Source organism: Bufo gargarizans, chromosome 1, assembly GCF_014858855.1.
Source record: "Bufo gargarizans isolate SCDJY-AF-19 chromosome 1, ASM1485885v1, whole genome shotgun sequence".
Taxonomy (NCBI): Eukaryota; Metazoa; Chordata; class Amphibia; order Anura; family Bufonidae; genus Bufo; species Bufo gargarizans.
The window spans coordinates 689,331,994-689,476,172 of NC_058080.1; the positions used below are offsets into that span (position 1 = coordinate 689,331,994).

A 144,179-nucleotide genomic window follows, 5' to 3' on the forward strand; every position below is an offset into this window, starting at 1 on the left:
ATGGGGACGCAACCAAACGGAATGGAATGTATTTTGGTGCATCCCGTTTCGTTCAGTTCAGTTTTGTCCCCATTGACAATGAATAGGGACAAAACTGAAGCGTTTTCTTCCGCTATTGAAATCCTATGACGGATCTCAATAGCGGAATTGAAAACGCTAGTGTGGAAGTAGCCTAATATAGGTGGATTTCTGGATCATAAATGACCCCCTAAACCGTATAGTGTTTCTAAGCGGCAGAAATAGGATTGTAACAGTCTGATAAAGCAGACTACCTAAGCCTTGCATACAATGATATTATTCTTCAGCATGCTATGCTATTTTTTACGGATGACACACTGACATATATTTATTTCTATGGGGTAATGCACACATCCATATTTTTTATGGATCCATGTGGCCAACTCACAAATTTCAGCATTTCTTATTATTTTCAGAATAGTCATTTCTATTGATGGGAGTGAAATATACAGGCACTGAAGCTATCTAAATTTTGTGAATCTGTTTTATGCGGACGCAAATACGGATATGGCCATGTGCATGGAGCCTTAATTGATGCAAAGCTATAGACTCTGATCCTAGCTCTTCCTAAACATCTCAGGAAGCCATCAGCAAAGAAAATAAACAGCAGATGGGAAATACCCTAACATTTTCTCTCTTCAGCAGGAACTGCTAAAACCTGGCTAATTTGCAAGGGGATTGCTAGCAATAGTAGTGTCACCTAGTAAAGATCCAAGTATTTGGCTAAGTGGAGATGATTAGTACTTCGCAGCATTCCTGCTGGAAGAGAAAGACTAGGGGGCACATTTATTAAGACTGTCGATTTAGATGCCAGTCTTAGGGCTGTTTCACACGAGCGGATGCTGTGAGTGTCATCCACTGCGTGAAAGACAGCCAAGCCCCGCACTGGACAGCAGAGACACGGAGCAGTAACATGACTGATAATGCTCCGTGCCTCTCTGTGACCTTTTTACTACAAAGTCACGGTGACAACTTTATCTCACTGTGATTTTGTAGTAAAAAGATCACAGAGAGGCACGGAGCATTATCAATTATGCTAATGCTCTGTGCTTCTGCTGTCCGCATCAGGTCTTGGCTATCTTTCACGCAGCGGATGACACGCACGGCATCCACTCGTGTGAAACAACCCTTAGTAAAGCCCCTGCTCTGGCGGTGGATCCTCCGAAGTTATGAAGAGGCGCTGGCCTCTCCATAACTTTGGTACATCTAGCGCCACTGCTAAATCTAAGCCAGCTTCCTAGCTTTCGTACATTTAGACCATTTTCCATGCCTAAAACAGGCATAGAAAATGAAGAATGAGACGAGCCTGCCAGCCCGCCCCTTCCCCGCCCTCGCTACGCCCACAACTTTAGAACTGGTGTGAGCGGGGAGAAGTAGCAGATAGCGGCGCAACTAACCTAATTTAGGCGAATTTCAGCTTAGTAAATTACCCCCTAGGTTCACATGGATGAATTTCACCTGACAAAAAGAATGGCAGATCACTTGACCCAATTTTGGCAGTGGAAATGCCACCAAAACTGTGAAAAAAATTCTAGTTGTTTTAGCCCTTCCTCATTGGCTTCAATGGGAAATACACTTGAAATTGACTTCGAAGAAGTAACAGGCAACTTCTCAAGTCGATTTGAAGTCAGTGGTGTTTTTCCCACTGCAGTAAATAGGAAGCTATTGGTAGTGTTTTGATAGCAGATTACGCTATTTTACATGGTTGCTGTAAAATACTGATAAAAGCATGAAAGTAATTCTCATAAAGGGTTATCCCATGATTAATGTAAAAAAATAAAACAGGGCTTTATATAGTACTGTACATGACAATCTCTTCCTAACAAACCTAGAACCAGCCCTGTACCTCACATGGATCCAGAGATCTCCGCTCTCCTAGATTTATTTCAAGTTGGCATCTCAGTGGGCATGTCCTGAGCATATTAGAAAAAGAACAAACAGCAGGTGGCGCTATACAGATAAATTTCAGCAAATAACTCAGTGGCTATGCTCATTTTTTAATTACAGGTATATGCAATTACAAAAGTATTCAAATCCATGTGCTGTTTTGAAAATATAGAATATTTTCCGTGGGACAACCCTTTTAAATCTTTCCTACAGATGGCTGAATTGAAGCATGTGTATAATAAATACATCAAAATGCATGTACAATGCACACAACAATCATAAAAAGATGACGTTGCACGCTTGAGTAATGGGACACAGATCTCTCAAACATGTTATGTTATCAGCTTTATTGAGGAAGACCGCACAATCTAACCATCTTGCAATTTATGGGAAAGCTCCTTAAAACAGCTAGTATTTAAATAAAAGATTTTACATTGGAAGTGCTGGTAAAAAGCATTGACTCAAATAACTTATAAAACCACAAAACGACCAGTATTTCTAGTGGTTAAATTCTTAGTAAAAAGACACATTAGTAAGTATCTCATTTGTACCAAAATACAGTCTCCAAAGAATAAAAATAAAACATTTTTTTTTTTACAAGAAATTTGAAGATAAAACTGCAGCATCAATATAATCTCATATTACCAGGTAAAGTGTTTTAGCAAAATAATATTATTAGACTACATTAATCTTAGAAGAACACTGGGAAAAACACATGGTACGTAGTGTAATGATGTCATGCCTGCTGTATGTATAGGAGATGATGGGCTGTTCTCATCTGTTCTAAAAGAAAGGTTCAGATAAATACTTAGGCTAGGTCTATAGCATGCTTGAAGTTAAGGCTATTTCAACCTATCCGGCATAGCCAGTAACGGCTGGAGCACCGCCAGGCCCCATTGACTATAATAGGGCCCAGTGAGGATCTGGCTTGTTTCCGTCATGAGAGCTGGGATTAGACGTGTTTTGTCTGGCCAAATCCCAGCATTCATGTCGGAAACAGGCCGAATCCCCGCCGGGTTCTATTATAGTCAATGGGCTAGGACGGGGAAAGGCAGTATCCAGCTATGCGGGATATGATGGACTCCAGCAGGCTGTTTCTCTGCCGGAACAGCCTGCCAGATGGTTTTAACGCCTAGTGTGAAAATTGCCTAACACTCCAATTCTCCCAATGTTCTGTATACGCCAACATAGCCATAGACTTATATTAGATCTTTATAGGTTTAGGTTAATATATGTTGGCAGGCATAGCTATGACTCATGAAGATAACCCTTTTAAGTTAAATCTGTTGAAGCAATCAAGTTATTGCTACAGTTCCAGTTTCTCTAATCTGCAGAGATCAACTGTTGTCACCAGGAAAGGTCTGTCTGCCCACCCATTTAACCTGTAGGCCAAATGAAGCATTGCATCCAAGCCATACAAATATATGGCCACCCATGGACATGAAGGGTATACCTGAGCAGAATTTGCTTTTACAAAGTAGTTCTCCATCCTTGTGCATGGATGATGTCTGTATGCCGTAACAGGGTGTAGAGACAGGGGTTGTCTTCATGAGACACGTCAATGGCAAATCTAGGCAACTGTTAAGTCATACATCAGCCTATGTCTGGGGAATAGTGTATGTTACTTCAAACAGTCTTGTTGAGTGCACTCTCCAAATGTGGTATAAACCTAGCCTTATTTACACTCATTTTTAAAAGTGTAGACCACAAAAATAATACTATCTAATGAAAATCTGGATTGGTTTTGGAAGAATAGGCTACTTGTGTATTCGGATGGCTGGGCTGGCTATTTATGTCTAAAAATGAGTCTTCTTCAGCATGATCTCATGAATATTTTCTATAACAAGTTGTAAGAGTTCAGATACGTTGATTTTCTTTTGAAAAGGTAAGAATTATTATTTTTATCATGTAAAGTAAAAAAAGATCAAAGGTCCATAAATATAATTTTTATGTTTTATCAGAACTGTTGCCCATATTTTATTGGATCATAGAAAATCTGTTGGATGGATGGATAGATTCAATTACAGCTGAAAATGTTTAAAATGGTAATTAATTGTATTTAATTTAATTGTATTTAATTTTAGTTATTTTATTATCTGTCATTATTATCTGTAATTTAAAATAAAACAACAGATCTATATGCATCCAAAGCTTTATAACAGGCCTGCATTTAAGTAATGTACATCATCAAGTCATGAGCACTTTTGGGACACCATTGCACTAAATATTTATAACCGTATATGTATATGAAGTTCTTCAACTCTATCCTGACACAAAGAATTTTTGATTTTGATGTAGAATTACGATTATGAGTGCTCATAAAACAGGCTTTATATACGTATCATAGCTCTACAACTGAGACCATTGGCTTATATCATCTAAAAGAGGTACATACTGTACTATTATAAAAGCGGTAAATATGAAACTGATATAATTTCTGCCACAAGATAATATTAAATGACCCAGAGTTGTAGCTAGGCTTTCCTTCTCCCGGGGCAAAGTTTCAGATCTGTACCCTAGTCCTGTAGCTAACTAGACTGGCCAAGGCAAAGTGACTTGTTGATGCCCCCCCACTCTAGCACCCAACATCCAGGGAACAGGACCTGCCAGTCCCCCTAGCTACGGCCCTGATGTTTTCCACCCACAGTAAAGTTAGTTGTAACAGGTTATTATCATCTCTTTTTGTAGAAGCCATGCACAACACTGAAATGGGGCAGAGCAGATTAGATGCTACGTTGATGATGTATTTACATCACGAGCCAATCTCAATGCAATAAAAATAAGTTCTTCTCTTATCTTGATGACATCAGCTGTAATGCCGCTTAGTTAGTATGGCCCAGCGAGTCCCTTCCTTTAGGTTCTAACAAGCCATAACTACAAAATGACCATGGTAGAGAAAACTATATAATAACTCATTGTAAATGACAGTTGTTAATGTACTAATATGAGTATAGACTGGCATTAGATGTCAAGAGACTTACCAAACACTCACATTTTTCATTTCAAAAACATTGGTGCCTCGAGTTTCAGGCCTATCCGCCAAGGTAACCTGCCTTTTAACTTAACACCTATATGATCAACTCATAAATAGTGTTTTCTATTTTTTGTTTTTACATATAAATGTCTCCACATCTTTCATAACTAGAACACTGTCACATATTAAGACGTTTTAAGCAGATAAAACACATGGGCTCATTTTAAAAAAAACTGTCCTTGTTTCCCAATACAGCTAATCAGAGCTCAGCTTTCATCTCTAAAACTTCTCCTGAAAAATGAACGCTGATTTGTGATTGGTTGCAATGGGCAACAATGCCATACGTTGAAGTTTGATAAATGGGACCCAATCTCTTTTTTGATCATGAGAAAAAAACAGATGCAAAATTGTAGACACACGACTCAAACACTGAAGAGACATAGTAAACATTCTATTAAATAAATAACTTACAAAGAAACAGAGAAGGGATAGGGGATGGTAGAGTACACAGGCATAACACAATAGTCATTTTTTTAGAACAGTTTAATCACGTTTATGTATCTTGATCCTATACATTCTTTTGGATGTCTCATCAGAAATATCCATTATTTCTGTAGTGTTGACCCAAGTGCTTCTGGTAATTGCTTATGTGGCTGACGTCTCATTGGACCTGAATACGCATTGATGATCTTTGAATTTGAGTTAGTATCCCATAAATAACATTCCCGGAAGATCATCTGTCTCATATCCATGTATCGTATGAACATATTCCTCAAGCTGGAGATTTAGCTTTTTTATAATCCCAACCGTAGTCACATCTATGACACAGTACTAACAAAATGTCCTCCAATGTCCTCCTAACACACTCATGGTCCACCAGAAACATCTTTCTTTTACAAATGTTCTTCACAAGACCGTAGTCCAAAAATACATCAAATCCTTCATGTAATGTTATAAAGGCATGGGGAGAAAGTGGGCGTTCATATTTTTCCTCCTCGTTTTTGGTCCTCTCTTTGGGGTTCCTTTCCCATTCAGTGCCACAAACATTTGTCTCTCGTTATTTTTCCAAGTAAGAGATGCATACGTGTTGTAGCCATTCTCCTCTATCCTTTCTTTTAGTTTACAGTCTATATTAAATTCTTTCTGTGAATAGACAAAAAAAAATACATGATCAATAAATATGAATATAATTTTATTTTTGTAAGTTGATATAAATCTATAAAATGTTTATTACCATGGAACAGATAGAACAGAATTGGCTTACATAAGTTAGAAGTTAAGACACATGTCCATCAAGTGCAAACTATAGTAAATCAGACCTAGTTGTCTGACCATTGTTTATCCATTTTAATGGTAGGCTACCACTGTGTAAAGTCCATCTAAAATGTATGCATCTAAAATTAAAAAAATGAGGCAACTTTGCAAATAATAAAAAGTCACTAAAAATGTTCTGTTTTGTGACTACAGCTGATATGTGTTTCTGTGCATCTCCATGCTAACAGACAATGAACCCACTGCAGCCGAATCTTACATTTATACTCCTTCCATCTTTCCCCTACTTCTAACCTACCTACACTTAGTAACAAGTATGGAGCAGACAGAGGGGAAGTTGAGTGCAGGATCAGGGTACATGTGTTTTCATGGAGATGCATAGGTCTGCATAACAGTTGTATACACAAACCTTAGGAGATTTTTAATTAAGATTTTTCATATTTGATGCAATGGAGAAATACAGGGCATGTCAATTTTGGAATGGGTGTCCTCTTTATCGCAAGACTGACCTACCTATCTACTGTACGATTACTCCCAACACCTTTCCTAAACCTACTTAGACATAAACACTAGAGATGAGCGAATTTATGAAAAGTTCGATTCGGCTGATTCGCCGAATAAAAAAAAAAATTTGCTCCGTGACAAATTACTTTGCTAGGAGGCACATTTTTTGGAAGTAGCGGGTGCAATACACCGACCCCCGTCATTGTACCACTCAGATGCCGCGTTCATACATGATCGTGGCATCTGAGTGTAAAAACTGTGTGAAATTAACATTAAAAAAATAAATTAGATCAAACTTACTGCCTCCATTTGCTCGCGATGGTCCAGCCGCCGCCATCTTGAATGAAAGTCTGGAGTGAACTATCACCCGGCGCGAGATTACGTCACCACGCAAGGGGTTTAGACCAAGATCTCCAATCAAGATGGCTGCCCGTCGTGTTCAAATGGAGGAGGTAAGTATGAATTGTTTTGTTTTTACATTATTTCAGGTTAAATTGATTCGCTAACGCAGAGCACAAGGAAATTTGGCTTTGAGGTGAATCGAATTTATCCTGAAAATCAGATCGAATGCCACTTTGTGGGATTCGATTCGCTCATCTCTAATAAACACACATGCTCAATGTATTAAAGTATATGAGGTTTTTTATGTTTTGTTCATGAGAGCTGGACATATCCTAGTCTTCAAGTAGAGCTTCTTCTATTGCCACCTAACATTTTGGGTTGCTTTCTGTCAAAGAAAGACCACCACTAATATTTTTTTCCTGAGTGGTCTAACTGCTTATTAAAGTCCGTAGTGTTTTGTCCATATTTGTTTCACACTAGGTCAATGTAAGAATATCTGTATGTAAACTGGCTGCTCATGAAATGACCTCTAGTCTGTGAAAATGTCAAGGAACAGTAAATTGTAAACTTCATAAGTGTAGAAATCAAGGTCAATGAATAAACTCATGCCATGGAATATAAATAATAGAAAATATATATATATATATATATTTTAAAGAAAACTAAAAAAACAAAATGAGTTACTTACCGAGCCATAGACTTTGCCTTTTTTATTCATGGCTAAATAATAATTGCTGTGGATTGCTTTGATGGCCACAATCCCCCCAACATCCACAGATGTTATCTCCAATATACCTAAAGTAGATAAAAAAGGAATGTTAGACTTTTTGAAATAAAATGCTAATTTCAAAAAGCATATTATTTTAAAGGAATTGAAACAACTCATGAAAAAAATTATTATTAAATACACCTCAATGGCACAGCAAATGCGGTTATCCAAAACCATATTAGAAACCAGTCTGGACTAACACATTTTAGAAGTGTGGTTACCACCTTATGTAGAAGTTAAAGGGGTTTTCCAGGCTACAGATATTGATTACCTATTCTCACCCCCAAAATCTGACCTTTATATAACTGGCATTTTTTTTAGAAGTTTTCTTCTGGTCAGCTCCTCCTGCTTTATAACATATTGCCTCTTCATTGTATACTGTCTTTTATTAGGACAGGTTCTCTATTAATGTTACTGGTGCATGGGTTGGAGAAACTCTCAAAGTCTGTATGGAAAAAGTCCAGTCTTTGTTTAAATCCAGAAGAGAAAGGATGGCAGTTAACTTTGTTAAGGTTTTCTACCCTGGGGACATTAACTCTTGCAGAATTCATCTCCACATTGCTTGTTTCTGGTCACACTCTCAGACCTGATTCAGCATCTCTTGTTTTCCAACCACCAATGTGGTTCTCAGAGGTTATTCTGGTCCACATCTCCTCAAAGTCTCACAGTAGATCTCGAAAAATACCATGCACTCAATGCACGCATAGCTCTGACTTGTTTCCATTAGGTGACTCCCTGGGATCTACAGTCTGCTGTCTCAGCTATGATGACTCCCCAGGCACTCCATGTGGTGTTAGCCACACACTGACTCGCTTCCTACCATGCAGCTCTTTCTATGGTGTATAATACTACAGTGACATCTAGTGGTAGCAATTACAATTGCAAGAACACATTCAATAATTTAAATTGCATACAGGTAGCGAATATCATAATTCAACCCAGTATAATTCAGTATACATGACATACAGTATATATATGTACAGTACAGAACAAAAGTTTGGACACACCTTCTCATTCAAAGAGTTTTCTTTATTTTCATGACTATGACAATTGTAGATTCACACTGAAGGCATCAAAACTATGAATTAACACACGTGGAATTATATACATAACAAAAAAGTGTGAAACAACTGAAAATATGTAATATTCTAGGTTCTTCAAAGTATCCACCTTTTGCTTTGATTACTGCTTTGCACACTCTTGGCATTCTCTTGATGAGCTTCAAGAGGTAGTCACCTGAAATGGCCTTCCAACAGTCTCGAAGGAGTTCCCAGAGATGCTTAGAACTTGTTGGCCCTTTTGCCTTCACTCTGCGGTCCAGCTCACCCCAAACCATCTCGATTGGGTTCAGGTCCAGTGACTGTGGAGGCCAGGTCATCTAGCGCAGCACCCCATCACTTTCCTTCATGGTCAAATAGCCCTTACACAGCCTGGAGGTGTGTTTGAGGTCATTGTCCTGTTAATAAATGATGGTCCAACTAAACGCAAACCGGATGGAATAGCATGCCGAAGCAAGATGCTGTGGTAGCCATGCTGGTTTAGTATGCCTTCAATTTTGAATAAATCCCCAACAGTGTCACCAGCAAAGCACTCCACACCATCACACCTCATCCTTCATGCTTCACGGTGGGAACCAGGCATGCAGAGTCCATCCGTTCACCTTTTCTGTGTCGCACAAAGACACGGTGGTTGGAACCAAAGATCTCAAATTTGGACTCATCAAACCAAAGCACAGATTTCCACTGGTCTAATGTCCATTCCTTGTGTTTTTTTAGCCCAAACAAGTCTCTTCTGCTTGTTGCCTGTCCTTAGCAGTGGTTTCCTAGCAGATATTCTACCATGAAGGCCTTATTGACACAGTCTCCTCTTAACAGTTGTTCTAGAGATGTGTCTGCTTCTAGAACTCAGTGTGGCATTGACCTGGTCTCTAATCTGAGCTGCTGTTAACGTGCGATTTCTGAGGCTAGTGACTCAGATTATCTTATCCTCCGCAGCAGAGGTGACTCTTGGTCTTCCTTTCCTGGGGCGGTCCGCATGTGAGCCAGTTTCTTTGTAGCGCTTGATGGTTTTTGTGACTGCACTTGGGGACACTATCAAAGTTTTCCCAATTTTTCGGACTGACTGACCTTCATTTCTTAAAGTAATGATGGCCACTCGTTTTTCTTTACTTAGATGCTTTTTTCTTGCCATAATACAAATTCTAACAGTCTATTGAGTAGGACTATCAGCTGTATATCCACCTGACTTCTCCACAACGCAACTGATGGTCCCAACCCCATTTACAAGGCAAGAAATCCCACTTATTAAACCTGACAGGGCACACCTGTGAAGTGAAAACCATTTCAGGTGGCTACCTCTTGAAGCTCATCAAGAGAATGCCAAGAGTGTGCAAAGCAGTAATCAAAGCAAAAGGTGGCTACTTTGAAGAACCTAGAATATGACATATTTTCAGTTGTTTCACACTTTTTTGCTATGTATATAATTCCACGTGTGTTAATTCATAGTTTCGATGCCTTCAGTGTGAATCTACAATTTTCATAGACATGAAAATAAAGAAAACTCTTTGAATGAGAAGGTGTGTCCAAACTTTTGGTCTGTACTGTATATAAGAGAAGAGGGAAAAAATGTAGGCGACCTTTAGTTCCACCCTCTTACAATCACAGAGGCTTCTCTCCTAAAAGAAATAACTTTAGCGGTTACACAGAATAGTTTAAGGGAGAACAGGACAAGGTGGATTCACCTATTATCCGCAAGGAGGCAGGAATTATCCAAAGTGGACAACCCCTTTAATGTTTATTGCAACCAACAAACTTGGACAATACTAGTTGACAAATTAAATATGGCTCAGAATCTATCATCACTGGTGAATTGCAACATGGAGTAACAGATAGGAAAAAGAAACTTTGTGAGTGCAAACAGGGGCAAACCTTAATTCCAAGTCAGGCTCTCTGACACATGCATCCAATAGCTGCAGGCACATGGAACATGTTTTACTGGTGTCAATAACCAAGAGATTACAGGAAACAAAACAGAGTTAACTAGTTATTTGTGCCAAGTCAACGTGTGGAATACTTAACATACTTCAGCGGCACAGTCTTTCACACTATGGTGTTCTGCCAAATCCACCAAACAAGTAACACGATAAACAGATGAAGTGGCGGCATGTGTAAAACAGCTGCAATTCACATCTCTTTCCATTCTACGGATTATATGTATGTAACAGGTAAAAGCCGTCATGGCAGCCTATGAACGTGCAGCACAGATAACCAGGCAGATCATTGTATCAGACGTGCAAGTGCAGGTGCTGGGCTAAACTTCTCTGCTGAGAAGTATTTTAATTGCCTATATATTTTTTTTTATAAAATGTCATAAAATGCAATGGCTGATGGGAAAGGCAGACTTAAACAATTTAATATGGAATTTAGACATTGTTAAAGCAATATGTACAGTTGAGTGCGCTTTATTTTCACTTTATTATATTTCTTATTGCAAAACGTGTTAGCATTGTTATTTTTTTTTTATTGCACACTTTCCATATTAATCAGAATGTCAATCAGCTTGCTTTAAAATACCCAGCCCCATGGTGTCTAATGGTCAATGTGCAGGGTTGGATTTATCTTTAGGCCTCCCTGGTAGAAAGGGATCATTTACAGATTAATAAACTGAATACAGGGCATTATTATGTTAATCCCTTAAAGGGGTTTTCTAGAACTTACATATTACTTACAAATCATTTGGGCCTATCCACCACAGCAAGGTGAGCACTTTCTGGATGGGAACCTACTCTATATGATACCTGTCTCTGTGCCAACAGGCCTCAAATCAATTCAAGGAGTGCAGGCTACAGCTAGATACTGCACTAATTAAAATTAGCCTGTGGAAAAGATGGGTTTTGTAGGAGTGCTCGACAGAAATGAAGACAGCCACACCTCCAAATTCATACTGCAAAAAAGTTTTTGCAGATTATCTATATTCGATCTGTGGGGGTCCACCCACAGATCAGCTGTCTTGGGCAAGTCATAGGCAGTGGAAACTATACAGTGGATGGAGCTAGAAACAGAAGGCTTTGTTGACTGTATAGTGGCCATTCATGGTACTGTAACTCATAAGCTCATGGATTAATTGATAATACACTAGTGCAGCCACCTCCATAAAAGTAGAAGTTGTTGCATCTTGCTGGTCTGGAGCATTCAGATGTGTTAATGTCAAGGAGGAAAGACATCAGCAATGATCTGGGAGAAACAGTTGTTACTACCCATCAATCTGGGAAGGGTTATAAGGCCATTTGAAGTAGATTATTCTACAGTGAGAAAGATTATTTGCAACTGGAAAAAATCCCAGGCAGTTGACAGTCTTCCCAGGAGTAGAAGTCCCAGCAAATTCATATCAAGGTCAGACTATGCAATGCATAGAGAAATTAGAAAAATGAAGAGCCACATCTAAGACTCTACAGGCCTCCGCTAACATGTTAAATGTTCAAGTTCAAGACAGTACAATGAGAAAAAGACTGAACAAGTATAGCTTTTTTAGAAGGGTTGTCAAGAGAAAGCCTCTTCTTTTTAAAAAGAACATGGCAGCACTGTTTAAGTTTGGAAAGTTGCCTCTCAATAAATCACAAGACTTCTGGTACAATGAAGCAAATTTGCCATTGAAAATGTGCCAATATTTTTAGTTTTTTTTTTGGACACTTTTTTTTGGTGCACAGAAAAAGTTCTGGTGCATAGACAGATTTTGACAAACAGACAGAATTGTAACATTAATCTGGTGCAGGATTTATGATCTATGCGCTCGAATAGTAAAGGCTGTGATTTGTATTCTTAGACATTGCAAAGTACAACATCATTAGTAAATCTGTTCCAATGTTCTTTGGACAGACAAGACCAACTTGGAGATGTTTGGCCAAAATACACAGCACCACATTGGACGAAAACTAAACAGCATAGCCAAACGAATAGCCCATAACTGACAAGCAAGGTGGCGGAGGAGTGACGATTTGGGCTTGTTTTGCAGCCACAAGACCTGGGCACCCTGCAGTCATTGAATTGACCACAAACTCTTCCATATACCAAAGCATACAAAGATGAGACCATCTATCCAACAGTTAAGCTTGGCCAAAACTGGGTCATGAAACAGGACAGTGATCGCAAGCATACACGCAAATCTACAACAGAATTGGCTGAAAAATAAAAAGGTAGTGGAGCACGTGTACTGGTCATCTATTCAAAGTCTAAGGGACAGTGCTTAAAGGGGTCATCCGGGAATAATTTAAAATGGCTGCAAGCAACCTGTCCTAGAATGTGAGCAAGACTGGTTGCCTTCACTTACAGAGCTGCCTTGGCACTTGCATAAACTACCATACATATTGGTGAGCATTCCTGTCAGGCTGCTCAGCCATGATGGCATATTGTAGGCAGGATCTATTGCCATCTATTGTGAGGCCCACTCACTAGACAGCTCTGCAAGTGGAGGCAAACAGTCCAGCTCCCATTCTAGGACAGGTTGGTTGTGGCCATTTTAAATCATTTTCTGAAAACCCTTTATAAGAGGAACCTTACTGTGCACAATGAATCAATGATCGCAAACTGTGAAATGTTCTTTATCCTCACAGAACTTTCTGTTGGAATGTGCACGGCTCTTGAAGTCCCTGATGTTGTTGAATAGATTTCGATGTTTGGAGTTAAATGTTCTGATTTGCACATGTGCCTTCTCCTCTGCTTTGTGCCTGTTTTCGTTGGTGTACATTTCCAGAGTTAACAATCTGTATTGGATTTATAAGGATTTTTTTTATTTGACACACAGATAAAACTGTCCAGTCCTGCAAAGCATTTTACTTCTTCATCCAGAGTAGAGATGTTTATAGAAAGGTTTCAGCCACAATACATGAGGTGGAGGCGGTGGGGCCGGAACACAGAAATATAACTCTAAATTTATCAGTTAAAAAATTAAACAAATATGCCCTTCTCAATGAAAAATTTGACGTGCTATTTTATATTCGACCTACAATGACTTGTAAAAGATGGCAGAATGGATGATAGATACAGTACATAGAAAAATAGATAGATAGATAGATAAATAGAAAATTGAAGAATGAAGCAGCATTCCAAAGTAAGGTGAAAGGGTGGTGGACCTACTTAATTCACCCCATATGCAACGTTTCAGCCCAAAAAAATTAGGCCTTTCTCAAGCTTGAGAAAGACCTCATTTTGTTGGGCTGAAATGTATTTGCGGGTGAATAAAGATGGTCCACCACCCTTTCACCTTACTTTGGAGTGTTGCCTAATTCTTCAATTTTATATCCATTGGCCCATAACCCATGCCCTTGGAAGGATTGCACCCATTACATACCCAACTCAACAAGTGCTGCTGTTTTCTTCTGTTCTAATAGATAGATGGATAGATAGATAGAATATGATTATGGCAAATAGATGTACAGGTATGTATATACAGTGGATATAAAAAGTCTACACACCCCTGTTAAAATGTCAGGTTTATGTGCTGGGAAAAAAATGAGACAAAGATAAATCATTTCAGAACTTTTTCCACCTTTAATGTGACCTATAAACTGTACCACTCAATTAAAAAACAAACTGAAATCTTTTAAGTGGAGGGAAGAAAAAAAATAACTAAAATAATGTGGTTGCATAAGTGTGCACACCGTCTTATAACTTGGGATGTAGCTGTGTTCAGAATCAAGCAATCACATTCAAAATCATGTTAAATAGGAGTCAGCATACACCTGCCATCATTTAAAGTGCCTCTGATTAACCCTAAATAAAGTTCAGCTGCTCTAGTTGGTCTTTCCTGAAATGTTCTTAGTCGCATCCCACAGCAAAAGCCATGGTCCACAGAGAACTTCCAAAGCATCAGAGGGATCTCATTGTTAAAAGGTATCAGTCAGGAGAAGGGTACAAAAGAATTTCCAAGGCATTAGATATACCATGGAACACAGTGAAGACAGTCATCATCAAGTGGAGAAAATATGGCACAACAGTGACATTACCAAGAACTGGACGTCCCTCCAAAATTGATGGAAAGACAAGAAATAAACTGGTCTGGGAGGCTACCAAGAGGCATACAGCAACATTGAAGGAGCTGCAGGAATATTTGGTAAGTACTGGCTGTGTGGTACATGTGACAACAATTTCCTGCATTCTTCATATGTCTGGGCTATGGGGTAGAGTGGCAAGACAAAAGCCTTTTCTTACGAAGTAAAACATCCAAACCAGGCTACATTTTGCAAAAACACATCTGAAGTCTCCCAAACGCATGGGGGACAAGGTGTTATGGTCTGATGAAACCAAGGTTGAACTTTCTGGCCATAATTCCAAAAGATATGTTTGGTGCAAAAACAACACTGCACATCACGAAAATAACGCCATACCCACAGTGAAGCATGGTGGTGGCAGCATCATACTTTTTGGCTGTTTTTCTTCAGCTGGAACTGGGGACATAGTTAAGCTAGAGGGAATTATGAATAATTCCAAATACCAGTCAATATTGGCACAAAACCTTCAGGCTTCTGCTAGAAAGCTGAACATGAAGAGGAACTTTATCTTTCAGCATGACAATGACCCAAAGCATACATCCAAATCAACAAAGGAATGACTTCACCAGAAGAAGATTAAAGTTTTGGAATGGCCCATCCAGAGCCTAGACCTAAATCCAATTAAAAATCTGTGGGGTGATCTGAAGAGGGCTGTGCACAGGAGACGCCCTCACAATCTGACAGATTTGGAGTGTTTTTGCAAAGAAGAGTGGGCAAATCTTGCCAAGTCAAAATGTGCCATGCTGATATGATTTATATCCACTGTATGTATGTATGTATGTATGTATAAATGGATGATGCCAATATATATGGTTGATGATGGGTATTAGAGGTGGGACAAATAAAAAAAAAATTCTAATCCGAATCCGAATAGGTTCTCGAGTATATCGAATCTTTCGAATCTCGAATCCTACAAATCCTGTACAAAAGAATTATGGGGATCTGTGGATGACACTGTTATGGAGGGGGGTCTGTGGATGACACTTATGGGGGGATCTGTGAATGACACTGTTATGGAGGCATCTGTAAATGACACTGTTATGGAGGGGGATCTGTGGATGACACTGTTATGGAGGGGGATCTGTGGATGACACTGTTATGGAGGGGCATCTGTGGAGGACACTGTTAAGGAGGGGGATCTGTGGATGACACTGTTATGGAGGGGGATCTGTGGATGACACTGTTATGGAGGGGGATCTGTGGATGACACTGTTATGGAGGGGGATCCGTGGATGACACTGCTATGGGGGGGATCTGTGGATGACACTGCTATGGGGGGATCTGTGAATGACACTGTTATGGAGGGGGATCTGTGGATGACACTGTTATGGAGGGAGATCTGTGGATGTGGATGTATACCGTATATAGCTTCTTATGCTATATGTATCATCCACAGATTCACCCCATAACAGTATCTTTCACAGATCCCCCTCCCTATAACAGTGTCATGCACAGATCCCTCCCTCACCATAACAGTGTCATCCACAGATCCTACTCCCCGCCGCTCACAGGAGTGTACATTTGACAGTCACATTTCTAAAATGTAATTCATATCCTGCAGTAACTTTACCTTTAAATAAGCGGCCGCTCATTTATACTAGTACCTTACACCACTCCTCAGCTAGCTTCGGTAACAGGGCCAGGTTACAGCCTACAGGCAGTGCGCGGGCGGCGCCCACAGTCACGTCACGCGCCTGTGCCACTTAGTGGGAGGAGCAGGCGCGCCGCCTGCACTGCCTGTTAGTTGTTACAGTGCGAGCGGCGATTTAAAGTTAAAGTTACTGCAGGACCAGGTCAGAGGATACCGATTACAGTTTAGAAGAAATGTACACTCCTGTGATCGGTCAAAATGAATGAGGGCACATTTCAGTTGGGGGGCACATGGGGGGGCACAGCGTGATGTAGGGGGGGCGTGTAACCCTCTGGCCCCCCCTTGGCGACGCCACTGGGGAAATAGCAGGCATCGAGGGATTTGTGGATTTGTCGTTCCACCTCTAATAGTTATGTTATGATAGATTAATAGATACAGACAGATAGATAAGTAGATGGATAATCACATGAAATGACATTACCAGTAATTTTATACTCCTACTACTTTGATACCCCTGTAGCCTTTGATGGATGTACTGTTCTCACAAAATATCCCTGCTTCTACGGTACCTAGTCATGAGAAAACTACTGAAGAAAATGAGCCTCTTCCCAGCCATCTGGTTCACGTTCCTCCCTTCACAACACCTGCCCTTTGCTTAGACCCTTTTAAAACACTCTTCTTTGAGATGTGTTTCAGGTGTCTCATTTGCAAAGTACAGATAAGACACTCAAAGCATTAGACGGAAAATTAAGAGACTCTCATGGGGGTCAACCTTCGCCTTTGAACATGAAAGTCTCTGAAGCTGTGAGATCACTGACAACCACCTGCAAGAGCATAGTACATTATGAGGTGTGAACATGATTATGAGGTGTAGTTTTTTGCTAGACTAAAAATAAGCCTGCCAAAAAAACATTTCTGTAATGAGCTCATGTTAGCTCACAAAACTAATAATACCAACATTTACACCTCTTATTGTAAGTATAACCTGGAGCAAAGAATTATGGAAGGCGGGGCTGTCTATATGCGGGCCCCGTGGACCAAAATGCAATAACATGTTAGATTTTTTTAGTATTATTATTATTTTCTATTATTTGCATATTATCTTTATCTATCTTCTATCTATGTATCTAGCAGCGGGCAGTGGTGAGCAATGCAACTGTAGGGGATGTGGAGTTAGCAATCACACCCAGACCCTGGTCAAGCAAGACTATGTGTGAACTTATCATGTAGGGCAAAGTCATGTGCCTGGGGCTATTGTAGTACACAGAAGGGGAGATTTATTAGAACTGGTGGGAAGGAAAACCAGCTTAGTTGCCCATAGCAAGCTATCTCATCCCACCTTTCAATTTCCAGTGGAGCTCAGAAAAAGGAAAAGTGGAATTGGGTTGCTATGGGTAACTAAGCCAGGTTTCTTTTGTACCAGTTTTGATAAATCTTCTCCAAACTGTGTCACACGACAAACTCAGTCCTGCTACATCTGAACCTAATGAACAAAGTAAAGCAACTACCAGTATATTGGTATAAGTAGCTAGCTGAAGCAGCTGGAACTGGCTGAAGGGTTCTATGCATTTCTTTCAGACCTATGCTAAAGAAGCTTGCCTCATCCCGAATGATTTCTTCACCAAGAATTAAAAGCAGCTGCACCCTGCCGTATACTAAGAGGAGAAATTATCTGGTAAATCTGGAGCAGATTAGACTTAAATAATTGTATTCCGTCCTGTAACATAAACAGCCCCCCCCCCCTCCCCCGATACATCTACGATGCTCGGCGATTTCATATACAGTCATTCAACACCTCATCAGACTATGATAAAGACTTTCAACTCACCAACACACTTAAAAGGCCATCACACTGCGGCCATCATCTTACACCTTGGCAAATTCATTATCATCACATGTATTTTGCAGGATGGAGTGGTTAGATCACTCAAAGTGATGTCTAGACTGACACTGTGATCTAGCTTTGCGTGTGAGTACGGGGGGCACTTCAACCGCGAGTGATGACAACTTTGTAAACTATGCAAAACATTAACTGCGCGAGCAAGATGCTCCATTTCAAAGTGAGAAGAAAATTTGTAGCCAAGATTTCATCTATTGTTTTCTAATTCTTAGGACAGATTTGCAGGGGTTTCCCAACTTCTTATAGTTTTCTTTTTTTTTTAGAATATCTCCCACCACCCAGAAGGACCTGTTGAAGAAAGAATACCTACCTGCTCCTTAATGGGCAGTTCTTGAGCCTACCGTCTTCCCTGCACTTCGGTCCCCACAAGTAAGCTTCCAGCATAGGCAGGGTCACGTACACCACTGCATGCAAAAACCGTCCGAAACAGTGACATGTCCCCAAGCGGCATTTGACCCAGCAGTGACATCCTGCTTGAGGTACCGTCACTGCTGCAGCCAGTCATTGACTGTAGCAGTGCACATGTCCCCTTCCATGCTGGAAGTTTACTGAAGCACAGTGACGACAGTGGTGGACCCTCAAAGCTGAACTGATTGTCAGGGAGCAGGTAAGTACACTTCCCGACAGGTCCCGATGGGTGAGTAGGGTGTTTTATAGCAGGTTGCACTATACAGATACATCTAAGGTTAGACAACCCGTTTAGGAGGGTTGATCATTTTAGAGAATCCCTTCTGGTCAAAATGAGTCCATAATGATGTGCTGATGACTAGCTGTTCTGCTGCTCCAAGTCTCAGTGATTAGCTTTCAATTCTGTTGCAATGCCCCCACAGGAGAAATGCAACATTACGCAGTTCCAAATTAAATGAATGTGCTTTCCATGTAAGGTGCAGACCAGTTGGGTCTTCCAGAGCAAGAGACAAAGGATCCATCTCTATTAACTTATAATTCCCCAACTGAGTATTTGAAATGGGTTTTTCAGACAATTTTTAATAGTGAAATATAACAAAAAATTGTCTTCTGATACATTATGGATACATGTCATAACTCAGAAGGTCATGTAGATAAAGCTTATGAGCTCCATTACCACCATTTTCCATAATGCAGGAATTGCACTGGTCTATGGAACAACAACCCAAATATTTCCATCACTGTAAGTCTTGGACACAACATTCTTAGTTATATGGCTATTAGATGTTGCTTCAGATATCTGCAACGTTGTGAATCTTTGGAAATTGGCAGGGGCCCATATTCTTTGACTTCACCAGTGTGATCTTTTGGCATGTATCTATAACATATTGGGAAATCAAACATATTCCAATTACTAGCATAAGTAATCAAACTTCTCGAAACAATCTCTGGGGAAACTGTGTCAATATGGTTGCCATAACAACCTCCATCATATACCCAACCTCCACATTTTCCCAGACCCTAACATAGCAAATCTGTCTTGTTATGGCATCTTGTCACCATCAGTGGCCCTTTACCAACAGCGATCTAACGGTTCCACCCTCATTATGGTGCTGGATTTTGATCTCTAGGACAGAAATACCCACCTATGTGTTTGAGATGGGACTCCTCCATAGTTCAGCCTTATACCAAAGGAGATGGGACTAACTCAGGCTAAATTTGCTCATTCCAGAGGATCTATAGGCGCTACCACTTAGCCTCGCAATTTTTTGGATCTCGGGTGGGGGGGGGGGGGAGTTCTTATAGTGTCTCCCATTAAACTTTTGTTGAGCAGAAAAGCATAGTAAATTCTTGAGAAGTAGTTTTGTCTTTCCTGTCCAAACGATTTCGTGTTTAGCCTATTACAACATCCATAGTCTACACTAATCATTACGCATTACGCATTCTTAAAATAATTTGGATATTTTTTTTTTCCACATGCAGCATTTTCTTCCACAGTTTAAGGTGAGATATCCAGCATCTCTGAGAGACTATCTACAAACTGACAGATGTTTAGAGAAGGTCCAGAAAAGAATGCATAGCCCGGGTTTCAGATTTGCATAGCGCTTCACAGATACAAAGCGTAGGAGAGCAACGGAGTCTCAGATAAAAATGGGGTCAGTATGTAACATGCTTTGTGCTACAGCAAACTTCCTCCTGTCTCTTATTTATGAAGTACAGTGCGTTAGGGCCCCGCCAGTAATGAATATGTTTAAATGCAGGAAAATTGAAAACACATTGACGTGTAGCCGTGCTGAGCCTGAGCTCACTTTGCTGCACATGCTCAACGTTTGCCTTATTATCTTGTTCAGTAAAATTCATCCAACATGTGCGCAGATCTCTGCAAGCCCCCTCCAGAGGAATGAGACACTTACAGAAATGTATGCAACAAATCTGTTGCGTGTGAACATGCACTTAGAGGGCCTGATGGGTGGCACGGTGGCTAGCACTGGTACCTAGCGCTGGGGTCCTAGGTTCGAAACTGACCAAGGACAACATCTGCATGGAGTTTGTATATTCTCTGGTTTCCTCCCACACTCCAAAGATATACTGATAGGGAACTTAGATTGTGAGCCCCATTGGGGACAGCTTGATACTAATGTCTGTAAAGCGCTGCAGAATATAGTAGCGCTATACAAGTGCATAAAATAAATAAATAAGAAAATAATATGACTAAGCACATGGCTAACAGTAGCTAAAGGTGGGAGGCCATGTGCAAGGGGCCATCTTAAAAACAGCACCGTGGCCGAAAGGCTTACTTAACCGAGGTAAAGATTGTGGAGCATCTATTCTTATGACCGTTGTGTCATGCCTCTGTTATTCCACCAACCATCTTATCAAAGAATTGCCAGCTGTTTGACACTGGCAGCACTGATTGGATACTGCCAGACTGTGCAAGGGCAAGCCCTCAACTGGGTGGATTTCAACTGCTGGATACTTCTGTTCTCGGGAAGATAAGCCAGTGCCAGAGATGTCTGGCAGCGGCTCTTCCCTTCTCCGTGTACAGGATATCTGGATGCCTGACCACACTAAGTATGCATATGCATAGAAGGGTCAGAAGAATAGCTAATGGCTTTACTTGCAGGGTTGACTAACCTTTCTAGCAAGCTAGAACCAGCCCTGTACCACACATGGATCCAGAGATCTCCCTATTCTTTACTCCAATTGCTCTGGTAGATTATCTTCAGTCTGGCAGCTCAAGGAGATGTGTTCTTTCTGCTGCAGCTCTCTCCCTGGAACTGCCCCAGCTTTGACCAGAACATATGGCTGGTGGCAGTTGAAGATTTAAACTGAGCATGTGCGACCAGATCAGTGAGATGCACAACAAAATAAGGAAAAGAACAAACAGCAGGTGGCGCTATACAGATACATTTTGTTGAATAGCTCACTTGCTATGCAAAATTTTTAATTACATGGAATTACAAAAGTATTCAGATCCAGGGGCTGGTTTGAAAAATGTAGAAAATATTTTACGACACAATCCCTTTAAATATGATTTTTAGACATCAACTGCGAATCCGTGTCGATGTAAGATTGAGTGGAGCTTCAATGAGTTGTTAATGAACCAACTGACCCACAGCCCAATCGCGAGAATATTAATACTACTACTACTACAAAATCAGACATTACAAAATAACAAATTAACCTATAACTCATAGTGCAGAAATAAGGGCTTTCTCATGAGTGCTCACGATCTATGGGGAAGTAAAGGAGACCCCAAAGGTTAAAAAGAGCTTGTTTTTCTCAATGAGCCGTCCATCTTGATTAAATAGATAAGTTCATATAAAGCTGGATGAGCCACCTGGCAGTATATGTAGTGCTTTTGAGTGCATGCGTGTCATGGATACTGTTGGATGAAAGGACCAGGTCCTGATTCTGACGAATAATGTAGAAGGATGGGGAATGGAGAAGCGTTAGGTAGGAGGTTTAGGTAATGGTGGATGTTAGTGGTAAAACCTCGGTGAAACGGAGGGTGCGGGTAGGGTGGTAGAAAAAGATGAGTAAAGGGGACATACAGGGGTGCAGCTCCATGGGTGAGACTTTATGAGCAAGAGAGAATACACTCAACTTGATAAATAAATTGACACACACACCAACAGATCCATCAACAGCAAAGTCCATCATCATCTAAGTAATAATAACAATGGCTTTGATTATGTTTTCTGAGCTGCTGTTTAGGGCTCGTTCACACGAACGTGTGCTGCCCGTTGCCGTATTGCAGACCGCATTTGCGGATTCGCAATACACGGGCACCGTTTCGTGTGCATTTCGCATCACGGATGCAGACCTATTCACTTCAATGGGTCCGCAAATCCGGAGATGCTAAACGGAACAGAAGCACGGAACGGAACACTACGGAAGCACTACGGAGTGCTTCCTGGGGTTCCGTGCCTCCGCACCGCAAAAAACTAGAACATATCTATCTTTTTGCGGAACGCAGGGATCGCGGACCCATTCAAGTGAATGGGTCCACGATCCCCATGCGGCTGGGCCACGGTCGGTGCCAGTGCATTGCGGACTGCAATTTGCGGCTTCACGGGTCGTGTGAACAAGCCCTTAGTATGTAATATAGTAGTCCAGCGTTACTATGTTACTATTCCCTTTTCCTGCCTTGTCTGTGTGTGGCTCTTCCTTACACGGGCCTACTACTGAATTTATGTAAATTCACAAAGGACAGGGCTACAAGTTCTACTGAAATAATAAGGCAAACCGATATTTACATGTCAGGGTTTTTAATCAGCAGGATCAACCCTACAATGTGGTATGACTGGTTTAGTAGGGTTAATCCTGTTGACGTGTGTTCTTTGAAGGGGTTGTCAAGTGCTAGCTTTTTACAGAAAAAGCACCATTCTTCACTGGGGCTGAGTTGGACAGAAGGGGCGCAGGCCTAAGTTTTGACACCAAATATTTTCTTCTAGCAGGTATGCTGACTAGTAAACTTTCTGCACATAATGATAACATAACTGGTCCACATCCTCCAGAGCCACCTGGCTGACCTTCTCAATAAATATCTGAAAATGGTAGCGCATGTCAAGCAAACAATAATGATGGCAGGAGCTTACACATTATTTAAAGTGGATTGTAATTTCCCTTTAATTGCTTCTGGAGTGTGGTGGGAAAATAAAGTAGCCGAATGAGCCTCATAAAACATGTGCTGGAGACAGTTGGGACATTATTCTTCCCTCCCTTCAAACATGGATTATGTTACTTTAATAAGAATACCACGCTTTCATCTTAAAGATTTGTCAAGGTCAGCAGGGTCACTCATTAAGAAACCTTAGTGCTGATTGTGCAACTGCCATTTGGAAGCCGCCAGTCAAGCTGCCACCAGGTTTATCACCGTAGACAATGACAAGAAACACAAAATAAGTATGACGGAGGCTGTAACTACGTATAACCATAGGGTCATCTGAATAATGTAATATTCCTGCGCCATGGCTGGATGTAAACTTGAGCCATGCAATGCCACCCATGTGACCTACTGAAATTTTGAAATGCCTGTTGTTTGGTACCCAGAGACCCCTACTATATACTGTACCTCCATGTTCCCCCAATCTCGTGCAAAATCTATCTAATGCCAAATTATTAAAGGGGTTCTGCAGTTTGTTTAAACTGATGATCTATCCTCTGGATAGATCATCAGCATCTGATCGGCAGGGGTCCGACACCTGGGACCCCCTGCCGATCAGCCGTTTACCGTAGGCCCAGTGACGTCACGACTAGTATCAACTGGCCTTGGCACGGCTAAGCTCCATTCACTTGAATGGATCAGATGCTGATGATCTATCCAGAGGATAGATCATCAGTTTAAACAAACTGCAGAACCCCTTTAAGGTAGTCTGCCCAGGAAGGCAGTTTAAGGTGACATGCATAGTACTTTAGATTCTGTAAGATGTCATACGGGCCCCATGAGGTGCCATATTCTCTTCTATCGGTCAATTGTAGCAATGGTGTATGTAGTGTTATGATAGCAGTAAATGTGTCCCCTGTCACATGAGTTGCTCTGTAGTGTCTTGCCATACTTGTTCTGCTATATTATGTTTTCTGTTAAAGCATTTTTTTTTACTCTCTGGAGCACACATATAGACGCACAGTCACACTAAACGCAAACAGTTCTGCTGCATGTACATATATACACCCAAATTTGCAGCAAACACATTGTACGCACACAGCTGTGCAGTACACACACACTATGCGCACAGCACTACTACATGCACAGTAGATACACACAGCACTGCTACATGTACAGTAGATATACACATCACTGCTACAAGCCCAGTAGATACACAGTCCATTGCTACATGCACAATAGATACACACAGCACTGCTACATGCACATCAGATATACATACAGCGCTGTTAAATGCACAGTAGATACACAGTCCATTGCTACATGCACAATAGATACACACAGCACTGCTACATGCACATCAGATATACATACAGCGCTGTTAAATGCACAGTAGATACACAGTCCATTGCTACATGCACAATAGATACACACAGCACTGCTACAAGCACATGAGATACACAGCACTGCTACATGCACGTAGATACATACACAGCACTACTTCATGCACAGTTGAAACACACATCATTGCTACACACACAATAGATACACAAACACACACCACTGTTATAAGCACAGTAGATATACATACAACACTGTCAAATACACAGTAGATACACACAGTACTGCTACATGCACAGTAGATACACTCAGCACTGCTACACACACAATAGATACACACAGCACTGCTACACACACAATAAAAACACACACAGCACTACTACTTGTACAGTAGATACACACAGCACTGCTACACACACAATAGATACACACACAGCGCTACTACACCCACAGTAGATACAGACAGCACTGCTACACACACAGTAGATACACACAGCACTGCTACACACACACTAGATACACACACAGCACTACTACATGCACAGTAGATACACACAGTACTGCTACACACACAATAGATACACACACAGCACTACTACATGCACAGTAGATACACACAGTACTGCTACACACACACTAGATACACACACAGCACTACTACACACACACTAGATACACACAGCACTGCTACACACACAGTAGATACACACAGCACTGCTACACACACAATAAATACACACACAGCGCTACTACACACACAGTAGATACACACAGTACTGCTACACACACAATAGATACACACACAGCACTACTACATGCACAGTAGATACACACAGCACTGCTACACACACAATAAATACACACACAGCACTACTACACACACAGTAGATACACACAGCACTGCTACACATACAATAAATACACACACAGCACTACTACATGCACAGTAGATACACACAGCACTACTACATGCACAGTAGATACACACAGCACTGCTACACACACAATAGATACACACACAAACCACTGTTACAAGCACAGTCGATATACATACAACACTGCTGAACGCACAGTAGATACACAGCTCTGCTGAACGCACATACTATATATCCATCCCTGCTGGGAATATTGGATATCCTGTTTTCAGAATTGAAATGGTGCAAAAAAGTTGTGATTTTTTATTTTTTTGGGCAAGTGACCCAATAAAGTTGCAAAGTCTGTGTAGCTCCATCAATGGAAGTCAGCTCCGGAGCTACACAGCTACATTGTAGCAGATTGCCATTACAGTGCTTCTCCCATACAAGTCAATGGAAGCAGCCACTACAATGTTGACAGTGCTGTGTAGCTAATGCTCTGAGTTCTGTCGATGGAGTTACATAGACCAGCCGATCATCAAGGGTGTGAGGTGTCGGACCCCTGCCGATCAGCTAGTGATGGCCTATCCGGACGATAGGTCATGACTTATAAAACCCTGGACAATCCCTTTAATGGTAAAGCAGCAGATGGAGTCTGTCCACACTCTTATCCTAACAGAGGGCATAAGTCTAAGCAGGGATTCAACAATAATAATCAATGTGTTAAAATGTTTCCAACAATCATTTTTAGAGCAGCATGCTACTGGCCACGGGCCACGGCATGAAATCAAGGCTGTGCACATCGGGCTGGTACTGGTAGACACATTTACTATTAGTGCCTGTCAATATGTCCCACAACCACCACAAAATGCTCAACGGTTATGCAAAGAAATGACTACAAATAAAGATTGTTTACTGGGTTGGTTCATTTGTAATGTTCTTTATACTATATAAATACTTTTTATTGCTTTTTTTACACACATATTATACATTGTGAGCAATGTCCCAATGTTATTAAAGTCACAGTCACCCTGAATCATGTACATGACCATAGCTGGTGCTGGTGATATGACAATGCAGGAACCTGGCCTGGTCAATCAGGAAGGAGAGGGAGATTCTGGAAGAGGAAGCAGGAAGAGCAAGGGTGCACAGAGTGGCTTGTGCCTGTCCTCAGTGCACTTAACTGCTCATTTCCATATGGATTTTAAATTATTTTTTCTTCAGAATGAAGCAATGGATGACCAAGTGATCACTAAGGTATCATTATATTCAGCTGAGCTAGGCCTATCAGACACTGTGTCTGGTTTACCAGTGAATGTCCTGGTGACAGATACCGTTTAAATAGAACTTGTGTGACTACATGAAGAAGACTAGAAGGTCTCAAAGAGAAGCACATCATATAACGTTCAACTAAAATTGCATAACAAAGTGACCAAAATATACCGGTCTGGAAAGTGTTACAAAGCCACTGCTAAGGTTCTGGGACTCCAGCAAGCCACAATGAGAGGCATTATCCAGAATTTGGAACGGTAGTGAACCTTCACAGGAATGGCTGGCCTTCCAAAATTTTACCAAGACCCAGACAAACATCTAAAGAAATACAGGCCTAACTTTCCATGGGGGAGCTGAGAGGCACAAACCACTGCTGACCAAAAAAGAACACAAAGGCTTCTCCTAGGTTTACAAAAAACATCCATATGACCCCCAAGACTTTTCGCTAATTATTTTGTGAATCAAATGTGGAACTTTTGGAAGACATGGGTCCTATTATATCTGGTGTAACATTAATACTGCATTTTATCATAAAAATGTCATACCAGCAGTCAAACATGGTAGTAGTAGTGTGATGGCTTGAGCCTGCTTTACTTCAGTAGGACCTGGCAGGGGAAGCAGGACTCACAGGTTTTCTCTGTGTATGGGTGGGCAAAGTAGACCTCACAGGATTCCTCTAAGTATGGACATGGAAGGCAGGACTCACAGGCCTTCTCTATGTGTGGGTGGGCAAAATAGGTCTCACAGGCTTCCTCTGTGTGTGGTGTGGGTGGGGAAGCAGGACTCAGGTTTCTTCTATGTGTGGGCAAATGAAGCATGGACTCTATATGTGGGAGGAGGCAGGAATCACAGGCTTTCTCTATGTGTGGACAGGGGAAACAGGACTCATGGGCTCTCGTTATATGTGGGGGAGGCCGGAATTACAGCCTTTCTCTATGTGTGGTCAAGGAAGACAGGACTCACAAGCGTTCTCTATACAGATTTTCACATGAAACCAATGACCCGACTCATAGAAATTCTACAATACTGAGCTCAGCATCTTTTCCTGTATCCGTTACTACAGACAGAGTACCTGTCTAAGATGGTGTATTATATTATATTATTAAATTATGAGCCTTTCTGCAGCCGGTCTGAGGCTACTAGTGCCTATATTGTACTTGAGCTTTATCTGCTGGAATTTGATCCCCCCCCCCCCCCCCCCCCATTGCTGTGCTCCATTATTGGAGCTGGGTCATTTATAATAGCAATATAATTCCTTAAAATACAATTCCCTTATATTATAGCATATGTAAAAGAATTATGACCAAACATTGCCGCTATCCATACAGACATAAAGCTCCATACCTCAGTCAGATCTCACAATATAAGTAAACCAATATAATATGTTACTATATTTGCATAAATGAAAGAAGTTTTATAAGTAGAACAATATGTTCTCAATCTATTAGGAATTCACTCAGAACAATGACTTTCAGACGAACAATAAAAGAGGCCCCAATATTAGAGGAAAGCTATGAAAATACTTCTGCATTTAGGATGCCAAGACCTTTATAAGGGTTGTAAGGACTGAAGTAATCAGGGGATTTACCCTACTATGTAACGTGTCAATGTGCAGAGATAACATACCCTAAACATTGGCATGCAGCCCGGGCCTCCCCTGCTGTCAGGACTTGATGGGAGTTGTAGTTTCGCAAAAGTTGGAAAGCCCTGAGATCACTGAATTCAACTAACAGAAAATGAATTGATTATAATCAAATTTTTTAGATGACTGAATATTTTTTTTGATTACTATTGACCGGAGGTATGCCGATAATTTGGCTGATATGAACCAATAAGGGAGGATGGTGTGAAAACTGACTGTATAATGATTAATTTACAGGTACTGATAGTCAATAATATATTTATCCAATGTGCTTCACCCTCACATACCAAACCCATCACCGGAAACAGATCCAGTCAATTATAAGTACTCTTAAGTACTCTAATCATTAAAGATATATAGCCAACCAAGGGTCTGATACAATGTGCACCAAATTGACATTATAAGACGAAACTATAAAATTAAAAGGGCTTTACAAGGTTTTAGTATCTGTTCGGATGGGGGGGGGAGCGACACCCAGGACCCCCACCGATCAGCTGTTTGAGAAGGCAGACATTAATTCTCTAGACCCCCAAAGATGTTACAATAAATCATTAACTACACAGAGAGAACTGGTTTTCCAGTCACTGCCTATAAATATACCCTAAGGGGGAAAAAACATATGGCCTTGTAGTTTTACTGCAAAATGTCCACTCGGTTTTGCAGGTAAAAAAATAATGACCTCAATAGATGAATACACTGTAAAGTACTTTAAGGGGGTTTTCTGGGATTTCATTCTGATGACCTATCCTCAGGATAGGTCATCAGTATCTGATCAGTGGGGGTCCGACACCTGGGACCCCCACTGATCAGCTGTTTGAGAAGGCACCAGCGCTTACCAAGCACATTGTATAGCGTCTGTTCTTGGTATGGTGCTCAGACCCATTCACTTCAATGGGGCTGAGCTGCTCCTCATGACTGATGAACGTGATATCACATGGCCTAGGCTAAGCTGTAAAAAGGCCGCGGCGCTCACAGGAGCACTGGTACCGTCTCAAACAGCTGATTGGCGGGGTCTCGAGTGTCGGACCCCAACCGTTCAGATACTGATGACCTATCCTAAGGAAGCTCACATCTGGAAGGGCAAACGTAAGGAGCCTAAACTCAATAAGCCCTGATCCACCTAGTGAAAGCTATTTGTGGAAGTTTATAGATATTTTTGATATTAAAGGCTTGATTTGATTTAGAGTAGTTATAACTGATGGTCAATAAGTAGCAATATTGGGATAGGCTTACATCTGGATCAATGGTTCCATTAGGAGCCTTTGAAATAGATTCTATCAAATTTGATGGCAGAAATAGTTTAGGGCACTACTGTTATGCGAGGGATCCAGAACTGCTGCTAAATTCGTTTTTTTGTAATTACATCTAAGGAGCAGAATATCCTATCTATCTATCTATGTATCTCTATCCATCTGACCATTCGTCCATTCCTCCATCCAGCTCATTTAAAAATGTATCCAACAAGTGGTGAATTAAAGGTTGTATCCTTTATATCGACTGCATTGAAGGTTATGTGGGTTTGTTTTACACATTCATCATTACCCTGATTCAATCGGTACACAGACTTATGTACACAGCTCCCCCATATATTGTGCTCTACTGAAATCCATATGTAAACACACACCTCCATACAGTGATGTCACTGCAGACTAGTTTAGGGACACCTTTATTACACAAATTTTGAATATATACAGTATGATGGACCATATCATATTTGGTCCATACCAAATACCATTTACAGTAGATGTAAAACAACCAGATCTATACTATGAAGTCATAAAACAATGATAGTAGTGAAGACTAGTGTTGGGCGAGCATGCTTGGCCAAACACTAGTTCGGCTCGATCATTGCTATGCTCGGCACATCGCAGTGTTTGGCTGAATATCGCGTGTGCTCGAGCGCGATGCTCGAGTCAGTGTATTAAAATTTTATTTAGCCTCTACTTCTGAAAAGGTTCTGGCGGGATTCAAACTCACAACCTTCTACATTACAGCCAAGAATGTTAACCACTGCACTATAGAGCTGTATGGCCAGATGCAAAAAATTAAAATAAAATAAATTCAAATTAAAAAAATATTAGACTTCTGCTGCATGGCCAGTTAGTAAAATATATATATATATATATATATATATATATATGACTTCTGCTGTATAGGAATACAGTATTAGTGTAGTGGTTAACATTCTGGGCTATAATATAGAAAGTTCAAATCCCTTCAGAAATATATTTTTGTAAAAAAAACATATAGATATATATACACACATATACATCCTCCAGATGTCTAACAATAACTGGCTAGATGGCATTAAGGAGGCACCAGGCTCTGATGTGTCATTCTAAGGATTTTACAAAGGATCCTCATCCCATGCTCAACCTCTGCACCCACTCATACTTAATGTGATCACAACACACAAGTTCTGTCTGCTCACCACCATGAGGCCGGATATCTTCAGTTAGATAAAATGAGTCTACCATAATTTGCCTTCAGCTTTTACTTGACTCTTACTTTATAAGTTATACCTCCCTGTGTTGTAGTAAGCTACTGGATTCACACTCTGCAGACTCTGGAACCAAAAGGTCTCAATCGAGACTATGAAGTGAGTTCTTTCCTATAGGGTATCAGATGTTGTATGTTTAATATTTTTCAAACATCTTTTACTTGTGGTACATTACGGTTTTGATCAATTTCATTTCTTTTTCAGTCACAGAAAAAATGAAAAGTGAAAATATTGAAAATAATGTGAAAAATGTGGAATATATTGCTATTAATATGAAATATAAAAAATAAAAATTATAAAAATCATGTAATTAGATTTAGTTTTGTAAGAGATGAAGATATCTCAAGATATTGTTTTTTGAATATTTAAATTTTGCATTGGCTTCTATATATTGGGCTGCACTACATGTCTGCCATCCCTATTTTTTTTCCCTTTTTTTTCCCTTTTTTTCCCTTTTCGTTTTTTCCTTTATCTTGTTTTGCATATATGAATATTTACAAGTATCTACTTACCACTGTGACCATAGGTTGAGGTGATCCGTCTTCGGTTGTTACTATTTGTTCATTTTGTATTCATTTTGTGTATGCATTGTAACCGTGAGTGTGTGACGTCACCACGTCTGAACGCCGGATATGGCGCTGCATTTAAATTTCCTTGTAATTGATTTCACTTTGCTTGACAAAGGCTCAGTGTTGAGCCGAAACACGTGTCGCTTCCTTTGAATGCTTTGAATAAAGCCAACTGAATTACCAAATAGTGAGTGCCGGTCTTTTCCTGAATGTTGTAGTAAGGGGGTTATCTCCTATCCACAGTATAGGGGAAAACTATTAGAGCCCCCGCCATCTTGAAAACAGGGTCCCCACCATCTAGCTTGTGTCATTTATAGTCTGGCAGATTGCTCAGGTACCAAGTCCTGTGAATGGCTGATACTTCATCCCTCATGGCTACACTCTGCATACAAGTGTTCATCAGCTACTAATCACACTCTGGTTTTATAGGATAAAGAGTATAATCACACGGCCAGGTTTCTGCATGTTGCTTTGGAAGCCGAAACCAGGAGTGAATTCTAAAAAGGACAACAGGCAAGTTGCAGGTGAGTTGCATGTCCCACGCAACTTCAATTATAGTCAATGGATTAAAAGTCAACAGAGACTTGTGATACAAAATTCATCAGGCCTGGATTTTTTGCGATTGTCACATTGCAGTCCTAGGATGTTGTGTTGCACTACAACACCATTTACAAACATTATGTGCAATGTTGCATGGCTTTCTTGTTCCGCTACATATTGCTGTGTAGCCCCAGCCTACATTCTATGTCATTGCATGGTGGAATTGTCCTCTTGCCATTTAATCTGTCAATGTCTGAGAAGTGCTAGATGTCATCTCAGAATCCAGACCTGCACAGATCAAGCCCTGGATCCTATTACACACTGCAGATGATTTCTTGACCATTAAAGGTTTTTTTTCAGGCAACACATATGATAACCTATACTTAGGATACGTCATAATTCTCAGATTGTTGGGTGTCCGACTCCTGGAACTCCCGCCAATCAGCTGTTTGTAGCAGTCACAGGCACCGGAAATAACTTACAGAATAGTGCCAGAATCACAGCTTCATTCTCAGCATAGTGGCCACAATGGGTAACTGCAGCTTAGCTCCCATTCAATTGAATGGAAGCTCACCTGCGGTAACCTGGCTGGCAACTATACTTTAGGCTCTTGTCTCTCTGTTAGTTACTACAGCTGCTATTAACAGCTTATTGGCAGAGGTGCTGGGTGTCGGACCCCCATTAATCTGATATTGATGACCTATCCTACGCATAGGTTATCAATATCTGTAGCTTGGAACAACCCTTTAACCCTTCACAGCACATACCCTGAAGTCAACGCCGGTAAGCTTCAGAAATATTGGCATATGGGATGAAAGAAAGAAATGGGCATCCCACAATAACTTATAGGACAGAGGAACTTATGATGCCCCAGGATTGTTATTTCATAGGGAATGCAAAGGTCCAGAAGGAAAACATTTGATTGAAATGTATAAATTATTTGATGCTTTTTTTTTTTTATTACTAAATAATGAAAATATAGGAGTCAAATAACATTGTAAAATGGCATTATTAGTAAAACAAGAACTGTACTAAGAACTGACTCAAAGACCTCAAACACATGACCAAATTATAGCTTAGTATAAGTTCCAAGTAGAGCTGAGCAGATTGATTCTACATCTACACAAATTAAATTCATGAATTTCCCAAAAGACTCAAATTTCGGCAAATTCAAAACTTTTGTGATTGGGCCCACAGAACTTGCTCAAAATGGCAGCCACCACTGTACAGATAAGAAGACAGAGAAGAAGGCATCTGCCACCAAAAAAGGATGATTTTTGGACTGTTCTTAAATTTAAAAAATCCTCCAGTGCCATGTATTATTAAACAGGCTGCTTGTTTCCACCGGCTCCATCCGTTTACCCATAGCCCTGTAGTTCACTGTCAGTTTAACATTACAAATACTGTCTTGGTGTTAAAGAGCTTGGAAGGGGTTGGATGTAGTCCTAGGAGACTTCAGGTGCCATACATGACTTTTACTATCAAAATCAAATTGAATCTGACAGTCCAGATTCAGTCAAATCAAAGCCAAAGCAAATATTCAGGAGTTCGCTAGTTCCTAGTTGTACAGAAACGTGTGGAGCTGCCCATAGATATCTACAGACTCATATTGTACCCCTGTAGGTCTTTGATTTCTTTTGGAGGCTCAAACAGAGTTTTTCTTTATATTTATTTATATGGAGACCATGAGAAAATCAAAATCATGGCATGTTCCATAGCATGCTTCACCATCATACAGTACCATATGGAGGTTTCCTATGGCCATCTTACAGGCTCTATGCATATGCCATCTGTATACAAAAACAGAGGGGGACATTTCCCAAGACCTGCGCTTTCTGCGCTGGCGGAGGATGTGCCTAATATATGAACAGCTCATGCCTTATCATAAATTAAGAGCATCCCCCGGCAGTCCGTGTGTCTAAACATATTTCTACAGTATCTTCATTTGCACCAGAAAACGGGCAATAATGAAGACAAAAAACACTTGTTCATCGGGTGATCCTGTCGTTCGTGCAGGTACCTAAATTTTCGTTCTTGGGCAGAAGATTGTGCTGTCTGAACAGCGATCTGCTGCCCAAAAACAATTCAGGTGTATAAGGACAAGCAGCGCTTCACCTCCACTGAACGAACAGCCAACTGTCGGGAAGGAAGCATTCTTGCTGCTGCTCGGCACATGTAAATGCGCCTTTATTCTAGGTTTATAATCTCTAAATATTAGACAGCATTATTAAATTTGCCCTGAATGTCAACCTCCACAGCCATCACAAGATTACGACCAAGGTGGTTGAAAGTTTTTAGCCCTTGGGTCCAGTTTTCGTTCTCATACTGCAGCATGAGTCAATCTGGCACCAGTTCCGGCAAAGAGGTAGTTTTACGTCATGCACATGGCTGTTTTACATTGCTGTGTGGGAGCTGTATATTTAGTACCAAAAATGGGACTGGATCCTGGGAGATCAGGAGGACCTATGCCAAAGCTCCTGTGAAGAGATTCTATGACTGCCAAGTGCATCACCAACATTCTCTCTAAAAAAAACTATTTGAACAGATCCAACAGATAATTCTATAAAGTTAAGGTCCCTTCTCAGTAGGAAAAAGCCTTGGGACAAAATATTGGAGATAAGCGTTCATATCCAATAAATACTCCATATAAATGTGCCACTGATTACCTGTTGAATGAGCAGATGCTCATTCATCGGGTGGTCGTATCCAAAATCACTGTTTTGGAGCTGCACATCGTCCTGTGTAAGCAAGGATCTGCTGCCCAAAAAACAATGAATGTGTATGGAGATGAATGATCACAGTAGTGATCACCTGTCTGTATATAGAGAGGAGGATTGCTGCAGGTAAAAGATCTAGCAATTATTGGGAACGAGCAGTTCGTTTCTGATGATTGCCTGTGAATCAGCCCATGTAAAGGGCCATTACATTTGCACAACAACCTTTTGATGTCAGTGTCCCTTTAAAGAAGGCTTGGGACACAGTTAGAGAGTATTATTTATTCAGCACTGGGTGGTTTATTTATTTATACTGACACTTAGACTCAGATAAGAGAGCTACTTCTGTGATATGAGACTGATCTTTCCAGCTCTCCGTGGTTTCCTATAGGATCAGGTTCCCATTTCCACAGGACAGGTAAGATAATAGCATTCCCTCCCCAGCCTCGGGTTTAAACTAAAACACACACAAGGGAAGGAAGGGCGACTCAAGATAAAAAACAAAGATGCTGAGAGATTCATTTTAAATCCTTGGTGATCAAAGATAGCAGGAGCCCAATACAAAAGAATTTCATGAGAAACCAGGGGGAGTTGTAGCTGTCGCTGCCTCCTCGTCCTCTCATTATAGGTTTTCTTAATAGAAACAGAATACTGCGTTGTTGTAGAGAAGAAAATGAGGCACAATTCACTTAAAAAAAAAAAAAAAAAAAGCATCTGTCCTACTTGTTTAGATTTTCGAAGGCTTTGATGTGACGTTAGGAATATCCGCATGGTTTTACCCTTGACTAGCCTGATTTTTAAGGTTAAGTTCAAAGGAGGGCCTGCTACAATCAGGTTGTGTCATTATTGCAAGAAAAATCTTTGAAAAAAAAAAAGACACCGCCTTCTGTAAATTGACAAAAACAAACTAAGAAATTGCATAGACAGCAATTCCCTCATGTAGAGTTATTATTGAAATTGCTCCCTTCCAATAGTCAAAGACGGGTTAGCAGGTTATGTCAGCAAATATGTCAAAAGTATAGGAGGCCTGTAGTCTGTCAATGGCCTTAGATAATATAGCGTACATAGGAATATTCTCCATCTCTGTGTAGTGTTGCACTTATTGCACCACTTTGTGCTCCAGAGCAGCTCTTCCTAGTGTAAATGCAAATAGGAAGTTGCAAGTACTGTATAGTCAGTTATCAGAGGCCATAGGGAATTTAGTCACCCCGGAAGCATACTCCTAGATATTTCCTTGATCTTTCTTTCCTTTTCTCCATTTCTGTAAATTTTATAGAATAAAGTTCTCAATACTTTTTAGACAGCTTATATTATATCGGGGGGGGGGGGGGGGAAACAGAACTGGATTGCACATGCACAAAGCTATGCTTAGATCTAATTAAACTCACTTCTCAGCGCAATATTAAGTGTACAGCCCCCTATACTGCATGCTGTACAAGAGGCATTAGTGTACATTTTGATCAAAAGGCATAAGCCCGCTCACCACGTCAAGGTTGCCTCTTAGAGTGGGACTTGTAGTTTCTGATAGCAAAGGACATGTTGTGTTAGACAACTGTTCAGATGGTGCAGTACTGTGTCGTGGCCTTTGTTTTTGTGGCACTGAGCTGGCGGGTGGGTGGCAGTCAGATAGCAGGGTTGCTGTTTGACTCCTGGGTCTGCCGCCTACTGCACCTAGTTTAGAGTAGGTCCCACTCTTAGATACTACCTTGACGTGGTGAGTGGGCTTATGCCTTTTGATGAAAATGTACACTAAAGCCTTTTGCACAGCATGCAGTATTGGGGGCTGTACACTTAATTTGTGGATGTGCGATCCAGTTCTGTTTTTCTCCCCTGATATACCTTTTAGACAGCTGTTAGTAAATTGCTGGTTCGGTTGACAGCAGTAGTGTCTCATCCAGCCCCCATATGCATGGATGCTCAATTAGGCTGAGCTTGCATGTGATCTTAATAAGGAAAGTTGAATACACCACTGCCAGACTCCTCTTATCTTCCCAAAAGGATAGGACATGTTGAAATCCAACTGCCCGATCCTTCTCTCCCCTGACATTGAGAGATGGGATGCGCTCATAGACAGCAGATGACAGGGCCAGTCCAGCCAAAATAGTCAGGTTCAGCCCAAAATAATCAAATGTGTATGACCAGCATTAGGGCTTTTGGTTACTGGAAACAGTGCAAAGGAAAAAACTGTGACACTGAGGTAGGAACATTTATATGAGAATCCACATGTAGGACCATGGAAGCGCAGAAAGCAAACCCCTCCTTGAGCTTCCATGAATTTCAATGGTAGACACCAGTTATAAATATTAGCAATTTTTTTAATTTAAAAAAAGTATAATTTTACGGGTTGTCAACTTTTTAGGCAATCCATATTTAAATTCGGTACTGGCAAGTGTCCATCTCATACAACCTCAGATGAAGTTATGACAGCCTTTAAAATGATCATCCAGCTCAAGAAAGAAAAATCACGTTAGCTATGGAATGGATGGAACACTAGCTTTTTGGATTCGGTAGGCTTTTGCATTCTGGCACTACTGGAATCTTGAACATCCCCATCCAGCCCTATTAATTATAATGGGGACCGCCGGAGATCAAGCCGCAATCCGGCAAATATGCCGAGAATTGGCCGGAAGAAAAAAAGCATATAAACAACATAACCAGTATATACACATAAACAATATATACGGTACAGTATATACATATAAACAATATATATAGTATAGTATATACATATAAATGACATATACAGTACAGTAGATACACAAACATTTCCAGTAAAGTATATACACATAAACAACATATACAGTACAGTATATAAACGACATATAAAGTACATTATATACACATAAATGATATATACAGTACAGTATGTACACAAACTAGATATACAGTACAGTATATAAACATAAATGATATATACAGTACAGTATGTACACAAACTACATATACAGTACAGTATATAAACATAAATGATATATACAGTACAGTATATACACACAAAAGACATTTACAGTACATAAATAATATGTACAGTATATACACATAAATGATATATACAGTACAGTATATAAACATAAATGTTATATACAGTACAGTATGTACACAAACTACATATACAGTACAGTATATAAACATAAATGATATATACAGTACAGTATATACACACAAAAGACATTTACAGTACATAAATAATATGTACAGTATATACATATAAATGACATATACAGTACTGTATATACATAGAAACATTTGCAGCATGAATGTACACCTAGCAGAATGTTACATTTAACATAAGATTTTCTAAGGCTACGTTCACACTCACGGCAGAGTGATCTGGCAAGCAGTTTCGTCGCATGCAAACGGACAGCATTTCTAGACGGATCCGAATGCATATCCGTCTTACAATTGCATTGCGAGAACGGATCCGTCTCTCCGGATGTCATACGGAGAAATGGATCCGTTATATATTCTTTTCACATTTTTACCAGTCTGCTTATGCGCAGACTGGAAGGACGGATCCGGCATTGCAGTATTTTTATATTTCCGGATCCGACATTCCGGCAACTGATCCAGAATTTTGGACTCATATAATACTGCAGCATGCTACGGTATTTCCTCCGTCCAAAATGCAGTTCAGTGAGTGAACTGAAGACATCCTGATGCATGCTGAACGGATTTCTCTCCATTCAGAATGCATTAGGATAAAACTGATCAGTTCTTTTCCGGTATTGAGCCCCTAGGACGGAACTCAGTGCCAGAAAAGAAAAACGCTAGTGTGAAAGTACCCTTACTACATTGATTTTCATAAAATGATGTGACCAGTTTAATCACAATATACTTACTCATTACGTATCGATAAAGATTACTACAGTTGTTCCTCATAATGCTATGCCTTGGCGATTACAGTACTTTTTTTTTTTATATAAAAATCTTTGGATTCAAAAATAAAATGAAAAACCAATGCCAAAACTCACAGAAACCAGCAAAACAATAATGATAACAGCACATATATCACAATGATCTGCAGAAGAAAATCAGTGACAGAATGTAAACTACTGTTCCCGGGGAGCTCGCACATTCTCAACTTGCAGGGAATTCCAGTTAGATAAGACTCCTACAAGAATAAAAAGAAATGTGGTTGTCTTAGGCTATGGGCACATTTGCATTGTGGCTCCTGTTCATAATCAAAGCCGCTGCACACTGATCCATAGCATGGTGGATGCAATCAAGTATCGGTAGACTCTGTCAGGGTTCCATCGAGAGTTTGTGGTTTTTATAAATGCTGTTGTGAATATTGTCTTACATTTGTCTCTTTCTTCCCTCACCACTTTTTGCGCCGTCCAACTTACTGGTGGAACTATGAGCTGCCAAGCATTCCCTCAAACAGATAGCGTAATACAAAATAGGTGAATTACTGAAAATGTCAGCTAAAGCAGTGGTCCTCAACTCCAGTCCACAGGGCCCACCTACCAGTCATGTTTTCAGGATTTCCTTAGTATTGGGCAGCTGATATAATTAGTGTCCATTCATCAGGATTTACCCCAGGTATTCATTCTGTGGGATACTCCTAAATCCTGACCGGCATTAATATAAATTATATAGCAAGGTACAGGACTACAGATTCCATGATCGGAGTTACTGGTGGGTCTCCATAGATCTGGTGGCTGACGAGGCTACTACCTACTGTACACAACCACCGAAACGCATTGTTTTTATTTGGCAAAAAGAATATGCAATAAAGAAGAAGATTTCTTTACAAGTGTCCTGAGGAGGTGTGTTTTACGCCAATCTGAGATCCAGTCATCTGTATATTGCAAGTTCCTTTGGAGAAAGCTGGGCTCCATCTCCTGAAGCTTCTGGATACAACGGCAGCATACCCTTCCATTGGACACATTTTATCTACATACACACGGTAGAGTTCTGCCTATTTATAGCACAACTCTATAAGGTGAGCCTCCCTTTTTTACCTTGTTTATATGCTCCACTAATTTGAAACCTACTACCCTATTGTGGCCGCGGCCACGGTCAGTAAGGTGACGGGAGGGGGCTAGACAGTGGCTGATGTGTGCCTGGAGCCACGGGACGTGGGCCTGCCTAAAAGAGGGCCAAAAAGACACCAGGTAGGAGAAGTGCTGCTGTTTAATGCGTGTGGAACAGGGTTACAAAGCCAAGGAACGGAATACCTGTCGGGTTTCAGTCAGCGGATCCGGGATGTACCGAGAAAAACAGGCAGATCTCCACCTACCCATGTGACGGATGACGTGCGGAGGCGTCCCGTGCTTGGAAGCCGCTGAAGCCGCTCCGATGCGGAACGAATGTCCTGATATGGTTTTGGGGTCCACCCCCAACCCTGCGACCAGGGATCTGATGTGGGAGACAAACTGTGGCGTGGATAGGGGTTTCCCCTGGAATGGCAGCAAAGGAGACTCTGGATCTGGAGATGGTGTGGAACCCAGGAGATGTTGGAGTACCACCACCGGACACCAGGCGTTCCCGGACTTGAAGAAACGGATCAGTACGGGAGGACCGGTTTGGGACGTCTTGGTGGAAGGTAGGCTTAATACCAGATGATCCTGGCTCCAGGATAGCTGCTTCTTTTTCAGGAAGACCGTCTTCAGGGAAGGAACTGAAAATTCTCCTGGACGAAGGAAGCCGTAGAAGCTTAGGTACATCGCGGCTTTGATGACCAGGCTAGTGAAATGGCCAAAAGGACTGCCATCTAGGGATGCAGACAGCTGCCTAAACAGCTCACCGGAGACCGGCCGACGGGACGGGTTGGAGTCTTTACTGTTTTTCTCAATGCCTCTGAGCGTGGCCTTGACGGCTTGGGATGTGAACGCTGCGCGTACTTCTGGGTTCTGAAGGGCTAAGAAGTGCTGCGCCCCGGCCAGGTACAAACGGATGGTGCTGGGTGCCAGCTTGAGGTTGACATGGCAATGGGCCATGAAAGCCATGATGTACGCAATGAAGGACATATCCTGTTGGGGATGGTCCCTGGAAAACGCCTGGAAGTGGTTCCAACCTGTGCCGTAGTTGCGAGCCGTGTTGACCGAAAGGGATCGGTGCCTGAGGTCCTCGGCGGTTGCCAGCAGAGACCTCAGTCCAACATCAGGTCGCTGAAACCGGGAATCCGGGCCCCGGTCCGGTCTGCTTCTGGACATACCTGAAAGAAGGTGTGAAAATTGAACCTCGATAAGGCATCGGCCGCCGTGTTGCTGGCACCTGGGATATGGGAACATGAGAAATGAAAGTTATGGGTCATGGCCAGCCAGACCAGTTTGCGCAACAGGGACATGACCCTGGCCGACTTAGCTCGGCCTTTGGAGATGATGTCCACAAGGTCCTGACTGTCAGATACAAACATGACGCTGGAATTCGCCCAGAGGTGACCCCAGACAGAAGCGGCCGCCACGATGGGGTAACATTCCAGGAATGGTGATGAGCTGAGGGACTGAGGGTCGGAACTGACCTGAGGAGGCCATGGGCCAGCCAGCCACTGGGACCCGAAGATGGCCGCGAAACCCCGGGATGCTGCGGCATCGGCAAACACCCTGGTAGATGACTGGGACCATGAGGGGACAAACAGGCTGACCCCGTTCCAAGATAACAGAAAGCTGTCCCACATGCGCAAGTCTGCCATGGCAGCCCTGTCCAAGTGGACAATGCTGCTGGGTTCGGAGGCTGAGGGAAGGAGCGAGAGCAGCCGGGAAATGAAAGCCCTGCCCTGGGGCATGACCCTTAAGGCAAAGTTCAGCCGACCCAGGATGGACTGTAGCTCGACCTTGGTCACCTGGGAAGAGGTGATGGCCCTGGCCACGACTTCCCGTATCTGGGACAGCTTTGCCTCTGGAAGCCTGGCTTCCATTCTGTCTGAGTCTAGAACAATGCCCAGGAATGTGATGGAAGTGACCGGCCCCGCGGTCTTCCCCTGCGAAATTGGGATGGAAAGGGCGGCAAAGATCTCCAGGAGTGAGAGCAGCCCTGATGGCCGACCTAGCGGAGGTTCTATGAGGAGGAAGTCGTCCAGGTAATGGATGACCGCTGGGGCGCTGCCGTGGTGGATCAGGATCCAGTGCAGGGCCTGCGCCAATTGGTCGAATAACCACGGGCTGCTTTTTGAGCCGAAGGTCAACCTGTTGGCAAAATAGAACCTGCCCTCCCACCTGATGCCATAGAACTGCCAAAGGTGAGGGGCAATGGGCAGCAGTTTGAAGGCGTCCGCAATGTCAGTTTTAGACAACCAGGCGCCTTTCCCGGCGCTAAGGATGAGGGCAATGGCTTTGTCTATGGACGCATAGGTCATGGAAAATTCTTCAGAAGGGATGAGCGAATTGATGCTGGGGATGACGGAATCATGGGGGGCGGAGAGATCGTAAATCAAACGTTTTTTATTTGAATCTTTTTTGGCCACGATGCCTATGGGACTGATCCGCCAGCGAGAGAAAGGAACCTGGTTGAAGGGGCCCAGGAGGAACCCTTTCTTCACCTCAGAATTCAGGAGTTCCTGTACAGCGGTGGGATCTGCCCTGGCCGACTGCAGATTGCCGCACTCCCAGGTGGAATGGGGTAGTGCCACCAACCCTGTGTCAAACCCGGAGCAGAGGCCAGTGATCAGGAAGTCCACGAACCCTGGCACCGGATGGTCCCGTAACAGGAGAGCCAGGAGGTCGATGTCGCAGTCGGCTAGTCATAGGCGCTTGTAAGCCTTCTTGGGACATGTGGACCTGGGGTGAGCCCTGAAGCAGATGGAGCAGATGTGTAGGGCCCTGCAACCGCTAAAAACACAGGCACCAAAGTTGAAGTTGTTGCAAACTTGGCTGTTGCCAAGGTAGACAATGGGTCTGCCCAGCTTATCGGTGGTGGAGGGACAGCGGGGGACCCCAGAGGGGCCTGGAATAGCCTTGTCTGGTTGGGCCGTGGCCGTTTGAGGACACCACTCAGTAGAGTGGAAAATCGACTGGCAGGTCGAACAAGCGGGGGCCCGGAGGCCGGCGAAATGCTGGCAGAACAACTCCATGTCCAGCATGGCCCAGTTGACGGAGAACTGGAACTGGGCAAGCGCGGCGGCGGCCTTGGCTGAGAAGGAGCGGTGGTAGTCATAAAAAGCCGTGCCGCCGTACTTGTGCCCAAGTCCAGTGACCCTGTGTAGATACGTGTCCAGCTCCTCCCGGCGGGCCGGGAATGCGGAGCAGAGCACGTCTCTAAACAGGCCGAAGGCCAAAACAAACTCAACGACAGAGAGCTTGCGGTTGAGACGTCCATCCTTGGCCCGAAGGACCACCGAGACCTCCCCGCAGTCAAAAGTCTTGTTGTCTGCGGCATCGTGGGACGCAATCAGGATGGACGCGAGATTCACGTCCTTGCCCGCCAAGATGTCCCTCCTGATGTGGTCCGGTACCAAGTGCGCAGGAGCCACCACCGGAGCAGCCGGGGACGTACCTGGAGCCGGAAGCTGCAACAGAGGGGGATCGGAGACGGGGACCACCGCCTGGGAAGACGCCGGTGTTCTGGACTCCAAGTCAACCACCCTGGTCCTGATGTCGGCCACGGACGAGATGAGCGAATCCAAGGAGGCCTGCAACAGCACCAGGGACTGCTGGATGGCTGGAGGTGGATCTTCCCTTTCAGGAGCGCTGGACTCGGTCATCAATAGGCGGTATAACTCGGCCTTCCTGGCTGACGCTGGGTGTCTGATGCCTCTCTTGGCCAATTCCGCAACGAGCCTCGGCACAGTCCATCTTCGGAGGGCAACTGGGCCGCCTTGGCTGGAGACTGACGTACCCGGGAGGGACAACATGTCGTCGACGTCAGAGACCTGTGACATGGCTTCGACAATAGCAGAGACCTTGCAACACCTGGAATTAGAGACAACAACACGGCCGCTGGAGAGGTCATGGGGACGTGCACCCCGACTAAAAAGGTCGTGGATGAACGTAAAAGATGACGTACCTGGGAGCGTTGGGTCAACACCCTTGTCTTACCGTCAGAGGATGGACGGGAACGAACCGGCTGGACCTGAGGACTGGAAAGTTGGGAGTGACATGAGAAGAAAAAAAGCCGCGCGAGACTGGAACTATCGTGGGTGCGCGTGGACACCGTGACAGAGAAGACACCTGAGCCTCAGGGTGCCTGGACAGAGAAGACACCTGAACGCCTCAGGCAAGGATGGACAGAGAAGACACCTGACCGCCTCAGGGTACCTGGACGGAGAAGACACCTGAACGCTTCAGGGTACCTGGACAGAGAAGACACCTGAACGCCTCAGGCAAGGAAGGACAGAGAAGATACCAGAACGCTGAGGGTACCTGGACGGAGAAGACACCTGAACGCTTCAGGGTGCCTGGACAGAGAAGACACCTGAACGCCTCAGGCAAGGATGGACAGAGAAGACACCTGAACGCTTCAGGGTACCTGGACAGAGAAGACACCTGAACGCCTCAGGCAAGGATGGACAGAGAAGACACCTGAACGCTTCAGGGTAGCTGGACAGAGAAGACACCTGAGTGCCTCAGGCAAGGAAGGACAGAGAAGACACCAGAACGCTTCAGGGTACCTGGACGGAGCAGACACCTGGACGCCTTGGGGAAAGATGGACAGAGAAGACCCATGAACGCTTCAGGGTACCTGCACAGAGAAGCCACCTGCACGCCTCAGGCAAAGATGGACCGAGAGGACCCCTGAACGCTTCAGGGAACCTGGAGAGAGAAGACACCTGAACGCCTCAGGCCAAGATGGACAGAAAGAACACCTGAACGCTTCAGGGTACCTGGAAAGAGAAGACACCTGAACGCCTCAGGCTAAGCAGGACAGAGGAGACACCTGAACGTCTCGGGTTGAGAGCGAGAACACATCCCCGTGTGCCTCCTGGGAGGCAACCCGGGATGTCGGGAGGAGGAACTGCCAGAAGCAGCCCCCGATTACCTACCTGAACCCTCAAGTATGAGTTTTCCCGCGAGCGGCCGACAGCGATTTCCTGCAGGACCTAACCTGACGTCGGGAAAGTCGGAATAAGGTACGACGGGAACCACGAACGCTACTGGCACCTGGGAAAGGAACACACATGTGAACATAGAGAGCACCAAGGCCGGAGCCCCCAGGGGCCCCGCTGGGAGGCCGTGGGTAGGCCGGGGCGTGAACAACCTGGAGCGCCACTGATCTGACCTGAATGTGTGTGACGGAACCGTGGCGTATGCCGGCCTGGCAGGAGCGGGCCTGGAGGTGGACATGCCGGGCCCGGCACGGCGACCTGAAAGGGGCAAGTGGGATGTGGAGGGGGTGTGGCCCGTAAATTGCCCATCTGGCCACCTGTGATGGGCAATTTACCGCGTGCCAGGGCTCAGACCACTCAAATGTTGGTCATGACCAGAGAGCGGGACGTGGCCTGCCTGCGACTGCAGGCTGGCCAGCATGGATCCATGGCTGCCGGAGCCACGGATTGGGAGGAAGCTACCCGGCTAACTAGTGGGGGGGTAAAAACGCCTGGCCCAGGCAACATGAGTGACAGAAAGTGGCCGCTGGACAGCGCGGGTGGCGGCTGCCTGAGCATCCCGGCTGAGCAGACAGCAGCGGCAGCCCCACCGGAGCGGGAGGACAGAGTGCCCGCATGCCTCAGCCCCCACCGGGGGCATGGCAGCCGCCAGCCGAGGCAGCCCCGGCCGGAGTGTGGGAGGCGGGCAGCGGGCGGGAAGCCCGGACTTGGCGGGGGATTGGGTTCCCCTCTGTGCGGCCCCCCCCCCCCCGGCGGCCAGCGTGCGGCCGTGAGCCAGTTCCGTGGCGCCGCGCATGCGTCCTGCCTCTCGCGAGAGGACGGGCGCCCCCGGACGGCGGAGAGGGGAGCCTGCGGCGGCCGAAGGCGAAATGGAGGAGTGAGCCAGCGGTCGGACACGGCCCGGCAGGCGGGAGACCGGAGCCCACCATGGGAGCGCGTGGTGATACTTACCTGGGCCGCGTGCTTGCCGGAAGTGGCGTGCTTACCGGAAGTGACGTTCACATGAAGTGCTGGTCGGCGGACGCGGTGAAGGTGAGCTGTACGGGGGGGTTTAAGTAAGGGGACCTGGCCCCTCCCACAATAACAGGCTGCATGCAGCCTTAACTATTTGTGCGCTTTCTGTCTTTTCACAGTTGTCCTCTACTGTCTGTGTCCTCCAATGAACTGAAGGAATTATTTTTTTACTAGTTCTAGAGGAACAGTTTTAGAAACACGGCAGGAGAGATGTCCATTCATCTCACTTTGGATTTATTCAGTTTTTCACAGTCGTTTAGGTCACTGTCTCTATCACTACTTTCATCTCTGGTTCATGTTGCCTGGCCGGAATAATGTGTAATTAGTCTGGGTTCACACATGTAAGTAACTAATCAAGAAAGAAGTGATGAATCACTTTTCAAAGAGTTCAAGTACCAGTGACATTAAATGGGTCACCGTCTGGTACTGGTTCCAATATTCACCGGTGTTCTTCCTTATCTTACCTCTTGACTCAACATATTCTGAGATGACATGTAAAAAATAATAACATGATATTAGATATTCTGTCACTAGATGTCTATCATATATGTCTCAATGTGTGGCCTAGTGATTGTGATGTCTAGTGCAGCCTAACAGTTTTGCTGACATGTCACAGTATCATATTGAATTTGTTGAGAAATTGGAGTCTTTAACCAAATTCATAAAAAAAGTAAGTGTGGACACATCTGTAGCCACTATTTGTGTCCTGAAATACTTGGTTGTTTGCCTCCAGTCCTTACCCATTTCTAGAAAGAAGTGCAGTATGGCTCTCTGAATTTTTCTTTTCTCTTGTTTGCTAATAATGTATGAAGGTGAAGGCGAGGATGACACCAACTTATATTGAGAATTATCGTCTCCATGGCTTCCACAGAAGGTTTCTAGCCTTCCTAATAAGTATGCTCTTGAATGGACATACAGTACCATGTATTTGCGCATGATCCATCTACTGCAGGAATTACTGGCTGTACACTTGAGATAACTTTCCGCCGAGTGTTCAGTCAACAGCTAACTCTCCCGATTTAGCCAAGTGTCCATGTGTTGTAAAAAGAAAGAAAACCACTGGCAGCAGCTTATCTCTCCATGAACTAAGGCCTCAGTGGAAAAGACTCAGACCCTTTTATTTCTATGGGGCCGCAAAAAATGCGGACAGTCATCCATGTGCTGTTTACATCCTTTGGTCTGCATGTCCATCCTGCAACGAAGATAGAACATGTGAGAGTCAGGAGGCCCCCATACACATTAAATGGTCACCCGTTACCATTGAAATCCGCAGGTTCAGTCAACATCATCAACTGTGTATGGCCAACTTTATGGAATTGGACCATGACCCTAATCTTGTCAATATTCTGTCTACATCCATTTGTTCAAATAAAAAAATTCCCAGCCGCCTAGCTTGCTTAAATCTTATATCTTTATTATCAAAAAATAGTCCTCTAAAGGGATGTGTTTCCAAAGAGATGGCTGAGGAAGGCTATATGTGCCGAAACGCGTCCCTTTAGAGGATTATTTTTTTATAATAAAGATATAAGATTCCAGCAAGCAAGGCAGCTGGGAATTTTTGGATTTTTATTTTGTGTGGGGATCCCTCCCCTTTCCCGTGCAGCCGAAACAGGACCGTGAGCTGTTGATTTGGATCACATCCATTTGTTATCACTATGACTATGTCTATTAACACAATGTAAAGTGTTCAGGTACTAACACATTCAGTCATAGAGATCAGCAGTTATCTGATAGCATCCCTTTTGCCACGTCTGAGGAGATCCTCTCAATTTTAATAGTACCTGACAAGATGGTCACTTTTGGTTCCAGACAAGCTAAAAAGCCAATTATGGGGGTCAAAAAGCTAAAACAGCAACAGAGGACAAGGCAACACACATGCAAACATATAGTGGTTTCCCTGACTTAATTTAGGAGAGGGCAGTGATAAAATCTTATTTTGGAAGGTCTTGGAGTGTTTTTCTAATACTACCCATTGGTACCAGGTCGGAATTTGAGGGCTTCTTTACCGGAATGTTATCTGCATAGGCAACTTGAGTTAAACACCCTGAGTTAAAACTCATGACAATTTACAGCTCCACTTGGCCCATCTTTTACAGCACATCTGCTATAAAGTTAAATGAACATTTCCTTTCTGGCTGACTCTGTGTGCATGTTTGCATCAAATGATTGTGGCTGACACCTTTGATCTGGCCAGTAAGTGATGTGCTTCTCAAGAGCTTTTGTAGTTAAGCAAGAGGAAAAGATAGTTTGAAAGGTGCTAAAAACTACTGTCACTACATAAGGACAACCCATCCTGTAGGCTTTATCAGGGCTACGTGTCAACAACATGTGAGGTTCCTACTTTTTATTGTGCACTTATAATTTCCACATTCTGCTCCCACATTAAAGGGAATGTTCTGATAACAAACCAAAAATGTGAAATATGCAAATCCTTCATTTCCAGACAAATACACAAGGTATTACATAAAACACTGCATATTAGAAGGGCTCCATGTAGTTGGGACTGGATATAATAATCAAGGGTATATTGGTCTGTTGTTAACTAAAGCTACTTTGTCATATGACTCACAGATTTATTATCTAAAATTCGGAAAATTAACCTGAATTGTTCAAAAAATTCTGATTCTAAAGATTCCGAAGTTTCTGGGATTCAATTTGGGAGAATCAAAAAGATGGAGAAAAAGAGACTTTTCTAATCAGCTGGGGCACTTTTGATTTGGGTCGAATTTATTTGTACCCAAAGAAAATCAGCCATCCAATTTGGTCGGAATTGGGACAATATTTTAAGAATTTTTTTTATGTACTATACTGGCTGAACATAAAAAAAAACTTGCTCCTTCTGCAAATCCTACAAGAAGCCTTACATAGGATAGAAGAAGAGGGCACTGGATTTGGAAGTATTCTTAAAGCGGTTGTCTCATTGACATAGGTGGTTCTGCCAGGGAAAGCCACAGCTAGCCAGCTATTTCCTCTGTAGCAGGAAATGCAGCACTACATGGCATCTAATACATGAGGCACTCTACTCGGCCAGAGTTAACGGACAGGGGTCCAGTGCCTGTGTCTATATGCCTCAATAGGTTTTCAAATGCAGAATTCAGGGCAGGGGCCGACTGGGAACTTAAAGTGGCCATGGGAATAAACACAATAAGTGGCCCCATTTTGTAGTTGGGTCCAAATTGATGGAAGGCAGGGCAGCAATACCATATTGTGGCACATTATACCACCCCAACAGAGCCAAATACCACAGTCCATCACAAAAAAATGCCAGCAGCACAAAATACATCCCCAAAAACCTCTACTGGCCGGCGATGAGGAGGGCTCAGGCGGCCCCCTGGGCATCTTCCCACCGGGAAATTTCCCTGTAAGGTCTATGATCAATCTGTCCCTGATTCAGGGTCAATACAACACGTTTAAAGGTCCAGAAAATGTTCTTCTGTTTGTTTGCAGACCCTTTTCGTCTTTGAAACTCCAGCTAAAAATTGTTAATCATAATGTACAACACGTAATAGCTCAGTAGTTTGAACAGAGGGACCACAGCAGTTTGGGAACCTTAAAGAGCATGTGAGCAGGATCCACCCTATAAAACCAGGCACACTTACTGGTAGGGTTTCTCCTGCTAAAATACTACTTGTGAAGCTGAGGTGTACTGAGGCTCCATCCCTTGGTGCGCTTAATTAATCATTTGCTAAAAGTCTTTTTTTGGGATCATTTTAATCAGCAGGGTCAACCCCACCAGGCAGTATGCCTGATTTCATGGGATTGATTATGCTGATAGGTGCACTTTAAAGGTACGTATACCCAGAAGTTTATTATGTGAACCTATTGGTCATTTTCTTTATTTATTTTTATTTTATACCTCGATAATCTCTGTACAGAAGTATTTACAGGAGTGTTTTTTTCAGTATGTCATGCTTTTTTGACTCACATTTCATAATTGTAAGACAAACTTATGAATATCGAGAATCTAGGAGCAGAACGAAATAACATGACAAGTGTGCAGGAGCACAACTAAGCATAAAAGACATATAATAACATGCCTACAGTATTAAATAACATAAGGTGTCTGCTCTTTTTATGTTGACATACTAATAAAAATGAGTCCATTTTAATGAAGCCTTCTGAAGGAGTTAAATTGTGCCAAACATGGCAAATTGTCAGCTATAAATTAGACGCTGTAGAGATGTTGAGTGAAAATTCACAGGAAAGGCTTTTTCATAAAGTTTGGGTTATTAAAGAATAATAAAGCAGCTGGGGATTTCATTCTGAATCTGTGATGGACACACTCCAGAGCAGCAAGCTCGGCTACCGCATGTCCTGACTCACACCAATCAATTCTAACAACACATGTAACATATTAACAGGCCAGTAATTAGCAGACATTCCTACAAGCTTCCCTCCCGCACACACTGCCTTTCCTCCTCCTTCTAGCTTTTATTACCTTTGATGATTCACATTAGCCCCTAGCATCCACAGCTTAGCTCCACGCTATTCTTTCTGGCTGCACACAGACTTGTATGGAGTCCTTAGACAATTTTATAGACTGTATTTAGATAAGTAAGTGTTGTTTAGGGCCCTTTTACAGGGGCCGACGATTGACTGAATGAACATTCATAAGAGTGCTTGTTCCTGATCATCACCCAGCGTGAACAGTAATCAGCCTTCGAACAGGTAGCGATCAGCCATCAAACGGGCGATCAAGAAATGCTCGCTGGTTGGAAGAACATCTCCCCATATAAACAGGGCAGCACATCTCCCTATGGCAGCTCATCTCCCCATGTAAACAGGGCAGCACATCTATCTATGGCAGCTCATCTCCCCATGTAAACAGGGCAACACATCTCCCTATGGCAGCACATCTCCACATGTAAACAGGGCAACACATCTCCCTATGGCAGCTCATCTCCCCATGTAAACAGAGCAACACATCTCCCTATGGCAGCTCATCTCCCCACATAAACAGGGCAGCACATCTCCCTATGGCAGCACATCTCCCCACATAAACAGGGCAGCATATCTATCTATGGCAGCTCATCTCCACATGTAAACAGGGCAGCTCATCTCCCTATGGCAGCACATCTCACTATGGCAGCACATCTCCACATGTAAACAGGGCAGCACATCTCCACATGTAAACAGGGCAGCATATCTATCTATGGCAGCACATCTCCACATGTAAACAGGGCAGCACATCTCCCTATGGCAGCACATCTCACTATGGCAGCACATCTCCACATGTAAACAGGGCAGCACATCTCCCCATGTAAACAGGGCAGCACATGTTCCCATGTAAACAGGGCAGCACATGTTCCCATGGCGACACATCCCCACATGAAAACAGAGCAGCACATCTCTCATTGTAAACAGGGCAGCTCATCTCCCCATGAAAACAGGGCAGCACATCTCCTTATATAAACAGGGAAGGAAACCTCCCCAGGGTACCACATCTTCCTATGTAAACAAGGAAGCTTATCTATCCATGTAAACAGGGCAGCACACCTTCCCATGACAGCACATCTGCCCATGTAAACAAACTAGCACATCTCCTTATGTAAACAAGGCAGCAAATCTCCCCAGGGAGCGCATCTCCATGGCCAAGGCAGTATATCTCCTATGTAAACAGCGGAGGTACTGCCAACAATATGCAAACTAAAAGGACTCTAAAAGGACCCCTAGATGGATTTACAATAGCTGACATTTAAAAAAATTGCCAGAAATGTCATAAAAGGGTTGTCAGGATTTAGAAAGTTCCTCCAACGAGAAACTAATCACAGGTTCCTGGGACCCCCCTTGATCAACTTTGGCATGTAAGTAAACCTGGCAGCAAGTGCTCAATTTCCCTACAGCAATACATAGTACCCATTGAAAGCAAAGAAGAATGATTTCTAGAAGCTTTCAGCCCTGGCAAATAGATGAGATAACCTATTTATGGGGCTATTCCACAGACCTTTTTTATTCAGCATTTAAAAAACTCCATAAATATCAAGCATGGTGTTTTTGCTAGTTTTTTTTATTGTTTGACATTTTGGACAGGATTTTTTACATAAACACTAACCAGAAAAATGCTACAAAATGGCAAAAAAAAAAAAAAAAAGAAAGAAAACACTATGTATGTCAACTTTTCAAAATGTATACGAACTATGTAGGAACATCTTTCTGTAGCATTTTTTCATAAAAGTACTGGAGCAAAACAACCATGAAATGCCACCGAAAGTACATCAAAACACTGGGTGCTAATTCAAGTAGCTCATTAAGTCTAAGCAAATTCAAAAACAGATATCTAACCCAAAATCTGTGACTCAAAACAAATAATGCTAGCCTGGTTACCTTAAGAACACAGCTCAAGTTAAATATGATTAAATACAAACCTCAACTTCATATACAGTAGTACTGTATATCATGAACTTACATATGGGGACAACAGACTCTTTAGACAATTTTTTGCCAAATTTTCAAAAACATTAGGGGACATCCCAAACCGTTTTCACGTGTCATGTATATGTCTTACCCTTGGCTTACAGCTTTACAACATTATGGAAAGATAACATGCTGTAAATATCACCCTGATATCTTTTGTGTCTTTGGAAATAACTATTTCCTTTGAGAGTCCAAAGCAAGATTACAACTAACCTAAAGAGCAGTACAAGAAGTCATTATTCTTCCTTTCAGCCCTTCTGCGGTTGTTATAGATGGTATCCATATGCAACTCTTGAACACCTTAGCAATTGGCAGCTATTAACCTCTTTCCCAATCTTGCTTTGGGAAAGGTCATTCTACTTCACTGAAGTAACAAATGACATCCTCTCAACCATGGCCCAAGGTCAATACTGCTTTTATTGACTTGCCAAGGGCTCTCGGTCTGATAAACCTTAAACTGTGGCTTGGAGTAACAATTAAGAAAAAACTCCAAGATGATCAATCAGGGCAGATTTCAAAATTGCTTCTGAAATCCAGACAAAATTAGCATGGTAACATTTTGATGGTCATTAGAGAAGTTCCTCTGCTCCATCAACCTCAATGGCAGAGCAGGAACCATACACATAGACCTCCAGAGCTTCCTTGGCATAGTGGTCAAGTAGAGTTGACTTTCTGGTTACATCTGGGAGAAAAAATAATATTTAGAACATTTGCTTCCCAGGGACATTTCTGATGCACGTCAGAAAAATCCTTTGTTTAAAAATGTTTTCTTCATGAGCAACGAATGTTGTCTTTGCCAATATGTGATACAAAGGAAGCCTGCAGATAACATCTGTGAGGTAGAGAAGCTGGCAGAGCAGAGATAGTCCGTAACGTGATTATGACACATACATTGACAGGATACTGACATTTGTACTCTTTGTGCGCACGTCCAAATCCTTCCCCAGCCAATGGCTGGCAGTCTCTGGTTATTTAAGGCACCCTTCCTATTGGGAGGGTACCTCAATTTTAGGTTTTCTAGTCTCTAGTATGCAGCAAAGGTGTTTTCTCTGTCTGACTACCCGAATACCTTATTCCAGCCTGACAACTGACTGACTTCTAGCCGTCTGCCCTGATGTTAACCAGTTTTTTGGATTTCCCAATTGCGTAACAGATATTAATAATAATGGGCTAATGTTTTAATATGTAAACTTACGTTTTTTAAATTTGATACTTCATGAAATATTGTGGACCCCTATGATGTAATGAGTATTGTGCCCACAATTCCCCAGTTATTCCCCTGGTGATGGTGATGTTATACAGAGTAATCCCTTCATACCCACTGTTCATGTCACTTTTCAGTTGGCAGAGTACAGCATTCAATAGCTAGGCTTGTGCATGCACAGAGGTGTCGACAGTTCCAGGGTATGGAGCCAGGTTTGAAATTGCACATGTGTGACCACCCAAAAATGCAACTACACTGCTTATTAGAAACATGTTTATTTTTACATTGACCTAATTTTACACTGTGAGTGAATGGGATTTGTTAATACCCCATTCTCTTATGTTGTTAGCCAAACCAGATTAACACCCATCTGCAGACAAAACAGTTTGGGAGTGCTTGCACCTCATCAGTACAGTTTAGAGTTCTGATTAACTCAGAAATGGTGCTGTCTACAAATGGGAGTGTCTGGTTTGGCTAATATTCCTAGTCATGTATCAGGTCTCTTTGATGGTTCGAGGATTGACTTACAGGGTAGCTACCTGTAGGAGGTACTAGAAAGACAGTTTCCTTCCTTCTGAAGGAGAGCTAATCCATAATCCTGTCCTAGAGATCTAAAGTCTGAGAGTGTTTTCAAAATGGAATTCCCATCTGCTGCAAGTAAGCTATAAGGGTCCCTACTGAATGACAGAAAGCAAACATCTTGAAAACTGTAGGGAAAATTGTAAAACTTTACATCATAAAATGAATTAACATGTTTTTTATATGTCTTTGGATAGGTGGATGGGCATCCTGGAGGCTGTAACTTTTAGCCAACTAACTTTCAGTTTTGTTTAGCTTTATCTTTACTTTTATGTGGAAATAGTTAAAAATCCTTCCCTATTTTTGGATATGAAGAGACCTGTCGATGAAGTTGAGCTAGGTGGGACGAAGTTGGTGCGATAACAAGAACCTTCTCCCTGTTCCCAGGGTTCCAGCTCAGCAAATCAAAATAAAACATTGCTGTTTGTAACCAGGCAGCCTATTGGCAATGGCATTTCATGCCAGCCCTTGGTTTGGCCAGCATGAATCTCCTGACATGTTCCGTTTAATAATTATGCATAACCTCTACACATTTGACCAACTATGAGCAGTTCACTTGAAAAACCTGATTGATCATGTCAGCCCAATAAAAATGTTGCAAACTGCTTTTAAGCACATTGAACAAGGACATGCAATGTTTTATAGACCTAATTATGTCATGAGCCACCATGACACATGAGCCCCAAAGCGTTCTAACACAACTCAATCAAGTTCACAAAGCAGCAAACTTTACTTCAACATCGTTTACATCTTAAAGAGGTTATCTTGTTTAGAAACCAGCAGCAAAAACCATATTAGGGAGATGTTTATACAGCTTTAATTGTTAGCCAGAGCAAAAACCTGCTATAAAGAACTTCTCTCACTTTGAAGGACCCAGCTCATACACTATGTGGACAGTCCAGTAACTTCGATAGACACAGTGTAATACTTAATTTCCCCTGTGGTGGAGCTGCATGAAAATAGGACTCTTGCCACCAGGTTCCACCTAAAGATTACAGCAGATCGCTGGGGATCCTAGTAGCAGGACACTAGATGATAAGCTTATTTTTGGGACTCTTCTAACTAAAGAACTAGAGGTATATAAGCAAAACTTCGTGGCACTCTGCCGTCCGTTTGCCGCTGGAAGTCGGGTTCCCACCCCGTTTCAATAGTAATGTAAAAACTCCAGCAAATAGCGTTGCAAAAAGGAATCTTTTAATAGACATGTGCGGCTGTGTAAAATTCATGACGTTTCGGCCATACATTAGCCTTCATCAGACTACAGCAAAACAAAAGGAAGAAAAGAAAATAATATAAACACATCTTATATATACATATTTATAAAGTGTGCCATGGCAAGTGACATAGAATGTGGCACATAAGTATAAAGCAGTGATTCAAGTAAAAAGCAATAATTAAGGTCCAGAGAATTCTGTAATTTTGTCCATGGACAAACACAAATACATCGACGAAATCAATCGTCAACTCAATGATCAATCCGTATACATTAAATTAACCAAAGACCCGACCAAATCTGTGACAGAGAAAATACAATCAGTTTTACAACATTACCTTGGATTGGGGGTAATTGACGAGTCGATAGTGACCTTCCTATCCAAACCTAATCCCATTATGCCTGTCATTTATGTACTACCCAAAGTACATAAGGATCTTTTGAATCCTCCAGGCCGACCTATAGTGGCCTCTACCGACTCTGTACTTTCACCCCTATCCATCCTGCTGGAAAAAGTATTCACTCCCATCATTAGAAATACTAAATCATTTTTACTCGACACATCCTCTTTTTTAACACTACTTGACAATCTACCCCCACTATCCACTAACACCCTCCTAGTCACATGGGACGTTGTAAGTCTATACACATCCATTCAACACTCAAAAGGCCTACATGCAGCTCGTAAACTCCTTTCCTCACAAGACATACAACCCAAGTTAATTGATTTCTACATGGATCTACTTGAGCTCGTCCTACTTAATAATTTCTTCCTATTTCAGGACAACTACTACCTACAACAACAAGGTACCGCTATGGGGTCCAATGTGGCGCCCCCTTATGCAAACTCATATATGTCAGATTTTGAAGAGACCTATGTTTACCCACACTCATTTTTTACACAAGTACTTACATGGAAGCGTTATATCGACGATATTTTTTGCATATGGGATGGCACATTGGACTCCCTAGTGGAATTTCACACATTTCTGAATTCTATTCACCCGGAATTACAATTCACTATACACTACCATTCTGATTCCATCAACTTCCTTGACACCATGGTTACCAAACTTGGTTCCCTTACCACAGATCTATACAGAAAATCAACAGACCGTAATAGCCTATTACACTTTTCCAGTTTCCACTCTATAAATACAAAAAAGTCACTCCCACATTCTCAATTTGAACGGATACGCCGCATAGTCAAAACAGTCCCACTTCAACAAATCAGATTAACGGAAATGAAACAGCGATTCCTAACGCGTGGCTATCCACAACACCTTCTCCATGAAACAATTAAACCCAAAATAAAAAAACAATCAGGAATAACCAATAGGATACCATTTGTCCACACCTTCCATCCAAGTGTTAACAAAATAATCAATAGTATTAGGAACCACTGGCCCCTGTTACAAAAAGCCTACCCAGATATTAGTGAATTTAAAAACCCCATACTACCCTGTACACGCCGGCCCAAAAATTTACGGGACCTAATTGTGAAGGCTGATATAGGCCCGACTAAGACCATCCCTAGACAGACTTTTATACAGAAACAAAAGACAGGAACTTTTCCCTGTATACATTGCTCCCAGTGCTCGAATGTATTAAAAGGACCCCAATTTCATCACCCACAGTCAGGCAAAAGCTTCCCAATTCGCGGTTTCTTTACATGTGAAACCAATTTTGTAGTGTACTTATTAAAGTGTCCCTGTGGTAAGATATATGTAGGGGAAACAACCCAAAAAATACGCGATCGCATATGCCAACACAAATCTAATATTAGACGAAAAAATCTATTACTTCCGGTACCAGCACATTTCGAATCAGCAGGCCACAATCTCTCACAACTCAAATATCAAGTAATCGAACAGGTGACACCCAGTAGGAGGGGAGGTGATAGAATCAAATTATTGAAAAAGAGGGAAGCATATTGGATTCATACACTTGACAGTCTGGAATAAATAGGGACTATGAAATACATAGCCTTATCTGAACTAACCGTTACATAATAACAGATACCAGACCTTGATACCCAGCAGTGTATATCCAAGTTGTCCCTCCTTACTTCCCATTTGACATTTTTAATCCGTTCCTTTTTCTTTAAAAAAAAACCTCCCCCACGTCCGGTTACTCTGAAACCTAGACACCTCTATATTTTAATATATGCCTATTTATATCAACAGTAGTATGTGGTAACATAGTCTCCACCACTTTCTCATGTATTCTGTTGTTCCTTTTTAGATGAATTAGTCGCACCACCCTTCACTACGTTGAGTCATCCATAGTATCCTTTTCACGTTATGGTATAGTATCCATGTTTTCATGTTATTATAGGCTATCTTCCTGATATCTCCTATGACTGTCTAATGTCTTTTGTCTATATGTCCATACGTCATATATCATTATCATCTATCCGTATTGATGTCCCTTATGTCCTTTTATCTTCTATGTCTTATTCTCCCTCATAGATTAGTCCGTTTTCATTCTATCCTATTTTACCCTACATCAGGTATTGCGATACTGTACTCTTCAAATATCCCGTACACTCATAATGGCACTCACAGCGAGGCTTGATACGCACCTATACCATCTGCGCATGCGCAACACTAACACCTCAAGCGAGGCTTGAGGCGCATCCATACCAGACATACCGGATCCTATCTAGAAACAGGAGTAAGACGTGACACGCAACGGAACTCAGTGCGCATGCGCCATGACCCTCATTACCGGACACACTCCTTCAAATAAGGGCGCGCATCCTGGATCTCAGAGGCGCATCCCAGACAGTGCCACTGCACATTTCACACTACGCCCACATCCTGGACATCCATCCTTAAGCGGCAGAAGGTAGGACAATACTAGTCTACTTATGACAAACTGCATATATGACCTGTAGCCATGCTTTATATAGTGTGTATCCTCCTTACCTCATCTCCAGCCTTGTGCTCTCACTCTCTCCCTTCCCCCTTCTCCGTTCCCTTCCATCTATCCATGGATCCACTGCCAATTCACTTTATCCAGGTTAGATCTATATACTGGTATTTAATTGCAGCATAGGGATATCCTATCTTAGTACTGTTGAAATCATCTTTTATCATGACAACATCTGTGCTCCATTTCTGTAACGCTGCTGATGCCCACGGACTTGTAAGCATTCTATGGACTGCTGTTCACATGAACATTATATTCCTTAACATGTTCTCATTGAAGATGGGATCGGAAGACATTACCTGCACCAAGGATATGTCTGAACACGGATTGTTGGACAAAATTACAGAATTCTCTGGACCTTAATTATTGCTTTTTACTTGAATCACTGCTTTATACTTATGTGCCACATTCTATGTCACTTGCCATGGCACACTTTATAAATATGTATATATAAGATGTGTTTATATTATTTTCTTTTCTTCCTTTTGTTTTGCTGTAGTCTGATGAAGGCTAATGTATGGCCGAAACGTCATGAATTTTACACAGCCGCACATGTCTATTAAAAGATTCCTTTTTGCAACGCTATTTGCTGGAGTTTTTACATTACTAAAGAACTAGAGGAATTTACTGAGGAAAATGCAAAGATGACCAATTAAATGGGAAATGGGGGGAAGCAGTTAAAGCATGTAATCACAACCTCTTGGGAGAGCAAGAGATCCCTACAGTGTGCCTTCTACTGGCCCCTGTTCTCCCAATAGGAAGAAACTAGAGAAATAGAGATGAGTGATTTGATTCCCAAAAAGTAATACCAAAAAGTAGAATCACAAAATTTGTGTGATTCGATACGGGAGAATCTAGAAAGGAGAGAAAGCAAGTGACCTTCCCATGCAATTAGGGCAATTTCCATTCCGGTCAAATTTATTCGACCCTGTATCGAATCGGACAGCCGATTCGGCAGAATCAAACCGAATCGAATCGTAAGAAAGTCACTCATCTATAGAAGAAATCCCACTCATACCTGAGATGGAGAAACCTCTTAAACTGTAGTCTGAGAAGTTCATGAATTGGTTAAATAATCATTGAACTTATTTTTATTTTTTGTGTAACAAGCAAAAATAAAAATTCATCCTGAAAAACAAATGTCTTCCCTCAAGCAATTTTTTTGTTACACAGCAGATCCTATGTATACACATCACAGCTTGGGCTGGAGGCCAGGATCCTGAATGGGTTGGATAAGGCAATGCTCGACATATGGATGATGGCAGTCGCATCTTGTCATTTGCAAGGAACATTACAACATAAACAAAGTGAGACCATGCCAGAAGACACAGTTGTGTTTCTACGCTTCGTATTATCACAATTTCACACCGCCATTCATTACACGGTTCTGACAGCCTCCTACTCTTCCACCTCATAGCTCAGCTTAACGATTATTATGTATCAGGCTGCCTTATCTAATTCATTCTGCTCAACAAATTCATTACACCACAGATTAGGAGCTTTCCCAAAACCACATGTGTCCGTCTGCCCAAAATTCCCGTCTTCATACCTGTGTTTTGGCAGCATGATGCAGGTAGCAGAAACACAATCTGCCTTTTATATTATTTTCATGGGTTCTGTCGACAGGGACTGGCAGCTTTTTGAATCCTTGCCCTATACTTTTTACTTTCATTGCAGCTCAGTAATTTTCCCCGTGTATTACTGGAAATGCACAGTTTTTGAGCCAGGGAAGCTCTCAAGCTGTGTTCTTGGTATGATTTCCAATTATGAACAAACACTTCCATAAAGTCATCTGCTGTGGCACTGCAGCCTGTGTGGTCCCGAGTCAAGTGCAATGCCGTATAATGCAATAATTAGATTTGACTGAATTATTCTTAGGCATGTCGACAAAACAAGTGATGATATCTGGTATCCTCTGTTTCTGTTGATTTTCAAGTAGACAAAAAAGCCACAATGAAATCAGATCTGTTAACTAGCAATGAATCCAGCAGCCAAGCCTCATTCACCTTGACCACCCTGTAGTAGATAAAAGTCCAGTATAGGTGACCAATGTGGACAACAAACCTACAACCCCCTTTAGATAAGTAATTGACAATGATGTACAGAACTTTTGGGCTGTCAGGCTACACTAGAACCAGTTTTCTTTCTTCTGGAGTAGAGTTAATTTGCATACTTGTTTCCCATATAGCTTTGCGAATAGAACTTTATACAACAGTTGTGTCTCTTCATTGAGAACCCGTAGCCACCCACCCAGAACTGCATCAAAGACATCTCATCCAACCAGTGCCCTGAAAAAATTACCAAAAGAGCTGTCTACTCATGAGTGTCTGGTTTGGCTTATATCTCTAATCATGTTTTAAGACTCTTTTATAAATTGGACATTGACTTATAGCAGGCATCCTCAAACTGCGGCCCTCCAGCTGTTGCAAAACTACAACTCCCAGCATGCCCAAACAGCCTACAGGTATATCAGCCTACAGCAGGGCATTGTGGGAGTTGTAGTTTTAAAACAGCTGGAGGGCCGCAGTTTGAGGATGCCTGACTTATAGGGTACCTACCTACAGGTGATGCTAGAGAGATGGTTGCCTTTCTTTTGGAGAATCTGCATTTTTTCCATGTGCTTGTAACTCCCTATACCAGCTGAATTTCCTCAATGAGAACTAGTATCCCCCAAAAAATCTCATCTAGAAAACCAGCACCCTTCTCCGTATTGGCAAGCGGCAAGAACCTGATAAAGCTGTCTGATTTGGTCAATATCTCTAGTCATTCTACAAAATTCTCCGGCCAAAAAAACTGAAGACTAAATGCCGGCGTTTTTTTCCATAGGAATGTATTAGTGCCGGATCCGGCAGTCAAAATACCAGAATGCCGGATCCGTCCTTCCGGTCTGCACACCGAAAAAAAGGTGAAAAAAATAAATGCCAGATCGGTTTTGCCGGATGACACCGGAAAGACGGATCCAGCATTTCAATGCATTTTTCTGACTGATCAGACATTTTTAAGACTGATCAGGATCCTGATCAGTCTTACAAATGCCATCAGTTGGCATACGTTTTGCCAGATCCGGCAGGCAGTTCAGGCAACGGAACTGTTTGCCAGATCACTCTGCAGCAAGTGTGAAAGTATCCTAAGGCTTGCGTTTTTGCCTGATACGGGCAGGGATCAGCAAAAATCACCATTTGTGATAATACAACCAGTAGCATTTGTTATTAACGGATCTGTTTGTATTATTTTTAAAATAGCAAAGCAATGACGGATGCCTGATCCGTTTTCAATTGTGTCCGTTTTGCACCACATCTCATGCCTGACAAGCATGCATTTTACTGTCTGGTATGGGAATGCAACCAAACAGAACAGAATGCATTTTGGAGCATTCTGTTCTGTTTAGTTCAGTTTTGTCCCCATTGACAATGAATGGGGACAAAACGGAAGCGTTTTTCTCCGGTATTGAGATCCGGATCTCAATACCGGAAAAGTTAAACGCAAGTGTAAAAGTAGCCTAACTTGCATGCTGTGAAGGGGTAAAAGAGGACAAATTAACTCCACTTCATGGAAATGAAGGGTTAGGAAAACAAGACTGTCAAACATTTGGCACCACCTATAAATTTTTGGGAAATTTGGTACGATACACCTGACATTTTTCCAGATGCAGGATAATAAGATAAAAAAATAACCTTTTTAGTAACAGAAATGTTGATGTTTGGAACAAATTATGAATTGATACAGTTTCAAAATCTAATCTCTTGGGTGGTCCTACATCTGTAGCAGCCCGATAATGCTTTTGTCACATGTTTGGCCACTTCTTTCTTTTAGATGGGGGAGTTGAGGGGGAAGTGCCTCATTTGTGATTTTTTTTTTTTTTTATGTGCTTGAATGGGAACTTATTTTGGAGAGAGAAGTGCCAACAACATATTCTGGGTCTTTTATAAAGACACTATATAGTAGAGTAAAAAAATGATATTTGCCAGAATATTTTGCTGTTTTCTGTTTAAGGGAGCCACATATATTACTGCTGCCATTTACAGCAATATTCAGTACCCTATTGCCCACTAAATAATTGTACTCCAATAAATAGTACTTTTCACATCTGTACTTTTATAGATATTCCTGTTATCGATGTCCAGTAAAATTTGCATGTTCTCACAAAAGGCAAAGTAGAGATGAACAAATCGGTTCTGTGCTAATCAAACTTATCATAAATGTCCCACAAAAGATTCTAATGTCAGCAAATTTCTAACTTTTGAAATGTGTCCAGAACGAATTACTCAAAATAGTGGCCACCATGTTACTGATTGGAAGACAGAGAGGAAGGCAATTTAAAAAAGCTAGACTGTGCAGACTGTCAGGAGCCGCTGTAGAGGATAGCAGTGGTAGTGACCCTGATTAAGTGTTGTTTCACAGTTTACTCCCTCAGGCCATTGCTCTTTATGGATCGGTGCAGTGGAATTATTGTACAGAAGAATGAGGCCAGTGATGATCGAGCATGCTCGGCCGAACACCTGTTAAGCTCGAGCATCTCGGCACATGGCGGTATTTGGCTGAATACCGCATGTGCTCGAGCGCAATGCTCGAGTCTCCGCCCCACACGTTTCTTGGCTGCTACGCAGCTAATAAACATGCAGGTAAGTACTGCCCTCACTGTAATGCCGTATCCATGTTGGCTGCTGGCATTACAGTGATTGGCTGGCCGAAACGCGTCATCAGGTGCTATATAGCACCTGATAACGCATGTTCGGCTCATACTTAGTCAGGGAGAGCTGAGTATAGGAAGGGACAGACAGTGTGAGGAGTGAAATAGGAATAATCTTATTAGAAAAACTTTTCATAGACCCAAAAGTCCTTTTAAGGACTATTGTGTGTGGCAGCAGCAATATCTTTTCTTAGCGCAAAAACTGTGCTAAATATCTAAAACTTTACAGACCCAAAAGTCCTTCTAAGGACTATTGTGTGTGGCAGCAATATCTATTTTCAGCGCATCCTGCACTAAATAGCGTACAATAGTTAGGCCACTGTAGACAGTGACATTAGCTGCGCCACATCTCCAGTGTAAAGTGTGTGCATCCAAAACATATCTGTGACATACAGTGTACTTTTCAATAGACGGTGTCCGCTGCGGACAGTGGCATTAGCTGTGCCACATCTCCAGTGTAAACTGTGCGCATCAAAAAAATATCTGATATCCAGTGAACTTTTCCCGTAGATGGTGTCCGCTGTGGACAGTGACATTAGCTGTGCCACATCTCCAGTGTAAAGTGTGCGCATCCCAAAAATATCTGTGACATCCAGTGTACTTTTTCTATAGACGGTGTCCGCTGCGGACAGTGACATAACCAGTGCCACATCTCCAGTGTAACGTGTGCGCTTAAAAAATGTATCTGTGAGATACAGTGTACTTTTTCCGTAGACGGTGTCCGCTGCGGACAGTGACATTAGCTGCGCCACATCGCCAGTGTAAAGTGTGCGCATCCAAAAAATATCTGACATCCAGTGTACTTTTTCCGCAGACGGTGTCCGCTGCGGACAGTGACATTAGCTGCGCCACATCTCCAGTATAAAGTGTGCGCATCCCAAAAATATTTGTGACATCCAGTGTCCTTTTTCCGTAGACGGTGTCCGCTGCGGACAGTGACATTAGTGACATTGGGTTTTACGCAACTTTGAGGAATCAACACAGATGGTGAGCGGCGATAATGCTATTATCAGCGTAACCATCCCACTTCTGTGTCTACTCAAATACTCGCTGCTCACAATTAAGGCGGACACTTTGCATATGAAAGAGGTGGAAATGGGGGAAGACAGAACACAGGGTGATAGCCAGACCACCCTCAGTTCATCTCCTCAGTGCAAATTGGATGATGATGAGGAGGAGCAGAAGACGGTTGCCTCCGCTACAGAGGGTAGTACCCATGAAAGTTTTATTCCATCTGCTCAGCTTGAGTGGGCAGAAGAGGAGGAAGAGGAGATTGATAGTGATCCTCCTGATGACAACAGCAAAGTCTTGCCTGTTGGCATTCTGGTACACATGGCTGACTTCATCTTAGGCTGCCTTTCCCGCTACCCGCACGTTATACGCATTTTAGAAAACACGGATTACTGGTAGTTCACCCTTCTCGACCCCCGCTACAAAGAGAACTTCTCATATCTCATTCCTCTGGTGGAGAGGACAAGCAAAACGGTGCAATACCATAGATCCTTGTTTAAAATATGCTCCAAAAATTTCCATCTGACAACGCTGGCGGCAGCATCCGTAGTTCCTTGGCCAACCGAGGAAGGGAGACAAGGGGAACACATAGCAGTTCCAACAAAGGCAGGGCAACACTCTTCAAAACCTAGGACAGTTTCCCTCACCCAGCACCCTCACCCTGATACGCGGCCTAGTGTCACAAGGAGGGAACATTTTTGAAAGATGGTAAAGGAGCACATAGCATACCGTGTCAGCGTCCTCAATGATCCCTCAGTGCCTTACAACTACTGGGTGTCCAAGCTGGACACATGGCACGAACTGGTGCTCTACACCTTGGAGGTGCTGGCCTGCCCTGCGGTCAGCGTTTTGTCTGAGCGGGTATTTAGTGCTGTTGGTGGCATTATAACAGATAAGCGTATCCGCCTGTGAACTGAAAATGCTGACAGGTTGACTCTTATTAAAATGACCAAAGCCTGGATCGACCATGACTTCTTGACTCCACCAGAGGAAAGCTGATGAACATAAAGGCACTTTAAATGTGTTGTTTATAATATACTGAATAGACTGTATTCCCATGCACCCCTTCCACCACAAACAAGGGTATATGGTTGAATCGTCCTTTTCTCATCCTCCTTCTCCTCTTCCATCATATTAATATGCTTATTCATCGCATATAATGCCCTCGCATATATGCCCTTTGCATATAATGTTCTACAGGGTCAGCTCACCAGCAGGCCCTCGCATATAATGTTTTACAGGGTTAGCTCAGCAGCAGGCCCTCGCATATAATTTTTTTACAGGGTCAGCTCACCAGCAGGACTTCACCTACAATGTTTCACAGGGTCAGCTCACCAGCGGGCCCTCGCATATAACTTTTTATAGGGTAAGCTCACCAGCAGGCCCGCACCTAAAATCTTTTACAGGGTCAGCTCACCTGCAGGCCCTCACCTAATTATACCTAATAAGTAATTTGAGCGCATGCTGCCTTGCTTGGATCTGGTAGCCATAGCCCTTTCTCAGTCTCCCTTTTGGAAATGCACCATGATTCCCCATTACCTGTGGTCACCATGGGTTGCGCTGAAAATAACATCGAAAGTTTATAGGGCAGACATCTGAATGGATCGTCCTTGTCATGGGGACGTGCGATCGGCCCCAGGTTATCTAGAGTCACCAAAGCAGCAGTAGGCCCTCAGCCATAATGTTTTAGATGGCCAGATCAGCAGGCCCTTGCTCCAAATGTTTTTAAGGCTCACCACCAGGCCATTAATCATCATTTTTCAATGCTGTGTATGATGCACTCCTTTATGTGTAACAATGGGTGCATTGGAGTGTTGGTTCCTTGTAATTTTTGGCAGTCCTTTCACTTAGTGCATAGGCTTTATGAGTGTAGGAGTCCCACTACCTGAACAATTGTACCACAGTGTGAATGAGGCCCTCCTTTATATGATATACAGGTTGTATCAGAGTGCCTCTTCCTTGTAATTTTTGGCAGCACTTGCACTTTATATACAAGTAAATATACAGGAAAGAATGTTTCCTAGCAATTTTCCTCTAAAATCGATTTTATCTTCGGTTTGGTACTTATTATTGTCAATCTGTAAAAGTGGCGTACTACTCGGACAACTTCGTTCCCAGCAGTGACTTGGGAGTACAAAATGCATACAGACATCCTCCCCATGCTGTTCCCGAACCATTTTGGTGGTGTTTCCATCAATTTATTACCTTTTCCTATGAACCTGGTTTAATGCTCGGGTTCTCCCATTGACTTCCATTATACTCGGGTGCTTGGTAGAGCACCCGAGCATCCCGATGTGTTCGGCCAGAGCACCCGAGCACTTTGGTGATTGATCAACACTAGTAACAAAGTTTTTTTTTTACTAAGTGGAACACAGAACTTGAAATACATACTACAGCAGCGAGTAATTCTTATAGGGCACCAGCCAGGATATTGAGGCAGGTTGCTTGGAGGCTGCAATTCTGGACTTGGGTGATACTGGCCTAGTGGTTGTTTGATAATGGATGGCTTGGCTGTAATCCCACACCTTACAGCAGTGCCTGTAGATGGAGATGTAGCAGGTCGTTCTGATGTCTGGACTCTCAAGGCAATTTGGAGTTGTTCTCTTTGGAGAAATCTGTAAGAGGAGCAGGATCACAGCAAGTTGCTTCCTCTCCTTTACCTCTCTTAGTAAGAAGCAGGTCCAGCCCACTCCTCCCAAGAGTAGAGGAACAGGCTGGTTAATCCTGTTCCTTCAAACCTTTGCCATTCCTTCCCTTGCTGGTAGCTACAACCAGGAAACAAAAAAGTACAATACATCAATACAACAATATTATTTGTAGTACCCCCAGGTCTGTGGTACTACACATCCATTTACCCATAGCCATATATGTCACTGTCCCTCTGTTCCCAGCCAGGTCCTGGAAATGGAGACCAGCTGGTTCAAGAGCAGCATTGTAATGTGCAGGATCAGTGAGGTAAATAATGTTTATTTTAAAATCTTAACCCATTTTGGCCAATACTTTTTTATCGCCCTAGACAACCCCTTTAATACCTCTTTATTCTACTGATTAGTGGAAATCCCAGGCCTCCACTGACCCCATACTGATAGTCTATCCTAAGGATGGGCCATCAAATCATATTTCTGGAAAAAATAACTTAAAAAGAAATAGTAAACCATGTGCCAAGATCTGCCAACAACATACACCATTGATGAAGCATCATTTGTTTCTTTATGCAGACCACTGATTATTGTGTATATTCTATACTTATTACTGATTATTGTCACAAGTGCGAGTAATATAAACCACAGTGAATGTACGATCAGACTCCCAAGTACATCATTATCACTTACAGATCCAGGACCCTTTTATTTTTGTAACTAAAAATCTTTTCAACAAGCCTTTCTAAAGTCACCGAAACCTCTGTCTACAAGGTTCCTTCCATCAGTCATAATGCGAGGTTACAAATGATAGATTACACATGCAAATGTCGTAGCTGTGTGTTTATTTAACAAGGGTATGATTTTTGTCGTTTCTGGAAGGTCATGCTTCACACACTTTGTAAAATAAATCCAAAGCTTTGACTCATTTTTAGCTTACTCCCAATTGTTAACACAGGAAAGCTTATGGAAACATAATATTTTGTATGATGCCCACGCCTCACATACAAAGTCGTTAATAAATCAAATAAACATGGCCATCCAGCGGGTCCCGGTGAGCGGTGTTTTCGCCGACATGAAAGCGCAGTGTACAGGGTCTATATGTGTACACAGGAAGGGTTAGAAATGTCCTAGTCAAGTGGAACCCTCCCCTATAGTTTTCTATTAAGTACTTCTCAGAACATGGTCCATGCTATATGTGGAGTTTACCACCCCAGTCTATCATGGTTACTCCTGATTTGCTGTCACCTTCAGAATGAAACATTAGAAATGGAACAGATTAAACTGGTGCAGAAGATAAAATGCCAATAAGTCAAATGACCATTAAACCGAATATCAAGGTTGCACTAAAGAAAATGCCATTCTCTCATACATGACAGACTATGTTTAAAGTGGATTTCCATTTTTTAACACCATGTTATTTTAGGTGCTGATTTCTTAATATATATTTCTAGGAGTCAGAGCTCCATTTCTTCTGATACCCTAAATTCCCTGTGTAGATATAGTTATGAAATTGTGGCCTCCTGCAGCCACCACTAGAGGTAGCCCCTAAAATTACTACATACTATGTTATTATTGAGTTCAATTCATAAACTATATGCATGAAGCTCCCTCTAGTGGTGGCAGCAGACCGCTAGAATTTAAGCTCTTCAGCAGTCTTTGCAGAAATTTTGAAGCTTTGTATGAAGAAAAAGACTTGTCTAAAAAGATATGTTAAGAAATTATTCAGCACAGAGTTAAGCTTGGTTTTTCATTCACTTGTGGCATGTTAAGCACTTTTAAGATTCCAAGAAAACCCAACCATAATGGTGACATAACTTATAGTCATATAGAAACCAAACTGTTTCAGCTTTTTAGTCGGATAAGTTTTTGAAAGAGGAATTGCCATTTTTACTGACATGCCTGTTGTAAATCCTGGTATTCCCTATGAAAAATTATCTGGTATCATTTCTTATACTGTAACTCTGTGTTGCTCCTAGTTCATCTCTGTTATTCCTTTACACATTTATGAATAAATTGGAGTCTAAATGTTACCATACCCCCTTTTCAAGCAATGTAACACTTTCTGCATTGATTGGACACTATCAGACTGTGCAGGGACACCCTAGTAACAACTAGCGGTCAAGAAATAATAGAGGAATGGCACAGCATAAAGCTATTACAAATGTTCCAGAGTTCTTATTGTAAGGTAAAAGGATTTACTGAAACAGATATATAAGGAGAGGTCCTGTCATATGTACTGTCATGAAAGGATGTATGAGTGATTAGAGTTTTGGAGTAAAAGTCTCTATATTATTGTGTGGTCCCCTTCAATGTCTGAGATTGGTACCAACTATGAGAATAGTCCTGCCATGAAGAAGATGTATACAAGAATCAACAAAAAGCAGTCACTACTATATACATGTGTTTTTCGGTTCTGATGGAAAGCTTACAGACTGTAGCTGGCACTTTAACAGTTAAGCAAGAAAAGACAATTTACAGGGGTAAGTATTTCCTTCTGTGGTCTTCTCCAGCACTAATGTCCGGATGTGGCTTCCTAAGGCATTTAATAGGCCCCAGAACTAGTTATAAGGAGATGGGATCTACATACCACATAGAGATGGGGGATCCAAAGGGGTTCAGGAACAAGTGTAAAGCAGAAGAAGTGACAGAACGTATGTAATATATGACTGTTAATCGTTAATTGTTAATCGACGAGAACGAAACCTCCACCTTCTCTATAAAACAGATGACAAGGTTTGATGTTGTATTACAACCTGGCCTTTTAGTATGCTATAAATACACAGGACAAGACATTTATTGGACATTTCCAGGTAGGAATTACTATAATACCTAATAGACATCACAACATTATTTAATATTTACTTTAAGAGGAGCCTGTACATTCCACATGTAAGGCTGTATATATAGACACATGGTAGATAGATAGATAGATCGATCGATAGATAATGCATAGAGAGATATATAATTAGTGCATGGAAAGTACAATCATTAATAACTATAGGAATCTTTTTGCTAGTTTTGTTACTTCGTTCCTTAGAGTGAAACTTCTCCGAAAGACCGCCTCAATAAAAGAGTTGCCCGGTTTACAAGACCCATATTGACATTGCTAGCCTTGGAAGATGTTCACCAGAGGATAGACCATCAATTTTCTACTCCCGAAAAACTTCTTTAATAATGTGATGGCCTCTTTTCAGGATCTTCATCCCTTGGCCAGAGTGGAGAGCAGTTTCAAAGAGTATGTCTAGCTGTGGAGGACTTGTCCATGCATTACACAAACAACTTGTGGAGTGAATGTGTAATGCTATATTTCTCCTGTGGGGGTGCTTCAGGGAAATTGAAAACTTAGTGACAGGTTTCCCAACAGATTACAGCTGGTTCCTGGGATTCTGAGCAGACACTTTATGATCATCTTATTTTTAAAGGAATAAAAAAAAAAAAATTCCCTATTTGATCTAGTTATATCTCTATTGTTGGAGTAAACCTGTTTCCTAGAAGATTATTTTTATTGATTTTATGGGATGGTATATCAATTAGATTTCAGGCTCACATGGTGCAGTTTGGTGCCCTTTTTTCTTACCCAAATCAAGGTGTGGATCTTAAAGAGACTAATATATATATTTATATTTATTTTTATAAAGGAAATAATTCTCCTGATACTCTTTTTCATACATCTTATTTGGAATTCTAAAGTAATATAGAGTAATTCTAGGACCTTCATTATTAGCCAGTGCATCTACAAAGAGTATTCCTCTTTTTGGAGGACCAATGACGTTAATTTATTAAACACACAGTCCATTCATTTTGATAGAAACTGTGTAATGCTTCATTTGTCCTGTGGTGGCAGTGTAGGGAAACTGAACTCTTGCAGTCAGTTCCATCATAGATTTTAGCTGCTGACTGGGTGTCCATGCAGAAGGACACCCTGAGATCAGCATATAGACAGATAATTGTTAAAATGGACAACCCTTTGAATGATCTGGAATGTTTCATTGATGTCTAATGCCATTTAGGAACAGGGATGAACCTCCTCAGACGTTAATTATATTGACAATAATTCTAGTTACTAAGGTGACTCAAATAAACCCTTGTCCTCCCAAAAGCAGTTTGAAAACCTGTAACACTGATCTGTTTTTATGGGAGAAAAGTATATAATTGTAACACAAACATGTGGTGATTCAACAGCAGATTTCCTTCATATGTAAACTACTCACAGATCCGAATGACACAGAACCATGACTTTCCTCTTCCAGGTCTTAGTAAATAGGAGACCTGCAAAATTAGCTTGAGAAGGAAGAAAGAAGTTGACAAGCCAGAAAGAATTTAGTAAGCCATTTAGTATGTGTGGGATGGTTTTCATTATGCTTAAGTGAATTAGGCTGTTTCCTTTAAACAGGAGAGATTAACAAGCTGCCCTCAGCCACCTTTGGGATTTTGACACTTTTAGTGGCTCGTGACATATGACTTGTGAACGACAACCTTCCTCTTAAAGCTAAAATGGATTCCACTGCCATGGAGTAACAGACCATTTCACAGGTTACATGTTTTAAAGGTGTTTGGAAAATTAGGCAAGACAATTCTAGTTTTTTCATTCTTGCATTTGCTCACAGTTCAAGAAATAAAACATTCCAACAGGTATCAAAGAAAAACATCCTATTTACTTCTACCTACTTACAGTAACTGTCTCATGTATTGACATTTTACCCAGGTTGTGCATTCCAGTGGAAACCCAAAAAGAATGAGTTTGCAAAGTTTCAGGCCACTCAAGTTAGCTGCCATGTTGGCTTTCCTATCTCAACGTAAGTCCTTTTCTCTTATGTATCATTCAAAGTAGATCCAGAAGACAAGACATGACATGGTCTTGCGATGTCCATGGTCTCCACAAAGGAAGCATTCCCTATTTTTGCCCGTGATTATTACGGGTCTGTGAAAACCACAAACGCAATATGAATGGCATATGTTCTGTCAGTCATTCTCACAGACCATTAGTAGGAGATGCTCTGGAAATTCATTTTAAGCCTAGCAGAGGGCAAAAACAGGCACTTGGACCAAACATGGATCATTCACAGACATCTTCACGGCTGAACCACTGACCATATTTCACAGATGTCATCAAGGACATGGAGGTGTGAAAGAGGCCTAAGACTCATTTTTTTTTCGGGCATTTTTCATATGATCTCCCAATGTATACCTCCAGTGGAAGGCATTCACCACAATGAAGTTCAACGCTTTATTTTCATCTTTAAAAACATATAACTCCGATATATAACTCAAACCAAAAATATTGCGTATGGAATATGAACTCCTATAAATATACTAAACACCACACTAAATAATGAACAAGAAACTTTATTGATGAACACACATCAAGACATATTGAGAAGTGCAAGGATGTAAGGAAAAGATCCCTCCAACCACAGGACTAAGTACAAATCAATAATACAGCTCAGCAATAGTGTAATGCCACACGCCTATAATCATGGAAGTAAAACGGTACCAACAGTTATCCATAACCTACATGTCACTAGGAACATCTGCAGCAACTCCTAAGGAGCATCAGAGTCCAACAAATATGGCTGAGAACTATGATATACATATATAGTACATACCCGGGTTCAAGGGAATGGCCCAATGTCCGTTTCTCTATCGCGCTTTGTCAAGGGCACATCTTTAAAAACATGTGGTCCCTGATGCGGGTCACATACACAGAGTTTTCTGTCTGGCTAACTCTTGCCGTATTGCTGGATTGCAGCCAGATCTCCGGTTGCATCTGGCAGAGCCTTAGGTGATCACAGAATGTCATACACGACTTTTCAAGTAAGTTGGGGCACTCTTGATTCAGACCGATTCCACCGATTCAGACTCAAAATTCAATAGCTAACTAAATGGCTAACTATGGTTATCACTTCCTATCCCCAGTTATGATGGGAATAACAGCTCTGGAGCACTACAGCATTAACAAGTCTGGTACAAACTAAGCAGGAAAAATGTAATGTTAACCAGCACATGTTTGCATTACTTGGTGGAGGCAGTGTTGGACTAAGGTTCCCTTGGCCCACCAAAAATAATTCTGAGGGCCCACCCTCCACATACTGTAAGAGTAAATCCACTTTTAGATGTCTTGGAAATAGCTCACCGACCCCACAATCACGGGAGGTGCACAATCTGACGATTCACCCTTCAAATCAAATAACTATCAATAGAAGATTGGCACACTCATACATGTGGAGACCCACGGAATTTGAACAATTTATTATAACTGTACTTGGTTAAAATATAATAAAATACAATAAAATACCTTTGAATAAAATATGTAAAAAAAGAATTAAACAGTAAATTCAGTCGTTTCTATATTGTTCAGATTATTTTCTGTTTAATGGGTTATTTTACTACCAGCTCAGGGGGACTGCGATGGGGCGTCGGACACTGCAGTATCGCCTACTCATAATGGAGGAGCACACCAGTAACTTTTCCACCACTGTAAGTATGAGAATACCGGCTATTTATAGTACTTAGCGGTCCAGCCTCAACAGCAGCTGTTTATTTTTTATTGCAGGTACCTTGATAACTACCCCACGGTAGTCATCTATCAATATCGATTGTGGTGGCAAGTACTATTTAAATATCTATTACTTATGAGATCCTCTATTATACAAACCGGATTCCAAAAAAGTTGGGACACTATACAAATCGTGAATAAAAACTGAATGCAAGGATGTGGAAATGGCAAATGTCAATATTTTATTTGTAATAGAACATAGATGACAGATCAAACGTTTAATCTGAGTAAATGTATCATTTTAAAGGAAAAATACGTTGATTCAAAATTTCACGGTGTCAACAAATCCCAAAAAAGTTGGGACAATTAGCAATAAGAGGCTGGAAAAGTAAATTTGAGCATAACAAAGAGCTGGAAGACCAATTAACACTAATTAGGTCAATTGGCAACATGATTGGGTATAAAAAGAGCTTCTCAGAGTGGCAGTGTCTCCCAGAAGCTAAGATGGGTAGAGGATCACCAATTCCCACAATGTTGCGCAGAAAGATAGTGGAGCAATATCAGAAAGGTGTTACCCAGCGAAAAATTGCAAAGACTTTGCATCTATCATCATCAACTGTGCATAACATCATCCGAAGATTCAGAGAATCTGGAACAATCTCTGTGCGTAAGGGTCAAGGCCGTAAAACCATATTGGATGCCCGTGATCTCTGGGCCCTTAAACAACACTGCACAACAAACAGGAATGCTACTGTAAAGGAAATCACAGAATGGGCTCAGGAATACTTCCAGAAACCATTGTCAGTGTACACAATCCACCGTGCCATCCGCCGTTGCCAGCTGAAACTCTACAGTGCAAAGAAGAAGCCATCCACAAGCTCAGGCGTTTTCACTGGGCCAGGGATCATTTAAAATGGAGTGTGGCAAAATGGAAGACTGTTCTGTGGTCAGACGAGTCACGATTCAAAGTTCTTTTTGGAAATCTGGGACGCCATGTCATCCGGACCAAAGAGGACAAGGACAACCCAAGTTGTTATCAACGCTCAGTTCAGAAGCCTGCATCTCTGATGGTATGGGGTTGCATGAGTGCGTGTGGCATGGGCAGCTTGCATGTCTGGAAAGGCACCATCAATGCAGAAAAATGTATTCAGGTTCTAGAACAACATATGCTCTCATCCAGACGTCATCTCTTTCAGGGAAGACCCTGCATTTTTCAACAAGATAATGCCAGACCACATTCTGCATCAATCACAACATCATGGCTGCGTAGGAGAAGGATCCGGGTACTGAAATGGCCAGTCTGCAGTCCAGATCTTTCACCTATAGAGAACATTTGGCGCATCATAAAGAGGAAGGTGCAACAAAGAAGGCCCAAGACGATTGAACAGTTAGAGGCCTGTATTAGACAAGAATGGGAGAGCATTCCTATTTCTAAACTTGAGAAACTGGTCTCCTCGGTCCCCAGACGTCTGTTGAGTGTTGTAAGAAGAAGTGGAGATGCCACACAGTGGTGAAAATGGCCTTGTCCCAACTTTTTGGGGATTTGTTGACACCATGAAATTCTGATTCAACATATTTTTCCCTTAAAATGGTACATTTTCTCAGTTTAAACTTTTGTTCCGTGATTTATGTTCTATTCTGAATAAAATATTAGAAGTTGGCACCTCCACATCATTGCATTCAGTATTTATTCACGATTTGTATAGTGTCCCAACTTTTTGGAAATCCGGTTTGTATATTATTACTATTATCTATATGACTATCATTGTGAGCATTATCTTCATTTTTCCCTACACTACAGCATTTGAAAACTTCTTTTCTTAGTCCTTTTCCCAGCATCACTCTCTAATGAACCCTGCTTTAGGGGAAAACGCATCAGGTTGCAGGGATTATTACCATATTTTGTAGGGCTTTTTAGGGTGTTAGTAGGATAGGAATGAGGACAGGGAGCCCTTACCCTCAGGGCGTGACACTGGGCTGAGGGCCTATTTAGGGCTTTCTAGGGAAAAATACTCCCATTTCATGAAATTGCCCCCCACCTATCCCACACCCTATACTTGTATTTGCAATTGAGTCACCATATTGGACAAAGTCTGTATAGGCCTATTTGAGCATTTTTTTTAACAAATAATAATAAAATATTGTTTTTTAGGAATCACCCCCCCCCCCCCCCCTCTTTCTCATAGCTACAACAAACTAGTGTGACCCTGGGTCGTATATCTTTTTGTTGCTTTTTTTCTTTGAGGTGAAGTAAGACAGATTTATCAACTGTGACTCTTTCACACAAATGTGTTTGGTTTAGCAAACACGCTCTGCGTGACTGCCATATTCTTATATATAGTGATATATATTCGTAATTTCGAATATTCAAGATTTTTTAAAATCAGTACACATGATACCTCCCTGCTTCTAGCTTGTGGGACAATGAGAAGGCTGCAATATTTTTGACTTTAGGAGTAGTGTTGATTGCAAATTTTTGTAATGCAAAGTTTTATTGCAAATGTTTTAATTGCCAATTTCTGCAATCAAGAAAATGATGACAGGAGATAACGAATTCACGAATATATGGCGAATATTCGCCCAAATATTCACGAAATATCACGAATTCGAATATTGCCCCTGCCGCTCATCAGTACCAATTATGGCAATGCAGACTTCTGCAAAACAGAGTTTAAAATTTTCCTCATGATACATCTCCCCTGATGGTGTTTTAGACCAGACCGCAGTCAAAACCATTATGCTGGTTTATAATGAAGTGTGATGGCAAATGTGGTGTCACAAGTTCACAACTCACCAACGGGAATGGGAAACAAATAACTCAGTTCTCAAGATTAGTGAGGATCCCAGCAGTTAACTCATACTGACTGGACCTCATTAAGACCATAAGTGCCCCTCAGTGATTTCCAAAAAGCATTGTGCTTTCTTCCAGATTCTTCAGTGGTAAAACACGTCTAGAGTTATGCATGTGACACAAATAACAGATCCTAAATTATACATGATCTCATTTTCAATAGGCAAATGCTCAAGAACTGGGCAGCACTTCAAGGAACAAGGAAATGTCACCCATAAAGTATCTACTCAATGAAGTTAAGATGGAGACAGGAACTATATTAAGTTTTTAAGGGGTCGCTGTCACTGTCCTTCTCAGCTATATCCCCATCTACTCATTTCTAGACAGGAAAATGAAAAGATACAACTGGCTTGATATGCAAGGTCTACCACTTAATAATGTGGCCCAAAGTTTCTTAACAATTCTTGAATTCTTGAACATTTAAAGAAAACTATGATTGCTTTCTCACAGAAACAGCTCCATACCTGTCCAAAGAAAGTACTCGGAATGGGGCTGAAATGCAATACAACATGCAACCTGTGTACAGGTGGGGTGCAGTCTTTGGAAACAAAAGCATCCATGTTTTTTTAAACCTAGACAAACCCTTTAAGCTTTTATGAGCCAATGAGTCTACAGTCGGATGTAACAGAAAACACAATGTATTCCAAGCAAGCAATGAAGACTCTTCTAAACAGGTCTACAACCAGCAGTCAAATGGACTATCAATTTGTGATTGCAGAGCAAAATTGGTGTTGGAGGCTTTTGATTAAGAAAAATGAATTCTACAGAATACAAATGACCCCGAGTACATAACTGGGAAGAGTAAGATGTATTTATCAAAACATCTACTGGCCATCCAAAAGCCAGTGGGGTAGACATGGTGGCAATACAAGTTGTTCCACAGACAAGGGGCCCATTGCCACTTAAAAAAATAAATAAAGAGATCCCTACTATCTATTAGATTATATTTAAAGGGTTATACTCCATGTCTCCCAGTTACTGACAGACTGGAACGTGTGAGAGATTTCCTAGGAAGCCTTGAATGAGACCGTTGTGATCAAATTAGCACTTGTTAAATGATAGATGGTCCTATATATTTTTCTTGTACTTGAGTCCTCTGTTGTTGATGTCCACTCCTGCACTGGGGCAAATAATGACTGAACCGTATTTTTCAACCCTTATAATCCTTTTTTTTTCTGAGATAAGACATGCATGGCAGACGTTTATCTCTCTACATAGAAATAAACCATCATTACAGTCGAGCAAGTTTAAGGGTTGAAAGTACAGTTTGTGGGTGTTCAACATGTTGTACTGAAACTACAAGAGACCCAATCACACAACCAGAGCCACTTACTCATGACACTCATGTACTCATGACACTGTTATCAAGTATCCTATTTCCTACCTTAGGTGGCCATATACATTACATTAATGTTGGGAAAACTCGCTGATACAAATGGGATCATCCAAACATCCAATGTCTGGCAGCAGCTAATGCCACTCTGGCTATTTAGAACACATGCACACTCTGTAGAGAAGGATAGCTCATTGGACTGACCTCTATCTATATGGCCAGCCTAAGGTGTGGGGTTTAATAGTTTTAGATAGTCCAAGCAATACTATGGTTGGATAGTTACTAGCACAGTGGGCATATTTTGGAGATGCCACAAAAAGCCAAAGTACAATAGAGATAAGAAGAGGTAAACAGGAAGGAAAGGTTAGAAACTCTTGATAAACCTCAAGCAGGGAAATAAACAAGTAAGAGTTGGAGGTTGCTCATGCCCTGGTAATTGTAACCCCTTAATGACCAGCAAAATGATTTTTGCTTTAACCTCTCTGCAATTCAGCAGCTATAACTTTTTTTTTTTTTTTTCCCCACAAACAGCTGTCTGAGGTCTTGTTTCATCTGGTATAAATTTAATTATTTTTGGGGATTTGTTCGGGATACACATAAATTACAGTGTAATACATACATATAGATCCTAGGTTTACCCAAAAAGTTGAAATATAATATATAACTCATTATGTTCATGAACTTTAATATTGAAATTTTTCACTAATTATGCACTGATTAATTAATGAGTGAATCATGTTTGTATGCCTATTTATGCACTTTCAAATTTACTTGGCTTGAGAAAGGTCCAGGAAGGGGACAGAAATGTCGCTGTGACATGCGTGAATAAAGGACACTTTTTTTTTCACTATATCCTTAGGAGTTCCATGGAATTTTTCTACTTTTTGGCATAGTTTTTCATTTATTTTTTTGCGCCATTTATGTTTTACATTAAATAACCTGATAATTAAACTCTTCAGGTTAATACGCTTGTGTGCACAACAAAACGTATTTTTCATTGGATCCTAGCGATATAGATACAGATTTAGTTTTTTGTTTTTTTTTTGGGGGGGGGGGTGCAGTTTCCTTTTTTGCTTTAAATTTCTATTTTGAGATTACCATTTTATTATTTAATTTCACACTTACAATCTACTAGCATACTCCTGTAGGATAATACATCATGCTCTGTGTTTCTATGACACAGGCTACTGTTAGGGTAACACTAGTGTGCCCTAAGAGCAGGCTTACTGAGCAGACAGCCCTGGGACCCTTCATAGGACTTCAGGGCTAACTGAAGATCACTCTCTCAGTCTCCCATCAGGTCACTGTGACCCTCATTAACCATAAATGTGGAGAAACATAAAAATAAGATCATGTGCACTCCTTCTCCACTTGGGGAGCTTTTACACTGCAATACATATAGAATAAGGACTTTGAAGACCCAAAATAAGACATCAGAGAAAATATATAAACCTTGAAGATCATTGCTAAAATAATACTTTGAACGATTCCATTTTGAACTCTTAAGCAGTAAATAAAAAGTTTGCAAGGAAGGATCGTTAAGGTAAAACAGGTCCTCAGTCATAAAATCGTTTAGAGAGTTCCAAAGCTTGAAGACAAGAATATCAACCTCTGACTTCACAAAGAAATAACAACAGTTTGCATGCCATCCACAGATGGGATAGGCAGACAATGACCATGAAACAGAACAGACACACTAAATGTTGAGTTTGTCTTCGGTCACAAGTACATCTTCAAAGTGCTCTGTTTGATTGGCCGAGTGCTAAGTGACCTAATAACACCAATCACTGATCTCTATGATAAGAGATGGTATTTTGGAAGAACTCATATCAGATCATTAGTGATGAAAGGTAATGATTTATTTGTTCACTCTCCGATTAGCATTTAAAAAAATATATATAAAAATTCTCAATTTGCACATAGTGAGTTTAAGTTGCCAACTAATAGATATTTGTAGGCCAAGAAACTAATGCAATGGGGTCTGTTATAGCGAAAATTACTTAGACAAGAAAATCTGACCATATTGTACCCAGCACTGGACTATGACTGTTGGTGCCCCCCATGCCACCTCTGGCTCCAACCTAACCTGATTTTCTACTGCAGTGACATATAGGAGAGGTGGCCACATGTGGCCTTCTCCACTGAAGTCTATAAAAATGATGGATCTAGTGATGCTCTCCAGATATCAAAAGAGAGAACTTCCTTAACAGCACGGAGAGTTGACAACTGATACTTTATAGATCCCCAAAATGATGGGGGCTCTAGGACATGTGCTTTCTTGACATGGTATTTTAATTACCGAACCACAGTTATAAACAGGAGTTCACTTCTGGGACTATCGACCAGAAAACGGGGTTGTTTAGCCTACAAATGGTGCATGTTATTCTAGGACAACACATGGGTATAATAGATGCACAGTGAGATTCAAGCAGAAATTAGAAGGGTTCCCTGGGATTTTCATATTGATGGCTTCCTCACAGCTAACCAAGCACAGCACTGTCCATTGGATAGAGGCCGTGTTTGGTATTACAGCTCAGCTCTATTCACTTGAATGAGACTGAGCTGCACTTAGGCCATGTGACCAATTAATGTGATATCATTTGGACTAGGAAGAGGCTTAAGCACTCATGGAGTACTACAGCCTCTTCGTACAGCAGATTGGTGGGGATGCTGGGAGTCGCACCACCACCAAACTCATACTGATTACCTATTTTGCAGATAGGTCATCAATATGAGAATCCCGCAAAACTCCTTCAATACAAAAATAATAAAAATTTAAAAATAATCATGCTATTTTTACAATGGAAAGATATTTAGCTTTGCACTGTAAAAATAACATGATTATTTCATAAATAAATAATAAAAAATAAGCAAATATATAAATACATACATAAACAAATAAATAACTAGATAAATTAATCAATAAAAAATTTATAAAATGGCATACCTCCTAAGTTGTATGTATACCTGCCCGAAATGGAAACACTAAGGGACACATTTATTAAGACCGTCATTTTAGATGCTGGTCTTAATAAGACCCTGCACAGGCGGGGGATCGCCAAAGTTATGTAGAGGCGCCAGCCTCTACATAACTTCTACATATCCACTGCCGATTCTATATGTAAGACAGCAAGGAAGCCCATTTAGCCCATTTTCTATACCAAAACCAGGCGGAGAAATGAAATATGAGACGGGCCTACAGGCCTGTCCCCTTCCCCGCCCACACCACGCTCCCTTTTTTTAAGACCTGGCATGAGCAGGTAAGAAGTCACAGATTCTGCTACAACATGGTGTGCAACAGAATCTGCAGGAGATATACGCCACAAAAGTGGCATAAATGACCCCCTAAAAGTTTGTCTTGCTAGCTTCAAAGATACACGTGGCCTATATTGTAGGCATCCCTACTGTCTCAGTCTAAGTACTTTACATTTTTGCTAAACCCATATGACTGACAATACTTGTCCCCAAGAGAAGAACAGCTCTGAAGCACAAACCATAGACAGACAGTAGGAACATTCATGGACACATGTATGGTTCATTACCTGATGAGAGATGCACTTTAATGCAATCAATAATACTATAGGCTGAAAAGTTTAGTCCATACTACTGTACTTTATTTTAGATATTAATATCTTTAAATTGACATTATTGAATTACAGTCTTCCTATACGTCTGCAGAGACTCGCAGCACAAAACTAGTCTAGCAGATGGTAAGCCCTACTATTTTGTGAGAAAAATACATAAGATGGAAATTCCACTTGAGCTTGGAGATCCCTATTTAATGAAACTTCCCAGAAAACCAGTATGTATGTAGAAAAAAAAAACTGGAATATCCATACATTCCTAAAATGGAAAGTATATTCTCGAGCACAAGGAATGTTTGTTAACATTAACATGTATGTCTTGTGTAACTGTCTATTTAAATCACTTTAAACTTAAGAATAGTATAGTGTAATACGTGAGAGTCCCCGAACCACCGGGCTATACTCTACAGACAGGTTTTTGAATTGGTGCCAGTTAAGGCAGACTAAACATTGTTGTGCTTTTCCATTTGGTGTAAAAAGCTACCAGATGACAGTTGGGATTTTGGCCTTTGAAGGTGTTTTCTGACTCTTAAAGGAGTTGTACCAATACTTCATATTACATTTCAGGGAGCGCCATACTAAATTGTTTTGTTTTGCTTGATCTAACAGAGAAATGTCATATTTTGCAGTCGGACAATTAAGATGAGATGTGCAAAAAATTACAAAAAAATAAATAAAAAATTGTAATATCCATTTAGTTCCCCCACCTTTGATAAAGTGGTCACCCATCATATCTCCTCGTCATCTCATCACTATGATGCTTCGTCCATGGTCATGCAATATACTGGCTGCAGTTGTGACGTGTCCTCCAAACTGAGCTATCATTAGGATATGCCATCAATGTCAGATACGTAGGTGCGGGTCCCACCTGTATCTGTAACTGTATCTCTGCATAAAATGGATGTGACTACTATTAAAGGGCATCTGTCAGCAGATCTGTACCTATGACACTGGCTGACCTGTTGCATGTGCGCTTGGTAGCTGAAGGCATCTGTGTTGGTCCCATGTTCATATGTGCCCTCATTGCTGATAAAGATGATGTTTTAATATATGCAAATAAGCCTCTAGGAGCAACGGGGGCGTTGCCATTACACCTAGAGGCTCTGCTTTCTCTGCAACTGCCACGCCCTCTGCACTTTGGTTGACAGGGCCAGGTAGTAACATCATCACACCTGGCCCTGTCAATCAAAATGGGGAGGGCGTTGCAGAATTTACAATGGTAACCATGCGCCTCTGCTTGTTGCCCAGCAACTAATTTTCTATAAAATTGGCCCTCAGTAAAAACACATAGGTCTTACATTACAGATAGAGATGAGCGAATTTCTTCAAAATTCCAATCGGCTGCTTCGCCAAATAAATTTTTATTTTTTTTGTAAGTAGCGAGTGCAATGACAGAACTGCGATAGCGCTGCCCCCGTCATTGTACCCCTCAGATGCTGCATTCATACATAATCGCGGCATCTGAGTGTAATTTTACACTGTTTTTAACAATAAAAATACAATTACATCAAACTTACCGCCCCTATTTCCTCGTGATTCATGTCAGCGAATCAATTTATCCTGAAATAGTGTAAAAAACATACAAATTCTAACTGCCTCCATTTGATCGCGACGGGCCGCCCGCCATCTTGCTTGAAGATCTCAGCCGAAATCCCGCGGGGTGCGAGATTATGTCATCACGCCGGTAACCAAGCAAAGGAGCCTGGTTACCATTGATAAATTGATTCGCTGACAGGAAGCTCGAGGAAATTCGTCTTTGGTGCAAATCCAATTTTTACTAAAATTTGGCTCTAATTCCACTTCGTCAGCTTTGATTCGCTCATCTCTAATTACAGGGTCCCCCAGGAGTTGCCACATGCAAAATCTCAGAGCCAAATCTCAAGGGTGTTTTATATGGGGCCCCTAGTGAGTGTCCCATCCCATTTGCTATTTGATGGAGAGAGCTCGCAAAGAACACATTATTAACTAAAGAGAGGGAAATCAGCACAAAGATTATGGAAAGAAAATGGAGAAAGCAAGCAAGCAATGATCCTTTCTTTATCGAGTTGGCATTACCAAGCACCATAAGGGACAGTTTTGATATCTGCTATTTGTCCCTCTTTCCGCTATATACATTCCCACCGGTAATACAACTTTTGCTTCAGGATTGCTAAATAGCTCATCAGGTTTGCTTTTTTGGTTGTCATCCAAGTTTTTTTTTCTAGAAGTACTCATCAAATTCCATGAAAAAGAAAAGTTCTAGTGGAATACAGGGTGAGATATATTAGACTGTATATCATAACCTTAGACTGTATATCATAACTGCAGTGTACTGCTTCAACTTTTATGTCTACCAAAAATGTAGATGACTATCCCCAGAAACGAAGAGTCTGGTGATAAATCACATACTACATGGGGTTGTAAGTATTACTTATCATGCTGCCTTCATACAAGCATTCAGACAGATCACTGGAATTCATCAAAACATGATTATTACCCTAGAGAACAGGATTATTTTAAAGGGGTGTCAGCCCTGGCCATGTTATCTATTACAGCAGGTGGATTTCCTAGATGGGGGCCCCATTCTTGACCAGCTGATCCCCGGCGGGTCCTCATTTAGAGAAAGGGTTGTCTAGATGGGACGGAGCCTTTAATGGAAATTCTTTAGCTAATATTACTATTTAGAGTAATAGTTATAATGTAACATTGCGTCCTGCTGTATCAGCTTATCATGTTGTTTTCTGCCAACCAGCTACAGTAAAAAAAATCCCTACCTGTGCTGTACAGATCTATTATATGATGGCCGTGGTCCAGTGGTGTATCTTGGTTTTGTGCTGCCCTAGGCGAGACTAAACTTGGGCACCCCACTAATATAAATTTGGCCCACCCCTTCCTGTCAAGGCCAAACCCCTTCCTCTGTAAACCCCACCTCTTCCTCTTTAGGCTCCACCCTTTCCTGTTAGAGCTTCACATCTTCCTTTCTGTATTTAAAAGGGAATAACGATCAGTGCATTGTTGGCGGGGGCCTGGCCTCAGTTTTCAAGGTGCAGGATCCGTTCTGCACTTGGAGGAGATAAGGCTCACCCTAGTGTTGCCGGCCCGTGACTCCACCTCCGTGTGACGTCACAACAGCAACGTGCGGACGCAAAAGGTAGGGGAGGTCGGGAGGAAGTCAGGAGGAGGAGGAAGTAAGTCTTTCAACTCCTTCACTATGTGGTGCCAACGATGCCGCTCGCATAGTGAAGGTTCGGACAAAGGGCAAAAAAAAAATATTTAGCATATTGTGTAACCATCACTAAGCAAACAAGGCATTTTGCCGCCCCATTGGCAAGTGCCGCCCTAGGCAAATGCCTTGTTTGCCTCTTGATAGATACACCCCTGCCGTGGTCTGCTGTATAGACCAACACTATACATTCATGTGTCTCACAGATGTACTATGTAGAGACATTCTGCCCTAGAAGCATTGCTTCTAAGAGATATTTGGTAAAATGTTGGGGGCATCATAGGGTGTAATAGAGTGCCTACGTGACATTGATAGAAACCTGTAGGAGAACTGGCTTGTGGTGCAGATTTGTAACGTGCAGTCTATGCGGTCAGTTTATGCTTTGGATTTTCATTGTGGGTTTCACCCTTTGCAAGACAAAGAGTGAAATCTGCTTAAAAAACTAACAGCATTTCTGCAACGAAATCCGCACCATTTGGTCAGCTTCTTTAATGTGGAGGATTTCCAGTAGAAGCGCCAAAGATTATCCCGCAACGTGTGAACTCCTGGACATCTGCCATCAGGAGACATTAGGAAGGCCCGTATTCATATTAGAAAGTGGGCCGGTGCAGTTAAAATGTATGTGTTTTACTGTATAATCTATGGTGTCTAATTACAGTGTGGGTTCCCTTATGGGACAATGCTGACAACTATTGGCCCTGCCTACCTATAGTAGAGGACATTTTGAATGCAGCTCTTTATAGAAAAGTATTATGGTACAGAATTTTAGGATAATTTAAATGCATATAGTGAACTTCTTTCCATGAGCATCCATAAGGGCCCATTCCCATGGGCAGATGATCGGACTAATTACTGGGAACGAACGCATGTATGAATGCTCATTCCTGATAATTGCCATGTAAAATGGTCCTATGTAAACCAGGATGTGTGGCGACAAACAATAAAACTGCTTGGGGGGGGGGGCTAACAATTATAGTAACGACCCTTCATTCCAATACAGAGAGGATGATTTCTGCATGTAAATTCAGATGAACAAGTGAGCAATGATTGGGAATAAATGTTCCTATCATGATCGTTTCCCGATCATTGCCCATTGTATTGGCCCATGTAAATGGGTCCTTATTGAATTCTCTTAAAGGGGTTTTCTGGATATTCATGGCCAATCCTCACGAATAGGCCTGGGCTATACAATGGACAGTGCTGTGCTTGGTAAGCTGAGAGGAAGATGCTGAGCTCACCAGAGATCTACAGCCTCTTCAAACAGCTGATCGGCGGGGGTGATGGGTGTCAGACCAACCTAATCCAGCAATAGAGTCAACCCTTATAAAAATATAAGTACTTTAATGAAATTCAAACACGTATGACATGACAAACTCCACTACACTGTTTGTAGGTAGATCCACCGGGGGTTAGGTGAGCTGAAAATGGGTGGGGGGGGGGGGGGAAATATCCCTACACTGATACCCTGAACTACACCTCAGCCCAGAGACGCCCCCTGATGGTGGGGACTCCCTATCCTCGAGCCTAAACTACCACCTCCTATCATTCCCTAGATATGGAAGAATTAAAAATTGACAGGTGGTGGATGCTGGCTACGTGGTGGACTACCTGCACTGATCAGGTATTGATCCTGAGGAAAGGCCATCAGTATTGAACTTGTGGACAACCTCTTTAAATGAAGGGTAATTCCTCTGGGATATAAGTTTATTTAGGGCAGACTGTTCTGTGATAAAACAAAGGTTCTACCATCTCGGGGTAATTAATCGCATTTTACATTTTAACCCTTTATTTTATATTTTGCTGCTCCTTGACTCAACATTTATTACAAACGTAGATCTCAATTCACAGAAAACACAGCAGTCAGGGCAGCTTTTCAGGTTGAGATTTATAAACCAATTAAACTTGTAATGAATCATGAAAGGCATCGTACATGGGTGAGTGCATTAACTATATTGCAACTTCAGTATATCTTCCTAAATATGACAGCAGCTGGTGTAGTCTGACATTGTTGGGCACCTTTCCAAGAACAGCAAATCCTGTTATGGTATAGCTGTCCAGAATTAAGCACATACATAATCACCGCCTAATCCCCATACCCTAAACATTTATGCCAAACTGGCACCTCAGAATTTACAGTATATAAAGCTAATCCCATTGACAAGCCTTGATGGCTTAGACTGTAAACCAATCCGTGGAATGCTCTAATGTTATTACTCTTTGCCAATTAAATACAGATAAGATATAGACTTATTTTCGTTCCTCTGGACCATTTTTTGGCATCCACCATTTTCATATATATTTCACAGCTGTTTACCTTATATACAGGTTTGAACTGGGGTTCCTTGGGCACACCTGAGGAAATAATTCTTGGGGCCCAATCACCATATCATCCCTAAGGTTTTGTCTCCAAAGGCAGCTCCAAATTATTTTTTTCTTTGGGGTCCTTGGTATCAGAGCCTAGGCCCACTGGAAGATCCTTTGGTCCAGTAAGACATTTGCAGGGTTTTACTAAGGTTTCTTGGACCTTCCAGAGAACATTTGTAGGAGCCCAAAAACCATATAATTAATAAAGTCTAATAGAGGCAAGTGATTAGCTCCAAAAGCAATGCCAAATGTTTTTATTTTTTCCTGGACCTTTGGGGCCCACTATGATATCATATCCTAGGCCTACAGTACCAGAGGATCCTGATCTAGTCCGACACTGATTATATACATGCTACAACATTTTATAGGGGTGTACCTTTTTGCACCCGTTTTTATCACTCAAGTACACCTACAATAAAATCTGAAGCAACTTTGAATGCTCCAATACAGACATGTTTCCATGGTTACAGACTACAAACAAACCTTTGTAGTCTGAGAATCTGTATAGCCAAGTGTTACTCTTCCCTGTCTCCAGATTACCAGGAAAAGGGGATAGGTAAGACGTTTTATATGCATGTGAACTATACTCTCTCAATATGAATTATCAATGAGATAACTGTAGTATAATTTGGAGTATAAAATATAAATCACAATCCTTATATAGTAAGTCAGCGTATTATGGATTATTATTACTATTACTAATTTATATATGATAATGGATTCGGGAAAACAAAATCATCTTTACTTTTAAACAGATTGATACAATATTCAACCTGGTCTTTAACCATCAGCTGATCTCAGCCAACATTGATTACATTTTTGTTGCGGGATTTGGCTTACAGGGTCAGGTTCGTAGATGATCCCATTTATAATTTTGCTGTTATGAGGGCGCCCTAATCAACCAGACAAGCCGTGTACTAGGCAAAAGTCACATCATGGCATTCAGCCTTGACAGAGATTGGTTCATCAGATGTGGTTTGAAAAAGTAAAGGGGTTTGTTGTGGCATGGCTTGCTAGAATATATATTACTAACATTTCCTATATATGGTCCTCAATATAAGAACCTTATAGTTAAGACAGCATAGAGGGAGGGGATGGTCTAGATTGGTGATCACAGATGCCATTTGAAGTTACATTTTTTATCAAGCCTAGATAACCCTTTTAATCTAGACCCAATGTAATTCCAGACTTCAAAATTCCAACCCTATATCAAACCCCAGTCAGACCCCAGACCAGACACCATCATTTAGACCAGAGTTTAATATTTAGACATCAGACCATACACCAGCCAAAACTCCAATATCCAGACCCCAAATCAGACCAAATAATTCAGACCCTAGACTCCATAATTCAGATCCCACCTTAGACCCCAATATTCAGGTCCAAGATATCCTAATTCAAAGCCCAGATCCTTCAATTCATACACCAGGCCACTTTAATTACTGCATTCTTCTTGTCCCTCTTCTGCAGGCCCATCTCCTCATCGTCTCAAGGTGCTGCCACATATGACATCCTGATGCTGGCCAGGCCTGCAGTGGAGGAGCTTGGACCAAGAAGAAGTGCGGAATTAATTCTGTCTGTTATCTACTGGATTAATGTTTTGTTTTCAAAGTCTCCTGACTGTGCCCAAGACAATTTTTTTATCATTATTGTCCATTAAAAATAAGGACAGCCCTTGCAAATTTGGGACATCTGGCCACAATGAGATTGATATGGGTTTGATGTTCATAGATAATATATCAATTGCAATAAGCATGAACAAGACAAGTTGTAAACTGGCTCTTACAAATGGAGAAAGAACCCTGCCAATGAGGGCTTAAAATCTACAAGATGGAACCACGCATGACCCAACAAAAGGGACAACAGTCATGCCTACTTGTACATACACAAAATGTTTTTTGTTTTTTTTTAAAGTGGGCTGCAATAACCATGTGTAAGACATTATAGAAACAGTACTTTCAAACATTTCTGAACTGTCCCCATTCACTAGCTCCAGAGACGCCCTTTATAACCGTGGCCTACCAGCAGCTGCAGACAGCCGTCTCTGTAACAGCAGCACAAAACATTTTTAAGAGCAAAAGGCCAAAATGTGACCAACCATAAAACCTGCTCTCGACTACCTAACACACATAATCAACTTCTAAGGAGGGCTCACATAATCCCTCAGCCGGAGTGGATCACGTCTAGCAGGTATGTGTTTATTTTTCAAAACAGCGAGCCGCAAGAAGATAACCGCTAATCCAAACATTTATTTAGAACTGGCAAAAGGGCACGCCATTAAAATCCCGCGTCTATTTATATGATGAACAGCTTGTATGCTTCAGCCCTTATAATATTTATAGAGTGACCATGTGATCAAGTGTTGGAGATACCAGTGGCACATCGCCATCTGTGGGCTACTCTGAAGTTACTCAGCAGATTAGGTTCTTTCTTACAAAATATCTTATGGCTTCTACGGGAACTGGACAGATGTTTCTCTCGGCTTCCAGTGTGTAATTTTTTTTTTTTCTTTTCATAAAGGAAGGGATAAAAGGAACATATCAGGTGTGGGTTTAGGATCAAAACTATCTAGCCTTTACTATAGTTTAAACATCCTAATTGGCTACAATTTACCATTTGGTGGGTTGACTAACTTGCCTTTAGGCATAGTAAGATCCTGTTCCCATGTAATTAGGCAACATTTAGACAATATCTTAATGACACCATGAACTTGTGCTGAGGGACTCCAGCTGCAAACCACAGCAGATTTTCTGATTGCACAACCAAATGTGGAATTAAGACTTACAAAACCTATACTTTTACCTCCAAAGTTTTTGACACAGATGTTCATTATAGACAAATTAGAGCACAGGGACGTACTGGAACATATATGCTGTTTTAGGGCCAAGCCTATGCAATGCTGTCTGCTGACATTTTAAAAGATCTGTAGGCTCTTTGATCTAGAAACTTCTCAACATCACTAAAGCTGATTCTTGTGTCACTAATTACTTGTGTAGAGACAATTACTGTAGTGAATACCACTCACATCTAAAAACAAAATGTCATACATCAATAGAATATATTACATTGCTTTTATATTCTGAGGAAGCAAAAATAAAGGACACAAGATTTGTATTATTTTCACTTCTGACACTCTCACAATGGGCCAGCTCCAGGTCTATGTGGGCCATTGAGTACAGCTCAATTGTCTACCTTAGTCTTGGTATGACAAGTGCAGAACACATTCATCCAAATGTCAATGGTACAACATGACCCCTCAATCTGGCCAGGTTTGTATGGTGCTAACACCAGCCCTGAAAATGTAAAATTGTGGGTGCAGTTGCAACATCCATAGGTGGGGTATCTGCAATAGCTTGTTATATTTTGTATAAATGTCATGTTATGTATCTGCCATATGCTTCTGTATTGATAAGGTAGGGTTGGCATTAGGAATGGAACTTACCATTCCATTCCTCCCCTCTTGGTAGGAGCGGGCTGGTCCGACTTTCTGCCAGGAGGGGAAGATCTAGAAAGTTCTAGAGAGAGTTAGCTGAGCAAGCCTGGAGTGAGGGAGCATGGCTATCTGCTCCCACTCCAAAGGCCTTCTGACTAAAAAATACAACTTGTCTGTGAGGACTACTACTCCAAGGAGACTGCAGGGTTCTAGACCACCAAAACAATTACAAGCTACAGCATACAAAGACAGCAGAGTGATCAGCCACCACAGCTATACAGACTTTGCTGCAGGTGAGGGGATAACAAGTTAAAACACCCATCAACACAGTTCAGGACAGGCACATGCAAAAGCCTGCATATTACAAGTTGACACCTACAGACACAAGTGCCAGGTTATTGCTGTTAGTGAAGGGAAATCAAGAGAAGGAGAAAGACTTCCCTAGAGTGCTATTGTCTGCCATCTTGCCTGCCACCATACCTCATCATCTGGGGATAAGAGACTTTGCACCTTGTACAGACGACAGCTGGATGTACTGTAACTCATCCTTTGCACTCAGTAAAGAAAAATGTTTGTTGTTCTTCTACGTCTCCCTGATCCTTTTACACCACCTTTTCACTGCATCGAACTCCAGGTAGCGACGGCCTGAGGGAGTGCACTGTGACACAATGTCTCATCAGGGCCACTACAACTCCCATCCTCTGCATCGGTTCCTCATGGGCTCGCTGCACAGTTATTTTCAAAGTCTCATGTATCATTCAAAAAGATAAGCCCCAAGAAGCAATAATATACAGGGTGCCAACTAATATGCAAATAGGGACCATGCTTTCTTAAAGAGGATCTCTAACCTCTTCTGATGTCTTTTTACAGATGTAGTCAGTGTTATTTTGACACCCGCTGTACCACGATGGTCACTTTAACATGATTTATTGTATTTATTATCATAAGAACTCGTAGATGTTCCAGAATTGTTATTACATGGACAATGCAGGTAGTTACTAAAACAGACATATCGGGAGAGATCAGTTGAATGGACATTCGAGGAGAAAAGAGGGACAACAGGGACATTTGGGTCAAAAATAGGAACTATCCCTTTAGAAGGAGGGCGGTTTGGAGGCATTTATAAGTAATTATGTAACTCTTTGTTCACACTTGTGTTTTTCCTGTTCCGTCCTTGTTGTAGTGTGTTTGAATGCCATGACAGCGTAGTTTGCAGCGTTATTCTTGCTGCCCTGATGAATCCCACTATAAATTAATGAGGTAAGTGACTGGTAAGTGTGCACCTTTTTTAACTCATTAGTCTTGACTCCTGATTATAGTAGTGACGTGATGAAAGCCCTGATTCCGATACAACAAACACAAGCAAACTTTTTCTACACCCAGTAAGGCGGAAGTAAGAAATGTGAATGCTGCTCACAAACCATGGAATAAAGCAACCATGGCTTTCCAGTCCTGTATGACCCCATTAAACAAAATATGTTCAATATATATTAAAACCTGGCTGACATTTACATAAAGGCTTTCTGATACAAAAGTATCAGATTTGTATCATAATGGGTCTCATATTTCTCATACATTGCGAGACATTTTAATGTATACGTCCCACAGACGAGAAATTTCTCACACACGACCCCCTTCGTGTCTCCCGTGATATGTTTATTTGGAGCACGGAAAACAAACAAGGCTACTAACTTTTGGGAAGTACTCTACTCGGCACAACTTATATTATTTTCAAGCATCGATGAAAGCAGATACCCCTGCAAATAAAAGATGTGTGCTTTGGCCGTGTAAAAACAACACAACATTAAGGATTAAAGTCAGGATGATCCTGGGAGATGGGATACACCCATTGACTCTACAAGACATAAAAGTTAGAAACTTGTAGTGAGCTGTTAACCTATCAAAGAGCAATCCTGTGATGCTGAGACTCAGCAAACAAGAGGTGTAATAGCTACACTGGATGTCTGGCTACATAACAATCTGCCAGGATTAACAAATGGGAACGGTAGCACGACAGTGACAACATCAAAGCGACCCGGCTTTATTGACTTGATTAAAGAGCAAGGAAACCCTGCATGTGTAGCACCACAACACAATTACCAAAATGATGTATCATAATAACTCGCTGTCAAGTTGTAACAGCGACAAGCAAACAAATGGGAGGATGCTTCCAGGCCACACTGAGAAACCACTTACACCAGTCCTAATGTCGCAAACAGCGCAAAAGATATAATAATATTAATAATAAAATGTAAACTAGGAGGTCAAAAAAGGAAGAATAGTGCAGATTTGCCCAAGCGAAGGAACAAACAGATGCATTGAACTTTCTCCTAAAATATGTCACACGCGGGACTACTTACAGCTGCTATTTGCCAGGATACATTTTTACTACACTTTTTAAAATGTTGCAAGATGTTTTATGCATAGGTCACAAAACTATCAACATTTCTGTAAAAGGATCAAAACCCCTCATATTATGCTTATAGAGCCAGTACGGTAGAGTCACTGCTTTTAAAATTGGAAATTGAGTTAAAATTTGAATTAATCCCAACTTGAAATAGAAAATGTCACACTGCCGATCATCAAGGGGACGCACTGTGTTTCTGAAAGCATTCAGTAGGCAGGCAGCAATTTGTACATTTGAGACCACCACCTAAAATTGCACTGAAAATGTTCTTCTAGAGGGATGTTCCTCTCAACAAAGGGACAAAATACACCTGGGCGTAAAGGACCAGAGGTTCATTTTTCCTGATGCAGTTTTGGAAGCCAAAACAGGAGTGAATTCAAAAAGTCACATCCGTCTCCCTTAATAATCCACTCCTGATTTTGGTTTCCAAAATTGCATCAGGAAACCTGAATGCGGGGCCGCACCTTCAGAGGTTGCCTTTGGTAGAGGTCCCATCTGTCTAGCTATCTATCTACGGCTGTAGCAGGGTGAACACTCATGCTTTATGAGACATGTTCCCTCAACTAAATGCAACTAAATGCGTTAAGCAATTGCTTTTCAATGGCTTTTGTTTCAAGATAACGCGATGAGTTAAAAAATTTGAGTTGAGTGTGTGTGTGTTACCCCTGCTACATCTGTATGTATCTGTCTATTGAGTGAGCTGAAATGTTGCCTCTTTGCATATGTAGGTGAATACAAGAACACCTTTCCTGGATTATTCAGGAGTTCTGGGCCTTTTTTGAATAATCTACAGTGTTCCTGGGTCTGGACGTACTGTAAATAGAAAATAATTCTAAAAGTTAGGCACCAGGAACAAAATTTGTACTGGGTACAGGGCATCTGAGATTTCTCCAGCCTTCATTAATAAATACAGTATACATATTTAGATAATAGATATGATAGATAGACAGATAGATAGATAGAAATAGATGATAGATAGATTGATAGATAGATAGATAGATAGATAGATAGATAGATAGATAGATAGATAGATAGATAGATAATAGATGATTGATAGATAGATAGATAGATAGATAGAAATAGATGATTGATAGATAGATAGATAGATAGATAGATAGATAGATAGATAGATAGAAATAGATGATTGATAGATAGATAGATAGATAGATAGATAGATAGATAGATAGATAGATAAACAGATAGTTATTGCTTGAAAAAAAGTTCCAGTAAGTGAACTGAAACATTGCATGGGTGAATAAAGGACACATTTTCCTCACCATACAGAGGTGCCGTAGAACTTATTTTTTTTATTTTATCAAGATAGATAGATATAGACAGATAGATGGTAGATATTGATGGATAGATAGATAGATAGATAGATAGATAGATAATAGTTATAGCTAGATAACCTATATCAGATTCTTGGACCTATTCATCAAAATTGGAACACATGGACAGAAAAGTAATAAATGTGATACAATGACCAGTTACATATAAGCATAGGACATAGATGTTATAGATGGTAAATTCTGCAGCGTTGATCAGTTAAAGATGAAAGTAGAAGAAGGCATCTAAAAGTCAGAGGGACAAATATCCATTTTTTGGGCCGATATACTGCATCCGCATGAAGATCTGAAGAGCTGAAGGCCATTGTTGAACCCGTTGGTTGAGCATTAGATGAACACTCTATATGACCTCCAGAAAATACAGGTAAATTGGTCTTTAGGACCCAATAAGACCACCCAATATCCAATATTTTTCTAGACATCAGAAGAAAACACAAATGTAGGGTCCAGTGGTGAATAGGCTACCTGGCTTCTGGTATTAGTCCAGTTCTGCTCTACAACACATGGCCATGTGGAGTGTGCTGAAAATGAAATGGTAACTTCACATGACCATAGGTGTTTTGCGGTCCACAAACTGCAGATCCGATAAAACACGGATACCAGCCATGTGCACTCTGCATCACGCTGCAGACCTATTGACTTCAATAGGTCCATGGTCTGCATACTGCGGTGAAGAATAGGACATCCGTGCTGCCGCACCGCAAAAGACGGGACATGTCCTATACTAGCTCACTTTAATGCCGAAGCCCCACATGGTTCTCCAGAAATTTCACTGTTTTAGGTCACAAAAGAAAGTGTGATATCACAAACACCGCTGAGTTATTAGGATGCACAAGCAAGTTAAATAAATTCACTACAGACCTACTTCATTTTTTTGCCTAACAAACCATGTTACTATAAAGAAAAATCAAAGAACATACGCACGGATAACGCACATTACAAGCGTAGAAAATCTTTAGTGAACAGTACTTGATTTCTTTCTTTCTTTTTATAAGAAAGTATTTTCTAAGGTTAGCAACCCTGATCCAAACCCCCTGCTAGAATTAATTTGCAATATATTGGATATGTGCTCAAGCAAAGGAGGTCAAACCCATTAGGTAACTCACACCATACCAGACAACCATAGGGGTTTTGTACGAGTCTAGATTTATGGGTCTCTTATGAATGTAGACCTGTGCTCACAGAAAACATACGTAATAAAAAATAAATAAAAAACTGGAGGTATTTAAACCAGAGACTATAATGCAAATGACAGTTCCATCCAGGTCCCATGTCTACTGACACAAATTGTACACAAGAAATACATAATCATAGCTAGAGAAGGAGGCATTCCAGCAATCATCAGCCATATGTAAGCGGCTAGTGATTGCATTTCGTCACAGAATTCAAATGCATCCAAACAAGGCAAGAAAACAGTGATGTAGTCATTATTTTTGTTGTCTACTTGTAACATTTGTACATAGTACAGTATATGATCCCTTTCTCCAGCCCTGCGCCCTAATCAAAACCAGAACTGAGCTCTTAAGCAGAAATCAACTCTTTTTTTTCATTGAAGATCATATACACTCCTTAAATAATAAAGGATAATTACTCTCAGACTCGGAAGATTTACTCCTTCAGATCTCTATCATCCTGAGTTTTTTTTTTCTGTTTATTTAGAAACAAATGGAACATTTACAAATAAACCAGTGAAATGGATACAAAGCTGCAAATGTATAGAGGACTAGAGGGGGGGGGGGGGGGGAAGAGGCAACCAGGGGGTCTCCATACTGCACGAAAACACACTGAGCTAGGGAAAAAAATAGCTAAATACTAAAAAAAATAAAATTAAAATAAAAGCAGCAGATACATAAAACCACCCAGCTCAGCTCCTGTTTGACAGCAAAGATTGAAGAGAGATTGTAACTCTAGGTGACACTTCACTTTAAGGAAGGCAAAGTGGTATTTTTGACACATTTAGCTCATTTACAACTGATTTCACAGGGGGCCCATACAAGGGACAGATGGCTGAGAAGTGTCATAGACTTGGGGTAATAGTGATACAGAAGGTATATATATATATATATATATATATATATATATATACACATATATATATATTATACACATGAAATATTTGTGCTTATTGCTCAAACCAAGCATGACATAGATGTCCACTCATGACCTAATAGTGACAGCTTAAATACCTGATCTCTGCCTCTGGTATATAGAAAAATAGTGTAGAGCTGGACATTCTGCAGATCTTCAGCTGTTGCACAAGTCCAAGACACAGCATGTCCTGCTGGGACTTATAGTTCCACAACAGCTGAGGAGCTGCGAGAAGCCCTTGCCTGGGCTAGTGGCTGCAGTGTCCAGTAAAGTTCACAGGTCTGCATGCCATGGTTTATGACCCTAGTGGTGCCTTTCTGTCCCAACAGCATGTAGACAGGGTGTCAGGACTACAACCACAGCTCATTAACCCCCTAGGATTAACGACTGTAAAATGACCATTTCCACCCCCCACACTCCCAGTTTTAGACTGGACCCTCTTAGTCAGAGGCACACTACATCTACTAGTCATCCACACGCTCTATAATAGCCACTCACTATGCCTGAAGAATACAACCAAACCAGACTCCATAACTCCACTTTTCACCCATAGTCCATCTATTAGTTACCAGTACCACCATTTTCTATACTATTTATTTTATGCACTTATATAGCGCTACTATATTCTGTATATTTTTACAGACATTAGCATCCAACTGTCCCCAATGGGGCTCACAATCTAAGTTCCCTATCAGTATGTCTTTGGAGTGTGGGAAGCAACCGGATTACTTGAAGGAAACCCACACAAACACAGGGAGAAGATACAAACTCCACGCAGATGTTGCCCTTGGTTGAATTCAAACCTAGGACCCCAGCGCTGCAAGGCACCAGTGCTGACCACTGAGCCACAGTGCTGCCCACTATTCATTCAGACTTCCTGTAATTATCAAGCACAGTCCCTGCAGTAATAACCCACAGTTACTGCAGCCTTCATCATCTGTAGGACTCTCTCATATTCCTTTTCACCTATAGTCTCTTTAGTAACAACTGCAGTGCAGTTCATGTAATAGTCACCCACACTCCCTGTACTATTCAGTTACCCACACTCTGAACCAGTCAGCATCCCTGAACTAGTTAACCACAGCCTCTGAACCAGTCAACTACCCTCCCTGGACTACTTACCTACAGCCTCTGCACCAGTCAACTACCCTCCCTGGACTACTTACCTACAGCCTCTGCACCAGTCAACTACCCTCCCTATACTAGTTATCTACAGCCTCTGCACCAGTCACCTACCCTCCCTGGACTAGTTATCTACAGCCTCTGCACCAGTCACCTACCCTCCCTGGATTAGCTACCCACTTTTCCTGTACTGCTTAGTTACCCACATTTCCAGCATTAGTTTAGTTATCCATGGTCTCTGTACTACTTAACCACATGCATGTTCCTGTACTAGTTATTTAGCCATCCTCCCTGGACTAGTTAGCTATCATGCTGTACCATGTATCCACCTGTATAAGTTATACACACTCTGCCTACTACTGTAGTTAATTACCCACACTACTTTCACTAGTTACCCACACTCTATTTTCTAATTACCCACCCTCTCTGTACTAGTTATCCACACTCTGTGCACTATTTAATAATCGACACTCCCTGTACCAGTTACCCATACACTCTGTACAAGTTATCTACATTCTGTATTCTAGTTAATTACCTACACACCTTGTTCTGGTCACATTCCTTTTCTAGTTCCCCACACACTCTCTGTGCTAGTTACTCATCCTATCTGTACCAGTTAGTTACCCACACACACTGTAAAACATAGTCATCTTCACCCCATGTACTGGTTGATGACCCTCATTGTCAGTACTAGTTACTCACCCTAGCTGTACCAGTTAGTTGCCCACACAATGTTCTACATAGTCCTCTTCACTCCATGCGCAATCTAGTTACCCTCACTCTCAGTACTAGTCAGCACACTCTATATACCATTGATATATGGGGCAGGTAGGTTACTCACTGTAAAGGCAGTCATTCTTCTTGGTCCCGCTAACCCTGCCGGTGTCATCGATCTGGAGGAAATACTTGTGGAAGGAGAAGAGCTTCCTGCAGCGAATATCTCCTTGAAGGTAGTTGTAACTTCGCACGTGTCTCCCAGAGGAATAGTTGGAATAGTTTGAGGAGATCTCCTGGGGGCGCACTGACCCTCTACCCCAGACCTCATTACAGGTGACAGACAAGGAGTAGACCAAGAACAAGAGGAGCAAAGAGCGAGGCAGGTGACATAAGCCTGGGGCACCATGTGTCAGTATCCATTTCCACATTGTACTGAGGCTGAGGGCTTCAGAAGATGCCTCATGGAAAGACACATAATGAAAAGATAAAATCCAATGTGGGGTGAGCTGGGATCTGGTGACCACTGACTCCCAGGACTCTGCTCTGTTCTGTAGACTTTAGTGCATCAACATCCATAACTCCTTAGGAGACCATCCACAGCTGAGGAGCTCTCATGCCTCTGCTCACTTGGAGATCCACATCCAGAAGATGCTGCTATTGACTTGCACTGCCCTGTCTGCCTCTACTTCATACACCCACTTTCCCAGCAGTCTCCCAGCAAGTCTGCAGTGCCTGAAAAAAAATGAGATGACATTTTCACTCCCCCCCCCCCCCCAAAAAAAGTCTTAATCCATGTACAGCCCCCCTCCTCCTCCTCTTCTGGAGATGAGCAGTCAGCTCTGCTGTAGACAGGTTGGAAGCTGAAGTGTAAATGACAGTGATTACAATGCAGAGGTGGGATGTCTCTTGGTGGGGTCAGGCAGAGGTGGTCATCTGAAACCCAGGAGTTAGGGGGTGTCCCAGAGGAGAGGAGGGGGATTCTCTAGAAGGCTGTATAGACAGAGAGAGACAGAGATCACTGATCCCTTGCACTGATCTGGATGCTACTAATTGCTGCTAAACTCCCAGCCTCTGGGAGCTGCTGCCCACCAGCAATGCACACAGCCCTGCTCTGCACACTCTGATGTCTCCTCCACAAGCCAATCCCCACCAGGGAGCCCCTGCTTGTGTTTTTGGCAGTGAAGTGCTCCACCTGGAGATTGTTTTACTCCCCTCTACTAGAGAAATGTTGCAGACAGGCACAGGACAGGGTGGATGGGAACAGAAAAAAAGAGCTTCCTATTGTTAACCCTTAAGTGCCCCTAGTCTGCAGGCATTAGTGTTACATCCTTCAGTGCTGGAATCAGGAAATGATCATGCTGAAAAATAATCAAGATTAAAAGCCTGGAGACCCAGACCACCAGAGAAAGATCTGAAGTCAACACAAAGAGCTAAGTCATAACCATTTTATGGAAAGATCTAGACAGATATATAATATATATATATAGTCCACAAAGTGAACTGCACTCCTTTAAATGATGAAAAATAACTCCTTTATTCACCCGTGCAGATTTATTTTTCATCATCTAAAGGAGTGCTGTTCACTTTCTGGACTATTATTGGGGTAAGAAGTCTCTTTTCTTGAGAACGTGCACCCACATTTTTCTCATATAGCTGGTGCTGCCATTTTTCTCCATTTTATTTATATATATATATATATATATATATATATACAGCACACATACATCTATTATCTCTGTTCTATCCACTTATCTATGTAAAACTGTGTATAAGTACAAACTGTTATTTTATTTAGACCATTATATAAGTACACTGAACAAAAATATAAACGCAACACTTTCGGTTTTGCTCCCATTTTGCATGAGCTGAACTCAAAGATCTAAAACATTTTCTACATACACAAAAGACCCATTGCTCTCAAATATTGTTCACAAATCTGTGTAAATCTGTGTCAGTGAGCACTTTTCCTTTGCCGAGATAATACATTCCACCTCACAGGTGTGGCATATCAAGGTGCTGATTAGACAGCATGAATATTGCACAGGTGTGCCTTAGACTGCCCACAATAAAAGGACACTCTGAAATGTGCAGCACAATGCCACAGATTTTGCAACGTTTGAGGGAGTGTGCAATTGGCACGCTGACTGCAGGAATGTCTACCAGAGCCATCTCCAAAGGCGTTTCAGAGAATTCGGCAGTACATCCAACCGGCCTTACAACCGCAGACCACGTGTAACCACACCAGCCCAGGACCTCAAGATCCAGCATGTTCACCTCCATGATCGTCTGAGACCAGCCACCCGGACAGCTGCAGCAACAATCGGTTTGCATAACCAAAGAATTTCTGCACAAACTGTTAGAAACCGTCTTAGGGAAGCTCATCTGCATGCTCGTCGTCCTTATCGGGGTCTGGACCTGACTCCAGTTCGTCTTCGTAACCGAATTGAGTGGGTATATGCTCTCATTCGATGGCGTCTGGCACGTTGGAGAGGCGTTCTGTTCACGGATGAGTCCCGTTTTCACTGTTCAGGGCAGATGGCAGACAGCGTGTGTGTTATTGTGTGGGTGAGCGGTTTGCTGTGGTCAAGATTGTGGATCGAGTGGCCCACGGTGGCGGTGGGGTTATGGTATGGGCAGGCATATGTTATGGACAACGAACACAGGTGCATTTTATTGATAGCATTTTGAATGCACAGAGATACCGTGACGAGATCCTGAGGCCCATTGTTGTGGCATTCATCCACGACCATCACCTCATTTTGCAGCATGATAATGCACGGCCCCATATTGCAAGGATCTGTACACAATTCCTGGAAGCTGAAAACATCCCAGTTCTTGCATGGCCAGCATACTCACCGGACATGTCACCCATTGAGCATGTTTGGGATGCTCTGGATCGGCATATACGACAGCGTGTTCCAGTTCTTGCCAATATTCAGCAACTTCGCACAGCTATTGTAGAGGAGCGGACCAACATTCCACAGGCCACAATCAACAACATGATCAACTCTATGCGACGGAGATGTGCTGCTCTGCGTGAGGCAAATGGTGGCCACACCAGATACTGACTGGTTTTCTGACTCCCCCCAGTAAGGCAAAACTGTTCACATTTCAGAGTGACCTTTTATTGTGGGCAGTCTAAGGCAAAACTGTGCAATAATCCTGCTGTCTAATCAGCACCTTGATACGCCACACCTGTGAGGTGGGATGGATTATCTCAGCAAAGGAGAAGTGCTCACTAACACAGATTTAGACAGATTTGCGAACAATATTTGACAGTAATGGGTCTTTTCTGTATGTAAAAAATGTTTCAGATCTTTGAGTTCAGCTCATGCAAAATGGGAGCAAAACCGAAAGTGTTGTGTTTATATTTTTGTTCAGTGTATGTATCTATATAGTATCTCTCTCTCTCTCTCTCTATCTCTACAGTCCAAAGAATGTGAGCAGGAGAGCATGAAGTTGTCACTGCTTGAGAAAAGTCCCAGTGAGAGGACTGAAATGTTGCTGTTTGGTGATTGAAATACACTTCATTTGATATACTTTTGGAAGTGCCGTGGAATTTTTTCTTTGTATCTATCTATCCCAGGGATCAGCAGCCTCCGGCACACCAGATGTTCTGAAACTACAACTCCCAGATTGCTCCATTCACTTCTATGGGAGTTGTGAGAACATCTGAGCATGCTGGGAGTTGTAGTTTTACTGTCTTACTCTTTTTCACACCATCAAGGTCTGCAGTACTGTGGGGCAACCAATAATGGGGCAACACATTAAAAAGTACAAAATCCATCTGGTAAAATCTCTGATAATCATATTTGCTCTGCATCTAGTCCTCCAATCCTTCCTCTGTTTCTTGTCCTAGCTGGCAATAAAGCTGGCCATAGATATAAATATTAATGGAGACAGATGGTTTTGTCTGATCTGTACCATCTTCAGTTATGAATTGCTACTAGATCAAAAGATCAGCTTTGGACAATCTGATGAAAATCAATCCAGCGTTGGACTTCAGGTCTTATTTCTTTAGGACCTGCAAACCACGTGGTGAGCGCGGTGATGTCATCACAGGTCCTTTCGCAGGTCCTGAAGAAAGAAGACCTGCGCGATCAAGGCTGCGCGAGCAAGTGGATGAGGTGAGTTTTTTTAAATTATTTTTAACCCCTCCATGGCCATTTTATTTAGCTTTCTGCCTTAAGAATGCTATTATTTTCCATTATAACACCGAACCCGAACTTCAGTGAAAAAGGTACGAACCCGAACTTTGCAGTTCGGGATCGCTCAACCCTAATTACTAGCAGTATCCGGCAGACTTTAAAGGGACATTCCTGGCAAAACTACTGTAATAAACTGTGTTAGGCCTAGTGCAGGGTAAGAGGGTGCAGGGCGTTAAATGGAATCAAAGGACGTAAGAGCGGAATCAAAGGACATCAAATCCTTGTGTCAAGCACAACCCACTCCAGGCACTGCACCAGGCATAACCCAGTGGACAGATTTCTATGTAATTCCTATGGTCATGAAGATCCCACTTTCTCTCATCAGATTCTGCAGTTTATTAAACTGTGCACACTAAAGGGGCAGCAAGTGCAACACCATTTTGGGGAGTGTCAATCACTGCTACATCACCATATTCATTGGTAATGATAATGAATAATATAGACCGCATCTTCCTACAGATATTCTGTGGCATCAGCTGGAATAATGTAGCTCATACAAGAGATTGTGATAATCTGATCTGTAGAAAAGCTCATGTCCTATGGCCTTCTGCTGCCATATCTGCCATATGACCTGCCTGACTTGTAACCCTGTAACATGGTTATAAATCAAAGTTGTGGTACATCTATCTATCTACTATCTGATGGCCTATCTGTCTAATATCTATTATCTATCATATATATATATATATATATATATATATATATCTGTCTGTCTACCTATTATCTATCTATCTATCATCTATTCTTAAAATGATTTCTGTTTTCAGAGTTAAAAATGCCCATTAAAATTATGTAAAAGAAAATAAGCCAAGAAGAGTGAAAACTCCTCCAGATGGTGCTGGCTGCGGTCTATGGGTCTTTATACCAGATTTGACATTATTAATATACATGTTTCTCTGTGGTGTTTTCTTTTTCCCAGTCATTGAGCATTTATTAAGCGTGATTCCTAATCTCATCTGAAATAGGTTTCTTGAGTTTGTATTAATGTGTAAGTTCATTTAATGATCATTAACAAGAAGGGGTCTTACAATTAGCTACACGGTGAAGCGTGAAGGAGCTACCTCCTATTTTCCATGGCTCATGTCTAGCCAGGTCATCCAGATTTGTAAGCTGTGCAGCCAACAGTGAGGGATTACATGACTTGCAGACATGTTTTCTAATGATAAATCTGAATGGAGGTAGGTATCACCGTTGTACTGTTCACTGGACCCTAGCACTCATCCCTTCACAGAGGTCCTGATGCAAAATCTGTATTAGTCCCCTTCCCCAACCTACCATCCGCCATTTATAATACTGGTGTCTTTGACAGAAGGGTGTTTAGAATACTTTCTGGTTTGCCGTGTGAAATGTAAGATGTTATGGTCTATGAACAACTGTTAGATAGTCAGGGACCCACATACTGCTCCTGCGCAGGTCTATCTCTGTCTGTATCTGCCCCAGTTGTAGAGAAATAAGCCATCCACCATGCCACTGCCTTTCAACTGGAAGAAACAGAAGATACCCTAAGACAGGGATCAGAAACCTTCGGCACTCCAGCTCCTGTGAAACTACAACTCCCAGCATGCAAACTTACTCGGCTGTTCTTGTAATTCCCACAGAAGTGAAATGAGGATTCTGGGAGTTGTAGTGTCAGAAAAGCTGGAGTTCCAGAGGTTGCCGATCCCTGCCCTAGAAGAAATGTTCTTGGCTTGAACTTGTAAGACACTTCTTCCCCCAAAAAGGAACAAAAATGTAAGACCGGTTAATGCACAGAACTCAAAGCTTCTTGCTTGACACTAATCAAAAGAAGCCCCAAGATCTTTCAAACTCCAATTATAATGCTGATCCCAGAATAATCTAAGCAATGCAGTGGTTTGGAGGAGATATGGGACGGGTGTGTATTATTGTATAAACAAAGGACATTAAAGTAAGTGTCCCAGCCATAGGTGTTTTGAAGTGCTGATTTGATAAACTCCACATTTCTGTGACAAACTATTCATTTTAATAGAAAAAATATGCTTAGGCAGGGTGCTGAATCTCCTTAAAGTGACCAGTACTAGAAGGAGACTTACTGGAAGTACTCCATGGTATGGAGACTTATAGGCAATGCTCCATGAGAAACAAATATTCAAAGAGGTATCTCCCAAGAAAGAGAACCATCTTGCCAACACCACCTATTGGATGTGGCTCCCTATGAGTCAAGATCTGACTTTTCAAAAAGGCTTGGGATTTGACAAGAGAATATAGCCAAGCTAGATAGTCATCCATAGACAGCTGTTTCAGGGTGCTTGTCCTCATCAGTATGGAGTCGGATTTTGGCTGGCTTAGGATGCCTGGGAAGTGGCTTAGACAGGGTGTGGAATCTCCATAAACAGACCAGTCCTCTATGGAGACTTACTGGAAGTACTACAGGGTATGGAAACTTATTGTCAACGCTCCATGGAAAACAAATATACAAAGAGGTATCTCCCAAGGAAGACAAATATTTAATAGTTGTTTCTCCTTTAGTTGTGCCATAGGAATACTACTGGAGTCCTGCACGAATTCTAGCTAGTCGCTTCGGTCCCAGCAGCATGACTTTGGAGGACCCTTCTATCAAAAAGGCATTGTCCAAAATGGACAACGCAAAGAGAAACAGTAACCCTTCACCAGAGCTGATTATATACTGGAAATTCTTGCAAACCCCTTATTGATTATATTTCTCTATTACCTCTGTTCTATACAATGGTCCTAATATTAATCCAGGTTGCTGATGCAAATGGATGACATGACCAGACCTTGGTCCTTTTGAGAACCATGCTACAACCTGAGGCTCTCAAGCTGTTGCAAAACTACAACTCTTGTAATGCTCAGATAGGTATAAGCATGTCAGAGCATGCTGGCAGTGTTAGTACAGTAGCAGATTGCCCCAAACCATGTATAAAGCATAGGGATAGGTGATCATAGGGGAGACCTAAAGGGGTATTTTGGTTGTAGTAAGTTATCCTCTATCGACAGGATAGGAGATAACTATCAGATGATCTTCTCGCTGGGACCCCAACTAAGCATAAGAAAGGGGAGTCAGTACCCCATAATGTACCCCGAAATGAAAGGAGCAGCAGGTCAAGCATGCACTTTGCCATCTCATTCATCTCTAGGGGGAGTTCCAGAAATAGTCTACCTCTGTACTTGGCTATGTCCAGAACTTCCATAGGAATGAATGAAGTGGCAGCGCACCTGTTCCTCCTGCTGCTCTGTTCATTTTGGGGGGGCTTCACGGGACATGGGGTGTCCGTTCTCATGATCGGTGGTAGTCCCAGTGCTAGGACCCCAATGATCTAACAGTTATTCCCTATCCTTTAATAGGGGATGCCTTGCTACAGCCAGAATACACCATCAAAATCAGCAGGCCCTACCCTTTGGGCAAAATGGAAAATTCTTAGAAACAGAATTGTATCGTTGGCTATAAGAGCTGATATTCTTAGTGTTAAAAGATTATGGGATGACAGGTGCGGGATGTAAATTCATAGACAGATTTTTCCTTTTTTTTCCATATTGCGTGATGACAGGGAGGGCATTTTGGAAACAGAGACCAAACGAAAAGCTGACATAGCTCTTTAGATTATATCTCAGGCTTTTTTTCTCTTTTCTGTATAGCCTTTTCTTTTACAGCACAGTCAAGTCTCTAAATACCCCACTACTCTGTATTGTTTGTCCACCATTTGGTTTAGCCTGAGAAAGCCTGAGAAAGGTTCCTTAGGAAAGATGCACTATTTAACGGAATTCAATCTGTCCCAATAGATTTGAATCACTAACATAAATGTATGAATGTAGATTATATCTCTGTAATGAGGCCTGAATCATTCTCAGTTACTTCAAAGGACTGAAACTTAACCTCCCTTTTTAGCAGCGATAATCAGAGCTTAATGGGTTTCTTTATTAATTGTTTCACTGCTAGGTTTGGAAAAGACACGCAGCCTTGCAGGTCTCACAGAAAGGTAGCTCTATCGTCACTTTTTCCACTTTTCAACTTTGGGATAGGTTTTAACACACGATTAGGGCCACAATATATATATATATATATATATATATATATATATATATAAAGAAAAAAATAAGAGATCCTTATTTTAACCTTTTGCTATATGTTGACCAAATTTTTTTTTTTTAAAGAATAGGGAAATATTGTAAAGAAAATTAAACACAAGTAAGTGCGCCCCATAGGAAAGAGTCACATATCACCACTAAAACTAGTTGATGTTCGTTATTGTCGTGTGAAAGGCATTTATCCCTAAAATAAAAAATTAAAAAATTGTCTTCTTCTGTCAAGTTGTTTCTTAGTTATATCTCTGGGCGATAATAAAATGTGATATTGAGTTGGGTGGTATATTGGAGGGGCTAGAGATGAGTAGAGTAGTGGCTAAAGATGAGTAAATCACTCAACATTTCAATCAGGTCAATTTGGGCGAATCGGTTGACTGCTTTGATTCGTGTCTGAACCTATTATACCTTAAGTGAAAGTGCCCCATTTGGACTGAAAATTAGTGCATGACACTTCGAGGTCTCATAGGACTTGTGTTTTTTTCTCTGTTGTTTCTCACTTATTTTAAAAAAATGTATGAATTTCTCTCTCTTTCTTAGAAACTGAAAAATTCTGAATCCTGTGCAACTAGAATTTTTTTCATCTCTAGCATTTGCCAATGGGCCTCCACCACTACTTCCCTGCAGCCCTTCCCAGACACTACCAAGCAAGGGTGTACCATCAAGGCAGACATGCAACTCCTATGGGACCCTTGGACAGAAGGGACCTAGCTCTGCTTGATCCCATCTCTGGGTGGCTAGAATCTGTGCACTACATCACTTTTCAGATAAACTACATTGGTGCAAACAAATGAGGCATTGTCCCAAAGACTGTTAAAAAGTTGTAGACGCAAAAACAAACACCAGATTCTTCTGAGGGCCCATTTGGATTTTTGGCATGGGGACCTTTCTGTTTTACCTTTCTTTTATGTATGTCAATGACTTCTAGCAATAAGACACATGGGTTTGAAAAGATTTAAAGGGATATTTTCTTCTTGGACATTTATGGCATATCCCACTCCTGGGAAGAGGGCTTAGCTATTTTTGGAGCTCCCACAGAAATGAATGGAAAAAGCTGGCTTGAGCAGCCTCCTCGCCATTCACAGCATGGCATCAGGCCGGATGGGGAGTCAGTGAACAAGCATTGTAGCAATATAATGATTATTTTTTTTGTGTGTGTGTGGTAGACGAGCTGACTATACAAATTATATTACTAAGAGTCAGTACACTATAATATTACATCTTTGTTTAATGGTAGGTCTAGTTCTGTGGAGACTTCTGTGACAAAGGAAGTAGCTAATTTCTCCTACTTGTAAATTGAGCAAAATCCAATATAGTGGTATATTTGTTATATTTACTTGCACACCTTTTCATTTTTTGTTCTAATCTCTAGATAATCATATATAGAAAAATGTACAGATAAATAGTTTAAATAAAATCAAGTTAAAAGGGTTTTCCATCTGGAAACTTTTTTTTAGGTAAGAGGAAAAATGGTATAAATAAAGAAGCATTGCTCACCTCACCTGTTCCTGTTGTTTCAGTGCTTACTGTGTGTCTGGTGGTCTCTGCTTGATGGTTCTGGCACAACAAACAGAAAATGGTAGGAAATGTCTGTTCAGCCAATTAAAGGCTTCAGCACTGAAGTGCCTCAGCTAATGATTGGCTATTCAAACATCTCCTTTCATTACTTATGTATAAAGCTGGGGCCAAGAAGTGGAGAGCAACAGGGACATGGTACGCAATGGAACAGCAGTGGCAGTGGATCAGAGAGGTGAGTAATGCATCAAGTCTTTCCCAAGTATCTCACCATCAGAACAAACAATCACTCGGGGATCAAAGTTAACAGCCAGATCCTAGCTTTGTCATAAAATTAGCGCAAAACCATAACAAACCTGTGAGGTCCAGTAGGTTATCACTGTGTGAAATGAACAACATTATTCACCATGCCACTAAACTTGCCCGTGCAATTGCCCTGTATATAAAAAGGTTGAGCTCTAGGAATGTGTCTCAGTTCCCTCATGAATCTGCTGCAGTAGTCCAAATAACTTTAGGAAACAAGCAAATGATGAATGGCTTGTAGTATTTTACTGTCATATACAGTTGAAGTCATAAGTTTACATACATCATAGCCACATTCATTAAAAATCAGTTTTTCACAATTTCTGACATTTAGTCCTCGTACGCATTCCCTCTCTTAGGTCACTTACAATCACTACTATATTTCAAGAATGTATAATGTCAAAATAACACTAGAGACAATGATTTATTTCAGCTTTTATTTCTTTCATCACATTCGCAGTGGCTCAGACGTTTACATACAATACATTTGGTTTCTATTTGGTAACTTTGCCTCTAAATTGTCTGACTTGAGTCAAACGTTCTAGATTTTTGGCCAATTCCTCCTAGCAGGCTTGTAGGCCTCCTTGCTCATGCAAGAAGGTCCATAAATGTTCAATGGGATTGAGGTCAGGGCTTTTTGATGGCCACTATATTACTTTAACTCTGTTGTCCTTAAGCCTTTTAGCCATAATTTTGGATGTATGCTTGAAGGTCATTGTTTATTTGAAAGATCCATTGGCACTCAAGCTTTAACTTCCTGGTTGATGATGTTGCTACAATATCACCACATAATTGTCCTTCCTCATAATGCCATCTGTTTTGCAAAGTGCACGAGGCCCTTCTGCAGCAAATCAACCCCCCAACATAATGCTTGAGTCAAACGTTCTAGATTTTTGGCCAATGCCTCCTAGCAGGCTTGTAGGCCTCCTTGCTCATGCAAGAAGGTCCATAAATGTTCAATGGGATTGAGGTCAGGGCTTTTTGATGGCCACTCTATTACTTTAACTCTGTTGTCCTTAAGCCTTTTAGCCATAATTTTGGATGTATGCTTGAAGGTCATTGTTTATTTGAAAGATCCATTGGCACTCAAGCTTTAACTTCCTGGCTGATGATGTTGCTACAATATCACCACATAATTGTCCTTCCTCATAATGCCATCTGTTTTGCAAAGTGCATGAGGCCCTTCTGCAGCAAATCAACCCCCCAACATAATGCTGTCCCCCTATTCTTCATAGTTGGAATGGTGTTCATTAGCTTGCAAGCCTCCCTGTGTTTTGCATACATAATTGTCATTATGGCCAAACAGTTCCATCACACCGGAGGACATGCCTGCTTCCATGATGCTTAAACATGCATATTATTGTTTCAACAGATGAACAGGGTACCTTCAGGCATTTGGAAATCTCTCACAATGATGTACCAGTCTTGTGGAAGTCCACAATTCTTCCTATGGTGTCTTAGCTGATTCTTTTGATTTGTCCATGAAGTCAAGCAGAGGCAAGTAGACCTTGAAGATAGGCCTTAAAATACTGCAACAAGTACATCTCCAACTTCCTGAAATGATGTCAGTCTAATGACATGACCTTATTTCTGGAGTTTCCCAAGCTATTTAAAGGCACCGTCAGTTTGGTGTATGTGAACATCTGACCCATTGGCAATAAAAGATAAAATACATAATTATCTCTAATATTATTCGGACATTTCATGTTGTTGAAATATAGCAGTGATCTTAACATTATAGAGGGAATGTGCACTAGGATTGTCAGGAATTGTGAAATTTTAGAATTTTGTGAGTTTTAATGAATGTTGTATATAAATGTATGACTTCAGTTGTTTATTATGAAGTACTGGTTTTCAGTAGACTCAGTATGGATAATCTGAAAGATGTGTCATCTAATTCAGGACAAGTTTTGAAAATGCGAAGCATGAATCAAACCTCTTTTAGGACAGTAGGTCAGTAGGAGTCATTCTTAGAACATTCACTGTGTCCTGCTGAGAGAGTCCCATCTGGAGGTTTAAAAGAAGCTCATCGCCTATTTTTAGTGTGCTCCTATAGGGGTCTTGACTTTCTTGTAGATAGTACAGGCAGCGTCAGACTGGGGTGCCTAGGGCCCATCAGTAAAATTCATTCTGGGGGCCTACTGTATAGCTGCATGCACATATTACCTGCTCACACAGCAACAGATAGCTACAAGATGATGGGGATCCTTGTAGAGCAAGCATGTCAAACTCAAAGGCTAACATGGGCCAAAAAAACAAAATTTAACCACCTCCGGACCGCCTAACGCAGATTCGCGTTCCGGAGGTGGCAGCCCTGCGCACAGTCACGCATATATGCGTCATCTCGCGAGACGCGAGATTTCCTGTGAACACGCGCACACAGGCGCGCACGCTCACAGGAACGGAAGGTAAGCGAGTGGATCTCCAGCCTGCCAGCGGCGATCGCTCGCTGGCAGGCTGGAGATCCGAATTTTTTAACCCCTAACAGGTATATTAGACGCTGTTTTCATAACAGCGTCTAATATACCTCCTACCTGGTCCTCTGGTGGTCCCTTTTGTTAGGATCGACCACCAGAGGACTCAGGTAGGTCAGTACAGTCGCACCAAACACCACACTACACTACACTACACCCCCCCCCGTCACTTATTAACCCCTTATAAACCCCTGATCACCCATGATCACCCCATATAAACTCCCTGATCACCCCCCTGTCATTGATCACCGCCCTGTCATTGATCACCCCCCTGTCAGGCTCCGTTCAGACGTCCGTATGATTTTTACGGATCCACGGATACATGGATCGGATCCGCAAAACGCATACGGACGTCTAAATGGAGCCATACAGGGGGGTGATCAATGACAGGCGGGTGATCACCCATATACACTCCCTGATCACCCCCTGTCATTGATCACCCCCCTGTAAGGCTCCATTCAGACGTCCGCATGATTTTTACGGATCCATGGATACATGGATCGGATCCGCAAAACACATGCGGACGTCTGAATGGAGCCTTACAGGGGGGTGATCAATGACAGGCAGGTGATCACCCATATACACTCCCTGATCACCCCCTGTCATTGATCACCCCCCTGTCATTGATCACCCCCCTGTAAGGCTCCATTCAGACGTCCGCATGATTTTTACGGATCCATGGATACATGGATCGGATCCGCAAAACACATGCGGACGTCTGAATGGAGCCTTACAGGGGGTGATCAATGACAGGCGGGTGATCACCCATATACACTCCCTGATCACCCCCCTGTCATTGATCACCCCCCTGTAAGGCTCCATTCAGACGTCCGCATGTGTTTTGTGGATCCGATCCATGTATCCATGGATCCGTAAAAAATCATGCGGATGTCTGAATGGATCCTTACAGGGGGGTGATCAGTGACAGGGGGGTGATCACCCTGATCACCCCCTGTCATTGATAACCCCCCTGTAAGGCTCCATTCAGACGTCCGCATGTGTTTTGTGGATCCGATCCATGTATCCATGGATCCGTAAAAAATCATGCGGATGTCTGAATGGAGCCTTACAGGGGGGGTGATCAGTGACAGGGGGGTGATCACCCTGATCACCCCCTGTCATTGATAACCCCCTGTAAGGCTCCATTCAGACGTCCGCATGTGTTTTGTGGATCCGATCCATGTATCCATGGATCCGTAAAAAATCATGCGGATGTCTGAATGTAGCCTTACAGGGGGGGTGATCAGTGACAGGGGGGTGATCCGGGAGTCTATATGGGTGATTACCCCCCTGTCATTGATCACCCCCCTGTCATTGATCACCCCCCTGTCATTGATCACCCCCCCTGTCATTGATCACCCCCCCCCCCCCCTGTAAGGCTCCATTCAGACATTTTTTTTGGCACAAGTTAGCGGAAATTTTTTGTTTGTTTTTGTTTTTGTTTTTTCTTACTAAGTCTCATATTCTACTAACTTGTGTCAAAAAATAAAATCTCACATGGACGCACCATACCCCTCACGGAATCCAAATGCGTAAACATTTTTAGACATTTATATTCCAGACTACTTCTCACGCTTTAGGGCCCCTAAAAAGCCAGGGCAGTATAAATACCCCACATGTGACCCCATTTCGGAAAGAAGACACCCCAAGGTATTCGCTGAGGGGCATATTGAGTTCATGAAAAATTGAAATTTTTGTCCTAAGTTAGCGGAAAGTGAGACTTTGTGAGAAAAAAAAACAAAAAAATCAATTTCCGCTAACTTATGCAAAAAAAAAAAAAATTTCTAGGAACTCGCCAGGCCCCTCATTGAATACCTTGGGGTGTCTTCTTTCCAAAGTGGGGTCACATGTGGGGTATTTATACTGCCCTGGCTTTTTAGGGGCCCGAAAGTGTGAGAAGAAGTCTGGGATCCAAATGTCTAAAAATGCCCTCCTAAAAGGAATTTGGGCCCCTTTGCGCATCTAGGCTGCAAAAAAGTGTCACACATCTGGTATCGCCGTACTCAGGAGAAGTTGGGGAATGTGTTTTGGGGTGTCATTTTACATATACCCATGCTGGGTGAGAAAAATATCTTGGTCAAATGCCAACTTTGTATAAAAAAATAGGAAAAGTTGTCTTTTGCCAAGATATTTCTCTCACCCAGCATGGTTATATGTAAAATGGCACCCCAAAACACATTCCCCAACTTCTCCTGAGTACGGCGATACCAGAGGTGTCACACTTTTTTGCTGCCAAGGTGGGCAAAGGGGCACATATTCCAAAGTGCACCTTTCAGATTTTGCAGGCCATTTTTTACACATTTTGATTGCAAGGTACTTCTCACACATTTGGGCCCCTAAATTGCCAGGGCAGTATAACTACGCCACAAGTGACCCCATTTTGGAAAGAAGACACCCCAAGGTATTCCGTGAGGGGCACGGCGAGTTCCTAGAATTTTTTATTTTTTGTCACAAGTTAGCGGAAAATGATGATTTTTCTTTTTTTTTCTTTTTTCCTTACAAAGTCTCATATTCCACTAACTTGCGAAAAAAAATAAAAGATTCTAGGAACTCGCCATGCCCCTCACGGAATACCTTGGGGTGTCTTCTTTCCAAAATGGGGTCACTTGTGGCGTAGTTATACTGTCCTGGCAATTTAGGGGCCCAAATGTGTGAGAAGAACTTTGCAATCAAAATGTGTAAAAAATGCCCTGCAAAATCCGAAAGGTGCACTTTGGAATATGTGCCCCTTTGCCCACCTTGGCAGCAAAAAAGTGTCACACATCTGGTATCGCCGTACTCAGGAGAAGTTGGGGAATGTGTTTTGGGGTGTCATTTTACATATACCCATGCTGGGTGAGAAAAATATCTTGGTCAAATGCCAACTTTGTATAAAAAAATAGGAAAAGTTGTCTTTTGCCAAGATATTTCTCTCACCCAGCATGGTTATATGTAAAATGGCACCCCAAAACACATTCCCCAACTTCTCCTGAGTACGGCGATACCAGAGGTGTCACACTTTTTTGCTGCCAAGGTGGGCAAAGGGGCACATATTCCAAAGTGCACCTTTCAGATTTTGCAGGCCATTTTTTACACATTTTGATTGCAAGGTACTTCTCACACATTTGGGCCCCTAAATTGCCAGGGCAGTATAACTACGCCACAAGTGACCCCATTTTGGAAAGAAGACACCCCAAGGTATTCCGTGAGGGGCACGGCGAGTTCCTAGAATTTTTTATTTTTTGTCACAAGTTAGCGGAAAATGATGATTTTTCTTTTTTTTTCTTTTTTCCTTACAAAGTCTCATATTCCACTAACTTGCGACAAAAAATAAAAGATTCTAGGAACTCGCCATGCCCCTCACGGAATACCTTGGGGTGTCTTCTTTCCAAAATGGGGTCACTTGTGGCGTAGTTATACTGCCCTGGCAATTTAGGGGCCCAAATGTGTGAGAAGAACTTTGCAATCAAAATGTGTAAAAAATGCCCTGCAAAATCCGAAAGGTGCACTTTGGAATATGTGCCCCTTTGCCCACCTTGGCAGCAAAAAAGTGTCACACATCTGGTATCGCCGTACTCAGGAGAAGTTGGGGAATGTGTTTTGGGGTGTCATTTTACATATACCCATGCTGGGTGAGAAAAATATCTTGGTCAAATGCCAACTTTGTATAAAAAAATAGGAAAAGTTGTCTTTTGCCAAGATATTTCTCTCACCCAGCATGGTTATATGTAAAATGGCACCCCAAAACACATTCCCCAACTTCTCCTGAGTACGGCGATACCAGATGTGTGACACTTTTTTGCTGCCAAGGTGGGCAAAGGGGCACATATTCCAAAGTGCACCTTTCGGATTTTGCAGGGCATTTTTTACACATTTTGATTGCAAAGTTCTTCTCACACATTTGGGCCCCTAAATTGCCAGGGCAGTATAACTACGCCACAAGTGACCCCATTTTGGAAAGAAGACACCCCAAGGTATTCCGTGAGGGGCACGGCGAGTTCCTAGAATTTTTTATTTTTTGTCACAAGTTAGCGGAAAATGATGATTTTTCTTTTTTTTTCTTTTTTCCTTACAAAGTCTCATATTCCACTAACTTGCGACAAAAAATAAAAGATTCTAGGAACTCGCCATGCCCCTCACGGAATACCTTGGGGTGTCTTCTTTCCAAAATGGGGTCACTTGTGGCGTAGTTATACTGCCCTGGCAATTTAGGGGCCCAAATGTGTGAGAAGAACTTTGCAATCAAAATGTGTAAAAAATGCCCTGCAAAATCCGAAAGGTGCACTTTGGAATATGTGCCCCTTTGCCCACCTTGGCAGCAAAAAAGTGTCACACATCTGGTATCGCCGTACTCAGGAGAAGTTGGGGAATGTGTTTTGGGGTGTCATTTTACATATACCCATGCTGGGTGAGAAAAATATCTTGGTCAAATGCCAACTTTGTATAAAAAAATAGGAAAAGTTGTCTTTTGCCAAGATATTTCTCTCACCCAGCATGGTTATATGTAAAATGGCACCCCAAAACACATTCCCCAACTTCTCCTGAGTACGGCGATACCAGAGGTGTCACACTTTTTTGCTGCCAAGGTGGGCAAAGGGGCACATATTCCAAAGTGCACCTTTCAGATTTTGCAGGCCATTTTTTACACATTTTGATTGCAAGGTACTTCTCACACATTTGGGCCCCTAAATTGCCAGGGCAGTATAACTACGCCACAAGTGACCCCATTTTGGAAAGAAGACACCCCAAGGTATTCCGTGAGGGGCACGGCGAGTTCCTAGAATTTTTTATTTTTTGTCACAAGTTAGCGGAAAATGATGATTTTTCTTTTTTTTTCTTTTTTCCTTACAAAGTCTCATATTCCACTAACTTGCGAAAAAAAATAAAAGATTCTAGGAACTCGCCATGCCCCTCACGGAATACCTTGGGGTGTCTTCTTAGTAAGAAGAAAAGGAGGTAAAATTCATTTGGGTGGTAAGTTGCATGACCGAGCGATAAACGGTGAAAGGAGTGTAGTGCCGAAGTGTAAAAAGTGCTCTGGTCATGAAGGGGGTTTCACCTAGCGGGGCTGAAGTGGTTAAGTTTATGTGGGCCGCATCAAAAAAAAAAAAAAAAATCGTACATTTTCATAGAACAACATTGTTGTTTCATGACTGCTGACCCCCAACATCCCGTGGCAACTAGGTAATAAATCAACAAATATCAAAAAGTGAAAATGTATTCACGATAAAACCACCAAGGAGGAATGATTATTTTATATATATATATATATATATATATATATACAAATATTAAACTTCACTATATGTATCAAGACCCCCAACCCCCCCTGTACAATACCCCAACCCCCCCTGTACAATACCCCAACCCCCCCTGCACAATACCCCATGCCCTCCCTGCACAACACCCCATGACCCCTTTGTACAACAACCCATGCCCCCCTGCATAAGACCCCATGACCCTTTTGTACAACACTCCATGCCCCCTTTGCACAAGACCCCATGCCCCCTTTGCACAAGACCCCATGCCCCTCCTTCACAAGACACCATGCCCCTTTTGCACAACACCCCATGCCACTTTTGCCCCCATATCCCCCTGCACAAGACCCCATTCAGCATTCACTGTTTTAAAAAATAAATAAAAATTCAAACGACAATATTAGCATTAATATTTACTTTTCTTACCTTGTGAATCTGGTACCCTGCGTCTATAGCCGCAATGGCGCCGTCCGCAGCATGTGTCAGAACTCCTTCAAGGCGGAGCCTGATGACGTCACATCAGGACGTGACGTTGACCTCTGCGCACCTCCATCCTCTCCTGGACCGCCTCCGCCAGCCTCCATCCTCTCCTGGACCGCCTCCAACTTCTCCTGGACCGCCTCCGCCAGCATCCATCCTCTCCTGGACCGCCTCCGCCAGCCTCCATCCTCTCCTGGACCGCCTCCAACTGCTCCTGGACCGCCTCTGCCAGCATCCATCCTCTCCTGGACTGCCTCCGCCAGCCTCCATCCTCTCCTGGACCGCCTCCAACTGCTCCTGGACCGCCTCCGCCAGCATCCATCCTCTCCTAGACCGCTTGTCAGCTACTGGACCGCCTCCAACTTCTCCTAGACCGCCTCCTCCATCCTTCAACCGCTCCTGGACCGCCTCTGACTTTTTTATTTTATCTCCGCCCGCCTCCAGGTAACCAGAGCAATGAATATCTTTGCCGGGCCGCATGTTTGACACCCATGTTGTAGAGACTTGGAGAAGGCAGGACCGTGGGTATAGAGGATACTGAATGTCATGGCTGTGGCACTACAAGTCATCTAAGCCACCTAAAGCATCTATAATAATAAACTAGGAAGTTTGCTAAATAATCTACCCAGTTTTTTATATGAACATAAGCTGGCTGAGGTGCTGTATGCTGCCTATCTATACATAGTGCAGCCAGTCTACTGTACCACGTTCCACTTGTGCAGGGGTTGGGGAACTAGGAGCCCACCTTGCTCAGGGGCCCACCTGGGGATTCACCTGTTCCCCTGTGGGCCAGTCTGAGTCTCATTGCAGGCTGCTCACTCATAAGGTACAATAAATACAAGCTGCTGCACTAATATTATGTTTATTTTTGTTGTTATTATTATTATTATTACTATTATTATTATTATTTAAAGAAAGATTTTATGTGGTACCTGCAGAAACTGGCAGCAGGGGAATTTTCTATTGTCTATTGGACCTAATAAATCTATTTTGATTCTACTTCATATTTGTAGTACTTGTCCATGGACTTTCATTTCCATAACCACTGGTTGCATTGATGCCTGGAGACCTGTTTGATTCCCATGACATATCTGCTGTGGACCTGCTACCCCGTAGATATATATCCAGTTACCAACCTGCATACATAGCTGTGAGCACCCACTTGCCACCTGCACATACAGGGTCCCACATAGGTGTGAAAAGTGGACACTCCAAACATCTGAATATGTGTATATTGAACCTCAATGTATGGTATTCTTTATTATCTGGCTGGCAATGTCATTACTTCCATTTGCCCCTAGGTGGTGCCACTATATATATATATATATATATATATATATATATATATATAGTGGGGTGTGTCTAGCTTAGTGTGTGTAGAGAATGTAGTTGGTGAGAGGAGCAAGAAGTAATTTCACGGAGGAGAGACACCAGTGGCGTCGCCAGGGGGGGGCCAGAGGGGGCCACGGCCCCCCCAACATCATGCTGGGCCCCCCCATGTGCCCCCCCAACTAAAATGCGCCCTCCCCCCCGTCCCTGCTGCCAGCAGCATTCACTTGACTGATCCGAGTTCAGCTCAGCTCAGTCACAGTCTCTCTCTCACCTCACGCTGCTGGCAGCAGGGACGCAGGGAGCCGAAGCCTGAGGGAGGGACTGGGAGGAGCGTAATATGATCTCAGAGTGGAAGCTGGCTTCTGCCAGCCCCACCCCTCCCCGCCCACCAACCAATCACCGACCAGAGCTGAGGGGGCAGGGCAAGCACAGCACACCAGCAGCTCTCTGAAGAGTCGTCTGAGTCACACAAGTAAGTGCAGGGAGTCTAAGAATAGAAAGGAATCGAATGAGTCACAAGTTAAAAGAATCTAAAGATCCGACTTAGTTTGTGACTCATTCGATTCATTGAGTTAAAAGAGCAGTGAGTCAGAGGGTAGAACAGGTAAGGCTACTTTCACACTTGCGCTTGATCGGATCCGTTCTGAACGGATCCGATCATATTAATGCAGACGGAGGCTCCGTTCAGTACGGATCCGTCTGCATTAATAACTTAGAAAAAATTCTAAGTGTGAAAGCAGCCAATGTAAAGTCAATGGGGGACGGATCCGCTTGAAGATTGAGCCATATGGTGACCTCTTCAAGCGGATCCGTTCCCATTGACTTACATTGTAAATCTGAACGGATCCGCACGGCCAGGCGGACAGCTGAGCGCTGCAAGCAGCGTTCAGCTGTCCGCCTGTCCGAGCGGAGCGGAGGCTGAACGCCGCCAGACTGATGCAGTCTGAGCGGATCCGCTCCATTCAGACTGCATCAGGGCTGGACGGAGGCGTTTGGGTCCGCTCGTGAGCTCCTTCAAACGGAGCTCACGAGCGGACCGACGAACGCTAGTGTGAAAGTAGCCTTACACTGAGGCTGAGGCTGCTTTTGTTGCAGCAGTGATAAGATTAAGGGACAGGAGAAGTGACAGATGACACAAGAGTTTAGATTACAGGTTGAATTAAATTAACCGTTTAGAATCAAATTGGCTTCTCAGGAGATATATATGTTAAAGGCATCTCATTCAGTAGCTATATAACTAAGGGCCCTTTCACACTTGCGTTGTCCGGATCCGGCGTGTACTCCACTTGCCGGAGGTACACGCCGGATCCGGAAAAACGCAAGTGTACTGAAAGCATTTGAAGACGGATCCGTCTTCAAAATGCTTTCAGTGTTACTATGGCAGCCAGGACGCTATTAAAGTCCCGGTTGCCATAGTAGTAGTGAGGAGCGGGGGAGCGGTATACTTACAGTCCGTGCGGCTCCCGGGGCGCTCCAGAATGACGTCAGAGCGCCCCATGCGCATGGATGATGTGTACATGCGATCACGTCATCCATGCGCCTGGGGCGCCCTGACGTCACTCTGGAGCGCCCCGGGAGCCGCACGGACGGTAAGTATGCCGCTCCCCGCTGCACTTTACCATGGCTGCCAGGACTTTAGCGTCCCGGCATCCATGGTAACCATTCAGAAAAAGCTAAACGTCGTATCCGGCAATGCGCCGAAACGACGTTTAGCTTAAGGCCGGATCCGGATCAATGCCTTTCAATGGGCATTAATTCCGGATCCGGCCTTGCGGCAAGTCTTCAGGATTTTTGGCCGGAGCAAAAAGTACTGCATGCTGCGGTATTTTCTCCAGCCAAAAAACGTTCCGTTCCGGAACGGAAGACATCCTGATGCATCCTGAACGGATTTCACTCCATTCAGAATGCATGGGGATAATCCTGATCAGGATTCTTCCGGCATAGAGCCCCGACGACGGAACTCTATGCCGGATCCGGACAACGCAAGTGTGAAAGGGGCCTAAGGGTGGGTTCACATCACCTTTATGGATTGTACTGTCAGTGTCAGATTGTTGTCACTGTGGGTAACAATGCACAACAGACAACAATTCACATTGCACACCACAGTGACAGCTTCTGACTCCTGTCTGACTCCTGACTCCTCCTGTCCGGCGTCAGCCTCAGCTTCCCTTTACTATAATAAATCACTCAATACTAGTAATCAGAGTTCAGAGAGAGCTGAAGAAGACGAGCCGACTGCACTGAGTCAGCAGCGCAGCAAGTAGTGAGTGAATCGAATGTATCAAGCATCTGCGCATGCGCATCGGCACCTAGAGTCTTCGGTTCACTTGCGAGTCAGCTCAGCAGTCTGACTCACCAAGTGAACCGAATATCCGATTCATGAATTGGTTCATTTGAATGAGCTGATTCAAATGAACCGATTCACCTAAAAGATCCGAACTTCCCATCACTAAGCGGCGGTGCAGGGGAGGGAGAGGCGTGTCCCTTCCCCTTGCTCTGATAGGCTGCAGGCACTAGACCGGCAGCCTATCAGAGGCCGGCGCAGGCGCGCGATGACGTCATTGCACCGCCTGAGCCATACAGAGTGGGACACAGGCCAGAAGAGGCCTGCATCGCATCGCTGACACTGAGGTAAGTATAATTTTTTTTTTTTTTTTTTACAATAGTGATACTTGGGGGGGGGGGGGGGGGACTTACCTAATAATGGCACATTGGGGGGGGACTTACTTAATGATGGCACATTGGGGGGGACTTACTTAATAATGGCACATGAAGGGGGGGGTACTTACTTAATAATGGCACATGATGGGGGGGCCTTAATACTGGCACATGATGGGGGGCCTTAATACTGGCACATGATGGGGGGCCTTAATACTGGCACATGATGGGGGGGCTTAATACTGGCACATGATGGGGGGGACCTAATACTGGCACATGATGGGGGGAACTAATACTGGCACATGATGGGGGGACCTAATACTGGCACATGATGGGGGGCTTATTACTGGCACATGATGGGGGGCTTATTACTGGCACGTAATGTGGGTCTTATTACTGGTACGTGGAGTCATCTACGGGGGCACTAAGAAGGGGTAATTTATACTTGCAAAATTATGGGGGACATTGAGGGCATCTACTGGGGCATTTTATACTGGTACATTATGGGGGCACTAGGAGGAAGGGGGAGAGGAGCACTATGGGGCATTTACTGGGGGCACTATGTAGGGGTATTTTATACTGGCACATTATGGGGGACATTAGCTCAACTGGGGGCATAAGGGGGTATTTTTTGCATTGTCACATTATAAGGAGAATTATTACTACCGGGGGGCATTATGGTGGGCTTTATTACTCCCACATGGTATGACCCCTAGTAGCAGCACCAGCCTCTCCCTGCTCTGCTATTCCTCTGCCTCTTCTCCAAATCCTTATTATGAAATCTTTCTCATTAGGATAAAACACATCAGCTCCGCCGAGCCCCCGGCCAAAGTGTGGAAGTGGCGTCCGAGACCCCCAAGGGCCAAGCCAAGTAACTGTAAGTTTTCTTGTGAAATATGTTTGTTATACACATATAGCCTACACTGTGCCCCACAATATACAGTATACCGCCACGCTGTGCCCCACAATATATAGTATACCGGTACACTGTGCAGTCTGTTCTATAAGCACCCTTGTTCTGTGGCGGTGGACAGAAAATAATCTGGAAGTGCCCCTCCCGAGACCAGGCTCTGGATCCGCCACTGGTCTGGACCGCTCACAGGAGTGTACATTTCTTCTAAACTGTAATCCGTATCCTCTGACCTGCAGAAATCAGCACTCGCTCGATAAGAACTAACAGGCAGTACCTGTAGGCTGTAGCCTGGCCCTGTTTCCGAAGCTAGCCGAGTGGTGTAAGGTTAAGGTACTAGTAGAGATGAGCGGCCGCTTAATCCTGATTTAAAGTTAAAGTTACTGCAGGATATGGATTACGGTTTAGAAATGTCAAATGTACACTCCTGTGAGTGGCGGGGAGGGGGATCTGTGGATGACACTGTTATGGAGGGGGAAATGGGGATGACACTGTCATGGGGTGGATCTGTGGATGACACATATAGCATAAGATGCTATACATTACACGGTATGTGGCATCCACAGATCCCCCCCATAGCAGTGTCATCCACAGACAGCTGGGCTTTTCTTCCCTGTTGCGGTTTTAGGTATTGGGTAAAGTATCGCAGCATTTCTAAGTGTACTTGTGTAAATGTATCGTTGTTATAGCTGCCCCCCCTACTTTTGTCCTGGCCCCCAGTGTGCCCCCCCAAAATTTGAAAGCTAGAGACGCCACTGAGAGACACAGACTAAAGTCACCATGTAACTGCTGTACTGATCAAGCCTAGAGAAGATCATTGCAGAAGACCAGCACCAGACAGTGAGTCTATACACAGAAGTGAAAGGAGAATAGTGAGGGTAACAGCTAACTAAGGCTTATAGACCTCATTAGCACAAGTGATCAGGAGTAGCTTTCAGAGTGCCTGAACACAACCAGACAATTTAGGCCAAATTGTCATTATCACTAACTTAACCTTCCGGATGGTAGTGAGAAAACATAAAATCCATTTCTAGATGAGTTTGCTGGCAAAGAATGAAGGAGATGTGTTTGCATGACGTGATGGGGATACCCTTAAAGGAAAACTCCTAGATGAATAATTATTAGCATCTTCAGTGCCAGTATGCTGTGAAGTAAACATAGGAATACTAGCGGGATCCTTGCCTGCCAAGAGTCTACTCCTAAAAGGACTACTCCTTGGACTACTCCTTGAATACATTTGCCACTACCAGATAATAGGATTACCAGTGAGTTTATTACTTATGCCATGTAAAACGCTTCTTATTGATGAACTGTATTAACTGTCCAGAGACTATTGATCATCAGCAAATGTTCAGCTGGTTTACAATTACTGACTCCTCATTCTTACAGCTACTACTCTCAACATTTGCACCCAACGGTGCTGGCATCACGAACCAGGGGCCCAGCCACAAGCACCCTAAACATCACCACCATGAAGGGCACCTCAACCAACATCTGGCTGGTGTTCCCTGCTGCTTTTAGAGACAGGAGGATGTCCATTGAGGTGGACATGGAGAGGTGGGTAACCACCTGGTGTGGGAACCAGACCGACACAAACCCGAAGGTGTCAATAAGACATGGCCTCATTGCAGAGGTGCCATGAAAAACTTTGACTAGTGGGTCATGAAAGACATATACTGTCCCTGCCCATAATAGCTGCTCTATGTGTTTAGGGTGGCATGTAGCTTGCCACACATGGACTATTGCAAGGAGCCTCCAAAATGCTATGCAATGTGAAAGTACAGGGATGGATTTTTTAAAGAAATAATGCTGTAACGGATCTCCTAGCACCCCGACCGGGTACCTCCGTCGATAGATGCTCCTAGTGCTTTCCGAGGACTCCAAGCACTCCACTTGACACCGTACGCCCTGCAGACCCCACGAACCGCCGCAGCTTGGTTGGGGTCTCACCGTCCTCCACCCACGCTGGACCTACGACAAGGCTCCAGGCTCCAGTGGGTGAACCTCTCCTACAGCCAGAGAGCAGGAACAGCTCTTACAAGAGCTAGTAGTTATGCCAGGGGAGTATAGCAAATCTTCAGCGTATAGCAATCCCCCAGTTTGATCAGTTATCCAAACACCAGTCTCAGCATGATGAAGGATAAAACAGGAACACTTTATTGAGGGCTACCCGCCCGTATTTATACAGGTCCCCATCTGGTGGCCACGCCCTTAGGGGACCAGAATGGAGACTGCGACACAGGACAGATATGCAGAAATTCAGGATACACTGACACAACACATCCCCACAATGCATCATGGTTTCCTCCTCTCTGCCTGGCGACACCCGAGGAGCAATCCAATTATGTCTCAGGACAAAGGGAAAACACCAATACACACGTGGAGACAACAGGACAGGAATCACCACCCAAATACACAATGGCACACCCCCACAGCAAACACAGACATTTAACATATCCCCAGATAGCTCAAGTCTGAGTGCATATCATTAGGTGAATGGCACTCAGAATACACGAATACAATAATATTAGCTATCTGGGTGCCCTCACATAACATACAATTTAACTGAACGCATAATAACATAAAACACAATTCCAAAGACAGATTTAAGCTGTGCGGCCGGCCTGTTTTCTTTAAAGTTAGTATGGGCCATAATCCTGAGGCAAGAGGCTAGCAACCAGCCCCCTCCAAAACACCGTGGCGAGGTTGGTTTCGTCACACATCTCCCCCTTCCAGGGAAGACTAACCAGATACCTGACCTCACGGTCAGTACCTGAGTTAGTCTGGCAGTCCAACCACAACCCCATACTGGACCTGTTGAATTTTGGGGCCTGGCTCTGTTCCGTATGTCCCCAGCTGTTGAGTGGGCATCTGCGACTCCTTGCTGCCTTGTGGTTCTCCAGCTTGGAGCTGTAGGTACTTGGTGGGCAGAGGCCGACTGCGCTCTGCCCAGATGCCAACTCTTCCGCGGGGGTAGCCTGTGGAAAGTCCGGCTCTGAAGAAGAGGGTAGGGGAGGGCAGAGGCCGACTGCGCTCTGCCCTGATGCCAGCTCTTCCGCTGGGAAGAAATCAGTGGGTAGCGCAGGCTCATCTCCTGCCCCCAGAACTCTGTTGGGAAGTAGCTGGGAAGGGGAGGGCTCGCTTACCTCCTCCTCCTGGTATCCCTGCGGAGATGGATGGGGATCTGGACCGACTGTCCAGCATCCCTGTAGGACTGGCACCAAGCCCGCGGTCTCATCTGCGCCCGTGTAGAGGGGTTTGTGTTCCCCTTTTCCCGGTATCTCCGGCTGCTGGTGGAAGGTGAGGCCGGTTGCCTCTCCTCCCCAGGACTCTGGTTGCTGTAAGGCAGAGCGACCCCGCATCTCCTCCCCCTGGAACTCAGGTTGCCGCTGGGGAGAGAGACCGGTTGTCTCCTCTCCCTGTGATATGCACTGCCGCTGGAGATCTGGGCAGGCGGCCCAGCATCCCTGTAGGGCCAGTAGAGAGACCTCAGTCCCATCTCCACCTGCCATCTGTGGGTCCTCCCAGGACCAGTCTGTGAGGTCCTTCAACATTTGCGAGTCAGGATCACCTGCGTCCACACCTGGCAACTCCGGCTGCTGCTGAGGGTCTGGGCCAGCATCCCAGCATCCCGGTGGAGAGCCCTCGGTCCCGTCTCCACCTGCCTGTTGTGGTTCCTCACAGGACCAGTCTATGAGGACCCCTACCTCTGTAGCTGGTACTGAAGCAGGGGATACTTCAGTCGGGTCTTCCCAGCTGTAGGGTTGTAGGTCTGGGACTGCCACCCAGCTCTCTGGCAGTGTATATTGGGACCGAATTGAGCTGAAGAAGTATTGGTAGTCCTGCTCCAGCTCCCACTCCTTTGTCACTAGAGATGCCAGGTCTTGTCTCACCTCTCTCGCTGTTGCCCAATCATGCATAGCTTCTCTGTAGTCATAGATATCCCAGAACCGGGACCCTCCAGCATCTCCGAACTCCGGTTCTGCAAAGGCCTCAAACAACAGGCCAGGGCCATCATAATCCTCACCCTCGGGTCTGTCGTGCTCAGCCATCCAGGGGGAGTACCGAATCACATACCACCAGAGTGCCTGGTAGGCGTCATCTAGCCAAAGCTCCTTCCATACCAGGCTCTCCAGTTCTGTCACCCACTCATTCAGGGGCTCCTCTCCCAGAAGGGGCATTCGCAGGGCCACTCGCATCCGCAACTGCTGCTCCTCACTGGGGAGACACTCACCCCGCCAACGCTGTACATCTTCCAGGGCCTCGTGCCAGACGCCTTTACGGACTGCATCCCTCCAGTCCGGGTCATCATCCTCCTCGTAGTGGAACGCTGTTCGAAGACTAGCCGATTCCATCCTGCTGTAGCCAGGGGTGCTGTACGGATACTAGCGTTGCCCTCAATATACTCCACGAACGGTGTCTCCGAGCTGCTTCTCCTCACACTAGGACGCTATCCCACTGCTTGCCACCAATGTAACGGAACGCCTAGCACCCCGACCGGGTACCTCCGTCGATAGATGCTCCTAGTGCTTTCCGAGGACTCTAAGCACTCCACTTGACACCGTACGCCCTGCAGACCCCACGAACCGCCGCAGCTTGGTTGGGGTCTCACCATCCTCCACCCACGCTGGACCTACGACAAGGCTCCAGGCTCCAGTGGGTGAACCTCTCCTACAGCCAGAGAGCAGGAACAGCTCTTACAAGAGCTAGTAGTTATGCCAGGGGAGTATAGCAAATCTTCAGCGTATAGCAATCCCCCAGTTTGATCAGTTATCCAAACACCAGTCTCAGCATGATGAAGGATAAAACAGGAACACTTTATTGAGGGCTACCCGCCCGTATTTATACAGGTCCCCATCTGGTGGCCACGCCCTTAGGGGACCCGAATGGAGACTGCGACACAGGACAGATATGCAGAAATTCAGGATACACTGACACAACACATCCCCACAATGCATCATGGTTTCCTCCTCTCTGCCTGGCGACACCCGAGGAGCAATCCAATTATGTCTCAGGACAAAGGGAAAACACCAATACACACGTGGAGACAACAGGACAGGAATCACCACCCAAATACACAATGGCACACCCCCACAGCAAACACAGACATTTAACATATCCCCAGATAGCTCAAGTCTGAGTGCATATCATTAGGTGAATGGCACTCAGAATACACGAATACAATAATATTAGCTATCTGGGTGCCCTCACATAACATACAATTTAACTGAACGCATAATAACATAAAACACAATTCCAAAGACAGATTTAAGCTGTGCGGCCGGCCTGTTTTCTTTAAAGTTAGTATGGGCCATAATCCTGAGGCAAGAGGCTAGCAACCAGCCCCCTCCAAAACACCGTGGCGAGGTTGGTTTCGTCACAAATGCCAGCTTGGTATCTTCCAGTGAAGCTAAGTGCACGCCATCAGCTCCTTAAAGGCAGCAGACTGCACTGCCAGCAACTTGTCCAGGTGAGAGTTAAGCTAGTGAACCAGTGGATTGCTGGAAGCATGCAGTTGTTTCCTGACCACACATTCCATTATTGATGGCTGAGGATGGAGTTGAGTAGGAGTAGGAGCAGTAGTCTGAGGGGGAGAAGCAGTAACTGATGATGACAATGACAAGGGCACTGTCAGGGGTGCACCAAGCCTTTTCTGTGGCCTGAGGCGAAAATTTTAACAGGCCCCTCAACTCCCCTTATACCAAATTCTTAACCTAACCCCTTCCCTCCTAACATTACATATATCAATTCACTACAAAACATAAAGGGCAATACAGCGCCCCATACCTCCTACATCCAGTGATGTCTCCTCTGATGTAGACTTTTTCTCTCCTCATCTTCTCCAGACCAGACCACAATGATGATTTCTTTTAGCCATGTCTCATCTCTGCAGTTTGACAAAAAGACATCTTAGTTTCCTACTTTTCCATCATCCTCCCACCTTCTGGACAAATCATCCTACCACCTCCAATACTGGGCCTCCTGTGCTCCCCAATATTATAATGCAGAAACAGATAAACCTCATGATAATACTAGTAACATGCAGATAGTGTCCTTCAATAATTATTGGCACACAGTGTCCTAAAATAACAGTGCCCAGAAAATAGTGCCCCTGACACTAATAGTGTAAACATACCATTCCCCATAAAGAACTGTGCTAAGCTGATACTGTTCCAGGGTACCCCCAGAGTAACAGTGCTCCCAAAAGTCCCACCAATAGTAATAATTCTCTGCCATAGCACACTTTGTAGTATTAGTGTCCATAGTGTACCATAGTGTCCATACTAGTAATCATGTTCCCAATAGTCCCCTAGTAGTAATAAAGCCCACTATAATGCCCCCCAGTTGAAAAAATTCTCCTTAAGCTACTTTCACACTTGCGTTTGATCGGATCCGTTCTGAACGGATCCGATCATATTAATGCAGACGGAGGCTCCGTTCAGAACGGATCCGTCTGCATTAATAACTTAGAAAAATTTCTAAGTGCGAAAGTAGCCTGAGCAGATCCGTTCAGGCTTTCAATGTAAAGTCAATGGGGGACGGATCCGCTTGAAGATTGAGCCATATGGTGTCATCTTCAAGGGGATCCGTTCCCATTGACTTACATTGTAAGTCTGGACGGATCCGCGCGGAGGCGAGCGGAGCGGAGGCTGAACGCCGCCAGACTGATGCAGTCTGAGCGGATCCGCATCCATTCAGACTGCATCAGGGCTGGACGGAAGCGTTCTGCTCCGCTCGTGAGCTCCTTCAAACGGAGCTCACGAGCGGACAGCAGAACGCTAGTGTGAAAGTAGCCTTATATTGTGACAGAAGAAAAATGTGCCCACTAAAATGAGCACCAGTACAGAAAATGCCCCCTTATGTGCACCAGTACAAAATGCGACCTTATAATGTGTGCCAGTCTCCCTCCTTCCACATAGTGCACTCTTAATGTGCCAATATTAAATGCCCCTATATAGCGGCCCCAGGAGATGTCCCCATAGTGCTCCTCTCCCCCTTTCCCATAGTGCCCCCATAATGTTCCAGTATAAAATACCCCTTCTTAGTGCCTCCAACAGATGACCCCACAGTGTTCCTCTCCCTCTTTCCCATAGTGCTCCCCATGTGCCAATATAAAGTACTCCTTCTTAGTGCCCCCCCGTAGATGCTCCCAGAGTGCTTCTGTCCTCCCTTCCCCATAGTGCCCCCTATATAAAATACCAGTACCCCTTCTTAGTGCCCTCAGTTGATGCCCCCATAGTGCCCCCATAATGTGCCAGTAAGAAATGCCTCTTCTTAGTGGCCCTCTCCTGCACTGTGCCCAAAAAATATAAAAAAAACAGTAATACTTTCCTCCATGCGGCTGTCAGCGATGTGATTTAGGCCTCTTCCTTCCTGTGTCCTGCAATATTCACTGCCTGGCTCAGGTGGCACAATGATAATGACATTATTTCGCTGCCTGCGCCGGCCTCTGATAGGCTTCAACTTATCAGAGGGAAAGGGAAATGCCTCTCCCCTGCCCTGCTGCAGCATTCATCTGTATCGCTGTCTTGATGACGATGCAAATTAATATAGCGAGATGAGTGCTTCCACAATGGAAGCGCTCATTTCCCACTGCCCTGTCGCTACAGCCCCCCCCCCCCCACTTATCTCCAGGGCCACACCGCCTGAGGCGATCGCCTCACCTCGCCTAATTGGCGGTGCCGCCCTGAGCACTTTACTGTATGTGCCTAAGTTTGTGTTTGAAAGCCCACGGCTTATTTTAGTCCTGCAGATCTTGCACATGGCAATGCTTTGTTTTCCGGTACTGTAGAGAAAAACTGCCAGATGGGAGATACTCTCACACTCCACACATAGCTCACAGTAGCCAAGCTTGGCTTAGGTCTGGCACATTTTGAGTCTCTGCCCACAGTATCACCAGTTCCCCATCTGACCATAATAGAAGCAGATCTAGCCCTGTGGTTCTGGCCATACGTTGTCTCTGTTCTTTATTGCAGCCATTTCCAGTGCTCTCCTCCTCTGATGTTACCAGTGGCGGATTACAATAGGGACGTTCGGGTCGGCAGCCCCGGGCCCAGCACCGCTGGGGGACCCAACGCTGACCCGAACGCCCACATACTGAGGCGGGGCACGGGAGCATAGCTCCCTGTCCCGTCGCCGATCACCGCCATTCACCGCATAGGCCTGAGGCCTTGTAGGCCTGAGGCCTATGCGGTAGTGAAATCCCGGCGCAGGCGTGCGTGATGACGTCATCGCGCGCCTGTGCCGGGACGCAGCACTGTGACGCGCCTGACTCATCCCGCCCGCCTTGCTCTGCGAGCAAGCGCCTGGCCCTGGACATAGGTGAGTATTTATTTTTTCATTTTTTGTTCATTTTTTATTTTTTTATTTCATTTGCCTACTTGGGGGGGACACAGGAGGACCTATTAGGGAAGATAAATCGATTACATGGGGGGGAATGTGGGGGCTGTATGGGGCCAAATTATTATGGGAGGGAATACTATGTGGGGGCAAATTACTAGATGGGGCAGTGTGGGGGCAAATTATTATGAGGGAATACTATGTGAGGGCAAATTACTATGTGGGGGCAAATTATTATGAGAGGGACTACTATGTGGGGGCAAATTACTAGATGGGGCAGTGTGGGGGAAACTATTGTGGGGGGGAAAATTGCTGTGTGGGGGCAAATTATTATGGGAGGGACTACTATGTGGGGGCAAATTTCTATCTGGGGGTAGTGTGGGGGAAACTATTGTGTGGGCGTAATTGCTATGTGGGGACTATGTGGGGGCAAATTACTATGTGGGGGAAACTATTGTGTGGGGGCAGTGTGGGGGAAATTGCCATGTGGGGACAGTGTGGGGTAATTGCTATGTGAGGACAGTGTGGGGTCATTTCTATGTGGGGACAGTGTGGGGTAATTGCTATGTGGGGGCAAATTACTATGTGGGGGCAGTGTGGGGAAAACTATTGTGTGGGGGCAAATTATTATGAGAGGGAATACTATGTGGGGACAAATTACTATGTGGGGGCAAATTATTATGAGAGGGACTACTATGTGGGGGCAAATTACTAACTGGGGCAGTGTGGGGGCAAATTACTAGATGGGGCAGTGTGGGGGCAAATTACTAGATGGGGCAGTGTTGGGGCAAATTGCTATGTGGGGACAAATTACTATATGGGGCAGTGTGGGGGCAAATTACTATGTGGGGGAAACTATTGTGTGGGGGAAATTGCAATGTGGGGACAGTGTGGGGTAATTTCTGTGTGGGGTAATTTCTATGTGGGGACAGTCTGGGGTAATTGCTATGTGGGAAAATTGCTATGTGAGGGCAAAATACTATGTGGGGGCTGTGTGGTGGAAATTACTATGTGGGGGCAGTGTGGTGGAAATTACTATGTGGGGGAAAACTACTATATGGGGGCAGTGTGGTGGAAATTACTATGTGGGGGCAGTGTGGAGGAAATTACTATGTGGGGGCAGTGTGGAGGAAATTACTATGTGGGGGCAGTGTGGAGGAAATTACTATGTGGGGGCAGTGTGGAGGAAATTACTATGTGGGGGCAGTGTGGAGGAAATTACTATGTGGGGGCAGTGTGGGGCAAATTACTATGTGGGGGCAGTGTGGGGCAAATTACTATGTGGGGGCAGTGTGGAGCAAATTACTATGTGGGGGCAGTATGGGGCAAATTACTGTGTGGGGGCAAACTACTATATGGGGGCAGTGTGGGGCAAATTACTGTGTGGGGGCAAACTACTATATGGGGGCAGTTTGGAGGAAATTACTGTGTGGGGGCAAATTACTATGGGGGATTACTATGTGGGGGCAGTGTGGTGGAAATTACTATATGGGGGTGTTGCTATTGGGGAGGCACTATAGGGGCAATTCTATTATTTCTGGGGAAACTATACAGGGATTATTGCCTGGAGCACAATAGAGGGTGGTATTATTACTGGGGGTCTCTAGGGGACATTATAGCTGCTGTGGACACTATAGGGACATTTGGGGTAATTTATCAAACTGGTGTAAAGCAGAACTGGCTTAGTTGCCCATAGCAGCCAATCAGATTCCACCTTTCATATTTGACAGCTCTTTTGGAAATCCAGTTCTACTTTACACCAGTTTGATAAATTACCCCAATTATATCTATCAGGGTCACTATTTTTTCAGCAGTATAGTTCCTGGGGCATTGGGGAGCACAACGGGCACAGTATTGGGGGTGGCAGGATGACACTGTGGGGACACCAGGATGAGGAGGTTGATGGAAAAATTGAGAAATCTAACGTGTCTGTGTTACAAACTGTAGAGACGAGATGCGGCTAAAAGAATTTGCCATGGTGGTCTGGGTCAAATGGAGGAGAAGAGGAAATAGAAGGTCTACATGACAGGAGATGTCACTGGATGTAACAGGTATGTGGTGCTGTATTCTCCTCCATGTCTTTTTTATTACAATTATATGTATTTTAAATTTGACGACCAAATTTTTCAGTTTAGGACCCAATTTGGGGTATTTTTTTTTTGTCTGAAGATGTCATATGGCCTAAGAAGAGACTGTGGCGCTCATGAATCACCGCAGCCTCTTCATACAAAAAAAAAAACTAAACTAAACTGGAGGGGGCGGGGGGCCCAAGTTGGGTAGACAGCCCTGGGCCTATCATGCACTTAATCCGCCCCTGGATGTTACCTCCTCCTCTGCACCCTGGCCTGATCAGCTTTCAGTTGCTGTCAAACACACAATTATTGTCATATTCACCCTCCACGCGACTTTTATGAGACTGTAATACGTCGTGAAGGACTCCTTAGCACTCCCTCCCCCCGAATCCCTGTTGTATATTTGCCCTGAGTGCCACCACAACCACCAACATGCCTACAGATACCACTACACCGCCACCAACACAACTATGCATAGTTGAATCTCCTCCCCATGGCAGTCTTACTGTTCTCACGCAAGTCATTAACAAGGAGACTATCTTGAGTATCTTCCATAGAACATGGAATTTTGTTGCATCTTTTAAGAAAAAGGTGCCCACTAGGAAGGGACAGTAAATACAGATATGATGCAACTAAAAAGGATTCTCTGGGGTTGCAAAGAGAGGAGAAGCAGGAATATTGTGACCCCTGGCTCCAAAGCAAGGCACACTCAGAGGTGATATCCACATCTCACCCTCAATAATAATGTGGCACCTATTAGAAGCCCGGGAGAACTGTGGCCTACTTCTACTACTACTGAAATGTCTTCGAACTACACAGTCTGAAGAGATAATGCACTAACAAGGATATAACAATGCACTGTGGTAAAACGTCCAAACTATGAGTTCAATATCACAGATATAACAAAGCAATTTCTGTGGTGAAATATCTTTGGACTGCACAGTCTGAGGCAGTAATGCATTCACTAACAGGAATATGCAATGTTTGCTGTAAAATGTCTTTGAATTATGCTTTTATTATCAAAAGTATAACAATGGCTTTATGGCAGTATTGCTTTTGCTCTAATTACCCGTTATCTTGCAGCAATATGCTATGCATTTGATAAAATGCCACGGGTATAAAAATTGAGTTATTGCAGTATTGCTTTTGCTGTTATCTTTCAGCAACATGCGAAGAGTTTAATAATATGGGTATAATACACTGAAATGGTTTGTAGAAGGAAAAAAATTGCAATTGCTTAGCGTTTTCAGCAGAATGCTATTAGGATGCTGCTGGCCATAAAGCCTATGAACTGAAATGTTTTAATTAAAAATCTGTCTGTCTGTTCATATGCAGGAAAAATGCTTAGGGGGTTTTGTAATGCAGAACTAGCAGCTAGCACACAACTTGATCAAATTATTGGTGACATTCTCTGGCCCTGTTAAACTAAAACACTTGACCTATACTTTTTTTTTCACCTTTTTCTTTCTTTCTTTTTTTTGTTTTCATTACCCCCCTAGTAATAAGAACACAGAGACTTGAGTCGGATTTAATCGGCCACAGCAGCCGTTTTATTAACTAGAAATACATAATAATTTTATTTTAACCAGCTTGGGGCCACCAACTGATGGTCGCCTCACCGACTAACCAAGTGCCCAATCCTGAGAGTCCAGCCCCACCATTGAGGCCTTCCCATTCTCAAGCACCAACCCATTCGACCAGCTCCGAGGACCCCCAGCCGCCTCAACAGCCGCGTCATAATAATACCCACATGCCTCATAGCCAATACAGCCATGCACCCCGACTGCTACCAATCCTAAACCCCTGCCTTTTAACTTGGGAGGGAGGGTGTGCGCTTTTCTGATCGTTATTAAAAATGGCCACCGGACATTGCCACCCTATATAAAGACCCCCAACCCCTCCCCTATTACCACACCCCTCCTCCCCCTTACTGCCCATAAAGCCCATGCTTCCCGGGACCTTGCACGAAAATTTCTTATGATGGTGTCATGGAACCATGAACCAGACGTACAACAAGAGATAAGTGGAAATAAGAAGGCTTTATTGAAAATCAAGCTGTAAGGCAAAAGTCCAAATGGATGGCTAAACCGAAGCAGGGTCTTGCGAAGCCAGAGGTCAGGAACCAGAAGGGTAGTCAGACGAAGCCTGGATCAGGAACCAGCAGGGTAGTCAGACGAAGCCTGGATCAGGAACCAGCAGGGTAGTCAGACGAAGCCAGGATCAGGAACCAGAAGCAGCAGCAGTCTTAGAAGCATGTGAACACAGGAGGACCAAGCAAGGAACTGAACCCACAGACCTCCTATATATGTGAGCTAGGCATCCAGCTCCTCCCAGTGGGAAGGAGGAGCCGCAGGGTGGAAGGCTACAAGAAACCCAGAAACCAAGATGGCCGCCAGCACATGTCAAACGAAGGAGAGCAGCAAGAAGGTAAGACCATGACAGATGGCCTACCCTTAGGGTAAACCTCTAGTCCGGCCTTACTTGATCAAATTATTGGTGACATCCTCGGGCGCTATTAAACTAAAACCCTTGACCTATACTTTTTTTCAACCTTTTTCTTTTTTTTTTTTCATTACCCCCCTAGTAATAAGAACACAGACTTGTTTCGGATTTAATCAGCCACAGCAGCCATTTTATTAACCAAAAATATATTATAATTTCATTTTAACAATAATTTAACCCAGACGAGGGAGGTCCTAGAAGCCCCAACATGTATAAATCCACAAACCAAAACTGGACAATCCACCTTGCCTCCAGCCATAGAACACCAGCTCAGAGCCACCAACTGATGGACGCCTCACCGACTAACCAAGTGCCCAATCCTGAGAGTCCCACCCCACCCATTCTCAAGCACCAACCCATTCCACCAGCTCCGAGGACCTCCCGCCGCCAACAACGCGCAACTTGACCACTCTATAACCCTCAAGCTTGCGCGTTCCTCCAAACCCCTAGGGCCCTCTCGATCCATCCCTGGAGACCCAGCGATCACAGATCAATCCCCACTGCATTAAGGTGAACACCGTCTGTCTTCCAAAATTCCCCCACGCCCAACTTAAGTTCCACATGCCTAACTGCCAACGCCCCGCTCTTGGCCACAAACCACCCAATCGCCCTGTTCACCTTTATATGGGCCCTGTTAACCCCTTCTACTGACCACACCTCCCGCCAGGTTTTCCTAGGAACAATGTTAGACCACACTGTTACCAACTGCAGAAACAATTACCAGAGCCTAAACAGATCAAATTTGATATCTCTGATCAGTTCCCTTACCGGTCTAACTCCCAAATCATTGCCTCCAACGTGAAGCACTAAAATGTCCGGAGACCTATCTAACCTCACAAAATGATGAACCTCCTTTAACACACTCCCCCACAACATACCTCGCGACCCCAGCCACTTCACGACCGCGACTTCTCTATTAAAACTCAATTGGCGTCCGTTCGGCCGAACATCTGCCCTTAGCGCCCCCCAGAAAAAAAAGAGTGCCCGAGGATCCAGACTAACACCGGGGAAGAACCTACAATGAACCACAAAAAGAACACGTTACTGTACATCCTTCCATAACTACCCCTTATAAACTACCTAGCCACACGTAGGAACGAAACCCTATGGATTCCCATCTTCCAATTCTTTTTATAAAATCGTCGCTCATCCCTAACCTAGCTGCCTCAGTTGCTGCCCCAATTCTGAAGGCATGACCCGTAAAGTCCGTTGGGTCCACTCCCACCCCTAACAAACATTTCTTAAAAACAGCCACAAATTGGAACCTTGAGAGAAACGACCCATCACCATGTCTCAGAAGCGGGCCACAATCGAAACTCACACCTTCCCTATAAACTTGCAGACACCTCACGGGACACAACGCACACTCCAGTGCCGAAAATAAGGTAACATACTGCCCGCGGCCCAAGTACCTGCACTCAAAGAAGCCTGCAAAAGCCCTTCTACGGTACCTCCAAGAGTTCTCACAATGACCCCAGACATTCCAGCCTTTCGGATTCCGCTTCCGGAGCCAAATTTCGAAAACCGCTCCCGCTGCAAATGAGAAACGGCATCCGCAATGCAGTTATAAACCGCAGGCACATGAACTGCCACCACTCATGCATTAAACCATAAACAGAGCAACACCAGGTGCTGCAATAAACAAAACCACTGGAGGAGACGAGGTGGTCAAACCATTGATCGCCTGCACCACCCCCGGATTATTGCAATGAAAACGCACCTTCCTGTTTCTCAATCTATCGCCCCACAGCACCATTGCAAGAACTATGGGAAAGAGCTCCAAGAGAGCCAAATTCCTGACCCACTCCCGTAAAACCAACCGATCTGCACACCACTGGTCATGATGACAATATGCCCCAAAACCAACCCTCCCAGCTGCATCCGTAAATAATTCAAAATCAAAACCATCTATCACATCTCCCATCACTATACCTAAAAAACTTAATTCAGTCGCTGGACCCACAGTCTTATCTGCAGCTAACGGCGCCCCAAAGAATGCAAAAGTTGACTGTAAAATAGCCAACAAGAGAGAACAAACCCTCGAACCCGCCGGTCCTAAACACAGAAAATCATCCAATATCAGTCTTAGCCAATAGGGTTCCTGGGCTTAATTTCTTAACCCATGCCACAGCTGCATCAAAGATGTATAGACCACTGAACAAAGTTCAGGATCGATACCGTCACTGACCAACTCCCCCTTTGGAAAAGAAAGATGGTATATAAGCCGAAACTTGTTTGGCTCCTTCTTGGGCACTAACCCCAGCGGCGACACCCTCAAGTTGACCAACGGTGGTTCCTCAAAAGGCCCATCCATTCTGCCCAAAGAAACCTCTTTTGACAACTTTTCCTACACTATTTCCGGATACTCTAAAGCCAAGAGCAATTTTTTTGCGATAAAACCACCGGCTATGGGTTCGACGGAATACTAAACCCCCCCAAAAAAACTTTCCTTAACAATTCTGCCGCCTCCTGATTGGGATACCTATTTAAAGTACCACTCCATTCTTACCACCCGTACTGGAGTCAGACCCTTTTGCAGCGGCGTCCGACCCTCTTTGTCTGTAACCTTTGAAGCAACGATTGTCTCCGTGATTACCCCCGCAAGCTGTGCACTCATGCTTAAACTTGCATTTTGCCATGAACCTGCAGCTTCCTTCGTTAAAGAGAAACCACAATCCTCTGGCAGATGCTGCTGAAAGAGTGGACTAAAGGACTTCCCATGCCGCCCCGGCGCCGTCACTCTTAACCATAAACTAATATCTTTATAGTCCCACCTAATATTAGGGCGAACAGCCTGTCTCTGCCGGAATTGCTCACCATACCTGAGCCACCCTGAACCCCTCTGTACACCCTGTACGCCTCTCCAATCGCATCCAGATAACAAAAAAGAGCCGAGCAACACTCGCCAATATAGCAAACGCCTGTAACCAAGAGTCTATACAGGCGCTTTTCATCTTCTTCCTTTTTCCCATCAACTATCCAATTTAAAACACTCAAGGGGGAGTAGTAAAAAATATCAACATACTTCCCCTTCAATATACACTCACGTTACTTCCTGCTTTAAGTGCGCCCCTAACAGACGCTCAAAACACACATAAACCTCCCCCTTGCCGGATCATCCACCCTAGGCCTGTCCTCTTCACCTCCAACCTGGGGCTGCTCCGACACTGATCCCCCCGCTCGAGACCCCCTACAGCCCCACTCAAACCCGCATCTACCCCCTAAGCCAGTAATGGGGACAAACCTGCTCCTCCTAACCCTGCAACCCAACCTGCAAGACTACTTAAAAACTGCCCCAATCCCCCAACTACCAATCTCCCCATGCCGCCCCAGCCCCCACACCCACTGGGCTGCTAACTAATGTCTGAAAAACTCCCTACAAGTACTCAACTGGTGCCCGGGCGCTGTGAACCCTGCAGCCGCTGTTCCTGGCTCCTGATGAATGATCCTCGTAAGCGACTCCATGGATTCTCCCACTGTAAATGAACTGCTGGCAGCCTGCACCCCAGACATGTCCATGCTGGGTGCGCTCTCCCCATCTTCAGACACCACCTCATCTTCCTGTAGTCCCAGGCCAGGAAACTCCTGCCCGTGAACTCTTGGAGTCCTAAGCCTTCTAGTGGCCACTCCTGGCACAGTCTCTGTCCTCATGCTGAACTATCTCCCTCACCGAGCGGGAGTTCCTGCCACTAGGGGGGGCAAGGAACCCACAGCTCCAGCTCCTGATCCCAGGTAGCAAGGGATGTGCATATCAAGTTTCGTTGAAATCGATGATTTTTGAGTGATCGCGGAACATACATATATATGTCCTTCTTTATATATATATATAGTGTAAGGGGTTGCTCTCTCAAGTAGGGCGGCGGTGACAGATTCTCTTGCAGACCACAGGGTTAAAGGGGTTGTCCGAGTTATACCTATATATGTTACAGTGGCTTATAACAGGATTAAAAATACATTTGTAATTTACTCACATAATTTATTCTGCCGTGTTTCTGCACGGCCGATGCGGGTCACGTGACCCCTGACGTCATCCACCAGGCTCCGGTGGTTACGTTTTGTGTACAGGCTTCTCCCTGCCTTAGGGAGTGCCCCGGCTCTGTACACGAAATGTCAGAGACTTTTGTTCCCGCCCCATCTCTCTCCTCTGGCTGCCGCGGCTTCTGTGAGGGATCACACATGCGCGATCCTTACCAGTGCCAACAGCCATGCCGAAAGATTGAATGGAGTGCCCACTCCCTCCCTGTGATCCACCAGTGTGCCCGTTCCCCTGCCTCTGCGTCTGGTGATCATTACCAGTGCCGGCAGCCTCAGAAAGTTACCATTGCCCTACTCCACTGGCAATCAGAAACAAAACCACCCCCAGGAACATCACAAAGTAAATAATTGTCTGTCATATAGATATAGCTGTGATATAGCTTAGATAAATATAGCTGTCATATAGCTTAGGGTACTTTCACACTTGCGGCAGAGGATTCCGGCAGGCAGTTCCGTCACCGGAACTGCCTGCCGCATCCGTCACAACGTATGCAAACTGATGGCATTTGTCAGATGGATCAGGATCCTGATCCATATGACAAATGCATTGAAATGCCGGATCTGTCTCTCTGGTGTCATCCGTAAAAACTGATGCAGCCTTTTTATTTTTTCACATTTTTTGCGGTCTGAGCATGAGCAGACCGCAATGCTGGATCCGTTTTGACGGAACACTCGGGCCGGATCCAGCATTAATGCATTTCAATGGGAAAAAATGCCTGATCCGGCATTCTGGCAAGTGTTCCGGAACTTTGGACGGAAATAAAACCGCAGCATGCTGCAGTATTATCTCCGTCTTGAAAGGGCAAAAAGACTGAACCGAAGACATCCTAATGCATCCTGAACGGATTGCTCTCCATTCAGAATGCATTAGGATAAAACTGATCAGTTCTTTTACGGTATTGAGCCCCTAGGACGGAACTCAATGCCGGAAAAGATTAACCCTAGTGTGAAAGTACACTTAGGCCCCTTTCACACAGGCGAGATTTCCGCGCGGGTGCAATGCGGGAGGTGAACGCATTGCACCCGCACTGAATCCGGACCCATTCATTTCTATGGGGCTGGGCAGATGAGCAGTGATTTTCACGCATCACTTGTGAGTTGCATGAAAATTGCAGCATGCTCCTCTTTGTGCATTTTCCATGCAACGCAGGCCCCATAGAAGTGAATGGGGCTGCGTGAAAATCGCAAGCATCAGCAAGCAAGTGCGGATGCGGTGCGATTTTCATGCACGGGTGCTAGGAAATGATCGGGATGTAGACCCGATCATTATTATTTTCCCTCATAACATGGTTATAAGGTAAAAAAATTGCATTCTTAATACAGAATGCATAGTACAATAGGGCTGGAGGGGTTAAAAAAATATAAATAAAAATTTAACTCACCTTAATCCACTTGTTCGCGCAGCCCAGCTTCTCTTCTTTCTTCTTCTTTGCTGTGCACAGGAAAAGGACCTGTGGTGACGTCACTGCACTCATCACATGGTCCGTCACATGATCCATCACCATGGTAAAAGATCATGTGATGGAGCATGTGATGAGCGCATTGACGTCATCAAAGGTCCTATTCCTCAAAGAAGAAGACAGAAGAAAAGCCGGGCTGCGCAAACAAGTGGATTAAAGTGAGTTACTTTTTTTTTATTTTTTTAACCCCTTCAGCCCTATTGTACTATGCATTCTGTATTAAGAATGCTATTATTTTCCCTTATAACCATGTTATAAGGGAAAATAATACAGTCTACACAACACCTAACCCAAACTTCTGTGAAGAAGTTCGGGTTTGGGTACCAAACATGCCGATTTTTCTCACGCGCGTGCAAAATGCATTACAATGTTTTGCACTGGCGCGGAGAAATCGCGCATTTTCCTGTGACGCACCTCCATCTTACCCGGGCCAAAAACATGACTCCCGTGTGAAAGAGGCCTTAGATACATATAACTGTCATACAGCTTAGATAGATATAGCTGTCATATAGCTTAGATATAGATATAGCTTAGATATAGATATAGCTTAGCTATACATATATAGATTAGTATATAGAGATCTATATATATATATATATATATATATATATATATACTTAATATATATGTATGTGGTAATATACTGTATATAGTTGCAGTACACAGCCCTGCAGGGTGAGCGATGGTGAGGTCACAGGGGCAGTTAACAGACTGAGGGTTGCTATTGTTACTCACAGTTTTTATATACCCTGGGCAGGCATACAGCAGTGATGGAGAGGCTGGCACATGGATCCTCTGGGGCACTCTCTATGAATAGGGACCAGGCCGGGTGGTAGGTGAGGTGTTCTGGGTGTTGCAGGTTTAGTGTGCCGATGGCAAGATCCCTTAAAGTTTGTGACGCCAGTGCCGGTAACGGTGGCACACCGATTTGTTGTAGGAATAATTGAGGAACACAATTTGCAGTGAACCAGAACTTCTTTTTACTGAACAGTTCAACTATATACAGTCTTTAGTTAATTCCACATGTAAAAGGTAACAGGCAGGCTTCATATAAATGGCAGGCAAAGTCCTTGCAAGATACTCAGAGGGAATAACAGTTACAGATCAGGCTGCATTTTCCTTAGGTCCTGTCTGGCTTTCTCCAAGGCCCGTATGCCCTATTGCTGGCTTTATCCTTGGGTAGTGAAACCTTCCTCTGGTATATATCCTCTTGCTGTAAAATATTCTTCTGCCCTTCAGCTCTCTACTTGGCTGGATAAAAGTGGCTCTGCACTGTACTTTTAACGGTACTAGATATCTTCAGGAGGCAACTTCTTCCCCTGCATGCAAGCTAGGAACCTGGGCTATCTAGCTGCATGTTAGAAACTGATCTTCAGCTCCTCTCTAGCTAAAGTGCTAACTTCACTCCCTTCTGGACTGACTCTTTCCTGTCTGGGCCTAACTATATATACTAGGGGGTTCCCTAGCTCCCTCTACAGCTTAGGAGGAGGAACTACCCCTAACAGGCCTGGTACAGGAGATAACCAGAAAATACACATTAAAAATACCATATAAAATACAATGACCATGTTCCACAGGAGGTGGAGAACAACGTGACCCAATTGACCCTTGAGTAGTGCCCACATTTACATAGTGGGACACTACATAGTGATCTATATCTCTATATACATATGATAAAGTATATATCTATATACTTCATCAATAAATGTATTGTCACCACCAGACATCTGAGAAGCTCTGACAGATAAAATTATGGTATTAGTGAGCAGGCACTCTAATTATGGGTACATGGAGGACAATTTATTATTTAAAAATATATAGACATAAAGCAATCACAATGTTCATATAAAAATCACAATGTTCATAAAAATGATTAAATATCCATAGAAATAGTATTAGCAGCAATAGCAATGGTTAATATCAATAATAGCAGTAACAGTTTAAGGATATCAGCAATATTACAATGAATATACAAATAAAAATTAAAATAGAAAGCAGGAACAACTTGGATTAGTGGCAATTAGGGATGAGCGAACTCGAACTGTATAGTTCGGGTTCGTACCGAATTTTGGGGTGTCCGTGACACGGACCCGAACCCGGACATTTTCGTAAAAGTCCGGGTTCGGGTTCGGTGTTCGTCGCTTTCTTCGCGCTTTTGTGACGCTTTCTTGGCGCTTTTTGAAAGGCTGCAAAGCAGCCAATCAACAAGCGTCATACTACTTGCCCCAAGAGGCCATCACAGCCATGCCTACTATTGGCATGGCTGTGATTGGCCAGAGCACCATGTGACCCAGCCTCTATTTAAGCTGGAGTCACATAGCGCCGCCCGTCACTCTGCTCTGATTAGCGTAGGGAGAGGTTGCGGCTGCGACAGTAGGGCGAGATTAGGCAGATTAACTCCTCCAAAGGACTTGATTAACTGATCGATCTGCAGCTGTGGATCATTGAGCTGCTGATCCTCAATTGCTCACTGTTTTTAGGCTGCACAGACCGTTTGTCAGTCTCATTTTTCTGGGGTGATCGGCGGCCATTTTGTGTCTTGTGGTGCGCCAGCACAAGCTGCGACCAAGTGCATTTAACCCTCAATGGTGTGGTTGTTTTTTGGCTAAAGCCTACATCAGGGTGAAGCTGTCACACCAAGTGCATTTAACCAGCAATAGTCTGTTCATTTTTTGGCCATATACAAAATCAGGGGCAAGCTGCGCCTGTCACCAAGTGCATTTAACCCTCAATGGTGTGGTTGTTTTTTGGCTAAAGCCTACATCAGGGTGAAGCTGTCACACCAAGTGCATTTAACCAGCAATAGTCTGTTCATTTTTTGGCCATATACAAAATCAGGGGCAAGCTGCGCCTGTCACCAAGTGCATTTAACCCTCAATGGTGTGGTTGTTTTTTGGCTAAAGCCTACATCAGGGTGAAGCTGTCACACCAAGTGCATTTAACCAGCAATAGTCTGTTCATTTTTTGGCCATATACAAAATCAGGGGCAAGCTGCGCCTGTCACCAAGTGCATTTAACCCTCAATGGTGTGGTTGTTTTTTGGCTAAAGCCTACATCAGGGTGAAGCTGTCACACCAAGTGCATTTAACCAGCAATAGTCTGTTCATTTTTTGGCCATATCCCAGTCTAATTCTGTCACTAAATCCATACCGGTCACCCAGCGCCTAAATACTAGGCCTCAAATTTATATCCAGCTAAATCTGTCCCTAGTGCTGTAGCTGGGCGAGTTATTTAGTGTCCGTTCAAGCACATTTCTTGTTCTGGGTTGAAATACAATTCCCAATTTAGCAATTTCATAATTTAGTGGTTCCTGCTATATCAGAGCTCTTTGAAATCTATCCCAAAAAGGGTATATAATATTGAAGGTGCACATAGGGTCATTCAGAGTAACTTCACACACACCCGCTACTGTGTATTTCCAAGTCTAATTCTGTCACTAAATCCATACCGGTGACCCAGCGCCTAAATACTAGGCCTCAAATTTAATTCCCTCTAAATCTCTCGTTACCCACCGCTGTACTGTTGTTGCTGGGCAAGATATTTAGTGTCCGTCAAAGCACATTTTTTGTTCTGGGTTGAAGTACAATTCCCAATTTAGCAATTTCATAATTTAGTGGTTTCTGCTATATCAGAGCTATTTGAAATCTATCCCAAAAAGGGTATATAATATTGAAGGTGCACATAGGGTCATTCAGAATAACTTCACACACACCCGCTACTGTGTATTTCCAAGTCTAATTCTGTCACTAAACCCATACCTGTCACCCAGCGCCTAAATACTAGGCCTCAAATTTAAATCCCTCTAAATCTCTCGTTACCGTTGTCCTGTTGTAGCTGGGAAAGTTATTTAGTGCCCGTCAAAGCACATTTTTTGTTCTGGGTTGAAGTACAATTCCCAATTTAGCAATTTCATAATTTAGTGGTTCCTGCTATATCAGAGCTATTTGAAATCTATCCCAAAAAGGGTATATAATATTGAAGGTGCACATAGGGTCATTCAGAATAACTTCACACACACCCGCTACTGTGTATTTCCAAGTCTAATTCTGTCACTAAATCCATACCGGTGACCCAGCGCCTAAATACTAGGCCTCAAATTTAATTCCCTCTAAATCTCTCGTTACCCACCGCTGTACTGTTGTTGCTGGGCAAGATATTTAGTGTCCGTCAAAGCACATTTTTTGTTCTGGGTTGAAGTACAATTCCCAATTTAGCAATTTCATAATTTAGTGGTTTCTGCTATATCAGAGCTATTTGAAATCTATCCCTAAAAGGGTATATAATATTGAAGGTGCACATAGGGTCATTCAGAATAACTTCACACACACCCGCTACTGTGTATTTCCAAGTCTAATTCTGTCACTAAACCCATACCTGTCACCCAGCGCCTAAATACTAGGCCTCAAATTTATATCCAGCTAAATCTGTCCCTAGTGCTGTAGCTGGGCGAGTTATTTAGTGTCCGTTCAAGCACATTTCTTGTTCTGGGTTGAAATACAATTCCCAATTTAGCAATTTCATAATTTAGTGGTTCCTGCTATATCAGAGCTCTTTGAAATCTATCCCAAAAAGGGTATATAATATTGAAGGTGCACATAGGGTCATTCAGAGTAACTTCACACACACCCGCTACTGTGTATTTCCAAGTCTAATTCTGTCACTAAATCCATACCGGTGACCCAGCGCCTAAATACTAGGCCTCAAATTTAATTCCCTCTAAATCTCTCGTTACCCACCGCTGTACTGTTGTTGCTGGGCAAGATATTTAGTGTCCGTCAAAGCACATTTTTTGTTCTGGGTTGAAGTACAATTCCCAATTTAGCAATTTCATAATTTAGTGGTTTCTGCTATATCAGAGCTATTTGAAATCTATCCCAAAAAGGGTATATAATATTGAAGGTGCACATAGGGTCATTCAGAATAACTTCACACACACCCGCTACTGTGTATTTCCAAGTCTAATTCTGTCACTAAACCCATACCTGTCACCCAGCGCCTAAATACTAGGCCTCAAATTTAAATCCCTCTAAATCTCTCGTTACCGTTGTCCTGTTGTAGCTGGGAAAGTTATTTAGTGCCCGTCAAAGCACATTTTTTGTTCTGGGTTGAAGTACAATTCCCAATTTAGCAATTTCATAATTTAGTGGTTCCTGCTATATCAGAGCTATTTGAAATCTATCCCAAAAAGGGTATATAATATTGAAGGTGCACATA

At 43.0% G+C, this 144,179-nt stretch overlaps 1 protein-coding gene across 1 annotated transcript; it reads right to left on the reverse strand.

The window, feature by feature from the left end:
* Positions 1 to 2,111: 2,111 nt before the first annotated feature.
* FGF10 (fibroblast growth factor 10) lies at positions 2,112 to 98,455 on the reverse strand. Its single transcript, XM_044276218.1, has 3 exons — positions 97,505 to 98,455; positions 7,686 to 7,792; positions 2,112 to 6,022 (listed from the first exon to the last, which is right to left on the reverse strand). The coding sequence occupies exons 1-3, from the start codon at positions 97,806 to 97,808 to the stop codon at positions 5,831 to 5,833; spliced, it is 603 nt and encodes a 200-aa protein (XP_044132153.1). The 5' UTR covers positions 97,809 to 98,455; the 3' UTR covers positions 2,112 to 5,830.
* Between the last annotated feature and the right edge of the window lie 45,724 nt (positions 98,456 to 144,179).

Excerpts from the sequence above, each read along its gene's own strand:
- FGF10 (XM_044276218.1), bottom strand. The coding sequence starts at position 97,808 with ATGTGGAAATGGATACTGACACATGGTGCCCCAGGCTTATGTCACCTG. Across the intron at positions 7,793-97,504 it reads GAAGAATGACTGCCTTTACA|GTATATTGGAGATAACATCT; the intron begins GTGAGTAACCTA and ends TATCTACTTTAG. Across the intron at positions 6,023-7,685 it reads AAGGCAAAGTCTATGGCTCG|AAAGAATTTAATATAGACTG; the intron begins GTAAGTAACTCA and ends GTCTATTCACAG.